This window comes from Amphiprion ocellaris, chromosome 4 (assembly GCF_022539595.1).
Source record: "Amphiprion ocellaris isolate individual 3 ecotype Okinawa chromosome 4, ASM2253959v1, whole genome shotgun sequence".
NCBI classification, from domain to species: Eukaryota; Metazoa; Chordata; class Actinopteri; family Pomacentridae; genus Amphiprion; species Amphiprion ocellaris.
In genome coordinates, this window is record NC_072769.1 from 37,098,123 (window position 1) to 37,242,301 (window position 144,179).

A 144,179-nucleotide genomic window follows, 5' to 3' on the forward strand; every position below is an offset into this window, starting at 1 on the left:
GATACCACTTATGGCAAGAGAGGAAATGTGTTTCTGCAGTTTGGTTGTCGTGACACAATAACTGTACAGTGAGCAGCTACAGCAGAACACGAGAACATAATTTGATAGCAGGAGTGTTTTGGACCAACCAGAGGTACTGCCTGTTTAACCAGCACAAGCCTTTTTGAATAAAAGACAAACAGTTTGCCAAAATAGCTTCAAGCTATTAGTTTGTTTTTAAGTCAAAACAACTAAAAAAACACAAATATAAACACAATTACACATAACCAGGTACACACAACAAAACTGATTCTACCCTCAGGCAGCATCCACTTACGTGCAAGACAGAGGTGGTGAATTGCAGGAACTGCTGCGACATCAAGCTGCTAATCACGCTGTTGTCCTCGCAGCAAAAATGAAGTGGCACAACACTCAAAGCATCACAATGTGTTGAAAGTGTCCTATTTATGTCACTAGATAAGGTTGCTTGTACCTTCAGAAGTTTTAATGCCATTATGCTGTGACAGAGTGTTTTTAAATCTCCCCGCTTTACTTTTATCTACCTCCTTCTGTCTGTCTCAGTTTTGCACTGTGTTATTGGAGGGCATGTGTGCTAAATGATGTGCATTTGGTGTTTCATTAAAAAAAGCAAAAGAGTTTGTGAGTCTGTGGTCACCTGTAACTGAAACGCCCTGGGTTTGTCACAGCAAAACAACTGTTCTCCAGTCTGAAGATTGTACAATGTATCAATGACTAACAGGGATGAACTAAATAGATCAAAAAAAGTTCTCATATCTTTTCCCAGTGTTCTCATGTTACCTCAGGCTTGATTAAATCTTAATGGGATCTGAATTCTGTTATGAGAGGCACTTGTTCCTTTATCAAATGAGTGGGGAAGACATGAAAGGAGGAAACCATTCAAGGGCAGTCTCGGCAAGTTCCTGAAATCATTACAGAATAAGTTTGATTAGCGGACTGCAGAACAAGGTAGACATGCTAATTTTACTTGTTCATTAAGTGAAATGATTAGATTTCAGAAACTGAAGCCACTTTGGTGAAGGTTTGGATTATGTTCAGTTATATATTCAGGCTATTTTGTTGTAGTTTGAGAACTCTACTCTTAAGCTCCAGGTATGATGAAAGGTACTCTATGCTTTTACCTCATGTCACAGTGACTCCATACAGGTACATGAGACGCAAACAAAGCAGGGAGACACCCATTAAAACATTGCTCCTCATCACCACAGTGTGTCTTTAAAAGTCGTAAACCTCGTTGGTTTGTGACTGAGATAGTGGTATAAGTCCACAAAACACTTCCAAAGTGATATGAGGCACATATATTCTGAGACTGAATGATTATATCGATCATTATCTCACTATAAGCATGCAAACTGAGTGTAAATGTCTATAACATGTTGGGTGACAAGCAGAGGAAAATACATTTCCTAGAAGCTTCAGTGGAAACAAACTATTTCTTTTAGGCTCTTGAAAGTGCAGTTGCTCTCTACTGAAACTCCTAGGATTACCATGATCAGGATGACTGAGAATCTATACAGACGTAAGCAGACCCAGTGAAACTTTTTTTTTGGATCTAGACTGCAGAAGGGGCAAGATCTAAGTCACTTAGAAAAGGGTTTTATAATGAGGGCGCAGATGGCAGGAGTCAGTCAGTCGAGTCTTCCATCGTGTTTGTGACATACGCTCGGGTGTATACTGTATGTAGCAAACAAGATCTCTAAATCAAATGGCTAAATATGCAGTTTCTAACTGTCCTACAGAATGATTCCACACATTGAAGTGTTTTCTGAGCAGATGCTTTGCTCAGAAAGACGGAGATTTGTCTCTGCCTTATGGAACTGTTACAATTAAAAGTGGCAAAAATGATGTTTAGATGGTTAGAGTTTGGTTGGGTATAGTCACAGAAACAGCTTGTGGAAGGTTATAGTTTGAGTTAAGGTTAGGGAAACAGGAACACTAGCATTACAGCTTTATTGTGGTAACTTTGTTGTGTTATTAAAATATATTGCCATCTGGAAAGATCTCCTCTGGTGAAAACGTATTTTATTTTTACCTTGTTAAAATGTCCACAAGAGTTTGTTTTTATAGACTGCAGCATAATGAGCAGTCAATACCATGGCTGAGTATTTCCACCCTGAGACTGCAGTGTACCGGTGACAGACAGACTTTTGAAGTTTAATAGGCAACAAACCTCAGAAACCAATCCTGTCAGCTTGCAGGGTGGGATTTTCTGGATCATTACTCTTCTTCAGAATCAGTTTCTTTTTCCAACATGTACGACTGAATGACTCCAATACTACAACTTGTCATTGTGTAGGGTGAAGAAGTTTTCTGTTCTTATAAATATCTAACTTTAATACACAGACTTGAGTTTTTAGGGGTTAAATCAACAACTGGAAAATGACTTAAAGGCAGAGAAATAGTCATGGCTATGGTTCATATCCCATAGCCGGCAGTGGTCCTCCATAACACAGTCTAACTTTTTTTCACCTCTTTCCCTAACTTCCACTTTGACCTCATCCTTCTGTGACCTCTATAATAGCAATACTTCCTCCTTTGCATCCACCGAACCAGAATATTTTTGAGGGAAGAATATTCATTAAGAGAATACTAAAGACTTGAATGTGTGCTACATGGTTTCACTCCATTGGTTCCAGAGGGAAGGGTCCTACAAATACAGAGTTAGTGTGATGATCACAATAGCCTCTATGACACAAAACACACACAAAATCAGTTGTCACAATATAGTTTGATGAGTATGAAATGGATATGAGTCTCTGCTGCCTTTCCATCCATCAGATCAGACTGCAGCCAAAGAGATTTTGGAGCATTTGCATCTAGGAGGTGTAAGTCTTCTGCAAAACCATCAACAAAATACTAAATGAAGAACCATATTTTGGGTTAAAGGTCTTCGTCCTTCCAGTAGAATTTCAGAGACTCAAAGAATCTGTGAGTAGAACCAATGAAGCTGTTGTGTAAGTTCATAGAGTTTAACCCTCGTGTCGTCCTGCGGGTCAAAAGTGATGCGTTTTAAAGTTTGAAAATCTGGGAAAAAATATATGTTTTCACAGTGAAACTTCTGATGTCCACATTTTCAACATTTTTGGGAAATTTTTGGACATTTTTGGTGGAAAAAAAGAAATGTTAAAAATATTTCTTTAAGAACATTCACAAAAAAATCAACAAAAATCCAGTGAATTTTGAAATAGAAGTTTTACTGATATATATGGAATCACTTTAGATATTTTTAGGATTTTTTTTGGAAGATTTTTACTCATTTTTTGAAAATATTTGCAAGAATTTTCTTGCCAAATTTAGGGGAATTTTTAAAAAATAAAACTTTTAAGGGAAATTTTTAAGGAATTATTGGAATTTTCATCCGGAAGGTTTTGCACATTTTCAGAAATTTGGGGAATTTTTTTTTTGCTGAATTTTTGGATTTTTTTCAGACAAGGAAACAATATTTTTTGGTGCCTGTAAATGAAGACAACATGAGGGTTAAACACACCTATGCATATATTAAGAAATGTTTCTGTTTGTTATCGACACCACAGTGCAGGGTTAGATGGCAATGACACACACAGTTTAACAAACCCAGTCGAATAAAAAATTATTTTCCAATACAACTAAGCTGCATTTTCATTTTTGAAAGCTCTTCACAAAAGTTAAGGCTGTGAGGTGATCAGAAAACCCTCCTGTTTGAGAGACTGATAAATTCCACATAAGTTGGCAGGACAGAAGGATGGCAGCTTAAGTAAGCTAAAGGACTTCAACCCAGGAGACCAGGGTACGTGTCATGTGTGGAACTAAAGTTAAGTTTCTTTGATATCTTGGTTGTGTGTAGACAACCAAACAATCACATTTTGACTGAGAAAACAATGATAACAATGATAAAAATAATGATAACCAATGATTTCTACTTGTAAGAGGCTTGGTAAAGTTTGAGCATTCAAATTATTTGGTTGGGTTTTGGAAAACATCATAGTCTGAGGTAAAATCTGACCCTTTGACAACATGTTTGCAGCTTCTTAATTTTCTGAGTTACCACAGTGATGAATCCTACTTCATTTAATCCGTGTTCGGCCTGTTAAAAAGAAGCAACAAAACAGCAACAAAAAAAAAAAAAATGGCAAGGACATGCTGATTTGAAAACGTATGTGTGATAAATCACAAATAAACATAACGTGGGAAAACATTCATTCTGCTCAAAATATAACTTAGTGTGCTGTGTAGCTGAATAATTTTGGGGAGGCGGCGACGTCCTTAACTTTTGGCTCCAGTGGATTGCTTCAGTAAATATCTATTATAAACATATATTTCACTCAGGGAAAATGCTTGTTCGTTTAAATTATATGAAAGATGCCAGTTTGCAACTGCTTGTAGTGTAAAACTTGTAGGGACCTGACTCAATTTAGACATTGCTTTGTGTGAACACACACATGCAATTTCATCCCACCATTTCAAATATCTTGAGGACCTGCAATGAAGCACGTCAACTCATGTTTGCTTTCATTTCTTCAGACATTGAGCCTTTTTGAGCCTCTCAGGCCTCTTCTTCATGTCCTCTCATTGCGCTTGTCACAGTCACAGCCTCTGGCTGTGGCTAGTGGCAGCTCCTCCCTCCATTGGCCTGGTCTTTCTTTCTCTCCTAGGTGTTCAGTGGTGGAGCTGAGTGGCGGCAGGTGTGACGACTTGTAATCAGGAGGATGAAGTGCAGGTGGAAGTCATGCAATCATCTGCTTCAGGCTCCCTATAAGATGAGACGCCAGTCTTCATTCGGAGCCGGATTGTTGAATTCCATCCTCAGTTAGTGCTTTGCACTTTTCAGTCTGTGCCACTTATTCTTGAGCTATTTGTAATCCTGTTTTTCTCCATTTAGTATAGACTCCTGCCTGCTCGTGTCCCTGGCCCTTCAGCATCTACACTGTCTGCAGTGAGCCGCCTCACCTTGATTCTCTGGATCCTGGGTTCTGGAACGCACACCTGCCACAGGAACACCAGTCACTCCATCTGGAACGCCATACTCCCTTTGCCTGAAGCCAGTCACCGGTTGTCCTCTGGCAGTCCAGCCATACCACTGCAGGCTGAGTTACATCAAGGAGGAGATCCGTTTCCCTCTGGACTGCTCCATTCTGGCTTCCAGCTTGGACTCTGTTCACCTAGGACATTCAGTTAAGTTCAGCCTTGCATTATCAGATTGGTAGACCAGGTCTGGTAGTTTTGATCTGTGAATATTGTATTAACTTGATTCTGGAGTTACTACTATTTCTAGTGGTTTGTCTTTTGCTAGAAATTAGTTTCTTCTTGTCCTTAGGAATTTTTGGTAGTCAGATTACATTAGCCGAGAAATTGTGAATAACTAGTTTTTTTTTTTTTTTTTTTTTCTCCCCCCGTTGAACTCCTGCCGTGGTTTTACCAACTGTGGGTTTTCTGTTTCTTGAGTTTTCTAGTTCTTGTAGTTGGTCCGCCTTACCTCTAGTTCTAATTCCGTCTGCTTTGCGGATACACTTTAGTTAACTTCTGGTTTCAGGGTTCCAGTTTTGATTTGTTTTTGTATTTCTTTTGGTGCTGTAAATAAATACTTTTAAACTGCTTTTGTTTTCTGACTCTTATTTCCTGCACTTGAGCCTTTGCACCCACTGTAACAGTGCTGTGTTCTTCTTTAAATTTTCTAATTTTTTCCATCTCTCTGACTCAGCCTCTTCTCTCTGTTTTTGTCATTGCCTTTTATCTGTGAGTCATTGCTGCACCGATGTTAAAAATTGTGTTAACAATGGCCTGTTTCTCCTTTTCTTCCTCTCCCGTCATTGCCATCCTCAGATTTCCTTTTTTGGCAACAAGGCAAGAGCCATTTAACACGAGAGAGCATACCCAGAGGGGTAAAGACACAGGAACAGTACACTAAAAATGCAGTCAAATAATATACATAATGGTGAGGCCTCTTGAAAATAATTTATTCAAAAGCCAAAAGTGTTCAATTTTAAATTGATGAGGTTGTTTAAAGAAAAGTGATGCATTTTTGTTAGATGATGCAGTTACCAAATTAAAAAAAAAAAAAAAAAAACTAATAAAAAAAAAACATGGCTACAAATTAAACATTCATAGCAGGCTGTGAAATGTTGCTTCAGTGCAGTGTTCAGTTTTTAAATGCCTTTGTTAGAGAAACTCATTTTTAAAGAAAGTTGTGCTTTTTTTTTTTTTTTTTTTTTTTTTTTTTATATAAGGATGCTCCCATCTGTTCCTGCTCAGTCTGGCACCCAGCTGAAGGATTATCTGCACACAGACTCTAATTTCACCAAATCTGCACCCATCATTTTACAATTTCTAACCAGCCCTGCTAACTTGTCCTTCCTGCTTTTGAACCTGACTGATACACAGTACGTGACGTTGACATAAACGCTGTTTCAGTGTCAAACAGACGTTAACTTTGGGGAAACCCCAGTATCCTGATTGTTTAGGTGCAGGTCTATATTTCAGTCAAGTGTCTCTGTGTGACGGCATGAGCAACACCAGGACTTTGAACCGGACGCAGCTAAATGGAATTCAGCCATTTGTAAGTTATTATACTTGCGCTTTTACTTTTGTAATGCGCTGAAATGTTCCATTCTTTAGCTCTGACGTCGCATATGAGGCTGTGACTCATTATCAGTCGCTATTGTGATTCAACTGAGAGACTACCAGAGGGGTAATTCCTTTGTTTAGTTTTTTTTGGGACTGTGTAGCAGTTTAAAGCTTTGCCATTCACCCATTTACACATTACATAAGACCTACCTGTGACAATAGGAATGGCCAAAAGTAGAACTAGACAGTGTATCTCACGACTGATTCAGAGTCCAGTCTCACAGATACTCGTGAGTCAAAGCTTGTTCCCTCAGGCTGCAGTAAACTCACAAGCAACGAACAGGAGCATCCTCAGGTCAAAACTGTAACATGCAAGACCAGGCTTGCTCTAAAATAACCCTAAAATTTTGTCATGTATCAAACTCAAGTGAAATTTGTTATGCTTCAAGGTGTGAACAGGGTCAGTGGTCAGACTCACTCTGGGGATGCTACAGCTCAACCTTAACTTCTCTTCCAGCAGGATGCTTATCTCAACTCACTGTCAAAGATTTAAAAGAGATTATAGTTACTATTTTTTTCCATTATTTGTGTCTTTACAAAAATTGCCAAAATCACACCGTCTTTCAATGCCAGAAACTGTGAAAAGAAAAAGAATCACAGGGTTTTCAACTTTCTGAAGGTCATTAACATAATCATCTTGTACGGTTCCATTTGCCAAAATTATCTAAATCTGAGCTTCAAATCACTTTATTCTATGTTTCATTAAAAAAAAAAAAACTCTTTAAAAAATAAACTGTTTGCAGTGAAAACATTTTCCCCTCTTCAGCATAACTGAGAAGCTGCGACCAACAGCAGAAGCAGTTTGGAGAAGTTGTTAAAATAGAAGTTGTAAAGTATCTTTAGTATGTAGAGCCACCAATGTATTTATAGTATTAGTAAAACCTGGTGGAATTTACAGAAATGTTGCACATGTTGATTCCAGGGCAGATTTTGCATAATAAATAAGAGGAAAAGGATTTTTTAATGATTAATGGCATTTTAACATTTTGGAGTTCTCTCCACTTCTCCCCATACCTGGGTTGTTTCTATTTAGGTGCAGGACTTTATATTGCACTGAGAAAAGAGAGCAGAGAGTGTGTGTAGATACTCTAATTGTGGGGTACTAGGTTTAATTTGAATAATCCTTGATTAATTGTTTACTTTGCAAAATATTCAGAATTATCATGAATCACTCAAATAGCTTTTATAGTATAAAACAATGATCCAAACCCAAAACTGAGTCACTAATTACATCCATAATAAGTGTTGAAAGATTGTTATTTGTGTAGCTTTAAGAAAACCAGAGAACATACAGTGCATTTGAAAGTAAGACATCAAATATGTGTTTTTACCTCAATGGTGACTGTTGCTCTCAAATCCAATTCAAGGCTGAGCTTTTCCTATTCAGAGCAGCAGCAGTGGGTGCTTAGTTGCCCTGGGCATGTAGATATGGACTACTGTCAACCATAATCACTTTTTAAATCACTATATTCACTTTAATTTTAGACTTCTGTGCCTTGAAATGTGTACATACTGTATATTGAATTTTAATTTCAGTTTTATATACTAACATCTATTGTTTATAGTACTAACCTGCTCTTTTTGTTATTTTATGTTGTATGTAAGCTGCTGAACACTTAAATTTCCCTCGGGATTAATAAAGTATCTATCGATCTATCGATCTATCGATCTATCTATCTATCTATCTATCTATCTATCTATCTATCTATCTATCTATCTATCTATCTATCTATCTATCTATCTATCTATCTATCTATCTATCTATCTATCTGTTTTGTTGCCTTTGTGGATTTTGGCTATTTTTGTGTTAGAAAAAACTCCTCACCTTGAGTCTTACACTGTGGCAAATGCTGCTGTGATATTGATTGTTCATATGGCAAAAGCAAAACTGCAACAGAGGTACTAATGTTGAGGGAAACAGCTGAGGCACCAGATTTCAGGAGAACATCGTCAAACTTTGAGAGACTCGGGACGCTGATAAACTCAACAGGATGGTGAAAAGGTCTCAGTGCATAAGAACAGGCGGGGATTCGGAAATCTTATAACATATGTTCAACACTCTCTCAAAAGGAATCCTGCTCTGGCTTTCCTCATTCAAAACCTCTCCAAACACCAGATTTAATCAGGTACTGCTGGGACAGCAGAGATCTGACCAGGCCAGCAGGAGGTCATTGCTCTGCCAAATGCAATTCAATGAAACAAACAGACAAATCATTCTGCTAAATTTAGGATGCTAGTGCATGTCTGGCACAGTCTGAAGGTTTTTTGCTCAATAATAATTTAGTTTTGCCTCACTATTGAATGTGAACGAATTACAGAATTTTGTGTTTAGCACGTATGTGTCTAACCATCTTGTTGTTTCTTTTGTAATGACACGGGCCTGTAATCAGTGTAATTATGAACAATAAAATATGGAAAGCCTTCTCTCAGCTTGGGCTGGAAGTCAGCTGTGCAGCCACCTCTTAAAATGCTGATCTCTGTTCAGCTGCTGATTCAGTCAGTTGGCAGCTTTGCCTGTATCCTCAAAAATTTCAATCTTATATTTGAGGCAACAGCAAACTCACGGTCTAGTGAGCTTGTATTTGTGGAAATATGCATGTTAGCTGGACATCATCACTATTTTCCAGTCACTCCTTCACAGTTTTATCATTTTTTCTGATTTAACAGAGGCAATCCTCAGCTGTCGCAAACTCCATCTTCATTGCATGATTGACTCATCAGTAAGCTGGTCTGTTTTAAAGGCTGAGCCAAAACACTGTTGCTGGCTTCCCTCTGTGCTTGAAAACTAAAAGAATTTCTTCAAAACATGACAAGGTCTTAGAGCTGTGACTGAACTAAAGTGAATAATTGAGACGAAAATTCACTCTAAGCTTTTGATCTGCTATGAAGTTATCTAAGTTTAGCATGTTAGCATGCAAAAAGTGAAAACTACCCCCAAATAGCGGAATGATGTAATGGATATCTATCTGAATATTTGTTGAGATAGTTTTGCAATCCAAACTGCTTCAAGATTGTGTTTTACTTTGCATTCCTAAGAAAACCAGAGTTCCTGAATTGATGTCTCTTCAGCTAAATGAAATGTACTGTCTCAGCTAAATAGTGTGATTTGTCTTTGTGTGTGTGTGTGTGTGTGTGTGACAATCCTCATCTTCATTAATCCTCATTAAGGTCAAGGAGGCATTGGAGTTTATCCCAGCTGTCTTGGGGAGAAGGCAGTGGACACCTTGGACAGAGCTACACAGAGAGACAAGGAAGCACACTCACATTCAGACCTACGGACAATTTGGAATCACCAATTAACCTCATCATGTTTTTGGACGTTGGGATTAAGCCAGAGGACCCAGAGAAAATCCATACATGCACAAGCAGAACATGCAAACTGCATGCAGAAAGATCCCTATCTATCTATCTATCTATCTATCTATCTATCTATCTATCTATCTATCTATCTATCTATCTATCTATCTATCTATCTATCTATCTATCTATCTATCTATCTATCTATCTATCTATCTATCTATCTATCTATCTATCTATCTATCTATCTATCTATCTATCTATCTATCTGTCTGTTGCATATCCATAGGACAGTGGTGCAGTGGTTTGCACAGCAAGACAGTGCTTGATTTAAACCTGCTGGGAGGATCTTCTTTCTGTGTGCCTGTATGAGTTTTCTCTGCGTATTCTGTTTTACTCTAAGAGTCGAAAGACATGCATGGAAGAATAGTCTGTGACTCGAATTTAGTGGTATGAAAGGTGTGGGTGTGAGCGTGCATGGTAATGTGTGAGCTGAGACAGACCGGCATCCTGTCTCTCGCTCAGTATCAGCAGTAGAAGCTATAAGTAATGGAATGGATCGTACGTTGATCCTAGTAGGTGGTAGTAGCGGTTCCAGCTCATGCCACCAAACACTCACAAGGATGTGTCCTGTGATACCTGGCACAAGGCAGATACCTGTAGGTTGCACCGTAGAGATTCACAGTCCAGACTGGACCTGGACTAGTTTGGATCAGTTAGATGGAGATCGTAATATCAAGGAGTGGCCACTGTGCTACAATCGCCACACAGGAATAGTGCAGCAGAGGAAAGTTCAAGTGGAGCCTCAGGTTGGAGCAGTTATTTCTGGCTTTAACAGAATTAGATTGAGCTAGGCAGGGGAGCTTCAGCCCAGGCTGCAGGTTACATGAACTTATTAACCTGCCTCTCAGATGGCTTTTCACAGTTACTTTCTTGTGTTACTGAAGAATTGTTTTTCTCATCCACACCAATCCATCAGCCTCCCACCACCTCCCCCTTGCACTAGCAACTGTGAAAATACTTACTGCTTTGTTATTACATAAAAATGCATAATTATATGATGTCGACAGTAACAGACACACACTGAACAAACACTCGTTGGTGGAAGAACTAGCTAAGTATCAATAAATCTGCTTGACAACAGGTATTTTCTTTTGGTGATTACTGGAATTAATAAGAGTTCTCATTGCAATTTTAAAATGATCTTGTTGAAAACTAATGATTTACAACTATCAGCACACACATTGCAATATTTATTGATGAATGCGTATTTAATGTTTCTGAGAAACTGTGTGGAGAATATTAAGCAGATGAATTCAAACTTTCGGTGTTCACTGGTAGAATCATGAACTTTACTTACCTGCTGCAGCTAGAATGAGCTCTGGTAAACAGTCTCTGAATCTCTGAGATTAATTTTTCATGTTCCTTACAGTCTGTGTTTCGCTGTCATCGCTTACTGGAAAGGCCAATTGGAGAGCAAAGTAAGGGTGCTGTACCAGTTAAAATCCTAAAATGTATGTTTTACTGTTACCAGTTTAATGTCTGATTATGATGCTTGGCCTGGGCTCAACTCATTGCCTTGTAAAATAGAGTCACGCTGCTAATTGATTCTGCTTGCGGCAATAAAATAATCACCCTCTTTTGCATCAGATTGGAGGAATAAATGTATGTCCTTGTATGCATACTATCAACCACCAATTACCTATGGCACTGCAGTGACTGGATGATGTGGTCATTACCACCCAAAGAGTTGTTTATGAACAGATAGGAGTGTTTTTTCTCCCCCAGCGATGATTTATATTCCATACACCTTACTCACCATGTTGCACGTTTTAAACTTAAAATAATGTGTTCGCTTAAAAGAAGTTATTTACAAATGACACTTCTGACCAGGCAGCCTGCTTCTCCTGATTTTTTGATTATCTCCAGAAAATTACATTCTGTTGGGAAAAGAAGTGCAGGCAAATTTAATTAAACTGGCAAATCTGACTGCAGGCTATAATGTAAAATCCTCCTGTGCAGCATTTTGTGCTACTCCTTAAATCAAGCAGGTAAATAGCTGCATGAGCTTCCCTAGTGACCGACAGACAGACTGACACTGCTGTTTTTTTTTAAGTCCTTTACTCTGAAACATTGCACTTGGAATACGAAGTTTGGTTTGTTTTAGTGCTACTTTTCAATGGATTTAAAGAAGACAGAAGCTCTGCAGTGAAATCTGTGAGCGTAAAGTGTTACCTTGAGCTTCAAAGCCACACAAACTGTGACTACTTCAATCAAAAAAAATGAAACAATGGCCCTTGGAGGCTACTCTTGAAATGCTGTGCAACTTCTGACCATGACATGTTTTTGTGTTCATACCTCTTGTGGGAGATACTTTAAGGCTGCAGTGTAATTATCTCTGTCTCTCACACTTCACTTTCAGTGAACTTGCACTCACTGGTGTATGAATTGCTTAATACCACAGAAGCACACACACATTCACACATATTTTTGTCAAATATGTGTGAGCTTCCTGCATACATCTCACTTAATTTTCACATTTTCCTTCTCCTCCACACCCTATCAGGCTGCTATTCCCTCCAACCAAAGCTGAGCTGTGCATCAGAGCACCACAGAGTCAACAGTGAGCCTTTAAGCCTTCTGTCTGTTGCTCTTTCTCATTTATAGCCGGGAATAACACACATCAGCCCTGAGTGGACTTTTCTAGTGCCAAACGATTACAAAAAGCGCATTAAACAAGTTTGTATAAAGTGGATATAAGTGGTCAGCAAAGCAAACCCTGACAGTGCAGGCATCAGCACAAACACACACTCTCACACACTTTCAGACAGAAATGAACCTTTAAAGAATACTTCAGTACAGAGTGTTATTCTGAGTGTAGCAGATATTATATTCCCAGATGGTGCAGCTGAGATGGAAGCTGTGCATCTGTGTGAGTGTGTACCTGCATATGTCTGTGCTTGTATATGAGAACATTGACAAAAAAAAAACAGATACGCTGTTTTCTGATTTCAGACATTTTCAAATTTTTGTCCGTAGATGGACTCACTGTACCCTGAAGTGAGGTGGAAGTTCTCTCCAAAAGGAGGCTCTGTCAGTACACTGGTGTGTGTCGCCTCCATCAACGATTCCCGATACTCAAGATCCAAATTAAATGATGTGGAAACCACTACATTTTATGGCTTGCTACCGAAAGAAAGAGGCACCCTAGTAATATTGGCTTTGTGATAGAGCTGCAGTATGTTCACATAATCAGTTAATGGAGATTAATGAGTTCCAGGAAAAGCTGTTTCCTGTTTTTCAGCTAAAAAAGCAAGTGCTGAATATCTTGTTGCAGAGTTACATTGGTGATATTGGTTTTATCGTAAAAATCCTCCAAAACTCACCCATGGATGATAGGAGTGACTAAAATTGTCTTATTAACTGCATACTCAGCTGTATGAGGTATTGTGCTTTAGAAACATTGGATTTTAAGAAGTGATTTCATATGTATTATCTCTTCAGTCAGAGTTTATTTGCTGTATATTATTACAAACAATAAAGACCACATGATGCCCAACAATGAACCCTGACCAGACTTTTGTACTGCTCTATACTACTTTATAATGCAAGTGTTTTGAACATGCACACGATGGGTGAAGAGTAGAGTTTCATTCAGATCTTTGTGTGTTCATCTGTATGTGATCATTAAGTGTTTATTGGCAAAAATTGATAATTATATATTTGTATTTTATGCCAAGAGTGCAGATTAAACAGATAACAAGTTAAATTATTAACTTTTCAGTGGGTACAGTGTTGTATGGCTCAGCTACCACAGTATCCTATATTTCCTTGAGCGACTGAGCTAATCTGAGTTGTCACGATTCTGTATTTAGAAACCAAATACAAGAAGAAGAGTTGGAAAGGTTACCTTTTAAATCCAGATAAGGCACAGTTCAACCTTGGTGAGGCACAACTTCACTCTACCTCTGAGTGGTCAGTTTAAAGAGTCACGGAAAAGCAATATTTCACAGCCCTGTGTGGTTGAGTTTCAAGTCTATCCATGGACTGTATTTACAACAAATAGAGTCGCCATCCGGTGCTCTGAAGGCTCAAGTTTGAAATTTGGCCATCATCATCTCTGTCTTTTGAAACCGGATGTGACAACCGAGGGGTAGAGCTGACTGAGAGAACACCATGCAAACACACACAGTACTAAACTATCAATCACAAGGTGGTCCCACCTTCCAGCACAACCTGGTTCATCATTGTACTTTAAACTGGACTTTAATGTATAAAATAACCATTGTGCAGTTTTGAAATTTAATTGAGGTAACAAGTAGAGTAGTAGTACTAGTGGTAGTAGTAGTCGTAGTAGTAGGATTAACTCCTCATAAGCCATGTTTCCATATAAATGTCAACCAAATTTTAAGTGAACTTTTGAAACATGACACGAAATTTCATCATGTTGTTTTTTTCTATAAAACTGCTTTCATGCAAACAAACAAGGGTAAGTTTTGTTTGTTTGTTTTGAAGTAAATAAACACACCCCAGGCAAGCATAAAAAATGATTTCAGAAACTCGGCAAGTTGTTTTAATTTTCATTGACTTTTTTTAAATGCAGCACTTGAAAATGTGAATAAAATACATAATGCAAATACAGCTATTTACTATTATACACCAGACTTTATTTTGCAACCAGAGGAGTCGCCCCCTGCTGGTTTGAGAAAGAATGCAGGTTTAAGCCACTTCAGCATTGGCTTCACTTTTCAGACCCTGAGGCTACATCCATCTTTTATATACTGTCAGTCAGTCTGCTTCACTTCCGTCCACAACTAACAGATGTCCCCTGTTTAGTTCATCACTGCAGCAAAGTGAGAGGTTGAACCACTCAAGGCAAAAACAACATATTCAGGAGGTGTGAAGTCGCTGTTTAAATCGTTTACCAGAACATTTTCGATACAAAAAGATCACACAGTGGTCACAGTGAAGTGCTAATCAAAATATTGTAATGAAATTTCCATTCATTTCATAATACATGAAATGTACTGAAACTACTGTAGGAAATCTGTTCAAAAATGTAATGTATTGCTAAATAATGTATGGTTGCATCTAATAAAAACATAATTTATAGTTAATAATATAGGAGATATGCAGAACCCTCCATATGGCCCCGTAAAGAAGCAGCTGTGTATCCACTGAAGCGAGAGAGGCTCTAAAAAGGAGAAAACAACTGAAGTATCACTGGTTCCTCATAGTGCTCTTCACTTACAGGTACATTTAGTGTTTAAGCAGGTATGTCATGATTCTCGCCCTCCCGTTCTGACTCAGTGATGTGATGCTGCAGAGATTTTATGATGATGATATGACCAAAACAAGAAGCCAAGTGAGTTTCCTCTGATGGGTGACTGGGCTCAGCTTGAGGAATTTGGACATCTGGAGGCAGAGAGGAGCAAAGTTGCTGCTTCTAATGTTGAAAGGAGACATCTGAAGTGGTTCAGGCGTCTGATTAGGATGTCTCTGGGGTGTCCTCCTTTGGAAGTTTTCTCTGCACGCCTAGCTAGGAGAAAACTTTGGGTTAGAGCGAGAATTTGCTACCGGAAGTACATATCTCATCTGGCCTGGGAACACAACGAAATCTCCTAGGAGGAGCTGCAAAACTATGCTGGACTGACTGCCCTGTTTGTCCTGCTGCCGCTGTGGCCTTGACTCTGGACAAGCAGAGAGAATACACAAATAACTTGTGGCATCAGTTTCCACACGTTTGAAAAGATACGCATAGGTCAAAGCATTTCTGTTTCCCTCTTTGTTTTTCAGTGACCATACAGTGTTGCTGTATAAACTCACACAAAGTGACATGATGGATGTGGATGTGTGTTTGGATACAGTGTTTTCACTCAGTCATTTAATAAGGAACTTCCTGCACATCTGTTTTCCAATGGTCCCCATTTACTTCAGGGTTAATACTTGGATTTTGTATGGATTTGCATCATGCTTAGGCTATAATAGAAATTAAAGCTTTCAGGAAATGACTGTAAATCAATACACGGTGCATATCAGGTTGCAGTCACAGGGAAAATTACATTTTGTTGATTTTTGTGGCTGTAAACACTATCTCTGCTGCTCTAGGCCAGTAAAAGAGAAAACAGAAACTGTGCCATGTGCAAAATTGTGGCCTCCCTCCTATCAGGCGGGACTTAATAACCCTGTCACAGTTTTGGTCTGAGCCCTGTTTTGTCTTGTCTCATTTTGCACCACATCCACCTGCTAGATCTGCTCAGTCTCTCTTCCTGGTTCCAGCTGTGTGACCTCCACACCTACCTCACCTCTTCCCCATCCACCTGTCCCCTAAACTGGATATACCTGCCAGCAGCCACCATCCATTGCCAGACTTTCTCTCATGCACACCAGGGTCATCTTTGCTCCCAATTACTGCTCCACTCTGGCTGTCCGATTAATGGGTGTTCCTGTTTTCTGTTTCCCCCCAGTCCATTGCCAACCTGCCTGTTTTGCATTCTTTAAATTATCCACCCGAATTGTTCCTCCATGCCCGGCTCTGCTCAGGCCCTCTGTGCTGTAAATCATTCTTCTCCTTGCTCACATACTGGAGACTCAAATTATCGAGAAAATACAATACAATGAAAATGTAAAAATGGGTTCTATGCCTCACATCATTCTCCCCAAGGCTGCATTCAGACCAAAAATAGTGCTATTAAAATCACCGCAATCGAAGCAGGTGTGAATGTGTTGTTGTGGGTGAGAGACGGAAACACAAACCTGGAGGTTCAGTTTGAAAGCTTGTCTGGTTGAAGCATAAGTACTTTTATATCAAGATTTTACAGTCCTGGGAATCTCTTAAATCCTGAACATTGCAAGGAAAACAATAGAAGCAGTTCAGTTCTACCCTACATGGTAATATAACTGAAATATGCATGTATTGTTAGTTGACATGTGACTGCATTGTGACAAAGTTCAAGTGTTTTGCCAGAGAAACCTGCATTGTTCTGTCCACACAAAATGTGGCAAAAGCTTGGCTGGTTGTGCTTTGAAGCAGTGTTGCTGTTTGTCTGAGAATTATTTCCCGTCTTTCTTTCTGTTGTGTCATATACACAATGGCAATGCACAAGCTTGGAAACGAAAGCTGGCGATGGGTGCACCAACAGCTGTCGGTAGATGTATGCTGTCTGAGTGTCTAGCACATCAGCATTCACACGAATCAGCCATTCTGTATTCAGGCAGTTCGCTCTTACCTGTGATACATTCACACTGTCATGTTAGGTTTGTGCTTAGTGTTCCTGACTAGACACCAAATCCAAAATAAATTGCATTCTTTTTTTATACAAGCTGCACTGTCCTTGTCTCACAATGTTTTCCTCATCTGTTCCTGTAATTTACCCTGTGTTTATTGTAGACATTTTTAATTTAAAAAATGTTATTAGGTGTGCTTATAGAAGTGCTCTAAATTATCCTCCTGCTTAATTTGCTCTTTGTTGCTGCCATTAATCATGTAGAATTTTTGTGTGTGTATGTCTGAAGGTGCCTTGGTGTGAAAGAACATATCATAGCTCATTAAACAGCTCTGATCACAATTTTAAAAAGCCTTCTGATCTATACATCCATCCATCCATTATTTATACACCGCTTAATCCTCATTAGGGTCGCAGGGGAACTGCAGTCTATCCCAGCTGATTTAGGGTGAAGGCAGGCGACAGGTCACCAGTTTATCACAGGGCTACAGATACAGACAAACAATCACACTTGCATTCACACCTACACCAATTAAAATGCAAACTACATGCAGAAACATGACACGGGGTATTCTAGCTGCAAGGCAAAAGTTCTAACCATCAAGCCACTGTGTTGATCTATACATTTCACTATAAATACAATGCTGCTGGAGTTGCTCTGTGTCTTTGCCTAAGCTTCTTTGAATGACTTCTATTTCTTCACTCTTGATCCTTCTTATAAAAGAATAATTTAAAAAGGTGTCTGTGTTTATATAAAGCTGTGAACTCTTGCTTGGCATTTCCTGTGCATAGCAGTGTGTACACTGGCACTGAATCAAAAGCAGTTTTATCGAAAACTGTACTTCTCCTACAAATGCATTCGTTTTGACTTTAAAGTGAGACTGTGCAGTTGGAGATTTTTTTCTCTTTTTCTGCAATTTTTTGTCACGTAATCACCCATCAACACCTACCAACATATACCCATCTCCCAAAGGACATTGTTGCAGGATGCCTTAACCATTACTAACATTTCTAACTCCACAGCTTCATTTATCAAGTTACCGTCTATCTCTCCCTCCCACTAGTGAAGGACTTTCTTTGTACGAGTTTTATAAAAACTCAAGAATTATTTTCAGACAGGAGCCCAAGCAGAAAAGTGAACAAAAAGATGGACAGTCCAAAGGCAGAGAAATCTGGTGAGGCCACTCAGGAGGGTGGTCCAGATGTCGATCTTACTCAGTCGACTGGGCATTAGGCTAGCGGTGAAGATGGAACCCCTCTGGAGGTCGGGCAGGAGGGCAGCCGGACCTCAGAAGGGGGTAAGTCAGATACTGATGAGTCCCAGCAAACAGAGCCGACTGATGTTTTTCAGACTGAGCATCAACTTAGACTCAGGAGCAGGGAAATATCAGCTGACTGACTCAGAAACAAGGCACAGGCTCAGGAACAGGGGAGGCGTCAGACTCAGCAAGAGTGTTTGCATCTGCCGACTCAGATATAGACTGAGGAACAGGGTAGATGTCAACTAACTCAGGAACAGTAATTGTGCCAGCTGATGATGGCAGGGGCCTCGACTTGACGTAAGCTGGCCCAGAAACAGACTGAGGAACAGAAGAGGTGCTAGCCTTCTCAGACACAGGAAAAAATGAGGGATCAGGAGTGACATCTGCTGATCCTGGAACAGGCAGGACATTGCCTGACTCAGTTACAGGGAAAACGTTGACCAACACAGGAGCAGATTTGGTGGTGGCTAGCAGGCTGGAGACTGTCTGGCTGGCTATTGGCAGGTGGGAGATTAGCCAACCCAGGAACTGAAGCTAGCAGGAGGGTGGTGAGGTGTTCAGCCTGTGCTTGGAGTTGCTTTATTGCATCTTCTAAAGATGCAGAACTGTACAGATACACAGAGAACTAATCAGGAAACAAGATACAGGTGAACCTAATGAGGGCAAACAGGCAGACAAAAATGGTGGTAAAACCCACAAAGGGAGGCAAAAAATCCACAAGAGACATGAGAGGAAAGGAATCTTTTAAAATAAAATAAGAACTGAGTAGGGACAGGGAGAGACCAGCACTAAGGGAAACACATTAACCCTCGCGTCGTCCTGCGGGTCAAAATTAACCCGTTTTAAAGTTTGAAAATGTGGAGAAAAAAAAATTCACAGTGAAACTTCTGATATCCACATTTTCAACTTTTCTTCCTGAAGGTTTTGCAAATTTTCTGAAATTTGGGGATTTTTTTTGCTGAATTTTTGGATTTTTTTCAGACAAGGAAACAATATTTTTTGGTGCCTGTAAATGAAGACAACACGAGGGTTAACGGGAAAATAAAACATTTGAGGTGATCTGCAAAACAAAAAACAGAAAACAAAACCCAAACCATGTATTAAAGGAATAAGGAAGTGCATTTTTAAAGCAGGATCTTTTTAAGTTACATGACCTGCAAATAAACTGGGAATTTTTTTACCATCTAAATTCCTGTTAAGAACATTATAAACTGATACAAGCAGGTGAAGTTAAATATAGATATATAGATATAACAAAAAACTGAGCATGAATATAAACATTAAATATTTGCACCCCTGAAATAAGCAACAAAGGAAGCAGAATCTATGAATACAGAAAAAGCTGGTGTTTTCTGTGAAATCTGGCTTTTTTGTGTTAAGGCTGCCTTACAATATAATGTATTATATAGTATATTTTCCTGGAATTGTGATTCTACATTGTAGTAATGCTTATTTTTTCAAAACAGTAGTTGCGACACTATGAACTTCACCTCAGCTTACAGTGTGGAAGAGTAGCTGCTGAGTGCAGTGCTGTCAGTGCAGGTCGATTTAATCGATCACATTACATGATCCACACTCACAATGCACCAGACATCTATAATTAACAACCGTATGTAGTCAAGTCTGCTTTCAAATACTTTGTCACATTGTGCCACTTGGTCAGAGATGTATTTTCAGCTGCACAGACGCTGCTGAATGATTACATAAATATTAAAGGAATACTATAGGAACACCGCAGGCAGTACTGTGTCTCTATCATCCTCTTGCTGATGCTACCTGTTGCCACTTGTGACTTGGATTATATACTCCAGAGAGTATAGAAGAACATTGGGTATTTATAGTACATGGTTTAGAGAATATTACTGATCCAAGATGAAACTGACAGAAGGATGGGACTTGGAGGAAAATGTGTAACAGCAATTTGTTCTACCGCTTCAGGACCACTGCCTTATCAATATACAGCACAGTTAGATTCCAAGTATTTCAGAGCCACGGTGGAGGCCATAGATTTTAATTTGTACAAACCTCAGTGGGACAAACGAGTTGGGTAGACCAATACATTCATTTAACAAACAGTCTGAGTTGCACTAACTCTGGTACACAGGGGACTGCAGGTGCAGCAGGTTAACAACAAACATGCATTTTGAACATTTTGCTTAAAAAATGGGGGATGTGTCCTGCCTCCCCTCCCCTCAAGACACATACTGAGGCTGTGTAACTTAAGAGATTCATAGGCAATAAACTACACCATTGCTCTGTTTATTGCACTCAGGGATTTTACTGCCTTATTCAGTCTGGTACGAGAAGCGTATGTTTACATAAGTACTGCTTATAATGGACTGTGCTTGCTGACCTCGTGATGGTTTTATATTTGAACGCATAATCCAGTTACTGAAAAGTAGTTGTTAACCTTGAAATTATTATGAAAGGTTAAATTATATTCCAAAGTCTTTTACTGGAGCATAGAGTATACAGAATAATATGGAGAAATCATCAGTTCACTTACATTTACGAAAAAGGTATTTTATTACTCACAAGAGTTTAGTTTAGAGAAAAGATTCAAGTTTTTTTTTTTAAATACACTTTTTTGGTCCCTGTTTTCATCCCTGTGCATTTTCAGTGCAAAGCGAAAGGCACAAGGCCATCAGCTTACATTAACATAAAGAATCGAATCAGAGAATACAGCTCTGCCTGGCTCTCTTGGAAGCTGAATAATGTTCTTACCATCACCTCTAAATCTTAGAGTCTTGCCATCACAGAGAGGTGCCATGAATGTAAAATAGCTGGCGAACAAGTGAAAAAAGAGAAGCAGAGTGTCTTGTTCTTCTCGCCCAGCTGGCGAGATGTAGGAGGAAAAGCTAGACTGGTTCTGCAAAGTTAGAGAGAATAGTTTTCAAACACACCTCCTATCCAACGTTAGAAAGATGTGATGCTGTCTGAGCATAAATCCTGATTAATGAGTGAACTTCAGAGGTCTTGTTTGGCATGTTTTTCCTTTTGGAGGTCAGACTAACTGTGACCTTGCCATCTAAAATAATGTGACTGTCACCTGGCTTCATGTCCATACTTTACACAAACAGCTACACAGTCATCTTAAGCACTTCGTGTCATTCAGATATACGTGACTTTTGTGTTAAAATGCTTTACTTAGACATGATATTCACACAAAGAGTTGCTGTCACACTAATATTATCTGGATGAGGCACAGAGCAAGAACGTTAGACAAGAAAAAGATTGTTTTCTCCCAGGCCATCACTGTGGATTTTAAAAAGCCTATTTTTGCCTTTATTGTGAGGCTGATTGATTGATCTGACTGTGTTTTTGGTAGTGTTTTAGCAGGAATAACACTGCAAATACACAGAGAAACTTCTGGTTTGATCATTTTTCTTCTGTTCCAAATGCATTGCAAGCTTTTATAAACTGATCAGCTCTGAAAAAGAATCTTCTTAGCCCTTTAAAACAGGCTCTTCCAGTGTTTTATGCTTTATTAGATGAATTTTGTGCACAAGAATTGAAGACTGAGGTATTAAATTCATTACATTAATCTGAGAAAGCCTGAAGAACTGTGCCTTTCTTACTGCTTGTTTCACCTAGCGCTGCCGCAGTCTTTATTTGACAGCTTTCACATTAGACAATGTTGACGTGATAAAGAAATGTTATTAGGTTCCACCTAGTAAGACTGCCAAAATTGCTTTTACCAAAACATGAGAAGAGTGCACATTCATACATGAGATAGACATGTTCAAATGCTGTCAGAGGTGCATGTCTGAAAAGGGTCCAGTTATTTGAAATAAAGTTAATTCATGTTTTCCAAAATGTTCCCCTGTCAGATAAAACGTCATTACAAAACCACTTCTAATCTGCTGCTTAGGTGGAAGCTCCTGTGGAAACAAACTCATTTGCAAGCTTATAGGTTGTCATTTGTTTATAAGTCAATCATCTGTTTCTGAAATGTTTACCCGTTTCTAATATTTATGTGTTTACCGGTCAGTGCTGACTGCTGCATTCAGGTCACCACAGATGTGTGTGTGTTACATAAGAATCAAAGAATGAGGGTCAGAAGATAAAGTTTCAGGTCCATCTTGGAGGATGAAACTAACCATAGGTGCAATTCACAGAACTGTGTTTATCCGGCTGGCTGAAAAAAGAGTTTTGTGTTGGCTGTTAATAAGCTGTCACTGCTATGCTTCTCTTTATGAGAAATGCTGGACAGATCCTGCCATTAAAAGTGACCCAACATGCTTTTTATTATTCTTGAAAGTGATAAGAGGCAGTTTTTCCACAACAGTAGCCTGTAGGTTACACAAGCGCTTTAGTAAGCCAAACGTCGCTGTTTAGAGGTGAGATACTGGCAGCTCTTCCATTGAAACTGATGTTTTTTTATTATCACGGACATAAATCAGTGTGACATATGAGAAATTAACATAAATTAATATTTGGACAGAAAAGCTCTGCAGGGGGTGATAAGGTCAGCATAGAAAATAATTGGATGATCCCTGTCCTCTCAGGCAGACAATGTGAACTCCTGTGGTCTCAGCAAGGCTAAGAAGATCCTGTCTGACCTCTCACACCCTGCCAGGTCTCTTCAACCTTCTGCCATCTGACAGCTACAGAAACACTGCGTGCCGGACAAAGCGGCTGAGGAACAGTTTTTATCTGTAGGAAATTAGACTTTTAACCTCAAATGAGAAACCTCCACAGATACTTCTGGACAATTTTCTCTTTACACGGGACAGTGTAAAGAGAAAATTCAAGAGCCTTGTTCCAGCTTGTCTTATTACACAGAGTGGGATAACAGTCTGAGGCCAGATAAGAAGGAATGATGTGAGAGGAGGATGAGAAATAAACTTCTAACTGTAGAAACCAGGAGCACATGGTGCATTTCCTCATCAACTTATCCAACAACAGTCAGCTCAAATGGGGATTTCAAATGTGACATCTATGTCATGATCCCTGCTCCAGTCCCTGTTTCTCCCCTTCATTCTCCCTCCTGGTCTCTCCTTCTTCCTCCTGTTCACTCTGTATCTGTCTGTCTGTTTTGACCTGTCTGTCCCTTTGGCTCCCTCTGTCTGTCATCTGTCCTCGTTCCTGTCTCTTGCTCTCCCTGCTTCACCTGTCTGCACTCAGCTGATTACTGCAGGTGACTCACATTGCAGTAATCAGCTCACCTGCCCTCAATATCACCTGCTCACTATTTAAACTCTGCTGAGTCACTCATTCCCTGCTGGACCATAGATTCTGTTGCCTCCTGGATTCAGTTTCTCCCCACCAAGCCTGCTACCTCCTGACTGCTTTAGCCCCTTGGACTCTGCTGCTACCCCCCATCCCGGATTTCCCCCACTTGGGCTCTGTTTTGCTCCTGTCTGTTCGTGGATTTTCCCCAGCCTGTTTTCCCCTTGGCTTTCAGTTTCCCCCCTCTTGTGAGTACCCCTCCTTAGATTAGTTTTGTTAATTCAGTTCAGTTTTGTAAACTTGTGTTTTTGTATTCATAGAGTTTGCTTGTAGAGTTTTAGTAGTTTTGGTTTAGTTCTGTCCCCCCAGTTCAGTTCTCCATTTATGTATTGGTTTAGTTATTTGGTTAAATAAATCTCTTTCTGTTATTCACCTGTCTGCCAGTTTCTGTGTGTCTGTGCTTGGGTTCTCCTGCCTCACCCCATAACAATCTAGTGCAACATTAAAAAAATATTTAGCATTTTAAAGATGAAGCAAGACAAGTATTTTTTTTATGTTTTAAGCTAGTCTAAGAACAATCGGGATTTCTTGCAGTTGAGAATATTTAGCAGCATTTGAAATGAGACCACACAATAATTAATGTGACAAAGGAAGATTGAAGAAACAGCTTAAGTTTCAAGGGACAATTAATTTAGGCAGTGACCTTCATTGGTTGATCTGAGTTGGCTTTTATTCAAACCAATCTTTTAATGCTCTCATGGCTGGCAACATGCCTGCTTTGTCAGCTTGACTTTTTAGTTGGAAATGGAAGCCTTCATGTCTGTAAAAGTGGGGTTAATTGTTGATCAACTAAGTACAGCAGTTGAAAATTAATTGAAAGACACCAAAATGTTCCCACTGAGGGGACCTATTCAGTTAGGGTCTGATTCCTTGTGTCAGTGGGAGCTACTCCTGTAGAGTTCCTTTGTTCATTGATTGAACCCCTTAAAACTCACCTCTGTACATGATAATTACACTTTTTGATTTTTTTTCAATGAAAATAATCCTTTTCTGCTTTAAAGGTCCCCACTTTTCTTTCTCCAGCAGCTCTGTTCAAACACTGTAAAACTATTCTATGCTACACAATGGCAAGTTCAACCACACGTGTTAGAAACTGAATCTGACTCTGAAGAAGAAAAATGATACAGAAGACCCCATCCAGCAAGCTGACAGGATTGGTTCAGTTTATGTCAATTTCCCAAAGCAGCAGAGGTGACCAATGAAGAAACCGGGGAATCCGAGAAGATTCAAATCCGTAGTTTCTTTTAATTGTCATTTTTACACCATAATGCCAGGCAATACACCAGCATGTTCCTCCAACCAAATAAAAAGCATTTCTCTCCACTGACTTAAATACCATGCGCCTATCAGGCACATACCACATGAGAGGTAAACCTCCAAACACACCCACATAAATAGATAATAAATATTTACATAAAACCCATTGCTGACTGCAAATATGCACTCAATAAGTAACCAACCAAACCCCATTTAATAAATACCCCTGTTACGTCTGTGGCCCTGTGTAGTTTTCCTATGCTCTGTATGTGTCCTTTTTATTTGCCTATCACATATGCAAATAGGGCTGCCAGGGTTGGACGCCAGGATGACGGGTCGGGCTGGATTGGTTGAAGATACCAGGAAGGCCGCTATAAAAAGGCGGAATAGTGACGTCAGAGGGCGTGGCAAACATCCTACCCTGCTTCCAACCAAGGCACATGTCGGCACACTTGGGTTCTAGAAATCGTCTGTGATTTACAGGATATAGAGTAACAGCAGTGAGCAACCACCTTTTGTTTAACTGTTTTTTCTCATGTTTCAGTTAGGATAGGGAGGTAAGACTTTGTTCTTTTTAAAACTTTTTGTTTTGGTTAATAGATTAGCGGTGTTTTGTTTGTTGTTTTGGTTTTGCTCTCTGTCGATTTTTAGTTACCCATCACCATTGTTTCAGTTCACACATTTATTGTTAATAAACACGTAAGTTATATGAGAAAACGCGTGTTGTAGCTGCTTGGGACCAGGGGAAGGATGCCCTTCTTCATGTTTCACTCAATGACCCCTAGGCTGGGCGTAACAACCCCCCTAAATACTTTATATAATTACTAACATAACTGGAAACTGAAACTCCTCTCTACCTACTTCGCACATGGTACCTCCCTCCTGAAACTAGTAAAAGTCATCCGAACCCCTGGGGAATGCTTTTGCCCGGACACCGTGGGAGGAAGAGGACAGGCAAAGGTAAGTTTCTGCTACCAGTACACCAGTAAACTAACAATACATTCACACAGTTTGCTTCAACTAGTTCACCCAGCTTCTTTCCACTGCACTATCCACTGCCATCAATCACCTGCTACGTTTGTTCAACAAACAAAAAAAACACATCACAACACATACCTCAGTACATGCTTTTAGAAACTAAGGTATGCGATGGTTTCATTTCAATTTACTATTTAACTGATCTCTAGTAACAGCATAGTGTCGTTACAGTTAGATATGAAACCCTAGAAACGTTTCGTGCAGTTTGAGGGTAGAAATGTTCAGTCACGGTGTTGACTGCTTATTTCACTATTAATGTGCCTTTGAACATCTAAAAACACCACGTGGACATGTTAAGAAAAAGCTTTAAAAAAAAATAGATTTTCGCTAGAGGTGGTCTTTCATATCGTGCATTGTAATCAGAAGCATTAGTGATGTTACAATGTTGGTTGGTGCATCTTAACCCTCACTGTTAATTCGGTAGATCATTGAAAACTTCCTGCTTAGCATAAACTACATAAAATAGAGACCAGTTTATACATCACACCTTATCTTGCCTAGATGGGATGTGATATCTTATTGTATTTTAAGTTAAAAGCATAAATCTAAAAACTTGCAGTCAGTGTTGATCACTGTGTTGCAGTTGGCTGCTGATATGGCTTTACTGTTCACTTTCGTTTAAATTGAGCAAACCCTCTCTGCTACATCTCACCAGCTGAGACACATGGACCTCACAGATTCGCAGCTTATTGCCTGGTAAATAAAACTCCATTCCTCGCCACAGGCTTGATCTTGTGGACAACTTCATAAAGCACCAAATTCACAACTGCAAACACGCATCATACAGCTTCTCTCCACAGCTGTGCCTGGGAAATGAGATTTGTCTAAGGGACTTGTGAAGAATTACATTATGTTGCATATTAAGGGTATAATACTGTTAGAAGATGTGAGCGAGTTTGCCTTAAAATGAGTTGTACTTTTGGCCCCTGGTGAATAATTAGTAATTAATGAATTCTACATACTAATTCAAATTCTATTTTTGTACGTCCAGAATGAAAAGAGACTAATTATACTCTAAGATGTCTTTATACATTCAGATATTATTATTGCTGAGTGTGGTATTGATTGACACTACCATCTCTTACTGTTTTGCTCAAATTAAACAGAACTGCTGCTGGCAAAAAAAATCCCTACCAGCAACTGAAGTGGTCTCAAAACATTTCTGAATAGCATAATTAATGGTGGGGGAGAAAAATTGAATTGTGTTTAACAGGTGGTAGCAAAACATTCAAATTGCTTTTCTGTACTATTTAGCATAGAGGAGCCCATATGAACAGATGAAAGCTAGCTGAGAGAGCAATCAGCTGCACACCATGTCTGGGGAAGATGATTCAGTGGCCTGAGATGAGCCACTGTTCTTTTTGGGGCCTTGGGGTCGATGGGAAAGTGATGGAGTCAGTTCAGGAAATGAGGAGCCAGAGAGGTTGATGGAAAAGGTAGAAAGGTCCCCACACTGTATTAGCCACTCATAACCCTTCCATAATAGGGACTGTCATTGGAGGTAACTTTGAATATAGTTCCCCCTGAACTCACAGGGCAGCCCTCGATTCTTAAAGCTGCCCAGATCAACCTCCTGTCTGCCTGTGCCCTCTGAGATCCCTCTGGCACAAGCTTCAGACAACACTAAAAACCCAGACTCATACTGGCTGTTGACTTCTGGAAAAATGTTCTTATTTTCTTTTTTTAAGACTGACAAGGATGAAGCATCAAAAAGGACAGCCACTTAATTTACACTGCAACACACATCCAACAAGCAATCAGTTCAATTCAGTTTTATTTATATAGTGCCAATTACAACTGAAATTGTTTCATTGGTCGTGGACAAGGAAACATGTGACACAAACTGGGATACATACATGATAAGAGTAACATAGACGATACATCCACAGTACAAGCCAACATTGAAAATGACTCATAGGTTTACTGTTATGGTGTAAGCTTCTGGCATTAAATACACAACATATGTATCTAGTAGTAAGCTGCAAACAGTGTGTAGATGAGCATATCAAGTATAGTGATGGTGATGCAGAGTAGATTGGTGGAAATGGGCAGCTGGAAGCAGTGGGCTGGAGGAAAATCAGCAGCAGCATCCCACAGTGGACATGATGGAGACATCGATCATTGCATCGTATATTAGCCATCAGCGCTCTCTGTTCATGTAAGACACATTGTCAGGCTTGCACTTAAATGTTATGCTGCTGCCGTCAGAGGTTCTGAAGCACAACTTCACCCCCAGCATGCATCTGCTGAGCTGAGCTGAGCTGAGCTGAGCTGAGCTGAGCTGAGCTGAGCTGAGCTGAGCTGAGCTGAGCTGAGCTGAGCTGAGCTGAGCTTCACGTTTCCTTGTGCGTCAGAGCCCAGACACCAAACAATAAAGCTATATGTGTTTTCCATAATACTATTCTATTCCACTTGAGTTGGCTGACTGAACAGATGTTTTGTAATTTTTTTGCAATGGAAACAAGCTGTAGTCAGTCATCCAAAGTTTATTTGCTATTTGTGGAGCAGCTTTCATAAATAATTGGGTTATTCAAAGTGTTCACAGTAAACAAAAAAAAAGACAAAACAACACAATAAAATAAATGCAGTAAAAAAAAATTCAAACTAAATAAGATTCGCTTAAAAGGTTGAAACAAAAACCAGAATAACATTGAAGAATATGTATTGTCGCCATAGAAACCATGTCAGCAAACATATTTACACACCTAGCAAACACAGAGCAGCTTTCATTTGTAGATGTTCCTCATGAGTCTAATATTTTCTCCTTTTAGCACTCCGTTTTGGTCTCCACCAACGTCTGAGGCTAAATGCTCCACCATACACACTAACTTGCTGTTGTGGTTCTGGGCAGGGAGCATTTTGCACTAAAACTAGCTGAGTGAGTCTAAAAATGGTCCCTTCAAGAGTAGTGGATGACCGGAATCTTTCAGGATATAGAAGGTTGACTTGTATTTGTCTTTCTCTGTTCATTATCCTTCACATACATGTTTTGTTATCTGACCAGTTGAAAATACTGAATATAAAATCTTTACTTGTAAGCCAATAAATCTGTACATCTATATTTTGATCACATGGTGTATAGTCCTAAATTAAAAGCTACAACAGCTGTCCAGCTCAGCACTGGAGGACCTCAGGCATATTTTGCATCCCAATTTAGATCCCTGTTTCTTAATTGTATTGCTCTTAAACTTTTTTTTTTACTGCAAGAAATAATAAATGAAACAGCACTTCTTGCCCTTTCCAGCAATGCCAGTACGAAAAGGATAATCTTAAATTGACATTGTTTGATCATAGTTACAACCTGCATAAAACTCTGTGCCCATCTCCACTCCCATTACTCTTGTTTAAGTTACTCAAACTTGTCATTTCATACATATGCCAATATCTAGATATGTTAATATCTTTGCAATGCAATCATTGTTTAGATATTAACGTGTCAGTGCAATGATATGTTAAACTCACATCGCCAGAAAGAGCAGAACTGGAGCCTCATAATTATGCTTGGTGCATATTTGTACTTCTATAATAGCGCTATGAAGACAGATCATACATTCTCTGATAGTAGACTACTGTATGTGAACCTTTAATGAACATAACTCCGACCCAGTTTCCCAGTTTCTAAGTCATACAGTCTGCTTGCGTCATGGTTCTGATATTGGCAGATTCCAGACAATCTCCTCTCCACAATGATTGAAAGATCTTCACTGTCTCCATGGTTTATTTTTTCCTTTTAGATATCATATTAAAGCTAAAATAACCATCTGGAAGTATTATCACATCAAATGATGGAAGATCTGAATAGCCTAGACTGCTCTGAAAAAACAAGATGCATCAGGTATGGTTAGCCTTTATTATGACCAAGATAAGAGCTTAAAAGTAAAGGTAATGAAATTACTCTGAAAATAGCCTACAGCTCATAGGCCAAAGTTGCTATGCTGCCTCCTATACTATTCTTTCTTAATTAGGCCTTGGAGGTGACACGGCTCAAATGCAATACTCATTGTTTAGGAGGTGATGGGTCATCAGGGTGCAGCAAATTTGTGGGCCAGAAGCCCCATAGCAGGGTAATCTAGCCATTCTGACTGTTGTAGACCAATAAGCTCGTCCGACTTACATCCATCAGCCCGTTTTCTCTGTGATCTGTCTTCTAATAAACCCTTCGAGGCTTGTGTGCTAGTGCATGTCCATATCTCAACCAGAAAGGTATCAGAGAGAGGAGCATAGAGTAAAAAATAAGTTAGAGGTCTGACTCTTCTGTTTACTTTGATTTGAAATGTTGCAACATCTGAATATTTTATTCTCCCACACTGATTTTGCTCCCTGATTCAGACAAATTGTATGCAAACACCTGCAAATCTAAATCGTTGTTATCCGCTTTCATTGTGAGTCTTACATTGAAGTCTCTCAAGTGTAACCAGAATGCTTGATTGCTTTGCTGTGTTTGCACTGAGTGAAATGCGCCACTTTACAGCACGGCTAGAATAAAGATGGCACAGAAGCACAGAGCGTATGCACCGGCAGCAGATTGACTGACACCATTTAGTGGCTACCAGAGTGTTTATAGCGCTGACTATTTATCCCTTCTGTGACAAGAACCTGTTATTTCTGCGAGTAATGTCATCACACTGACAAAAATGAAGACAAATCAGCAATTAAAGTACGTACAGATGGAGGCTCATAGGAAAATAACACAGGAAATAAGGACATCGAACGCATTCATATGTCGTGATCATTGTACCAGAATCACAGTTGGAAAGGGCTTTTGACTGCAGGTGAACATGACAAAAGCAAACTGGAAACAATGAGGAGATCAGCATCCTTTACCTGCCTCTGCCTCTCAAAATGGATTTCCTTGGTCAACCTGATATACATGCTTCAATGTCCGTGACCTTTCAGTCTGACAGTCGGATGCACCCTATAATACCACATAATGGAAGTAATTAATTTGCTTTCACGTTTGTGCTATTCTCTGTGAGCCAAGAACCACACACTGTAAAAATACTAACATACATACACACAAGTAAATGTAAGGCTCAGGTAATAATAATAACAAGAACAACACTAGGAATAATTATTGACAATGATAATTAGAAAAGGAAGATGAGGAAAATAGTAAGACATCGGAACAGACATTATAAAATATTATACAAACATCTGTCTATAGGTGGGTACAGTAAAGCTGCTATAATGACTTTGCCAATATTTTTTTCTTTAATAAATGTTCAGCATGTTGCTGTTGCATTTATTCAGGATGGAGGTCACTGTCTGTGTCATATTGTGTTTTATAGCATCTCATTTGTAAAATAACACAATCTGAAAGGTAGTGTAGTAGCAACTATTGGTATGAAACTAAATACATTCATCCTTTTTCTCATGTGAATCCTTGTTAAACAAGGTTTTACTGAAGTACTCTTTAGGTACTAACCCAGCTAACAGTGTAATAATTTCACCCTCACACAGTTTAGATAAACAGCCTGGAACGACTTCAAATAGACTCACATAATAAATATAGCTTATTAAATTATTCCCTTTGTAGGAAGAACATTTTTCATACTATATCTTATCTTTCTCACCTTCATCAGCAATCTTGTTTGTTTGTTCGGCTCCCTTTGACTGATTATTGTTTGAGGTACAGGTGGCCACTGCTGACAGCACTGTAGGAGGACAGATTTCAAAAGGCGACTGATAGAAATAATCAGCGAGGAAACGATAAATTGAGCCTTTCAGCAGTAGAGGACAGAAGCTGGGCGTGGGTTCAGGTGTGAATCAGTGCGTGTGTGATAAGAAGGGAGAATAATAAAAAAAGGAATGAACTCAAAACAAAGGTCATAACATTTTACAGGAGACATTTGCACGAGATAAAAATCCCCATTTAGACAGGGAATTCATGAAACTCTGTTTCACACAGACGCACAGCAAAACGCTCACAACTGTCTGCTAAACTTAGATTCCTTTTATGTGAGATAGGTCAGTTTATAAGACAAGGCATTTTATATTTCTCTGATTTATTTTTCTCTTTTTCTTTGACACTCAGAGACAGGGTGTTGTATTTAAAGCTGCACAAAAAAAAAATGATGCTGGAGTCCTACAATGGCTTTGCATGTACAGACTTTCAAATATGGGCAGTAAATATAGCAAAGCATAAAAATATGTGCTGCGAATAGATGAAGATAAATCTATTGCCAAACATGATTGCTTTTTGGATTAGTTTGTGAAATTGTGCTCTAAATATTTTACTTTTTACAACACTTACCAACTAATTTACTGTGCATATTTAATGTCATGTTCTCCTGTTGTGGCATTTTGGTGCTATTTAGGTTAATAAGTTTGACTATCTCCTGCACGTTCTCTGAACTCTAACAAATATGTGATATTATGGAATCCTTTCTTTTCCATTTTCATTTTGACTTGAATCGATTTCACAGTTCTCTAGTATATCACCTAATTAGAAAACACTGAAGCAAGAAGCATTGCATATTGCTCTTTAATGTGCATCCACAGCCAATGGCTTCCACAGTGTTTGGTCACATTGTGATGCTGTGATAAGTAATAATTAATGCTCATCAGGCATGACTGCTGTGAGTGAGTCTGTGGTGCTGGAGGTGGAATGAAAAGAAGGAAATATGTCACCCCGGATGAAAGAAAAAAAATCATGTCAAGCTTAAAACATGAACAATTATTCTTCAATCTTTTTACTCTTACTTGCTTTTCCTATCATGCTGCAGAAAATACGAGACTTACCTTTAATCTAAATAACAAATCCATTTGAAAAAGGTACAAAATTGCGTTATCATAACAAATGGGATTGTCTTATGCTGGTGTTTCAAAGGAAAAATGATGGATTGGTTCCGTTTTCAAATGCATAAATAATCTTTGCCGGATTTCACAGAGTGCTATCAGTGTGCTTCAGAACAACCAACCTTTGTAGTCGAGACACACAGACAGACACACACTCGCACAAAACCACCAAACTATTCTTAACCTGACCCATTTGATTTCTCAGAAAGGTTCATATGAGAGCAGATGCTGATGTCGTGCTTGAATGTCTGACCCATTTCTTAAATAAATGATTTCCAGCCTTTCTTAAGGTTCAGAACTGTGACCACTTATCACTGCTTCTGGTCTCTCCATTTTCATTGACCAGGTAATGAGAGAAGCTGGAAATTATTGTCAGTGTGTCGAGAGAAAAATGACATGAGGACAAAAAGGGCATTTGTAGCAATCACTCCTGCTGTTTCTTCCACTTCAGCGTGTGCGAATAAGCCTGAAGAGAAACTGACTTCCCCTGAAGCTCGCAGCTCCGCACTGTGCAGGAGTGGTCTGATGAGGAATTCATCCACTGCTGGCCAGTTAAAGAGATACATTAGCCAGAGCCAATACAACGTACAAAAATCAAAAAAATGTTGTGTCAAATGCACAGGACGCAAAGGAAAGCAAAACAATAAATAACAAAGTGTTCTGCAAAGCAAGTCTCTTACTTTAATTGCAATTTCACTGTCACTGGTCTTTAATATTGTTTCTGCAAGCGGGCAGCTGTTTTCAATGACAAACCTCTAATAACCCTCTGTTCCCTACCTGCCCAGCATAGTGAGCCTTTGTAATGCTGAATACTTCAAAATACAATGGTGCCTATAGTCATAAGTTTCAAAATATATGCAAGTTTATTCTGATTTGTTAACAATTTAGTCTTGTTCAGTGTCAATTAGGACAGAATTCAGGAAATATGTGGAAGATTTGTTTACATATTTGTTATTTGGGACCTAAAACTAACTTACTTCTGTAAAAAGAATATTTGGCTTGATTTTGAGAATTTCAGATATTTTTTTTACATTCTCGCCTTCAAAAAACCATTTTAACTGGGAAAACATTTTAAGGGTTTAATCTATTCAGAAACATAAGCAACTGCATTTCCCCCATAAGTTTCTCTGTTTATTTCGGATTTATGTGTGGTAAGGCAAGGCAAGGTAAAATAGCCCTCATATGTTGTTAAATTTCATCATGAAGACAACATGGAAGCAGCTTGGAATTTTGCATGTAATGACAAGACAACAGTTTTTGGACTCAATCAGTTTTCAGATTTTATGGGGTCATGATACCACCTTTTTATAAAAATGCTGCGCTTTCATTTTCAAGGGTCAGCAATACAAATTTGCCTCTACTGGAGCCTTCAACATTTGGATCTACAGGAGACTAATTTTCTTTGCATCCTCACCAAATTTCATGGCTGTGGGAGTTTTTCTAGAGGTACCAAACCTTTAAAATGGTTTCCAAGGCAAGATGTTTTTTTGAGGAAGAAAACACAAAATTCCCAGGTCTGAAAACGTGAAATTCCCCACATTCAGACAATATCAAAAGGTATCTGCAATTACATTTTGACCAGTCAAAGTTTCAGTTAAGGATATTTGTTAGTACATTATGTCCAGTGAGATTTGTCCATAGGGTTGCATGGGAACCTATTGAACTTCAAATTCAGTATTGCCTGTCTAAAATAGTTCAATTTAAATTGTGAGTTATTAAAATTCAAACTCATAAGATGCATTCTGGATCTATTAATGTCAGTCCAATGAATAACAGACCAGACCTAAATGACAATGAATATGGGATTTACACTGGTAGGGACTGTGACCTCAGCAGCTGTTTATGCTGCATACAAGCATCACCCACATATCATGTTTCAGCTGTTGTGCTGAAACTCTTTTGTGGATAAGGAAAGCATTGGAAGCAGAGAATCAACAGGGCATATGTGCTGATGGATGAACGGGCTTCCTGAGGTAAAAATGTCCTCACCTTGAGTAGAAATCAGTCCCTCCCACGTGAACCCACTCTACTATCCTGTTGTGAGACTCGGAGACATGTTAGCCTCTATCTTGCTTGTGCTTAAGCCTCCCAGATCTATCAGATCTGCAAAGGTCATGGATGAAATAGTCCCTCTCTTTCTATACAGATCTGTCAGGGCAGAGGTTTCAAACACATTTACACAGATCACAGGAAAGAGTGGATTTTTTTCTAATGCTTCACTGATTAACAGTGATAGTCCTTGGGTATCTCTGTCTATTAACATCCATGTAAAACATACTGCTGTAAGTAAATAACTTAAATTTTGGACTTACTGGTCAAGTTAAAAGTATTTATTCACATGTATTTATGTTGTTTTATTCTGTTTTTGTTGCAGTTTTCTCTCTGTGTTAATGTGTATCAAGATCCACAGTAAAGAAGTCAAGTTTGCTTCCACTCACAATTCATTTTGCAAGCACGAGTTTAACCAGTTGGACAGCTGCAGTGAAGATAGCACAAGATACACTACTGGTCAAAATTTTAAGAACACCCCAATTTTTCCAGTTTTTTATTGAAAGTCAAGTAGTTCAAGTCAATAAATAGCTTCAAATGGTACAACTGTAAGTGATGAACGCCCAGAGGTTAAAAGAAAGTGAGGTTACCCACAACTGAAAAATAATGTGTATTTCAGAATTATACAGAAAGGCCTTTATCAGGGAACAAGAAATGGGTTAACAACTAAGCTGTTCTGCAACAGTGGAGGTAGATCAAGCCTTGAAAGTTGCTGTTACCAAATCCTACAGGTGTCACAACTTTTCTTGATCGCTTCCAACCCCTTCTGTCTGCATAAATCAGTGTTGGAACACACCGTGGCACCATACCTTTTTGCTCTCATCAGAGCAAAGAACCTTATTTGAGCTGTCTTCAGTCTCCCACATGCCTTCTGGTGAACCCTAGTTGAGATTTAATTGAAGATTTAATTGAAGTGGTCACTTCCATAAAGTTTTGATTGGTGAAGAGCAGGAAACAGTTGTTTGCACAGTCTCTCCCATCTCAGCCGCTGGAGCTTGTAACTCCTTGAGAGGAGTCACAGGTGTCTTGGTGGCCTCTCTGTCTAGTCACTTTCCTCTATAGTCACTCAGTTTTAAGGACGACCTGCTCCAGGCAGATTTACACATGTGCCATATTCTTTCCTTTTCTTAATGATTGATTTAACTGTTCTCTAATGGATATTAATTGATTTGGGAATTTGAATTTGAAAAGAAATAAAACTGGAAAACTTCCAAGGAGGGTGAATATTTTATTTTTTACAGCACTGTAGATTTAGTCATCACAATGAAATGCAATCCAAGCATAAAAAAGGACTGCAACTCCGTAAAGACGCTGGACTAGATCTTATTCATTGGGTGAGCACTTACAAAACATCATCCAATAGATTACTTGGTGGACGGATGACACAGAGGAGCTTTTAAGTGGACGCAGTCTTTCCTTGATGTACCAATAAAAAACTCAAGGTGTGTGTGTGTGTGTGTGTGTGTGTGTGTGTGTGTGTGTGTGTGTGTGTGTGTGTGTGTGTGTGTGTGTGTGTGTGTGTGTGTGTGTGTGTGTGTTGTCTGGAATTCCAGAATCTCCCAGTCCTGTCTTCCTGACCTGTAGGTCCCATTACTTTGGCACTTAGCCAAATGATTCCTCCTTTCTGCAGCCTCTGAAGCAGCTTTTATTGCCTGTCACGAGTTCTGGCCTCTGATCACCAATTTTCTAAGCACTCTGCTTGCAGAAGTAGCAACAGATCCTCTGCATCCAATTTTAACAACACAGACTTACAAGGCATCAGCTGCAAAACTGTGCCTCAGCAGCCATAGAAGCATAGTATATGCAATATATAATAATATCTATAGAGGGCTCAATTGGTGTAGCCTGCTTAAAATGCTTTAGACCAGAGCACAGGGTTTTTAACATGGTGAAAAAAATCTCAGGGAGAAAAAAAGTTGTTCTTCTTTGGTTATCTCAGTCATACAATATTATCTTTTAAAGATCAGGTATAATGGAAAATAACGATAATCTTGTTTGTGGGTGAAATAGATACCAGCCTGGTGGTTTTTGATTAAAAGCTGTAGAGGTGGGCATCTAACCAACTTGAGCTGCATTTATGCCATGAAGCTGTAAGTCACTAAAATATGCTCACTCTGTAAATGAAATGTAAATGGCAAGGCAGAGGAAAGTATCAGGAAAGTAAAAAGCATGCCATTTGTTCTTAAGCTTTGGAAAGCAAACAAAATTAATTGGGTTTTGTTGTGCTTTTATTGTCATCTTTAAACACTTTGCATCTTAGAAACATACAATTATCTCTTCAGTCTGTAGGAACTGTGGGGTTCAGATATCCATCCATTCACTACACGCCTTGATACTTGTCATCTACTACCTCAAGGTTGCTGCTTCAAATATGACTTAACTCAGCATAAACAATGAAAAGATATCAGTTTTTATACAATTTATGTGGACATGACGGTTTAAACCAGACAGTGAAAGGTATGTTCTGTGACCTAATACGAGACGGTATGGAATAAATTTGCTGCAGAACATCAGCAGTGTTCAGGACTAAGGTGGATGGAAGTAGAGATGCAGGACTTCACAGACACACAGCAGTGTTACTAATATGACACAGTAATAGAAAATATCTCCTTTAATTACTTTTCTGCTGAACAGGTAAAGAAAGGTGTTGTAACTGAACATAAGAACAAGATACTGGATCACTAAGCCATAAACAGAAACTGACCTTAAAGGATTTTGTTACCCTGAGGTTACTGACTTTTTTTTATCATCCATTAGTGCTTCTATAGTGGCATTTGTACCAGTCTTTTAAAATCTAATGTGTGTGGAACTGCAATATCAGCACCACCAGTCGCACTTCACTCCATATGGTGTTCATCTGGCTCTTGGTTGCAGCTCTTTTTTTGCATTTTGCTCATTGACACTTCCCTACCTTTTCATCTTCCATTCTCTTCAACTGCTCTTCTTCTTCCTCCATCCCGCCTGCTTGGTACCACCATCACATTTCCTCCCTCCACCCCTCACTGATTGTATTTATTTTAATATTCTTTCTCTCTTTCTATTCACTGCAATCACTTCCAGAAATGTGTTAGTAAAGCCTCCTTGCGCATAAACTGCTTTGACGCAAATGATCGCATTCCAGCTGATGGCTCACACAAGCAGACAGACAACTATGCATGCACACACACATGGACACACACACACCCCTACTGTACAAACACACAAACCCATATCTTTCAAAACACAAGGGTGTCCTAGTGGGATGTTGTAGTGTAGATTATTGATTGAAAGCCAGTTGAGTGAGAGTGGTTTCTGGAAATATAATGCATCCTTCATACACAAACAGTCACAGAATATAATGCATATTTTTATGGAATGACAATGTATTACCTATAACTACAACACTGTAACAGTTGATTTATGATGTGTTCTGTGTAGATGACATGCTGCTCCTTACAGCGCCTAGATATGTTGTGGATTTTAGAATTCAGAAAATGGCGACATACACACCTTCCCCACACGTTCTTTGTCACTTGCTTGTTTCAAATTTCAAGTGCTTTATACACTGTATGCGTGTATGTGTGCGTGCATGTACGTGCGTGAGCGTGCACGACCATAAACTAATGTTAAAGTACTCCCTGGGGCTTGAGAGCACAGAAAGCCTGAATCAGCTTTGACTCTGTCCTCCTTCATTAGAAGAGTAAAAAATCACTTGTGTATTGATTCTCCTCATTAACCTTTCTCATTTGATGTCTAACACTATTTGCTGGCCCCCTTTCTGGGTTTTCCTGCAATTTTCTTCTTTTTACCACTCATGTGTCTCTTCCTTTTCCCCCCACCATGTCCTCAATTGCACTTGATGCATTTGACCCCAACTCACATTTCTTTCCTTCTGCTCCTTTGTGCCTATTTCATCTTCCATCCTTAGTTTTTCAGTTACAGAATTTACCGAGACAACACATTTTGTCTGGCGGACCTTGAAGTGTCCACTCTGCGTCTGCTGTGAAAGAAGCATTATGTGATTTTATTTTCACAAAGAGGTAATTTCTGTATCCTGAAAATGTTTTGGCTAAAAAAAAAAATATTTATATTCTTTATAATTTATGTGGTATATGGCTTTATTGACTTCACTATGCTGCCTGCAATCTTCTTTTCTCTCCTTGTCAGTTGCCATAACCCTGTGAACCTACATGTGACATAAAGCTGAAGTTTTGCCGTTTTTGCTTACATGCTGAGTGGAAATCCACAGAATGTGAGACTGCTGTTTCTGAGCAGTTTTCACATTTTTTACAACAGATGGCACTGAAGGGCACATCTGCAGGCACTTTTGCTGATTTACTTCTGTGTGCGCCTGCATGTGTATGAACATCTGAATGTGTGTCTTTTGTGCATTTACGTCATCTCATTGGCATTGCTGTATTCAGTCTGACCCCAGGAGGACGACGGAAGTGACACTGTGCAACAGAATGTCCAAGAGAGAAGTAGAGCGACTGGCTTACACTGTGACACCTAGAGAAAGATGGTGAAGAAAAAAGTGTTAATAGCCAGTGTGCGAGGGAGATAGTGGGTCCAAGGAAAAGAAACAAGAGAAGCAGGAGGAGCAGGGGGTGTGAGGACAGCGGACCAGCGCATAGACGAAATCCTCTTGGGGTGAAATGATAAAAAAGAAGGCGACAGTGACAGAGAGAAAGGCAGTTCTCATGACACTCTGAAGAGGACGTGCCTTCTGTTTGACCTTTTCAGAAAAATTCACACCCTGGCACTCTCTCCCTCTTGAATCTCACCCAACCATTGAAAGAAATTCCTCTCTGCGTCTCCCCCTAGCTTTTGTTTAATGTTGTCCAGCTTTTACTTGCATAAATATTGGTGACCAAGGGCAATGGCTCTGACCTCTCATGCTGCTACTCTGCTCTTGGGTGTTGAGTGTTGAGTTCAAAAGAGTTTCTCTCTTTCTCTGCATCCACCTTAGTCTCAGCTTGTCACAATCACTGAGCTGCACTGACAGATGATGAGATGGCACAGCTGCTTCTGACAATTAAATATTGAACAGAAAAAAAAATCTCTGCATGGCTTGTGTATAACATTTGGTTGGATTATGTGTATGTATTTTGGAGGTATATAAGCTGGTCAGCACTCATCTACAGGCAGGACTTGAAAAGCAGCTAAGTACATTTACTCAAATGATGTATTTAAGTACCATTATGAGGTACTTGTACTACACTTTCCAATTCATGCTTCCACTCCACTACATTTCAAAGGAAAATGTTGTACTATCTACTGCACTACACTAATTTAACAGCTTTAGTTCCTTTGAAGATGAAGATTTTACACAATGGGAACTGTCAAACCTTTAAAATACAACACATGATTAAAGAACAAACTAGTGGTAACCAATTGGTTTGGCTTCTGACCTCTAACTAAAAGAAATTCGTAGTTGAGGTCACATTTGAAATGCCTACAAGTTGTTAACAATGCTGCTAAAGTTTTCTCTTTAAACTTCTTTTTTTTTCAATAAATGTTCAAATTATTCAATATCTTACCAAAAAATCATTATAGAAAAAGCCCAAAAAATTAAAACAGGTTTGCGGATTAGAGTTTTTTTTTTTTTAATTTCCTCTTCTACTGAAACCAAAACAGGACAACCGGCTACAACAGCTAATCTACAAAATCGAACCTTTTACAGAATACCAGCAGCTGGACTAACCAGGACTTGGTACCACCAAGCAAGGAAAGACTGCAACCAACCAGGAGTCAGGAATGCTCTCACAGCGCGATAACAGAATGCAAAGAATTTACAATTAAAGTACTCGACACTGTCACCGCAAAAACACTACACTTGTAACTGTGTGAGGTAAGCACGCAACAGTAAGCACGCATACAAAATATACACACCATACGCTAGAAAGCAAAGCTACTAACAAAGTTGCTAACAAGACTAGAAATCCGGGCAGAGGAGGTGTGTGGCGTGGCTGGAATGGTCTCGTCGACAGGTAGGAGGGAATCTGTGAGGAGGCAGGTTGGAGGTGGAACTGGTTTGGGTTGGCACGGCAGCATTCGAGGGAGACCACGAAGGCAGGGAAGCAGCCAAGGAGTGACAGAAAATTGTACCAGAAGAGAATGCTGGTTGGACATGGAACAAACACAGACAAGAGCATACATGACTGCAGGTGTCCTCGAACAGGTGATTGTCCAATGAGCTTCTAGACCTGCACACATTCCACAGACATCTCGCTCATGCCCCCAAGATGGAAAGGAGGGAGAGGGAAAGGGAGAGGGAAAGGCTGCTACTAACCAGAGGAGGTGTAGGGCATGACACTTGGAATCTTGCTTTTTCAGTCCACAGTGAAAGAAATGAATGTGCGCACTGTATAATGAATATCCTGACCATTATCTCAGACCACAGTATGTTACAGACTTTGAGTTGGGCCTCAGGTATTATACCGTGGCTGTCAAATGCAGAGGACGAATCTCTTCAATTGAATATAATAGTTATGTAGATGTAAACTGGACTCACAAGAAAGTAAGTCCCTGCTGTTTATCAAGGACAGGGGAGGAGCAGAGGATCGTTGGATATGAATGCTTAACATCATGACCCAAATGGTTTCATTTCATGTCATCCATAGCACGACTGCCATCAACAGTCAGCTCTGCTTGTCACATTTAATCAGTCCCACACTGGGACCATATGCCTAATGCCAGTGCCAAATGAACTTCATCAGTGCCAGATCAGTCTGCTATCTAGGAACCAAATCTATATGTGCTCTTCATGCGTACACATTCTAGTAATGATGAGCCAGTCACAGCTTGCTACTTGTGTGAGGATAAATACTAGGCTTAGTGCCAGAGCAGACCTATTGTGTGTGTCCACTCCAGACTTCTTTCTCAGATCATACTATGTAAAATGAACACTGAAAAAGAGAGCAGTGCTGCTCTCTGTGGGACAAACTAGATAACTACATTTTTTAGCTGAGTAAATTTATACACATCTAAGTACATACAGGTCCTGGACTGAAAACAGAATAATTTATCACATTTTGAAATGTTTCTTAATATCTCTTTCTCTTATTCAACCCACCTTTAAAGGTGTCATAATGTTGTTGGGGATCTTTATCGATGTGATGACCAATCAGCCTTCCCATTCTTTCTGACTTTATCCCTCTGGGTGTAGATACATATTAAGCCCAAAAAATAACTTCTGATCCCCTCATGAAAAAGAATAAAAGCATTCAATCAAAGCTCTTTACTTGCATAAATATTGGTGACCAAGGGCAATGGCTCTGACCTCTCATGGTGCTACTCTGCTCTTGGGTGTTGAGTGTTAAGTTCAAAAGAATTTCTCTCTTTCTCTGCATCAAAAGTTGTTCTCAGGTATAGCAAAATAAATGAATGTCTACAGGCTTAGGGACTGAATTTCAGCACTAACCTCTGACATGGTGTATTCTACTTTTGTTTCTTATAAACTAAATTTAATAAGTTGAGTGAACTCTGAGTTGTTCATGCATTTAAGTAATCATTTTAACCACAGTGCCTTAAGAACTAAAGTAAATATCTGAAACTAAAAATTAGACTGTAAGCTCAATTAACTTGAAATGAGCAAAACTAATGTATTCGCATTGAGTCAACTAGGAAAGATGAGTTGATTTGACTACATTCCTTTGTGTTGTTTTACAGTGCAGAAATGATAAATGCTTCTTTAAAATATGTGCATTTACATATGTGCACAGCAGTGGTAGCAGACTAACATTTCCTAACCTGACTGTAAATGATATTCTGTGTTCCTCACATCTGATAGAGCAGCTGTTCCACACACCGTCAAGGTTTATTTATATGGTGACATTTTGAATATTAAAGCTTTTCTGGTTGAATCCTGAGCTATCAGTGCATTTTTTATTGAGATAAGCCTGACATTGTGCACAAAATGACAGTGTTTTTATTGTTGCATGACTAGAGTAATAGGAGGGAGCCTTTAAAGCAGCTTAAATAAACCTGACACCTGTCCAGTGTCTGACTGATGATTACACCTGTACTTTCTTCAGTCAGAAACACCACAACTTTTCATTGCAAGGACTATTCTGGGAAACAGCAGGAAAGATATTCCATGACATTATAAAGAAACTTATTTAGCTAAAAGAGGTGTAGAGGTTCTTTTTGTCCCAATAATATGTGTCTGCAGAGCCGGAGGCTGCACCGAGAGGGCCGCACACTTCCAGTCGCACATTTCGAGCATTTTACCACAGTAGATGATCACTGTAGTGCACAACTTACGGTTTAAATGCAGAACTTACAGTTTGAAATTATGATTTCACTCAAAATATTCTTAGAATTTAAAAGATTTTTTCAAGGAGTATTCCACTTCCATTTCGGCCCTGGTCAGTTTGTCTACAGAGCCGGAGGCTGTACTTTCAGGACCACATCGAGTATTCCACACAAAGTACTACTTCATAAACTACCTAAGATTTTAAAGGTTTAATTCACCCAAATAGCAAATATTACAATATCATGACTGGGTTGCTGAGACTTGTGTTAAGCAACATGAAATTTATGCGTCTTTACTCATTTCGGTTCAAGCCATGCTTTTATTCTGAAGGAGGTGTGCACTGATACACGGAAGTGAAGTATTCTTTGAGTGCCCGGAAATTGTTGGTTGCCGTTTGATGAAGTTCCTAATACAGATGCGGTGATTATACCTGTTCCATGAATACGCCTGGGCTTAATTCCTTAACTTGAATTTGGACAAATTGTGTAATTATCAGGTAAAATCATAATGTAATCGTCTTTAATGGCCTTTGTGGTGTCAAGATCTCAAACAGCACAATCTGAAAGGTTGGAAAGAGGCAGTACACACGGACAACTCTGGATGCAGATATATATTTATATTTTTTTCATACAATACCATTGAGTAAAAATAAAAGGTAAATACAAAAACACACAAAGGTAAATTATCTCTATGACTCCTTGACCTTTATAGATATAAATGTTTGTAACGTTATAAAACAAACAGCCCTCTCCGTGCAGCCCTCTTGGTGCAGCTTCCGGCTCTGCAGACATACTCTTCTCTTTTGTCCTGTCATTAGCCTCCAGTTTCACCCTCCGGTCCAGTTAGTGGCGGTAAAACAACTCCAAGCTGGTTTTAAAGGCAGTCAATTCTCGCGATACTACACGCATCTCATTTGAGCTAAACTGGAGGGATTTCTGCAGTAGTGCCGAGCTGCTAACACGCTAGCAGAGCAGAGATAACTTATCTGCGACTAGCCTGCTCCTCTTTACTGACAAGATAGCTCTGAGGTGAGGATGTGCGCTCCCAGTCGACTCTTTCGCGAACGCTTTTTAAAAGTTTTTATCTCTCTATCACGTTGAGAACAGCTGTAGAAACACTAGCAGTTTAAATTACCAAGTGATCAGCCTGTGGTGACACAACAGTTTAGCTAACTCATTTAAACTCTAAGACAGGAGCAAAAACGTAGCGACTAACGTCAAAGTTAGCTTTTGGTAAGCTGGTAGGTTAATTTGCATAACTTATCTTGGTAGTTGTGCTGGGGGGAACGAAGTTAATGTCACTTAGCTGTCTGTTATGCATGTAGTGAACCGCTAACGTAACTTATTTGCTTTTCATAACGTTAATGTGCTAAATCTGAGCTGGGCCAAGTTATTACACAGTTGTAGAGCTTTGAAACAGTGCACTTTTAGAGGTTTCCCACTGGTACTAACGGGTACCTGTCTGTCTAACTTAAATCTAGACTCATGACTGTATGCTTTCTGTTTGCATTGCCACACTGTAGTATAACTTCACTGACACTTGCTCACACTATGGATGCTTCATTAGTGCACGGCATCGCCAGTGACTCTCAAAATGGACTTGGAAGATGACACTACTGTGTTAACAACCTTGAAGTCCTTCAATTCCTTCATCAGCCGCTCTGAAAATCCACAGCGGCTGTCAGAGAACCCAGCAGGGAGTGGGAACCTGCAGAGTCAGTACAAACGCAGCATGGAGGTATGCAGAAACTGTCAGCATCCGCAGCTAGCTGAGTAGAAGCAGCATCAACATTTGGCCTATGCACTCACTTGCTTGTCCTCCTTTCAGCTTTTGGAAGCAGCAGAGAGAGTTCAGTCTAAGAATCGGTACCTGCAGTTGGACCAGGAAAAGAAACAGATGGAGCTGAGTCACAAGCGAGCTCGTTTTGAACTTGAGAAGGCAGCTTCTGACAGCGCACGAGACTTGGAGGTACAGGTCACATGTCTTTAAGCAATCATACGGTACAATGTAAGGTAATGACGAGGAGCTGTAGTTTTAAGGTACTACTAGGGATTCACGATTTTGTTAGTTTAATAGTTGTTTTTCCATCCACATAACCTGTCCTGTAGCAAATATATTTCCATACATCTGATGGTTTTCTCACTCATTTTGCTCTGAACATGTGGAGCCTGCATGTCAATAAACTATATGTCTTGTGAAAAAAGTTTAAGAAAAAAAAAACCCACATATGTTTCAGACTTCTCTTGTAGAGTACTCATAGTAAATGAGAACCTTGGGAGTTTTCTTTGATCGTCAAGCAGCAAAAAGTTGTGTTCCTCTGATTTTAGTATCTTAATGTGCACACCACAATGTTGATGTTGAAACAATATATTGTGCAACTGTATATTACTGCACACAGTTTATATTCAGGTCTAACTCACCTAGAGAATCCCACATGAACAAAGTTAATCCTGTGTATAGGAATTTTCGGTGGCCCCCAAGGAGATTTTAGCCAGCATCAAAGGAAAATCACCAGCGGCAAAATGATCACAACTGACAATATAACTAGAAATTTTTTACACATTTCTGTTGTATTTGTCAAATGGTCAGAAATGATCAGAAAATGTATAGATTTTGGTCAATTATGATGATGCAAACTCATTGTCTTACAGTATGCAGACCATTCATGCTTACTGTCAAGTGTAGTCAACATCAATCAGAGGCTGAAAAAAAAAAACCCCAAATGAACTAAACTTCAAGAGGAAACAAATAGTAATATCTGCTTTTCAACCGTACATGTTACAGCATGAGATAGACCGGAATCAGGAACTTCTAGGGCGAATAAAAAAGTTGGAGGAGAGAGAGACCGAAGCAACTAAGAATCTGTCAGAGCAGATGGAGGGAAATCGTGCTCTTCATAAGAACCTGGAGGGTCTGAACAAGAAACTGGAGGAGCGAGATACTAAACTGAATACAGCTAATCAGGTACACACACAGACTTTAGCATAGACTTCGTTTGCTACTCTGGTCATGTCTTTTAGCTTATGTTGGCTTACTTCTGTAATCTCTTCCCAGACCATCAGTTCTTTGAAGGATGAGATCAGAGAGCTGAAGCAGACGATTCAAAATCGAGACTCGTCAATTTCTACTCAAACCCTGGAAAACCAGGAGCTACAGGAACAGCTAGATTTACAACGCAGGTGAAGACACACAGCAACTACCACACACTTGCTATGTTTAATGCTAATGAATATTCAGCCGTACTACTTCAAATAAATGCTGACTGCACACTTCTGTCCGATTGGCATTATAATCAGGAAGTATCAGGAAGTCTCCCAACTTTGCCAAAGTCTCCAAGCTGCCCAGTCCTCTTGCTCGGAGCACATAATCAAGATTAAGGTATGTTGTGCTTACACACAGTTGACGCTACTTTTGGACACTGTTTGATCTCACGTCACAGTGTTTGTGCACGGTGGACCAATCTGTCTGCCATGAACACGATGATTATGTTGCAGCTTTGATGTGGCCACTAAAAGGTAGTTTTCAGTGCCCTAGACTCAAGGTAAGCACAGAGGACCAGCTGTCTGTCACAGCAAGAAGCTTCTGGGTTTGAATCTACTTTCTGTGTGGACTTTACATCTTTTCTCTGTAGGTATTGTGTAAACGTGGATGGTTATCTATATTTTTTGTGGCAACTTGTCTTGGGTAGGTTCCGCCTCTTGGCTAAAAATGGCCTCTTGTAACCCTCTGCAGGATAAAGTGTGTGATGGATGGATGAATGGACAGTTTAATAGACAGAATCAATGCTTGTAGGACTCCTTATTTCATTGTGGTTCTTTTAGATCCGTTATTACTGCTATCGACCCAATATCCTCTGCCTTCTATGTATTTACCACTCGAGGACTGTTCCTGATAAACTGATGTGTAAGATAGCAAGCAAAAGTAGGAACGTTTTTTTGCATGTTGCTCTCATTTCACATTGCTGATTATGAATTGGAAAAGCCAAATCAAGTAGAGGGGGAATTGTAGCAGCATCTGAGCAGCTAGCTATGACTACTTGGTTGAAAAATGACAGTGAGTGGTTGTGTGTTCCCATTTTTGCACTGAGTTGCATATAAAGCCCCTGTTCCAAAGATAATTCAGACAAGGTTTGGACTTGTGTAGTTTTTCATTTCAATATTTGGATATGATTTCTTTTTTGTTTAAACTGCTTTTCACCTCATTTTCAAATCGTACATTATTGGTTGGAATTTCTATGTGTAAAATGTGTTAAAAATCAAGAGCACTGAATGCTCTTGTAGTTTGCTGAATATAATCTTGGCAGTAATTTTGGCTGATTTCTCACTTTCTGTTTTGGCAGGAGTTGGAGAGGCGTCTTGCCCTCCAGGAGCAAGATATTGCCATTGTGAAGACCGTTAAGTCAGAGGTGGCCAAAGTTCCAGATCTGGAAAAGGAACTGAAGCGCCTCAGAGATGATAATGTATTTCTCAGGTCAAATACATTTTTTAATTTTTGGTGCATTTAAAGATAAGAAATTTCTCCTTACTCTCTGTGGTTGGGACCTTTCAATAGATATGCTGTATTTTTTAATGGCTATAACCTAGAGCAACGTCGTAGCTTAAAAAAAAGTAGAAAACTTTACAACTGACTTTGTTGGTATTGCCACTAGATTGTCAAAACAATGCAAAATATGTTCAGTTCAATTTTATGCATTCCACATAGTCGGGATCCTGTCAAGCCATAGTGTGCATACAAACACTGAAAGATAAGGTGGGAAGGAGTTGGCCCACATATTAACTTACAGACTAACTACTTGTCAGGTTAAGTGCAGAAATGCAACAGTTGGTGTGTTTGCACTTAAATGTTATCCATTGTTGGCAGTACTCTGTTTATGAAAACATCGATTTAATGCATCAAACTCTGCTTTCTGAAGATAATGGTTTAAGTATCCTGCTGAAGATACTGTAAGTTGCTGCTTGGTCATGACAATCCTTGAAGAATTGCCCATTATCAGGCAAATGTGCATGAAAAGAAACATAATGAGACGAGTTCTGTCATGTCAGAAAGTAAAATCTTCCATCAATGGTAACATCTATTGGCTGTTATCTGCTATATTTCAGTGCTGAATTTGCAGCTTTAGTAGTGGCGTGAATCATGTTTTCCTTCTTTTTCTTCTTTGCTTTCTCTGTCTGATTCAGTTTTAGAGAGAAACTGTGTTATCTGGAATTTAAGTGTAATCAGCTTACTGCAGTCAATGTTAATGTGTTATCCATATTAACACATCATTAACCCAATTATTCACAATATCTGTTCATTGCTTGTGCAAGAAGTCACTGTAACTGCATTTGAAAACAGTTTTGAAATTAACATTAGTTTATATGTGGCAAGGTATCAAAAGTATGCCATTACTACACCAGAAACTGAGTTTCATGTTAATTTTGTGCTTTTTGTCTTTGCTCTGTCCAGGGAGAGTAGAGAGAATTGCAGCCTGCTGAAAGAGGAGGTGGAGGGATTACGGAGGAAGCTGGAGAGGATGGAAAAAACCAAAGAAGAGTTGGTTAATATGGAACTGGAGAAGGAGGTAAACTGTGCGCAGTTGTGACTTGTGCCTTTTTCTGTACTTGCAAATTAATTTTCACATGCAAATAGCTTAAAGCTAGAGAACAGGACTTTTGCATATCAATGAAAATTTGTTAAATTTAAATTTCTACAGTTAAAGAAGAGTAACTGTAGTAATGGAGATAGAATTGGCTATTGCAGCTCAGAGAATAGCATATGGAACCTGTGGAAAACCCTAGGAAGCATGCAGGTAAAATTCCAGATGGAAAAGAAACTCGGTGTGCAGAGAAAGACTTATGATCTGAAAACGAAAGCAGTGGATGGCCAGGCATAAGTCATAAGCATGCGTCAACAGTGTTTGTGTAATTATACTGACTTGCAGAAGAGGGAGACAAAAGTTGTCGACAACTTGTTTGACAACTACAAACAAGGAATGGAGATATTAGAAGTGAATTTATAATTCATTAAAGCCTAACTAAAATATTGACAGGCAAAGTGATTGGACTATATATGCTGATATGTAGGCATACTGGCACAATGCATCTTAGCCTGCATCTTTATGTAGTTTGGCTTTGTTGTGACTTGGATCTTTTGTATTTTTATCGTTGCTTTTTTAAAATTTGCTTTTCTGTGAAGTTTAGCTTTCAGGATTTACTGTTTTCTTTTTCATTTTTTGTTCAACTGTAAAATATGATGCCTCGGTGTTTGACTTTTTCACGACATTTCAATACACAATTGTGAGCAATAATTGCTAAAATAGTAATATTAATAATAAATTACACTAAGACATAATAAAACTTTTTACACTGTTGAATATAGAACACTGTCTGGTATAGTATAATTGTTTTTTTGTTGTTTTCATCATCCTTATTGGGGACATATTAGTGTTTATTGGCCTCTGCACTTGGGATTTTGGCATAACTTCTCCATTAACTTGACATTCTGCCTATTATTTTATCAATACTTAGAGGCTGGCTGAGAAGCTCCAAGCCTGGGAAAACCTTGGGCAATCCACTGGACTCAACATAAGGTCAGAATATAGGGTGCTTCCTACATTTTTTTGCTCACATATTTAATGAAATATGAAGAGCTGCCACTAGGTGGAGCTGTGGTCACTCCAAATAAATGTGCCTCATCATTGTGGATTGATTCCACCAGTGTGTATAGTTGTCTGTTTGTTTTGTACACTCAGCACACACACGAAGGCGTGTGTGTGCTGAGTGTGTCTCAATGCATTCACTCAAAACTGGTAATGAGAGAATGATTGCATGTTTCCTTGTGAGCAATGGAGCACATCTGACAGATTATAAACATTGCAGACCTGTTCATTGCATGCATGCATGCTCACATGCACGCACGTACACTCACCATTTTCTTTGTGATTAACTGTGGCTGTGAAGTAAACAGAATGGTTAATGAACCACATGCACGCTGCATATCCACTTTGTTTTATACCGTGTGTGCGTATATGAGGGTATGTATAAAATTTGTTACCCATTGCCAGTGGGTGAAGAGAAAAAGGTAGATGCCAACACTTAATAAATTGCAAAAAAATTAGAAATCTTTCCTTGTGTGAGGCTTTGTTTTAGTGTTATGTAATGTGTTACGGGACCTGATACTTGTTAAGTTTGCAGGCATTAAAACACTTGGGAGCATCAGGAAGTGTAATACGAACCTCTCTTAGTATACACGGTAATTTAGTTGGGCTGTCCATCATTTTTCTGAAAATCTCCAACTCAGCTGTCATCCTCGATAAATTGACTTGAAATTTGAAAATCCGTTCCCAAAATTCAGGTGTTCAGACTTCCAAGTCATTGGCTGCCTGAGTGCAGTTGATTTAAAAAAATAAATAAATATGATGCACATACAGCTGCAAAAGGGCAGCCATACCAAGTGACGTTCATACTGATCAAAAGTGAAGCTTAATGCAGCTTTCAAATCTACATTTAGAAACTGCTTTAAGCTGTTTTTCCAGTTGACTAAATGTCCAAATTAATTGTCAGGTAGGTTAGGATGTTATTTTCCCAAAACAGTCCTGTGATGTAGAGGCAAATGGAAAGAAGTGTGTTTCATTGAGCAATTTGTTCACCTTTATTGCACTCAGTCCAACAGTGCTGTGTGAAAATGAGTATTGATGTGGATTTGTGCATTAGTGGGATATTGTGATTGCCTTGTAGGCTATTAAACAGTCATTATTTCATAATTTCACTGTGCTGAATCTCGTCAGGCATATAATTGTCAAAGTTTTTACGAGGAACTTTAAAAATCAGAGTAAATGAAACTGAATTTTGATTTATATTATACTTTCCTTGTAGTTAAAAGTGATATGCAAGTTTTAGAAGAAAGGGAAATTGATGACACTGCAATGACATAATGTAGAATTAATGCTGGCATCAAAACAAAGCTGCCTGTTTAGAGCGCTTCTTGTTCTGTCATTAAATATGAAATATCACATGAGGGCTGCAGAGTTGTGACACACACTTAGATGCATTTGTGTTAGTTTGTTTATTTTGTTGGCAACAATGTCATTTTTTATAACTGCAAGCTACTGATACTTTATATATTGTTTTACTTTAGTTTCCGTAATGTTACTTTTTCTGTTCCTAGGCATTTCAGGATGACTATTAGTGGTCTGAAAAGAATGTGTAGCGGAGCAGTTGTTAATGAGGAGTAAACACATCATCTTGTAGTTTAAGAGATTGGCTCCTGCAATGCAGGATTTGATTTTTTTTACCAGCCATTTTGCTGTTTTACCCAGAAAAAAAAAGTTTTGGACAGAAGAGAACCGTCCCAAACAGCAATCAGTGTTGCTGCCTGGTGAAGTAGACAAGCCTCAAAGCCACAGCTTGAATTTGCCAGCAGTTGGCTGGTTGCTACTAGTCATTTCCTTTCTCTCTGTTACATGGTTTGATAACATTGTGTCTGCTTATGTGTGTCCCCATTTGGTTGACAATTAAAAATTGACAGAAATGGAAAATGAAAATATTTTTTAAAATTAGGCTGTTTAAGGATGGGAAGATTTTTCAGAAATGGTTTTCCTTTTCAGTAACATTTTCACCAGATAAAGAGAGAATTGAGACAGTTTGCTGCATGTGTGTCTGTACTGTAGAAAAGTTCTGACTCATAGATGGTGTTTTTGAGCTGGTAGTTCACACGGAAATGCAAGTGTTTATGTGCTGGCTTGTGTATGTTATATGCATATCATGATGCTATTCCCCTCAAGTGTTAGTACTGATCTGTTACTTCTTAAAGTTCCTGGAGCACGTACTGAACTTGGTAAAACAGCTTTTTCTTTTGATGCTCCAAGCTCATGGAACATCCTCCAACACTCTCTAAAAAATCATGTTCTTCCTTCTCTTTCAGAGTTCAGAACTTTGATTTCCAACAATTGTGTTTCCCATTGCAACAGTTTTACCTGATTTTATTTTATCTACCTTATCGCTGATGAGATTATTGTTCACAGTGATTATTCTGTACTTGTTTTATTGTGCTGTAGTTTTAATGTGTCTATAATCTCGACAGCATTGGAAATAAGGCAAACCTCAATGTCCTTTCGAGAATATATAAAGGTTTGAATGAATGAATGAATGAAAAGTATGCCGATATACTTGATGCACTTCCCCATGGATTTAGACTTTTCTTTTTGTATCCTCTGTTCCTATGATTTCCAAGTTAAAACCATTTGTCTTGCATTATACAGAAGACAGTCAGAGATTTTCCTCAATTTGCTCTGATGCTAAATGATCATAAACTGCAGTCTGTTTACGTCTGTCTAGTTGTTGCTTTCTGAAACAATAAAGCAATAATAATTGTCAACATGTTTAGTAGTCCGTTACACATCAAAGTCATTTATCAAACAAGAATGCTAATGAGTGATAGGTGGTTAATCCTTCTGTGCTAAAAGCAATGTGGAATTACCTACTCGCATAATTAGTCCATCATATGATTCACAAACTCATATTTTAGTCATGAGATTATTTCCATACTTAAAAGTCTACCTAGCAAAATGGAAGTGGTTTCAAATCCACGCCACCCAACTTTCACATGGCATACTTCTGCTTTCCAACCTTGAAGTTAACCTCAACTGCTGACAGCCTTTTCCTTCCATATGCCTTAATTGGCAGCAGACTCAGTAGATTGCCTAATGTTTGAGTGCAACACCAGATCAGGTCTTATGCTGTCTCTGACATGTTTGATATTTATATTGGAAGAAAAGTGATGTTTGACTAAACTGTATATGTTGCAAGTTTATTGCCCTGAACATTTCATCTCATAATGTTATAGATCATTTTGTACATAATGTGATATAGGTGTGTATTTCAACCTGAAAGTGGTAGCTAAGGTTTTAGAGGGAAAATTCTCCTACCTTATACCCATTTCATGAGCGATAAAGAAATAATGGTAATCGTTTTTGCACAGATCCATACTTACAGGCATTTAGTGCCTCTGAAATATATGTGACCAACTGCTTTGTTATCTTACTGTTGTGTTTGTGTGTCGTAACCTGTCAGTCTCTCCCACGGAGTGAGTTTGTTTTGTAGAACGGTCACCTCTATTTAGCCTACTATCCTCCTCTCATCTCTCCCTCTGCTGCTCATGTCATTTTATTTCCTCAGCTCCCTACTGGCCAACAAACAAAAGAATATGGAAACACTGTCGTTTCCATCTATTCTGTCCTTTCTGCTTTCTCAGTCGTATTGATTTTTCGTTATGTGTGTCTGTGAGTGTCTGTGTGTGTGCACATGTGTATGCTAACTGTTGTGCGCTGTTTCTGTCTGTAGGAAACCAGAAGATCTGTCCAGGGAGGTGATTCAGATCCAGCAGAGAGAAATTGCTCTGAAAGAGCAGAACTACACACTCCACAGCCGGTAACACAAGCTTTCTCACAAAATCCTTTTCTCTCCCTTCAGACCTATTTCTCTCATTTTGTCTGCCTGCATGCCTCTCTCCCCCCATGTATCTATTAGAGCATATCTCTGAGAAGTCCTTAATTGTCACAAAGTTAATTAAACTGGTCCTGATTGTGATAGCACTCTTGACAGTAACCACTGGTGTGTGTGTGTGTGTGTGTGTGTGTGTGTGTGTGTGTGTGTGTGTGTGTGTGTGTGTGTGTGTGTGTGTGTGTGTGTGTGTGTGTGTGTGTGTGTGTGTGTGTGTGTGTGTGCGCGTGTGCGCGTGTGCGCGTGTGCGCGTGTGCGCGTGTGTGCGTGCCAGAGAGGGAATTCACTAATTAAACTTGTCCTGTTTAGACAGAGGTGATGTCTGTAGGGAGGGCTCCACGCATGCTCTGGTATATTCGTGCTGCAGCTCAGTCCAGCTAAGAAAGCTTTCATTAGCTAACGAGCGTTTCTCTTCTGCTCAGCGTATTGGGCTCATTATGAAATATTAGAAACAGCAGAATGGGAGAGTGGTGGGTGTGGGAGGGGATGGGCGAGGGGAGCTTGTGGTGTAATAATTGCCCCGTGGTATAATTATTGTCCTATTGATCAAACCTGGCAGAAATTCTCTGCTGCAAATAGTTTGTGGACACTTGTCTTGGAATTATTTGGGGTCAGTCAGGTAAGTTGTAGGGAGTATTATTCTAAATTGACTATGAATTGCTTTTCTCAGATTGTATGGAACTTCAGCACTAGTCAACTCATTCCCTCTCTCCCTGCCCTCTTGCACCACTGCTATTAACATGCATGCACACAATTGCTTCCCACCTATTCATTTATCCTGGTCTGTCAGAGTGAGGAGTGTGGAGTGCTCGCAGTCTGAGCTTCGGTCAGAGCTGACCCAGCAGCGCAGCAAGACTCTGGAGGAGCAGAAGAAGAGAGAGACACAGGATGCTCTCGTCCGTCGACTACAGAAGCGAGTGCTGTTGTTAACGAAGGTACCTGGTGATCAAAGCAACACATACACTCAAACACAGATACATCAGCAAGTATTCCTACCAGCACATCACTCTTCCACAGTCACCCAATGCCAGGCTTTTTCTTTGAACACTTTGTCAAATCACTAGAGACCCAAGGCCAGAACAGAATCTCTAATCTCGCCTTTGCCCTTCTCACATGCTAATTGGCCAATGGATGTCATGTGACTCTATCTGTTATGCTTTCCCCTGCTCTGCAGTTCTTGACTAGACCTCCCTGTGATATTGATTTCTCAGTATGTAATTCCCTTGGTCATCATGCTCAGTCTCTTAGTACACAAATCACACACACCCGTAAGTAGGCAGGGTTAAAGACATGCTTTAATTATGGTTTGGTTGAGAAATGCTTTTGGCAGTGTCTGCATTTATACTGTTATATATGTGTTAGGAAAATTTGCTTGTCATCCAGTCACAGTGTCTTTTAAAAAAATATCTCTTTCTGGTAGAGTTGAACACTGGGATTTTCAATATTTTAGCCGTTTATTCATGCAGGCATAGTTGCTTAACGCTTTGTTACCAAACAGCCAAATATTCATAAAGGTGAACTACCTTCACGACCCTAGTCGAAGTACTTTATTGCCTCTCACCCAACCATATCGCCAAGAGCCCAGCTTTATTTAGTAGGTTATTATTCTTTTTTATTTTATTTACTTTGTATTTTCCCAGGAAAACTAGAGCATACTATTAGATAAAATATGGCATGGCTTAAACCAGTGGTTCTCAAATTTTTTCTGTCGGGCCCCCCTTCAGAGGACAAAAAACTTTCGTGCCCCCCCAATAACTTCGTGCGTATATATATATGTATGTATGTATATATATATATATATATATGTATATATATATATATATATATATATATATATATATATATATATATATATATATATATATATATATATATACATATATATATATATATATATATATATATATGTATATATATATATATATATATATATATATATATATATATATATATATATATATATATATATATATATATGTATATATAAATAAACTGTGAAAACATGAATATGCAGGGCTGTGCTATTTTATCTGATTCCATTTTGTTGTTTTTCACAGTAAAGATCAGGGGTGTCAAACTCATTTTAGTCCAGGGACCACATAAACCCAATCTGATCTCCAGTGGGCCCCACCAGTAAAATCACAGCATAATAACCTATAAATAACCAAAACTCCAACTTTTCCCCTTTGTTTTAGTTAAAAAAAAAAGTACATTCTGAAAATGTTCACATTTAATGAACTATCTTTTTACAAAATATTATGAATCTGAAATTTCTTAAGGAAAACAAGTTCAATTTCAACAGTAGCCTATTATGCCTCAGTTCATCATTTACACATGCATTGTAACTGCCAGATAACAGTTTATCTACAAAAATACAAAACATTCAGTCACAGGTATCTGGAACTGAACAATCTAGTATTTTACTTCATGATCAGAACAACTTGTCAAGTTCTAGAAATTATTTTAAATTTAGTTTTACAAATTTACAATTTACAGTTAATGTTGTTGTGATTTTTATCATTTGTAAAGTCGTCCCACGGGCCGAAATGGACCGTCTGGTGAGCCGGTTTTGGCCCACAGGCCGTATGTTTGACATTGCTGGTAAAAAATAATCGGCGGAGATGAGCTGAGTATGTGACGTGATCGAGTACGCTGGTTTTCCGACTGCACATTAACGATGCGTTCTCCCGTTCTCAGGAGTCTGTACTTCGGAGTCTGAACGGCCAGTGCATATACCATAGATATATACAGAAGATCATTGTTATTAATATTTATTTTTATATCTATGGCATATACAGTCTATGGGCCGGCACAATTTCAGTATTGTTGTACGCGGCGAAAAACAGGCCGACGTTAAAACAATAATTCAGCTAATTAGTTCCGCGTTGAAGGACCTTTTCCTCCCAGTCGCCCGCGCCCCCCCTGACATGCCTCTGCGCCCCCCCAGGGGGGCGCGCCCCACTATTTGAGAAACACTGGCTTAAACCAACCAGTGTTTTTATTTTTTCTTAATAATATTTTAATAATATGCCTTCTAATTATGCCAGCTTTCATTGATGTTACTTTATGGCTAAAAGTAACCTTTCAGTACCATTTTTAAGAACTCAATTTGATGCAGGTACTTAATGTATAATGCAATTGCCAGAAAATGAGGAAAGTGTCCCTCTGTTAAAAAACATTGTGGTTAATGGTGCTTCTCTTGGGTGTTTGTCCTTCACTCTACAGAATGATGTACTCTATCTTCAGAGTTTGACTTTGCTCAGATTACTCTGCTTAAAGTTGAAAGTTTCCCGGAGCTCACAAACACACACACACACACACACACACACACACACACACACACACACACACACACACACACACACACACACACACACACACACACACACACACACACACATATAGTCTGAATTTGAGATGTTTACTTGCAAACATCATTTGTGGCATCACAACTAGTCAGGAACCCAGTCTGAGTTGAATAGGTGTTGAAGACAAATGATGTGTAAACTGCCACTGCACAAACACTGAGAATGGGCTTTGACAGATCTAGAAGACATCTGATATCCTGTACTTGTAATGGAAAGATGTTTGCGCGTTTATAGACTCCATATTTTTCAGTGACGAAGGACACACGTGTCATGTGCAGAATGTCTAAACAGGTAACCAATGATTTTTTAAAAAAAAAGCATCTGACACAAATTGTTATTCAGCGCAGAGTATTTTTATCATCAAACATGCCTGGAGGGATCTTAAATAATTCGATATCAGCCAGCTTTACTATGAAAATATACAACAAATCCTAACAGCTGGGAAACCGGAACCAGCAAACTATATTGTATTTGTGACTGACAAATTGCAGATTTTATTGTTGTGAATTAATTTTCTATCAGTCAACTACCCAGCTAATCAGTTAAGTGTTGGACCTCTAAAATATGCAGATCTTTGTCTACACCTGTGGGAATGACTGTATTCTGGTGCAGAAGGAACTTGCTCTGCTTCTGTTAGGCAATGGAAGATGGGAAGAAGAAAACAGATTTCATTTCTTGCACACATTGACTTCTTTCTCTCTTTCCAGTGGAATTAATCTCTCCGTCTTTGCCACAAGGCTGCGTCTCCTTTAAGCTACCGGTGGCCTGCTCACATATTTTTTTTCTCATATACTTTTGTGGGACAGACTCACTGACCCATTAGAGGCGCAGCCACCGCTTCATGCACTAGATAAAACAGCTGACACAAAAGCAATTTTTAAAAAAATATAGATGATGAAAAGAGTAATGATAGTTTTATCACTCTGCCCTACTGCTCACTGTTTGTTTGTGTGTTTTTAAATTGAGAGTTTTTATCAGAGAGGAGCTGACAGATTTTTGATTAAGATTGAGTGAATTTCTTTGCACGTTAATAGACTGTAAACAGCCAAAGGGCCTGCTGCTTAGTATTGAGAGCAAACACATACACACTGACCTCTAAATGTATTTGTACCTTTTTGTATTTACTTCTGTTTATTCTGTCTTCTTGTTTGTTTCCTTCTTCTCTCCTTCCCAAAGAGGATCTTACAAAATGTATTAGGCAGCTGTGTAATGTCGCATGACAAATGACACCGCTCTGGTGCCAAAACAAATAATGTTGAGTTAAGTATTTATTTGTTTCTTTTTTTTTAATGGACCCAGTGCCTTGATCTGACTAACCATAGGCTGAATCTGATTAGTGTTATAGTGGTTTGTTTTCAGATTCAAATGTATGAGCTGATGTGACGGGACAGTTGCAGCCCATTAAAAGGATTTTACATTCAGGCATTTAAAGATGCTTTTAAGCCTTTCTAAAAAGGCAACACTACTTGGCAATCAACAGATGTAACATGTCTAACACATCTGGACTGATAATTATTTGTATTTGATGCCTGACATGAGTCTGAATTTCGTACGCTTTCCCAAATTAGCCCCAGTAATGACCGATGAGTTTTCAATGACCGTCAAAAGTCAAGCATGGTCCTAAGCAGCCTGGCTGTTTGTGAGATGCTGATTAAACGCTTGATTGCCACAAAATGCCACCTGCTTTGCTTTATAATACAGAGTGGACTGGCGCAGTGAAGGGAGGGGAGAGGATGCATCATTTTAACAGTCTTGAATGACAGTGAATTTGCATTAATAAATGGGCTGTTTGCCAGGTTTTAAACAGATTAGATTGTTCTCACTCACCATGGTACCTGGCAATCTCTACAGATTTACAGTGTAATGTGAACTGAATGTCGTAATCATTCATTACTGCTGTAAGCCAAAATGTTCTGTCAGCTAAAATTATCTTTGCTCATTGCTAAATATCATTCCCAGTGTCACAAATACATAAACCAGAACTGGTATTACTACAAATGCAGTTGAAGTTGCTGCATAAGATTATACTTGACAAGATGATTAAACAAAAGTGTCCCCTTCTTTCAGTTTAGTTGACAACTCTGTGCATTGCTTTCACTTTCTCCCCAAGTATCTTAATCAAACATTACATTTGTTGCGATTTTGATAGTTCACAGTGGTCGATGAGTGCAGACTGGTTGAGGAGGCTGAAATGGACCATTGGTTAAGACAGTATGATGATTTAGAGGTAGTTACAGGGCCCACTTCTGCTGCTTTGCTGTGGCATGTGAATGGAAAATAACAGACCATTTCCACTTAGTCTCTTCTTGCTCCAGTCCTGCACACTCCTTTCTTTTGACATTTGTATTTTTCTAATATGTTCAGGCAAATGCGTGACTTCTCTCATAGAGTTTTGATTTTGCTATTTTGAAAATGCAGTGCACCAGGACATGCATATGAAAAATTAACTTATACTCACAAATAAGTGCACAGACACACAAACTCAGGAGCTATTTTGAGACAGCGTGTCAGTCTGAGTGACTCTTGTGAAGATGGTGACTTGAAGAGGGTTTTATCCCCCGTCAGCTGCTCGATGTGTTGATTTACTGGACAGTATAGTGTTATTACCTCATCCCATTTAGGAGAAGGGAGATGATACATAAAATTATATACTTCATTTGTGAAAAAAAATTTAAATTTCTCTGTCATGACTTTTTCTGTATCCTCTGTCTTGATTTTTTTCAAGAGGAGAAATGCAAATGAGCACAACCACACCCCAAGCTTCTCTTGTCACAACTTGGATAAGAAAGGCATAGCAGCCTCATACCATGTTTCTCACATACACAGTCATTTGCTGGTCATATTACCACACCAAACAGTCATACAAAAGTAACAGACAAATCATTAGAAACATCAGAAAGCTTTGATGTCCTCAGTTTGTTCACGCTCAAACATTACATCTTTGATATCACAAAACTCGGTAATGTCACAACTTTCTTCTTTCTTGGCTGAATGGAAATTTATTTCAGTATACAACAGAATTTTTATTTTGTCATGTTAATGTGAATGTATTTGTGTTCCAGGAGCGCGATGGAATGCGTGCCATTTTAGAGTCCTATGACAGCGAGTTGGTGCCTACTGAGTACTCTCCCCAGCTCAGCAAACGACTCAGAGAGGCAGAGGACATACTGCAGAAAACACAAAGCTACAATGTAGAGATGGAGGTGTGTTTTCTTTATTGTACCATACTTAATCTGCTGGGCCAAGTGTCCTGTTTTCAAAACAAACTTTTACTTTGTTGATCTGCTGACCAGTTGACTATGGATGTCATTAAGAAACACTTACCTAAAGCACTGTAAACACGTAATACTTACCTTCAGCTGCTCTTTGTCCACATGCTCTGGCTTAGTAGATAAAATGATAGATATCTACATTTAAAACTGATAAAAGGGGCAGTGGTGGTGCAACGGTTAAGTTCTGGACTACTGATCTGAAGGTGGGTGTGTCCAGCCTCTGTTCTGCTCATGTACTCCTTATGTAAACACGGTATGTATGTAGGGAATTTTTTTTTACATTTTGTGTTAATTTTCTCTCCTCTGTCCTTTCAATTCAGGCTCAGCTGACCAAAGCACAGGAGGAAACGGGAGCACTTAAGCTGCAGCTACAGACAGTAAGTAAACATGCACACACACACACACACACACACACACACACACACACACACACACACCCTGTGGTGAATGACATGACAGCCTCACAGAGCTGGAGCCTTATGTGTTGGAGATGTCATTTGCAATCACCATCTACACAGAAGTGACTGGGGTTAGAAACAAATATATTGAGGAAAAAATTGTTGATATACAGCTACCTAACTGGACAGCTAGCATTTAATCATTTTTTATCTATAAATGAATCTTTAAATCTATAAATGATCAATGAGCATCTAAGATGATGTAGATTGTATTTATGTTTGAATGGCAATACTGTAATTCCGCCATGTGGATACTACTGCTTACGCTCTGGCTGCAAATGATGTTCATCAGCGTAAGATGGGAACACGCAATACTTTGACTTAACTTTTGTACAATGGAAAGAAGTAGTGATGTGTTGTCAATCTTTTTATGCAATCTGTTTGAAGTACATACATATGCTGTTTTTCTCACATGTTCTAACATCACCAGTTACTAAAAACTGAAACACAAGAAACACACATGCAAGAAGTTTAATCGTAAAACATTTATGAATGCGCTGTAATTTAATATTATAATGATCACGGATATTTTTGTCTGACCCATTAGCAGTTGTGCTGTTTCAGGGATGTTTCTTAGTCATGGCTCTTATCCTGGCAGGTGGACAATGAGTCTAAAAAGATCAAAACTCCAACAACACTTGGAGTATACAGAACAGCATTATTGTTAGACATTTCCACTTGCAGCCTTCTTCAGGGTCATCACAAAACAAAAACATTACAAAACTACAAACCTTATTTGAAGTAGCTTTGCAATGAAGCAGAAAAAAACAAACAAAAAAACAACCACGCACATCCACAAATTATGTGAGCCAATGGAGTACCTTGACTGATGGGTTGGGCATATGATCATATGGCTTTAGGCCACTCATCGTCCCACACCACATATTTAACAGATTATTTGGTACATAAACTGGAGATAGACAACTAAGCGATGTACTGAATTGAATATGTTCTCATGCCTCTGACTAACATACAAACTAAAATACTTATTTCCACTGTGCCCAAAAATGAATTTTGGACTTGAGACCTTTTCACTTGTATTTAGCAGCTAAATAATGATTTTTGTATTGAACATAGCCCTCTTCTCTTAAATCCTTACACTATTTGACAGAGGACAGAAAATACATAACTAGCGTTGGATTTTTCTGTGTTATTCCCTAATGTGAGAATGGCTGCACAGATATAACTGTGCAGTCTGTGAATTTTCTGAATTGTATTTTGTGGGCATTTTAGAAAACATATATAGAAAAAAGTATTCTGCTTTGAGATATAGAATAAAACTAGGATACCGTAAAGAGTTGACAGGTGTGACCTAAACTCTCTTACACACTCTGTGACTCTTTGTGTCTTCACTCATTCTTCAATCTCCCTTCTTTTCGTGGCTCCTTGTTGCCGAGGTGACATCAACATACCCATGGCAATGAGTATTGACGCGTGAAATCCACCTGTCTGGTATAGCAGTAATTACTTATCCGTCTTGGGAAGACTGTGAGTGAGGATGCACTGAGAGACAGATAGATGCTGTCAGAAAAAGAGGAAAATTGGTGTGCAAATGGAAATGAGGGATAATTGCAGAGTCGAGAGCAAGATCAGAGAAAAACTAACTAAAAGACAGACAGGCGAAAAACAAGTACCAGGGAAGAAGACCAGGACATTGTGAGATGTGGACAGATGGTGTATAAAGTATATATCTGTTTGTCTTGATGTCTCTCTTGCAAAGATAGCAGCCCGTTGCAATACAGTCCTTCGGACTTATCTGCAGGCAAAAGGCACATGGCCAAAGGTGATCTGACATTAGTGCACCAGCCTTATTTTCTTGCTTTCTGTCCCAGGTGGAGCTGGAGCTGGAGTCTCTAAAGAAACAACATGCTGCTGCTGCTGCTGACAGCAACCCTTTAGTCATCAAAGAAGAGGTCAACATACTCAGGTAGCTGGCACACATGACCTGTTGCAACAACTACCAGTTCAAAATGTAGGCCATGAAAAATTCATGATACCTACGGTGGATGAACTCACTCCGACCTTGCATGCTTTCCTGAGCAAAGCTATACCTCTAAGATTAAGCTGTTCTCTCATGCATAATCATCATTCTACATAGCAGATATTGTTTATGTGCATGCATTTTTCAGACAAAAAATTGAAGACTTAGAGCGAGAGCGGCAACGTTTGGAAGAGCAGAATAACATTCTGGAGATGAGACTGGAGAGACACAACCTACAGGTAGGCACCAAAACTTCCCTCCAACTGTTTTCTGTGATGGATTTACTCGTCTGGCACAAAGGAACCAATTTAATAACCCCAAGGGCAGCAACCTAACCCACATGACACCGCAGATTGATTCACACAAGCAGTTCCCATATCTGACAGTTTCTCAAGCACAATTGGACCCAGGTGTGATTCCAGCAGCGTCCAATGGAAAAGTTGTTAGAAGCTGTGGTTGTTTTGAAGTCCCTCCTTTATTGGCTGAAGGCATTACAATGGACAGAGCTATGGGCAGGGGGAGGGGAAGAATAAATTTCGACCTTCCCCAGTGTCAGCTGAGAATGAAATGAGGTAAAATGAAATGAATCCTTCATGGTAGCCATCTTTCATTACCGACACACACACACGTTTAACTTTGTACATCTGATCCAGTGACTTTTGTCTTGCGAAGTTACTTGATAAAGTCTCTCAGTTATACCTGATCCTCTCCCCTTTTTAAATTGGCTCTCTATATAGATGTGTGTGTGTGTGTGTGTGTGCTTCATCTCAGTCAGGTTCTCTAACTCCCCTGACTCATACTGTTCCAAACTAAGCCTACCAGGGCACTTTAATGAAATGTGTGTGGGCAAGCGTGTTGGTTCCATTTAGCTGTGGGGTGAATGAAATCCATGTTTTCTCAAGCATGACTGGCACCTTTAAGGCAATTGACAACTGAGTGTGTGTAGGAGTATGAGTGTGTGTGCACGGGTTTCAAGGTTATGTAGTCAATGGATCAGGTCAGTTCTTAGGAGCTAATTTTTATGACTCCTCCATGGTCCAATGCACACCAAGAGACCTCTACATCAGACTGGGTGAAGAGATGAGTGACTGAATAGAGAAGCATTTGAAGGGAGAAGTGAATGGCCAAATGAACACGCGTGAGTGACTTAAACTGACCACAGGATTTTCCATTATATCAACTTGCACGTCAGATTCCTGGGACCTAACTCATCATTTATGCCCTCTCTTTATATTTTGTTCACACTGACTAGCATGACTGTCAACTCACTCTTTTCTCTATTACCGGTGTAATTATATTGCTTTCATGGATCCAGCAGGAACTAAGCGAAGTGTTGTAAAATTGGCTCCAAATCAACTGGTAACCGGTGAAGAGAGGCTCCAGCATGAGTAATATGAAACTGTCTTTTTGAATTAGTTAAAAGCTGATCAGCAGTGTTTTAGATTAGTTGAAGACATGACATTGATTTGTGGCTTATCCTGAAATACAGCAATGATCAAGATATTACAATTTAAAAGCAGGTATGATCTTCTCGATCGGATTTTAGATAAACAATGCCCAGCTGGGATGTGATGGTATAAAATTTCCATGCTGTGGTTACTGTGTCCAAAAACATTAAATGATCTTGTGACAGTATTGGTTCAAGCGTCCCTAAAATATCATTAATAGATAAGCTACTATTATTTGTGCTATGTTGCATCACGTTTGTGCCTCTTTGCCGGTCTGGTGGTATGAAATGACACCTGCAACATGGGCAGCGTTAATTTTCTTTTTGTTTTCCACCATTTTCAATCTGTAAGTTTTGCTCACAAATCACATTGTGAAGCATACATTCCTGGTTAATTGCCTTTTCCTCACCATTTTTATAGCAACACTCTACTTTCTGCAGTACAATACTGTTCAAATAATGCTCTCGAGGCTATGGTGCCACAGTGTGTTCCGTCACTACTTTTATGCAGACAGAGGGGATTGTAAGTAATAAAGAAAAGTGGGGACACCTGTAGGATCTGGTAGCGCCAACTTTAAAGTCTTGAACTACCTCCATTGCTGCAGAACAGCTTTAAGTTGTTAGCCAATTTCTTGTTCCCTGATGAAGGCCTTTTTGTATAATTCTGAAATGTACATTATTTTTCAATTTTAGGTAACCTTACCTTTTTTTTATCCTCTGGCAGTTTACTACGTACCTTTGTACCATTTGAAGTTATTCATTGGACTTGACTACTTGAATTTCAGTAAAAATCTGGGGTGTTCTAAAACTTCTGACCGGTAGTGTATTGCTTTACAGTACATAGCTGATTTGAACAGAATGTGTTGGTGATTGTTTTGTTGAATTTTTATGGTTGGCTTCATTAAGAATATTTACTCAAAGCTTGTCCGACAAGGCCATCCCCAAAAACATGCAGTGTTCTATTCAGTCTCGTTAACAAGTACATTAATTGCTGACAGACTTTCAGATCTTGTCAAGGGCTGCTCTTCTCTGTTTGTTGTGTTGTCTTAAGGAGCTTCTCCGTGGTTTAGACCCTTTATTCTTAATGACGAGAGATCATATTCATTTGCACACAAATTAAACTTGGTTGATAACTGAAACAAAAAAGACCCGAAGTTTATTGCCAATCCATTCTTTGCAAATTATCTTGTTTTCATTCACTGATTTTGTTTTCTTGCACTACAGCCTGTAGCGGCAGTTATGGGAGTCTTGACATAGCTGTGCTGCATCTTTGTGCTCTTGCTGTCATCCTAATGTCTAGACAGAGATAATTGTTGCTGTTGCAAAAGGTTGCATCAATGTATTCACTCTGTTGTGCATGTGCTTACATGAGTGAGCCAAATTGTATAATACACAGCAACATTGTGTTGAGACATTATAATCAGACTGAAGGAATAATATTATTAAATAAAAGAGCCATTGATATTTTGTCCAAACCAAGGGCTGCCTCTAGGATTTCTCCCACTCTTCAGCTGTGCCCCTGCAGTGATGTCATATGTAGGTTGTTATGCTTTCTCTAAAATGTTTAGGGCCTGCATGAAATCCCCTGCAGTGATGAGATTTTTACTTCTTGGTTTTTCGTAGTGAGACTGAAAACTGTTAAAATATTGTGTTCTTCATAATGTGCAGAAGGACAAACTACTGCGACAGTTGGAGACCCTTGCTACCTGAAAATAATCAAATCAGAGCCTATATAAATAAGTCACTACCACATTTGTAACACTTTCGGAACTCATTTTTCTGGTTTCCTGTGGATGCATGTATTCATTGAAACAATTTCATACAGTATTATTAAATAGAGTTTTTCTTCACAGAGACGTTCCCTGCCAAAAGTTCCGAAATTCTAATAATTGAGATTGAAAAAAAAATGTTTTGTTAGTTAGAGTTTCATTTACACAAACATGATGGACATTTTCGTTTATCAACAGGTTAGAAGTAGCAGGAAGAAACATAGATTTTGGGAAAAAAGGTGACCTAGTCATTGCCTTCACTATATATTACTGTGCTATGAAGTCACCACCTAAAGGCTTTTCACAGACACTGGGCTTATAAATGTATGTGAGTTTGTAGGTAACAGAGGGTTTGCTATGCTTGCCTATGTGGCAAGCATAGTATGCTGTTGCTGGTGATGCTTAGGAGGACAAGACTACTTGACTAGGACATTGAAAAGGCAGAAGAAAATAACGCTTATTGCTGTCCTCTCCTAGTGAAACCAATCCACATTTTATTCTCAGAGTTTAGCCAATCCTTGACAATATTTGCACAGCAATTTTTTCAGACCCCTTCAGAAGTACATTTCTGTAGAGTGGGCACATTTTCACCTCGGGAACATCCCTGGAAGAGGTTCTACAAGTTTCAGGCCTCCCTAAAACTATCAGAAGTTCTTGCAGTGGAAAACGGCATTTTGATGACTGAAGGACAGCAGTAGCAATGATGAACAAAAAGACATGACCTTGGTTGTTTTGTGTGTGCTTATTGTGTCCCACATCACATCAGGCTTCAACATGTCTTTCCTGTGATTTAATTTTTGTTTAAGCTTGAGAACTTTTTAAAAAAAATCTCTATAAAGATAGTTTCCAGTGCTGCAACTGAACTTCCTTCCCACCTGAAAGTGTGTCTTCTCATTATACTTAAGGCCTGGCATGTAGGAAATGATGAGCATTGGCAGGAAGAAAAAAAAATCATGACATTTCTGAATAAAACCGATAAAGCCTTCTGACTTTTCATCAGAAGACTAGATGACAGTGCCACTCAGTTCATATGTAGTAAATCGGTGAAATGATTCAAGACGTCAGAAAAGAGTGCCTCCTCCCCTATCACCTTGCTTTCAGAGCAGGGTGATAGGGGAGCAATTTCAGAGAGAAATGTCAGTAATGACTGCTGTAGTGAAATACATAGTATTGTGGAATCTCCCTTGTAGGAATTGGCTGAGCAGTGGAAGAAGACTTGGACACAAAAAACCTTTAACTGGTGCTTTGTTTTGTTGTTGATGTCAGCATAGTACAAAGTGCAGGTGTCAAGATGTGAACTGAGGAAAAAATGACAACAGTAGAAGAATACCCACAAAAAAACCCTAAGCACATAACTCTTCAAACAAAAACAAGCTTGGCAAACACAAGACAAATGACCAACAGTAGGCCCCTGACTATAGGGTCCAGTACTGTCTGCGTGGAGCTGTAACCTTGGCTTTATACTGGAAGACTGTTCTAAAAAGCAAACCGCAGTAATGGCTACATATAAAAACATTTCTGTGCACATCAACTCATCACTGAATTTATCCTGACACAGAAATATGACTGCATAATTGCAGAAAATATAATTTCTGCAGTCTCAGAAGAAGCCCCTCTCTCTACTGACTTGCATGTAGTACATTGTGTGTCCCTCTTTCCACCAGTGACTCTGGACTTGTCCACTTTTAGTTTAACAGTCAGACCAGGATTTGAATTCACTGTTTCCTGCAACCTGATTGTATTTACTGTTAATATGTACAGAGCAGCATGCTTGCTTGTACTTATGCTAGACTGGCAATGAAACTTGAATGCTGGGGAAGTAGTGAAACAATGATGTTAGCATAGAAAAACATGTCACAACATTCCTGTAAGTCGCCAAAATGGAATTTAAAATAGAATTTCATATCTTTTGGGTCCGTGCAGGAGTTTTTGTGCAGCCTACTCATTAGAATGTCCCTCTTTTACAACTTTTATACCTTAACCAATTCTTAAGTGGTACAAATAACTGTGAGTCTACTTATCAGCTAAAAGACAAAAAAGGTCACATCAGCACTTATATCATAGAGGTTACCAGGAAAAGGATGACATATTGTGCTTCCCAGTTATTCCACAGGGAATCTTTTGCAACGCTCTTGTCTACATGTGGAAAAGGTTTGATACCAAGGAAGAAGTATTAGACCTTCATGCTCAGTCTTCCGTGCAAAATGCTACTGCTCGAAGACCTTTGACTTTGTGCTTTCCAGGCACAACCTCAGTCTTCTCTTGCTTTTTCATAAACTCCCAAAGGCTCGCGTCCATCAGCCAGTGCCTGCCAAAGGTTCTAAAGGTATACTACCTGGGCAAGTTTTCTGAAAGACACAGAGACTAAAGACTGTTCCCAGACCACAATAAACTTTTGGAGATTTAGCGGTCACTTTGTGGGCCGTCACATAAACAACTGCATTCAACTGCATGCAACAACTGGGCATTCAGCAAGGATGTGTGAGCTCCAGTTGTCACAGGTGTAATTTGGTCCTGGGAAACTTCCAAGTTTGTGCATTGTATGCTAACAAAGGATTTCATCAACAGATATGTGATATTTGTATCCTGGATTGAGCTACAAAAGGACAAGCCCATGACAAATCAAAACTTTTCTAATGCATAACTGCAGCTGTGGCACTACTCCTGCTAACTCCATCTTGAGACTCCAGCTGACTTATGTCTACATTCCTCTGGGGACCTAGCAACCTCTCTGGACCCTGTCAAGGGGCTCTATCAGAACATTTGTGCTACTGCAGGCTGGTCATCTCCTTTTTACTAGTGCAGGAAAAACCATTGGAGTGTAACCTCCACCCAGATTTATCCACGGTTCCCTCATTGCCTTGGAGACGGTAGCATAGTAACTGCTCAGCAACTGCTCCATGTTCATCATAGCCAGTCCATATCACAAGAAGCCACTGTAGGGTTTCTGCTGGTCTTTGTTTTCCAGTTGACATCATTCTGTTACACATGAGCAACATGTCGATTTTTGTTTGTCTTTGAGGTTTACTGTCAATTATTTCTATTTTTCTACTACTCATGGATACAGTTGTTCAGATGTTAGGCAGAAACATTGGACATTTCTAAAACCATATTAATTGATAAAGATCATCAACAAAGGGTGGGTGGATAAGTAAGTAGGGTTTCTATCACCACCTCAGTGTAGTGCTGAAAACCTTTTGCTAGAACATACTCTTTTCAAGCCTCCACACCAGAAACGGCTGTGGATGGAGGCTTTTCATAATATTGTCTGTTTCTCCTGGACAAAAAATTTCTAGAACACCTAGAGGGAATTTCTTTAAATTTGGCACTGATGTCCATGTAGGTGTGAGAAATAACTGACTAGATTTTACTGGTCACACATTTTTAGCCCTAACTCATGACTTTATATGCTTATTACGACAAAATTTCACACAAATGGGATAAATTAAGGAGTGATAACATTTTATATCTGAAAGGTCAGCTTCACATCATAATGTGTTGTGAAATCAGTTTTCTGACCATTATTCAACACCATAATTCAGGAAAAGGAGAGATTGTGACCTAATTTAACATTTGGTCAGATACTGATTTGATGATGCTAATCTTGCCTGCTCCCCTATTACGGTAAATTACTTCAAAGTCCTCAATATATATTATTGTTGTTCAAACAAGCAGCATTACCCAAAAAAAATCTTAATTATCATCATACAGTATTGGCAGGACTGTATCTGGTGAAGTTTTCAATTTGTTTTCCATTTAAAATGATAAACTGCTGCAATATGAGAGCTTCTGGTAACATGACAGCCATAAATGTTGTGTAAAGGCTGCAAATGCTTAGTTGGAATATTTTGAGAGCTCTTGCCAGATATCAGCAAGCTTTGCCTTAACTATTGATACATATCTTTTGTTTATATTTCCGGTAATGATTCTAGTAGTTTGTGGAACATGCTATTGTGCAAAAAAATCCCCCAAAAAACTAGAAGAGTTTGAAAATTTAAACGATGGCCTTTTTGATGTAAACTGCAACAACCTTTCTGGTTGATGGAGGAATACACCCATAAATCAGTTATTCTTGTCTTTCAATTTTTTTAGATCCCTGTAGGTCAACCAGATAGTATATTTGGATTTTATAAGAAAAGTATTGGTGATAAAAAGCAAACTGCATTTTATCACTTTCACTTCAGAAAATAAGGCTGTTGCCATATCTGGATCTGTATAAATCTAACTACAATCTTGACATTAAGACAGTACTCTTAAGAAATATATGCTGATCGGCTGTTATGCTTTTAAAAAAATGTTTTTACTTTAATAACACATCTTCAAATCGTGGCAAATTAAATGTAGCAAATCTGAATACTGACTAGTTCTGCTGAATAAACTGCAGACATTGCCGCCAACAGTTGTTTTTTTTTTTTTTTTAAAGAAACAAAGAAAGTTTACTAAACAGTGTGGCTTGTGCATAATCCAAAATAATGCAGACTAGTTTTTTTTTTTCAGAAAGATGCATTCCTGTTGATTTTTTTTTTTAAAGAAAATGAATGAACGAATGAAATCCCATTCAGCGCCAATACACTGGAATTTCACAATAAATCCATCCATCCATCCATTATCTATACACCGCTTAATCCTCACTAGGGTCATGGGGGGGGCTGGAGCCTATCCCAGCTGACTCGGGTGAAGGCAGGGGACACCCTGGACAGGTCACCAGTCTGTCGTAGGGCTACATACAAAGACAAACAAGCACTCACACATTCACACCTACGGGCAATTTAGAATGATCAATTAACCTCAGCATATTTTTGGACTGTGGGAGGAAGCTGGAGAACCCGGAGAAAACCCACGCATGCACAGGGAGAACATGCAAACTCCATGCAGAAAGATCCCGGGAAAGCCGGGACGCGAACCAGGGACCTTCTTGCTGCAAGGCGAAAGTGCTAACCACTACGCCACTGTGCAGCCCCCACAATAAATCTCAGAGATTAATATCCAAATGTGTATGTCTGTAAGCAGTAGATGGTGTGGAGAAATTTGGGCAGACTGATCTTTTGAATTGCATCTGATTTCCTCAGGACAGCTGTAGACAGTTTTTAAAGGAAGGAGGCTAAATCTGTCAAAATCAAGAGAGGAGCTTCAGCCTGTTTTTGATGATGCGACTCAGTGGCAGAGGTTTGTCTTTTCTGTCTTCTCTTTCAGCTTCACTCTATCACTTTATGTGGTAAGGCTGATAGTACCCTCCACTCTCACACTCATGCACACTCACTCACCATTAGTGTGTCACCTGTTCCATCAGTGACTTGTGCGTCCCCTGTGGTTGAGTATATAAGTGGATGTTTCAGAGCGATTTGTTCTGCAGTGGTAAAAACAGACATTGTTCCCTGGACTTCGATCCCCCCTCCCTCGTATTTTGTTTCTCTGTCCTTCTCATTCACTTGATCTCTTGCTCCATTGCTCTCTCTCTTTGCCTCTTGCTCTTTTTTTAAAACAGACTCCTCACCCTAGTATTAGATGTGTTGTTATTGTTGTTCTATGAATAAGAGATATGTAGCCTCAGGCACTTAGAATGGCACTCTACCTTGCCGCACTGTAAATACTGTGTGGCAGAGTAGGCTGTATATATGCATGTAAACACATACGCACACACACACCAACAAAATAGGCCATCTGAAATAATGTAATATTAAGCAGTTTACGTACACACTTTGAAACTCAGGCAATTTGGCATTTTTCTGTTTTGCAGCAATGAATGAAATTATAATTTATAACCACGTAGTGCCCCATTTTCTCTTTCGTCTCTCAAATGTGGAAATGCATATGCAGTGGTAATAAGGAAATAATAATTTTCTGCACTTTGTCAATGGTTGTCCTTGTTTGTGAGAATTTGCAGATTTCGTGGTTTTTATTTTAATGGATAATACTTATTCGCTTGACTACTTTCTAGTCTGCTGTACCCTCCTTTCTACAAAGATAGTAAAATGGATGAAAGCAAGACGATGGCCCTTTTCCATTTTCTCACTTTAGTTCGATATCTGACAAGAGTTCAACCAATTAAAAAATGATTATGCCATCTCTTGGCTTACACTGAAAGCAGTGTACTTTAATGCCAAAAAGAAATAAGTTTCCTTTGTTTTTTTCTGTTGAGCAGTCAATTAAGACTTTGCCCTTCAGCTCAGTCCAGGCATCCAGAGAGTGAAATATAAATTCCACAGCCAAATCCTCCTAATTTTCTTTAGTTTGACCTAATTTTAAGGAAGTATGTTTGAAGGAGTTTTCGCTTTTTGACAGCACGTAGCTCTTGGCTGCGTTTTGAGGACTTTATTCTTTTTTCCCTTCCTTTTTTATGGTCTAATCTACATATCTGTCTCATACTATCTGGCTCTCCATTTCGTTTCCTTTCACTGTTTATCTGAACACACATACAGACGCATCCTTGAATAAACCCTCCGTATACAGATGTAGAACTTCAAAAGATTTACACAGGAGGAAAATAAACCAGGACTTTATTTGGCTGTGACGTGTGTGCACGTAGTTCAGTTGAAAATGGTTTGATATAAATACACATATTCTCATTTTAGAAAGCTCAATCTCTCTGTTCCTTTTAAATTATACAAGGCGTTATTTATAAGTGAGAGGCATTTCTTCCTCCCTCCATGTTGCTTAATCTTTACGCTGAAGGCAACTTCACCGTCCTTTGTTTTAGTCGTGTTCTTCTGTATGTCCTTCACCGTTTCCCTTCATCATATCCCCGTTCTCTTCGTCTGCCTTTTGCCCCCCTCCCATGCTTGTTGTTTATTTGGCAACCGTCGCTTGGGGCATATGGAATCTAATTTAGCCAGTAATCAAGAGCTTGAACTGGTGTGTGTGTGCATGTGTGTGTTTTTGCTTGTGTGTATGTATATTTCCTTCTGCTGGCATTGAGCTAAGATAGACTCTTCTCATTTACCCAGACCTTACAGAGCCAGAAGAAAGCAAAGTCAAATGAGAAGGAAGTCATGTTTTCAAGCAACAACTTTCTAATTTTATCACAGTAATGCCTTTGATGAGTATTTTTGTGTTGGTGTGTTTAGCAGAACCCTGCCACAGTTTTGAATTCAACTAAACTATAATAAATAAATTATCACATTTTTGCATACATTGGGGAAAAAAAGCTTTTACTAATGGTGCTGTATTAGTCTTTTTAATAAATTAGTTTAAATGTAATCCAAGCTATTTTAATACTTGCGTAGTGGCAGTAAATACAGTACACTCAGCTGCTAGGTCACAAGGTCCTGTTCACCTGCCACCAGTTTAGCAGCTTACTGAATATTACCAACCTGGGTGTCAGGACACCGTCAATCACCAGCGTAACCAAACAATTGTTCACTTTTACACGCTCTAATTTTTACTGTCAAATGCAATGACATGCTGGCAGTGTAGAGCCACCTGTCATTAAGGAGAGCAGCACAGTAACACTAGCGGGCTGAGGTAAACAAAATACCGTAGAGACAGTAAACAAAAAGAAACACATCAACAAAGGTTACAATCCATTAAAATATGCCTGTATTGTTCAGTAAATTTGACATCCTTGGTTTCTTATGGTGTGTCCAATTGTAGTTCAACAGCACAAAATTTCCAAAGGTTAATCAAAGACTGCCAAAAATAATCAGCTTTGTAACTTTGTCCATTTGACCTATAGCATTTCTTCTTTGGAAATACAGTGTACCAATGACGGTCTTTAAAAACACAATTCAGACATCCAGGGTTTCATTTGTTGGTGCAGTGAAGAACTGATGTTGTGGACTAAAATCGAAGTCCAGATTGGTTGCAAATGAATTTAGTTGTAGACAAGTTGGTGCTGTCATTGTGTTTTTTGTTTTGTTGTATTTTTGTTTAGTTTTCTTCTGCTGGCTAAGAACACTCTGATATGTAGGCATTACTGCTTACTGTTCTATATATAATGTTCCTCTATTTCAATGTTTGCTGATAAGTAAGTGTAAGTGTCAATATCCAGGGTGATTTGGGAAGATGTTTTTTATAACTACAGTTTCAGTGCAGTGGAAACATCAGTTATGTCCAGCAGTTGTGGCTCCACCAAGTCGACAACATCAGCCCAGCTTGAGGTCGACGATGTGCTGCCAGCAAGCAGCTTGTCCTTGGGACTTATCACAGAAACTACAGGAGCCGCCTTTAATGCTGTCATCAGTCTGTCGCTAACCCATGCCAGTCCCTCATCCAAAACATCTCTTGGCCACAGTCTTGTGTTACCATTACTCGGTCAAAACATCCATAAAGTTCTTACTGGCTCTGTCTGTCTCTTAAATGGCCCACTGTGTGATATGATAAAGCTGAGTATCACAAATTGCAGTGTTCAAGCTGCAACTCATGAAATAAATAAATGAATAAATAATTTAAAGCCTCTTATAAAAGTACACGCCAAACATCTTTGTAGTCTTAATTTTTAAAGGTTTATCTAAATTTGATAGCTAAATAAGAGCCATTGAATAATTGCTATTTATATTGCAAATCGTTGATAATTTCTTTCAATAATCAATTGATTATTCAAACCCAAAGAATCAATCTCAAATAGTTTGCTGTTTCAATGAGCAAAGCTGAATTAGATGGACTAAAAGACACCTCTCAGAAAAACTAGATATTTTAAACTTGGTGATGGAAGAATGCATAAGTAGGTGCAACTATTAAACTTGCTACTAAATGTGTACAATTTAATAAAGTCATCATGGCTTCTAGGTCCAAAGACAACACTACACATGAGCAAATACATTGATGCTTAATATGTCAGTTCTTTCATATGTAGTGAAATCGCTTCAGTTTGCTACTAGGAGAGTTTTTAATTAAACTGAACTGGACAATTCTATTTGTGAATCTTTCTTCTCAAACATATCAAATGTACTTCATATGCAGGGTATTTTGCTGCCATGGTCAGCCCTACTCTGCGCTGAGGGCAGAATGCAGCACAGGAAAGTGTAGCGGTGGGCAGTCTGATTCTCATAGCTTCACTGTATTCTACTTTAGCCTTTGTAGAGAAGATTTTGGCAGGCTAGATAAAGCACAGCAGTCAGAAGTTACACAGAAAATAAATATGACTAGAAGGGAAAGAAAATTGGAAATAAAACAACTTGAATTCCAAATTCCCCATCTCCTTCATAAGCAGACCTGCTTGATCCATGCAATGTTGGCATTGCTATTTATTGCATCGAATAAATGTGAACATAATCACAAAGTGATATATTAAATTACTCCAGTTTCCTCTGAGAGTGAAGATGTTTTCATGTATCTCAAAATGTGTTTCCATCTGGCTGTGTTTATGTACTTTTTCAGTTTGCGCATAAATAAAAGTCAAAAAAAGTTTAATTACCCAAAGGTTTCTATTCTCGGCTGAGCTACATAATGACTGAAAGAGCAATAGAAAGAGACTTGGCGAATAAACCCTGACGTGCATGAAGTGTATGACTTGCCACACATGCTTATGCTCAACTGAGGAAACCACCAACAGTAAAATGAGGAGAATGTAACATTCCTCAAATCAAAGCATGACTCAAACATAAATGCCACATTTGCATTGCCTCTTCTGATTTCTGTGCCATCTTCCTCTGCAAAGGCATGGTGGAACCTGACTGCTGAAGTTGCACCAACAGCTACTTATCCAAATGCGACCAATTAAATGTTTGCATAATGGTAGAGGATGAAAACTCACATTAATGCACGTTCTTTTGTTTGATTTCTGGAAATTTGTGTGTGATGCATTTGGAATGAAACCTGACTTATACCAAATGTCTACAAATGGTTTGCAGGCACGTAAGTATGCATATTTCTTAAAAAAAAAAAAAAAAAAAACCAAATTCTGTAAGGCTAATTCAGTATTACTAATCACTGATCTGTTTTACTGCTAAAATAAATAGGCTAATCTTTGTTGTACAGGCTGCATTTAATCTTGTACTTTCCCTTTTTTGTTTTCGTCAGCCAGCATAGTCTACATACTAATAAACTACATACAGTGACTAAAAATTTTCAGTTAATTTTTAAACTTTTACATCCCAAAACCAATAACATAAAAAAACTATTTATTTGCATCTTTATCATACCTGAATTCTTCAACAAGTAGACAGGATGGATGGATGGATGGATGGATCTATATACATATATAGATATAGATAAATATGTAAATAATCAATTGCAACAAAGTGCAGTTGTTCTTGAGCCTGTGAACAAAAGCCTGGATTTTTTTTGGAAAGCATTTCTGTGTATGCATTTTACCTCTCATTTCCTCTCCATTCTCTCCCACCAATCACAATCAACACACTCATTCTGATGGTTTTAATGAAACTGCTTCCTGTCTTTGTGATTTAAAATAAGTCTGATCCAGGTTTTATGCCAGACTCACATTTTTGCCAAGCACATTTCAGTATGTCTGTAAAGTGAATGGTTTTAATTCTTGTATTTTTTTTTCATGTGCTATATATTGAGCACTACATATACTTTAAAGATCTATGGATTATTACATGTGAGAAAAAGTACATAGACAAGGACAGGGACACCTTTACGTTTTAACCCTGTGTGCTGTTTTCATCCAAACCAAGACCAAACACTTTATTTGGAGCAGCATCTCTCTTTGCAGTTTCAGTGGGAGTCCACTATCTTCTGGCAGAGTACCATTGCCTCAAAAGGGCCTGAATATAATTATATAGTGATAGTGATAGTTTATATCACTAGTTATTAATATCGCTTCATATGAAAAATTTTCATCTGTATCACCCAGTCCTCGTGATGATCTTCATCCTATGCGCTTCATACTCTGCTTCAAACCACACATTACAGCCTGTGGAAACCAAAATCCCTGAAGCCAGTAATGATTAAAACAAACTCAAATTTAGAGTCTAACGTGGGTATGAGAACATTCAGCTGAGGGGATGGGCAAAGTTTTTGACTTGAGGTTGATCAGTTTCACCAAAAACGAGGTCCTACTGTTTAGTGAAGAGGCGTGGTGTCATAAATCTCACTAGTTCACCGCTTATATTGCCTTTGGTTTGTGTGCAAATGGAAATTAGTGGGTTTATTGGGGAGACTTTTGACAGACTAGCTGTTGGCCAGGCACAGTAACTTCTTGATTCTTGTCAAGACAACGCTGAGGTTTCCAGTCGAGATTTCAGAGTCTTCATAATCCTGCTCTTAAAGTCTCATTGACATTATGGCACTCAAGTTGAGAGTAGAGCTGAAAGTGAGAGGATGCTCTGACTCAGCAGAGCGACATGTATTTGGTGTTCCAATCCAAATAAAATATGGACATCAATTGAAAATATTTAATTTTAACGACTATGGTAATGATGTGAAATATATTTAAAAAAAAAAAACTTGTTTGACTACAGAAAACAGCTTTTGTCATTACTGACACTTCTGTTGGTCTACTTCAGGACTCCATCTAATGCTGTTTTACAATACTGTGCAAGCTTTTTGGCTAAGTCTAAGATGTAGCTGAATCAAAAGTAATGCCATGGATAGTTTTTATCAGTTCACGTCATACAATGTGCAATAAACTGACATACATATAAATGAAATTGACATTTGATGTGACTACTTTTTGGCTTTAAAGTAACACCAATTTTCCTCTCTAGTTTTTGAAGATGCTTTGCTTTTAGGTTTTAAAAGCATCTTAGAGAACTTGCCACAGTTCTTCTGTGGGTTTGGCTCTGTTAGTTTTGACAATTTTTTTTAAATTTTAATCCCAGACTGGCACCATTATGTTGAGAGAAAGACTCTGTGGGAGCCTTACTCTTTGTTGCAGGATTCCTTGTTCCCGCCTCTAAAGATATCTTTATGACTCTGACTATATGTTTGGGTTTGTTGCAAAATACAACAAAACATTTCCATTGGTTGAACCAGTACGCCTCACATTTAGCATGTCAGTCTGTCTGTGTGTTTTTTTTTCCCCATGTGCATTACATTTTAGTTTGGAGATTGTCTGCTCTTTGAGTTGCTGTGGCTTCCTCTGCTGCTCTGGGAATGCTGAACTCCCACTAGTTGCTCTATTAAACTGCGTGCTATGCCCTTTGCTTTGACTCACAGGTGACTCTACAGCTTGGGGCTGGCCTGTAATACTGAGTCACTGCAGTTTGGTGTTCTTTTTCAGCTTTACTTCATGATATTTTGTGTACAAGCTGAGCACTGCATATATACTTGTGACATTTGTTTTCTTGTTCACCATTTGCCCTATTACAGATAATAGTGCATTACAAAATGTGTCTTTTTGGGTGTTTTAATGCCCTAAATGTACTTTATTGGTGTTATTAACATTCTGCTTATGTTTGCTTTTATTAACTAACTTGCAGCGTTCTTTCTCCTGCTGATGCTAAATTATCTAATTTCATTTGATATGCCAGTTGTAAACACTGATGCCACGTATAAGCAAAGTTATTTGGGGTGTCTGGTAGGGCTGAACAATAAATTACTTTTAAATCAAATCGCAATTTGCAACACTGCAATAAGCACACAGAAAGGCTGCAATTTAGGATATATGAGATGTGACCATTAAATAAAGACAATAATGCTGTCTTTCAGCTTTACTGAAGCTTTCCGGGGTTGTGTTCGCTCACCTACTTATTAATTAGTAGCCACATCTTGTGCAGTTTGCAGTGTTGCTGATCCATAATTTAAACTGTTGTGTCAGTGATTTTAGAAAGTCCTCGTCTGGTGTCACTTTTGAAGGTGTTTCATGTGGTTGTGCTGTATCACATGGTTTAAATCTATGACACTTTGAATATTGACTTAAAGCTTGCCTTTAAAAAAAAAATATATATATATATTACACATCAAAGGGGTAACTGCATTACTTACCAGAAAAATTGCAAATACATTTTCCCCATCTTGTCTGCAAAATGTTCAGCCCTAGCATCAGGTCACTTTTGATTTGGAGTAGGGATAACAGATTGCTTCATTTGAGCAGGGTAGGCCAGTAGCCCTCAGTAATTATGAATGCACTGCTGAACTGTCAGTAATAAGCCCACCATTAGCCTCCGCTGCTGGCTCCACACCCATCATTCATGCACATTATCAGCTCTTTTGTGCTGTTCCTCTGTGGGAGTGGGCAGCTTATTACATGGTGTTTTTTCTTTATCCTTTATCATTGTCAGAATAATTTTTAGTCACCTCTAAGTGATCAATGTATGTCACGGCATCCTCTTCATAACGTCATGACACAGAAGGTCACTGCTTACACTTACTATTGCAATGCACTAATAACGTGTGGATGCACCAGTCTGGAGCCCTGAGCTCATCTTAAATGCCTCTGTGTGTCTCTATGTGTTTCAGGGCGACTATGATCCAGTCAAAACCCGAGTTCTCCACCTAAAGATGAACCCCACCACTGCTGCCAAGCAAGAGCGCCAGCAGGAAGTGGAGGCTCTTCGGGAGGAGGTGACATGTCTCAGGGACCTCGTGCGCTCTTTGCAGGGTGGAGGAGCTGTGTTGCATTCACAAGACGACTCCAGTATACACACCACCAGCCTCAGCTTCAGTTTGCCACCATCAAAGGAGGTGCTGGGTAAGATCCACAACACAGACACACTTTTTACAGGCCGGCTTGTACTAAATTGGCTCATTAGCTTGAACTGCCGACTTAATAAAGGAAACAGGTTTGGGTAGCTGCAATGGCTTTTCCATTGTTCATCACATTTCCACTACCATTTGTTTTTTATGGAGCTGAACACAGTTTTCACAGCTGAGGTGAGGGCCAGAGCACACATTATATGAAAAATAAATCTCAGAGAACACAGAATATATTACTTAAGTACACAATAAGAACATGTGCGTAAAAGGGCTTGATAGCTATTGTTTTAAACAAACATCCCTATGCTTGAAATGTTTTGCATGTGCCATAATCATTTCACTCAGTGTGATCGGCTAAATAAGGGTGAGATGAAGCAGAGTTTTATTTGAACACTGTATTATGATTAAACAGTTACTTGTTTTATGGCTTATCGCTTATTCTTACGTGGTTCATTGATGTTTTAGGTCATTTAGGCGTCTGTCTCTTAGGTGAGTGTATGTCAGACAGTCAGAGGCAGGTAGGTGTAGTCATGACAGGGTTAAACGTGTAATCGGAGTTCATGGCAGTTCAGTGACAGAATGACTGTTAGCTAATTTTCTTCGTTGGGCCACAGTGCTCTGCGCTTTCACTGTCTCTCTTGCTTGCTGACACATTCTCATTTTTCTCGCTGTCTTCTCCTTTTCCGACTTGCAGCCTTCTTTTTTCTTTCTGCACTTCCTTTCATTCTTGTCTTCTGTCATTTTCCCTGTCCCTGACACATTCCTTTTCTGTGCCACTTAATTTAATATGAAACAATAATTGAGTTTCTAACCAGTATGCTCAATTTAAACTGTAGTAGATAATGTAGACCTAGGGTGTGATAACTGTTCTTATCTTTACACCACAGTCAATGCAATGGGATGTTGAGAAACGTATCTCGGATCAAATGAATCATTTTAATGGCTCAGAGATAATATAGAAAAGCTTTACTCCATGTACTGGGTTTGATTTCACCTCGCTGTCAGTAATGCTAGAATCTCACCATAGGATTTGAGAGTGCAGTTCAAAAGTTACATATTTAACTTAACTTTTTATTAATAATGTCTTGCAAAAGAAGTGCTTCATACAGCGATAAACTTGTTATTATAGTGTGGCAAAAGTCCCAGATTGCTCCACAAGTAAAGATGTTTTAACAGTACTAAAACTCTTAGTGATAGTACTTGATCTGGTGCTTTAACAGTACTCTTGTTTCTTTTTGTTCTTTTTTTAAGAGAAAAAATGAAACAAATTAAGAATAGCATTAAAATTATTTTGTTTTTTTCATTCTTCAGTTTTAAGTACAAAACTGACACTGATCAGTATTAATAGTTTAGCTTATTTAAACAGCTGGATTTCGTCTTCTCAAATACCAGTTAGAGAAATGGTGAAAATGAAACCAAAATTTATCTGAGACCCTCAATTCTTTGCTTTTCTGAGTGATCTGAAAGTGAAACTGTGATATTTTGAACCATAGTTCAGGTGCTGCTCTGATCATTTCAGACTAAGTTTATCAATGCATGAATGGCTGAACAGTCAGCTGACTAATAGTTGCTTTTAACCATTAGCCTGTGTTTGCATGGTGTAGTGAACTCTGCATGTGGACTCTTGCCTGCTCACATATGGAACATACCTCAGGCATGGAGAGAGAAACTACAAGCCAGGTAGTTGTAACTGTGCATTTCTTTGCCTGTATGTGATGCTCTTTTGCTGAATGTGTTTCTGCTCTTACATACAAAACACTAGTTGCACTTGTGTAACCAAGGTGAGAGCTGCTTCTCATACACTTGCTCAGAGAAGGAGAACTCTGTCCTGGATTGGGAATAGTGAAAATGCATCATATAATGAATTAGAAGCTGAATGGGTGTTGCCCAAAATATTTAAGAAAACATTTGAGTGACCCAGTCATTTAATAATCCAGAAGGAGAAGTGCTGTGGTGTATTTTAGAGAGAAAGTTCACTTCTGGTGAATCCCCTAATTCCAGAGCATCAAAATACTCCAGATAATTCAGTAAGAATCATCGGACCAAATCTGCTCTCAGCTAGTCATTTTAATAGTTTATTTATGATTTCAGAAACACTAAAAAAATCTCTCCAAAGTGTAATATTTTATTTAACTACAGCATTTTATGGTACCAAGGAATGTTTTCATTGTTAGTTGGCTGCCTGCTGACATATGTTGGTAGTTACCTTAATAACTGGAGAGATCACATTTTGCATCGTTTTGGAAAACATTCATGTTGCAGGGATGATATAATAGTCGCTACCGCTAATGCTACATATTAATGAATTGGAGACTACTGCCGGACTAATTCAGCCATACATGTTCAATGTCAAAATCGACTCGGAAGAATAATGGTACAGAAAGCATCACCGATGGTTGACAAGATTTGTTCCTTAGGTTTGTTACATAGAAATCACTGCATGTCTGAATCCATCATTTTTACATGATTATCACTACAATGCTGTTTTTTAAAGGTGGAAATGCTCTAGTGTTGACTACATAATTCACTCATTATGTGTTCTCCAACAAATAAAAAATCATCATGAGGATATATTAACAAACTAAAAAAATACTGATTTTCACTGGAGGGAGTCTTTAAACCGACTGATTCATTGACTCCTACCCAGGTTGAGGACACATCTGTGCACATCCAGTATCATCTGTTTTAGAATTTATCGTGGCCTGTATCATGTTACTATATAATGTTTGCTGGGAGCATCAGTAATCTCGTTACTCAAACGTGATTTTTTTTCAGCAATATGAGCAAATGAATTGCGGGGTTGGAAAAGCTTTAAAAAGATCTAATTGTGTAAGAGTCAACCCCCTGCAGAGAGTCTTCCTACAGCCTCTCTGTAGTCTTCTCTCAATATCGGCTGTATACTGCAGCACGAGCAGTGGCTTTTAACATGTATGGAGTGCATTTGACGTCAGCGGTTGACTTTTAAGAGTAGATCGGGAGTTATGGAAGAAATATTTGCTCCTTCTCTTTGGTGCCCAAGGTTGCAACCTAGTAGGTCTATCCCAATCCAAAAGTTGTCCATGTTTGTGATCATGACAGTCGCATCAAGATTTTTGTCAGTTATAATATTTCGTGCAAATATAAAATTCTTTCAATTTCTCAAAACCATGTGAAGATTTTTGAACAGTATCAGTAGTGACACTGATACTAAAGTGGCAGCTTTTTGTTTGTCCCGGTTTTTCTGAATACAATATCTGAGGAATGCTTTGAAAGAGTTTCTTCAAATTTGTTTCAGTTCACTTGGATTCAAGGATGAACTGATTAGATGTTGGTTGTCAAAAGTCAAGGTCACTGTGACCTCACATGTATCCTGTCATTATAAATACAGTATATCAGGAACGCCTGGAGGGAATTTCACTACATCTGGCACAAATGATGACTTAGACTCAAGAATGAGCAAATGAGAATTTGGTAGTCAAAGGTCACTGCATGCTCATAACTCAAGAATTCATCGGCTAATTAAGACTAAAATTTTCCACACGTCTAATATGATAAAACGATGAAGTGATGACATTTTATATCCTAAAAGTCAAAGGTCAGAGTCCCTGTGACACATAATGTTCTGCAGAGACTCTTTTCTGTTCATTATTCAACACCATCAAAAGAAGAGCATAAGGGGATATTTCACATTTGGTGAGATATTGAATCAGTGACACCAATCTTAGGTGCCCAGCTTGAAACTGTTTGATTATGTAGATCTTCTGTGCTGCTGGGTTGAGGATGCTGGAGAATTTTCTGAATATAACTGCAAGGCTCATTTCTTTAAACATATACAAGTGCATACTGTGGGAATAGTTCAGTTTAGGGTGGCACGGTTGTAGTCAAAATAATATTTATGATTATTTTAATCGAGATTGTGAATAGTTATTACAATTATTCATTGATTTTAGTGTAAATCCTAAATGTGAAGCATAAATGAAATTGTACCAGAAATGCTGCGCTTGCTGAACATCTATTGATTAATAGATACAGTATCTATTAGTATCACACTACAAGGTACCTGTTCGTTAAACGTCTCACATGCAAGCTACAGTAGATACTTGCTACACAGCTGCACACAGAAAAGGCCCCAGTCTTAGCAATCAGTTACTGCAACTACTCAGACAGGTGTGAGGCTAAAAATGACTTTGAAAGGAGTGAAATAAGACAAATAATTCTAGTGTCAGATTTACTAAAGTTGAAAGCAAATAATGTATTCCACTACTTTATCTTTTGAGTTTTCTATGAGTGCAGCATGTAAAATGTAAATGTTGCAGTTGAACAAGTTCATTTAATTGTGGGAAGCCATGTTTGCAAATAGTATTTGATTTATTGTACAGCCCTAGTTCAGGTTGAAGAATAAGTAGGCAAAAGCATGTAATGAAGAAGCTTTTTCAGCAGAGGAATTTTCTTGACAACCTTTTTTCCCCAGTCTTAGTGTACCCAGATCTATTGAGAACAATTAAGGGCAAAAGTCAGAAGTCAGTAACTTTGTAAAATAAAAAAAAAAATAAATAAATAAATCAAAAGTTGGTGTTTTAAAAAAAGAAAAGCTTACTGCTTACTCTATATATTGGCACAACTTTGTGTGCACTTGTGCATATTTGTCTTTCTTATCGCACAGGTAATGGCATGTCCATGTCATTGTGTCAACATCAGTGTTTCTACATGTTAGAGTAAATGCAGGTGTTTCTGAAACTTGAGAATTGCAAGTCATTTCCAGGGCAATTTGATGACTGTCATAAAGTGACAGTTTTGTCACAGTCCTGAAGTCTTGAGACAGTATTTATCAGCACTGACTGACACTTGACAGGAGCCCAGGAGACAGACAGACACAGAGACCGACACACTCTGACTCTTAAGTTTATACTTTCCAGCCATTCACTTGTTTAATAATGACAGATAGAACATAATAGGCTAAGATGTTTGAAGAGAAGATGATGTGTAAAAATAATTATCAATCACAGGAGGGTTAGAAGCCTGGGCAGTGAAAATGCGCTAACTGCTCTTGAAGCTATGTGTGACAGTGCAGGGTAATAAGTGAATAGCAGTTGTGGTAAGTAAGGTATAATTCTCTGTAGGTGGACATAAGAGCAACTTAAAGGCTTTTGACTGTTAAAAATTCACCAAATGCTTAGCTTTTCAGAGGTGCTAAGTAATCCTTTTAACTGCCTTGATCACTTTGTTTTTCTCTTCTAATTCTCTGTCTGGTGCTTCTGTCTGTTTTTTTTTTTCTAGTATTTCTAATATTTTTAACTCGGACAGAAATGAGAAATGTAATTTGGTAACTCTAATTTACATGTTGATACTCACTGCTATTTAATCAGATCAATCTGTCCACCTTTTAGTGTTGTGTTGAGAGAGAATGCACTCTTTCTGGGTCAGATCAAAGGTTTCAAATTAGATAAATTTTTGGAAGTCATACAAATAGCGATTAAATGTTGTTGACTCCTGATGACTCCAATATCAATGGTGATGCCAGCAGTACTAGAGACTATGCTCGGTGTGGATAAAAGCTTGTCCTAGCTCTCTGACTTTGTGGTCTAATGGTTCCATAGTGCATATATCAATCTGTTAAGTGAACAGTAATGACAGCAACTGAGTAAAGGTCTGCCTCTTTGTAGTTTTACTGTATGCTTACACTACAGTACACAACAGCACACCAATGTACAATATCATTTTACAGTAATTTTCATGTGATCGTGCTATGGAAATCACAGGTGTGTTCTGTGTAATTTCGAATTGTTCTAACTTATGTCACTTTTGTAAACTATTTTTGATTGTTCATAAAAGGAAATTCTCACCCTGTCTACTTAGACATAATGCAATTATTGAGAGTGATACAACTAGAATCATTTTGCATTTAACAGACCCAAGGGTGTACTCACTTCTGTTACAAGTGAATATATCCATGCGCATTCCCACACTCTCATGCATAACCCCTTTATCTTTTTCCATTATTGATACTTTTGTAAGTACCCCCCTCCATAACAAGTAATTTCTCCTCAGATGAACTCATTTCTCTGACTTTCTAAATCAAGTCTTCAGATTAAAGTAATTATCACAAATTGATGTTCAACAAATTAAAGTCAAACCCATTGGTTTTCTGCTCTCTAGGATTGTCTCTGCTCCCAGGTAGGAGATACAGCTGACTGCTTTAGTCATCACTACACACTGTGCATTATGGTATTTTGTAGACCCTAAGTGAGCAGATGGACTGCTGCAGGGAGTGTATAGTTGAGATGGAGCCGTCCATCTATGCTGCATGAGCTTAGTGAGTTGAGTATGTGCTTGTGGAAAAAGTCTTGCGCATGTGGCTGAGTATTAAGCATGGGCTGTCTGAGTCACATATGTATTTAAAGAATGATGATATAAAAATATAACCAACCATGTGTACTGTACATTCCAGACTAGCATCAAAATTGTATGTGTATTTTTCCAACTTTTGTGTATGTTGCAGATCTACGTAAACAGATGGAGAGCTCAGAGCTTAGGAACCAGAGGCTCAAGGAGGTGTTCCAGAGAAAGATTCAGGAGTTCCGCACAGTCTGCTACGTCCTGACCGGCTACCAGATCGATATTACCACCGAGAACCAATACAGGCTCACCTCGGTCTATGCAGAACAAATGGATGACTCATTGCTCTTCAAAAAGGTATGTAGACTTTCCAGTAAAAGCTGGGCAATGTGGCCACAATCAAATATCACAGTGGTTTTGACTCATACTCCAATGTTAAAATAAAATCATGTGCATTCAAAGACTCAAACAATATGTTACATAACCTAGAAAAACACAGACTGAAACTAAATCACAATATTGCCATAACCAAAATCATATATATCCAGTCTCAAACATTGATATCGGTATTATCAGTGTTTTTTTTGGCTTTGTGTACCTGCACACTTGATTAGATCAGATTGGATTGCAAGTCGGTATGAGCCGCTGGCAGTGTGCATCTCTATAAGCGCATGCACAGTGATCATTAAACAGAAGTGTGAAGCTAAAATGAGCACACTGTCAACATTCAAAATTCCTACAGGCTGTAGCATCTGTGGGAGTGCTGATATCTGTCTCAGTGAGCTCTTCCACAAACGCTTGAGGAAGTGTGAATTTGACCTTGCAAGGTGTTTTTTTTTCCTTTTTACTGTATACCCCACATCCAAGTTTATGCACCATTATGCCACGTTATAGCTTTGTGCCTGAATTAGCCATGCAGTGAGAGGAACACTGTGCCAACAGAGACCCTTCTTTGCTGTGTGTTTTGAATGTGTGTGAATGCAGGAATATGTGCGCATTTGTGTGTGTTTGTGTGTGTGAGAGGAAGAGAGTGATGACTGGGCAGTGTTACAGGACTAGGCTGCATTAATCGATCACCACTCCCCATACACTCATTGAATGGGCTAAATGAAAACTGTGTGTGACTGTCCCTCAGCTGTTCAGCAAATCCTTTTCTTAACGGAAAAAGCATCCTGTTGTGCTCCCTTTGCACTTACCTCTTTGTCTCTTTTCTTCCCTTCATCTCTTCATCCAGCCCTGCTGTAGTCTTTCCCTCTTTATCTCTCCTTGTATATCTGTCTCTCTGTTAATCTGATCTGAGTGTGTAGCAGCGTCTAATTGCCATATTGTTGATGTGTTGTGTTATGGTATGGGGCCTCTCGCTAGAACAGAAACTGTGGAGAATCCATACTGGTAAGGTAGAAGGCTGCTTTATTATCTTGGCAGGTAATTACTGTGTTCAAGTGTTAGATGATTGCGACTGGTCGTTAGTGCCTTGCTCATGGATTCACACGAATGCTGGTAAAATAGAGAATAACATAAAAATATGAAACGGGATTAAATGGTGTTTTTGTACATGCACGTGTTTTTTTCTTGCTTGTGTGTCCAATCTGCTCCATCGAACCCACCTGCGACCCTGCCAGAAGAGATAATTCACTGTCAATATTTATTAACCTCAGACTCTGTCCATAAAACACACACACACACACACACACACACACACACACACACACACACACACACACACACACACACACACACACACACACACACACACACACACACACACACACACACACACACACACACACACACAATCGTAACACTCTCATGGTGCGCACTGTCACACTCAAATGCACACATACTTGCTCCAATCTCAACGCTGTCACACCACACAGCACCTCCTACCACCTCACCCTCCCTGCATCGGTTGCACATGCATACAGATGTACAAAGCTGCACACACACATACCCAAAGCAGATGCTTACACCTTCAGTATTAGTATTCAGGGTGTTCACCGCTGCCAGTGTGTATGACATGCACGCCTAGTGGCCTATGGGAACAGAAACGCCTGTACTACTAATGGAATACGATGCTCACTCACACTTGCACACACACACATAAAAGAACACCCGCGCTTAAAGAAACACACACAAATACACATGAATATAATATGTACATCACGCATTACATTCCTTTCAAGTGTGTGCACGAGTTTAATCTGGGTACGAGAATATCAGTGAACTAATTGTAGGATGAGGCAGGGGTAAGTGGAGAGAATATGGGGGATTTTGAACAGGAAGCATAGAAGTCTTTACAAATAGGATTCTAATGTTATTCACCTCAGCAACAGGGTTGCCAGATAATCCTGCTAATATTCCACTCTTGCAGCGGCACTTAAATCCCCCTCCTATGGTGTAAGCTGTTTAACCTGCAACAGTCCCGTCCCCACTCTCTTTCTCATGCATTCATTACTGTATGACTCACTCTCATTCAAATGTTTCTTCACTCTGTAATTGTATTCATTGTTCAGCCTTTTAAAGATTCCATATGGTGAAAATCCATTCTTATTGTGTTTTTATTTTTTTCATTTGTGTTTTTCTTTTGTGTTGTATGAAGTGGGAGGTGTACAATAAGAATGGTAAGAATATTAACATGCCTTTCCTCAAGCCCACCAGCAACTAAATAGCCTCTCAGCTTTACAAGCCAGCGAAATTCTTCGTGTCTATGTAAAACTACTTCAAAAAGGTTTCGGCCTCACCCAGAAACAAGTGGTGTCAGTCACATTTTAGGGCATGACTATGTACTATAAAACCATTTCTGTCCATTAAAACTCAAATGTTTGAAGCAATCAAAGAATAAAGTAGAGGAAAGATTTGAGCTGGCTGCTGTTGCTCCAGGACTAAAAGTCCGTCCACACAGAACAGGAGGCAGAAGCAGCCAAATGTGGCTTTGAACTCTTGAACCCTGAACCTTACTCACCCAAACTGCACCGTCTGACTTCTGTTTCCCAAAATGAAATCCTCTTGAATATTTGCCATTTTCAGCGTGATTATGAAATCATCCATGCTTTTGAGGAGAATCTGGAGGCTCAAGATGTGACTTTCTTTTGTGAAGGGATGGTGAAGCCTGAACATGGGTGGACCAGGTGCATGAAAGTCAAAGGAGAAACCGGCAGTCGTGACGCTAAAATTTTCCATACACCTTCCCCATCACCGTCCAATTCCTCAGAATGAGCCATTCTAAAGGAATGGAGAGCTGCTTCTGTTAACTGTAAAAATCTCAGCCACAAGCAAAGCATACCAAATACTGTGCTGTTGGCTACAAGAATATTTATGCACTTCCAGCATCTGTAGAACTGAATTCCTAGTGGATCACCTTTTTTAAATTGATGAAAACATCCCCTCAACAATAGGAAAATCCTTATTGTTAGCACCTTGCACGGGTACTGTGGCTAACTTTACCATTAGATTTTTACACATTATCAAATGTTAGAGCTCTTTGGAAGTTCTAATGCTGAAGGACATTAAGAAATGCTGGAAAGAGTGATTTAGCAACTAATAAAACAATGACTGGATATGCCCCACTCTGTCAGTCACTGAATAGAGCAGAAGCAGAGAGTCTTCTTCCTGAAGGGGGTTGTAAAGTTAAACAAATACTAAAGGACAAAGTATTGTAAAACAGTAAAATGTTCTGCCTGTAATTCATGTCTTTGTTGTTGTGAATGTTAAGGGACCAAAAAGGAAGTTATTTTCATTATATATATTTTAAATTAATTGGCCAATTAATCAGTTGTAGGAATTTTTTTCTGCCAAATATTAGAATCAAATCAAAAAATCCATATCTGTCTGGCCCTACTAAACAGCACGTTGGCGCTCTTGGTGGGAAATTTGAATACAAAAAACAAAAAACAAAAACAAGACGACACAGTCGACCAACATACAGTAATATGCAGACTCTGCAGGAAGGAGATTTCTTTTCACCGAAGCACTTCCAGCTTAAAGTACCACCTTTACGCAATTCTAACATGAACCTTTAAAGGTGTTTAATAAACACCTTAAGTGCATATATATTCTTTTCTTTCTTGAGTCTGTTTGCGCATGCAAAATGAAACGCAATTAATATAGATTAAAAATGAATGATATTTAATCGTGATGAATTGAAATTAATCCACAGCAACCCAGTGATTAATCTGATAAACTATTTTAATCGTTTGACAGCGCTAATTTTTTTTCTTTGTATTTTACCGTTCAACTGCTGGAGCATCCTGATTACCATAGCATAGTGAAACTCCTTTTCAGAATTGCTAAATTAACCACATCATTACAACTTTGAAAATGTAGATAGTATTTCTTCATTCTGGTCAACAGAATTGCTTCTACACATCCAAGTGGCATGGCTAGAGGGCTGGTGATGTTAGTCAGCTGTCAGTCAATCTGTCCAACACTGGCCAAAAGTGAACTACTGTCACAAGTATCAGGTGAAGTAACTTCAAATTTGACAGACATTTATGATCCTCAGAGACTGAATCCATGACTACTCATCCAGAACCACTTACAGAGCAAAATTACTGCTAACTGCACAATACTTAAAGTGCATTATGATATAATTTCACTATATTGTTCATCTTAGTGGAAATCTAACTTTCTCTAGACATAAGCTACACCATAAAGACTCTAACAGTAACATACAATACAGTACATCAAAAACAAACATAACATGTATAGCTTGAATAACTCTTTACTAAAGACATAAGTAGTAAAAATATAAATGTACGACTAAAAAAAATGTGTTATCAGAGCTTTGGTTAGCAACAATAATAAATATTATTATATTGTCAGCTTCCAGTCTACCTTGTGATTGGCACTAACACAGCCAGCTGGCAGGCTTTACGTATGCTAATCTCAGCATGTTACCATGGTGATATGTTAAGTGTATAGTCTGATAGTCCTGTTGAAACTTCCCGAGTTTTTTTTTATTGCAGTGAGTTTATCTTCTGTTTAAGCAAAATACACACACCCACAGCATTTGCCGTTAAATATTTTTTTAATTTTGTAAAAGAGAAGTCAAAAGGAATCTCATTGTGTTGGCACCTCAGAACTTTTGTTTTTGATCAGTTTTACAGAATCAAGTCAGAAACCTGATTGTGTGATTCTTTTAACAACTGGTTGTAAAATGGTGGGAGATCAAAAGTTGTGGTTGTCAAAGTCGACTGTATCTGTGGGGCTCTTTTAGTATTCTGTAAATAATAACCAATGCACCACAAAAGCTACTTAGCTGCAGATAGTTTATGTGGAGAAATGCTGTTTGTCAATTAATAATGGATTAATGCTATGTTAAAATAACTATGAAGCCAGAAGATTTTAAAAGGGAAAGTGTGCAGAAAGTGTTTTTGTGTATTACCCTGACTTGTGTGTGTGTTTGTGTATGTAATTGATATTTTTAGCTCACCCCTAGGTGAGAGGGCTGATTAGCATCAGTGATTAGGTATTCATGAGCTCTGCTAATCAGCGAGACAAACACCTTAACTGTGTGAGTGAGTGAGCTATTTGAACATTTTTCTTCCTGAAGTTTCAAGGAGAAGGAGGTACTGCTTGCATGTTTCATTAACATTTGTGAATTTAAAAACTTGAGATAAACACAAACTGGGCTGCACAGTGGCTCGGTGGTTAGCACTGTTGCCTCATAGCTAGAAGATCCCCAGTTTGCGTCCCGGCCTGAGCCTGTGAGCTTTCTGTGTGGAGTTTGCATGTTCTCCCTGCGCATGCATGGGTTTTCTCCGGGTACTCTGGCGTCCTCCCACAGTCCAAAAACATGCATCCATCCATCCATCCATCCATCCATCCATCCGTCCATCCATTATCTACACACTGCTCAATCCTCACTAGGGTCGTGAGGGGGCTGGAGTCTATCCTAGCTGACTCAAGGTGAAGGCAGGCGACACCCCGGATAGATCGCCAGTCTGTCGCAGGGCCACATATACAGACAATCACACTCGCATTCACACCTACAGGTAATTTAGAATAATCAATTAACCTCAGCATATTTTTGGACTGTGGGAGGAAGCCGGAGAACCTGGAGAAAACCCACGCATGCACAGGGAGAACATGCAAACTCCATGCAGAAAGATCCCGAGAAGAGTCCAAAAACATGGTGAGGTTAATTAGTGATTCTAGATTGTCTGTCGGTGTGAATGGGAGTGTGCTTGTTTCTCTGTGTAGCCTTGCGATGGACTGGTGACATGTCCATGGTGTCCCCTGCTTTCGGTCTAAGTCAGTGTGATGTCACATGATAGTTTGTTGGCAGCAATTAGCTTGCACCATAGCCAAAATGTGACATGTTTGTGTTTTGTTTTTTTGGTACGAATTACCTCCGCGGTGTTAAAGAAATAGTATTTCAATTTATTATATTAGCGTAGCGGCTAGAGACATGCAGTAGCTCAAATGAGGCAGTGCATGTCAAAGTTTCCTATCAAATTAGATTCCACTTGTGATGGACCTATGGGGCGTCCTGTGGGTCAGATGAGGCCTTGTTGTAGGAAGTAAGTGACTTTCTTGTGTATGTGCAAAAGTAATGCGACCACCTCGTAGCCGCAGGCACTGTGACGTGCATGTCGAGTTACTACAATCAGCCATAAAGAATTTAGAGAAGCCTGAACTTCAATATAGCCCTTATCCAAAGTTGTGCACCATGTTTGTTGCCTCAATGAGGAAAATAGAGGCCTGGCTCATGCAATGTTAGAGCACTGTCTCTGCTCATCACTGCAGAGTTTGTCCAGGCAGTAAGTGTAGCTAGAGTTGTCAGCAGGCTTGAGTGAAGACCCTTAGCCTAAAACCAGAGGTCTTCTTACCATGGTTCGGAGCTGCAGATCTGGAAGGGTAACCCTAGGCTCCTTTTATACTTGCTAGCAACTTTTTTTAAGAGTTGGGGCTTGGGGCTTATTGTGTTAAGAACAATGAGACTTAACTAACTTGTTACAGTTAACCTGAATGCATCTGTTTCGGGCAAATTTACTCAGAGGTGATTCTGTTCAGGAATTAAGCCAATCGACCTCTTTGCAGGGAAAAGCCAAGAACAATCCTTCATCCTGGCTATGTTTTGATTTAGAGTGCAACAGAAAAGCCCCCTGTTCATAGGGGGTTTGTTGTGCTTTTCTAAGAGAGAAAAGTGAGGGATAGTGGTGCACTGCCCTACAATGAAATAAGTGTTTACCCATTTTAAATACTAAAAAAATAGAAAATCAATATGTGGTGGCCGTTGTTGATAGTTTGGTCGGCCGCCACAAATACACTGATTTATGGCAAACACTGAAGCCTAAAAATGTTTTCAGTTCATTATGAGACTGGCAGGGCAAATCAGGCCATGGCGGGCTGCCACATTCTTGGTAATTAATGGGAAACATTACTTTTGTCAGATAAATTCTGAGATTGAGGTTCATGTTGTTCTTATTTATAGCTGAGTTGATCAACTAAGTTGAGTCAGATCAGTTTAAACAGTAAGAGTAGACAATCAAGTCTTACAAGTTGTGTCTCCCTGTAAGTAATCTCCCAAAGCAGACCCACTGCTGGGCTTAAACACCTCTGCTATTGATTAGCTCATTAACAAATAAACAAACACGCACAGAACTCTGCTCTCCATAGCAGTCGTAAAAAACTTCTCAATGTTCTCTGTCGACTGACTTTTTTTTTGTTGCTTTTTTCATTTCTTTCCTTCTCTCCTTTGCTCTCTCTTCCTTGTCTTTGCTTACTAATGAAAGGAAAAGAAAATGTCTCAGGCCAGCTCACTGAAACATACTCCCAATTAACTGTCAACCCTCTCACCAGAGAGATGGAGTGAAAGAAAAATGTATGGAGAGAATGTGGATGGTAGGTGATACATGGGCCGAGTTGGAGCAATGAAAAAATACCTTTTGAAAAAGCAAAATAATTTGTGTGAGAGTGGGCGAATAAAGAGCACAGTTAATAAAGTACAGTTTATGAACACTGTCGAGTCTTAATGACCTGTCTCTGTTTTATCAGCCACTTGGGAATGATTAACACCATACGAATGTGTATTTGCCTGTGTGTCTGTGTGTGTGAGACAAATTGTAAGCCATCTCTCCTTGAATAGCTTAGTCATTTGTCTGTTATAGCTTAATTTTAAAACAACTTTAAAGCCCAGCTTGACTGGCAGGGAAGCTGGTGGATAAATCAGTGGGACCCAGCAGAGCTAGTAGCCACTCCTTGTCACCCAGTGATAAGCCTGTTATCCTTTCCTCTTTTCTGACCAGTCAGATTTAATGGCCGTGTCAAATCGTTTTTTTTGTAGCTGACAGTGTAACAGCTACTTAAAATGATAAGGACCAATAAAGGTGGTGTATTTTCTTTTTCAACCATTTTTATTGATTAGAAAATAAAGTGGAGAGAGGCAGCTCTTTTTAAAGTGAATGCCAGTTACCACACATTTGTTGTCCACAACAACACTATTGACAACACTCAGCAGGATGTAAAAAATATCAATACAGCTGTTTTTTAACAAGGAGAACAGTTAGAAAATAGTCCTATTTATCATCAAGGTTATGCCTGCGTTTTGCCTTTTCTAACTCTTGAAACGGAGATACACCAATACCAATTTTTTCATGTCAAGTCCAAGTATTTAGATTTAGGTACTTATTTATACCAAGTGCTTACATAAATACTAACAATAGTGCTGAATTTTTGCCATTAACACTGCAATTATCAAAAAAGTGCAGATACTGCACCTGCTTTACCTTGGCTGGTATGTGAGCCCCAAAACTGCTCTGCTTGTAGTACAAGTAGCATGAAATCCTCATCAGTCAACTGTGCTGTTAAGCTGCTGAGAAATGTCAGCAGTGATGCTGAAACGTGTTGTAATGGGCTACAAATGGGATTTTTCACAAAGTCGTGCACTTTTGGTAAGACAGCTTATCTGATACGGTGATGGCTGGCATCTCATACTTGGGCTTCATCACACTGAAAAGGCAAAGCAGCGATCTCCACTTGGTTATCAAGAGCAGTGTATTGGTTAAGAGCTTCTAGCCTGTTTTTAGTTACCATTACACTGAAGGAAATGAGTGCATGTCTGAAAAGGGCTTCTGTTATTTTTTTAATGCCTTCGGCTTGTCTCTAGATGTGAGGTTAGACTGCAAAGTTTGTTGTTGTCTATCAAAACGAGCATTGATAAACACCTTGGAGCATGTGTTGTGTTGGGTCTTAGATGAATTGGGTTGAAGGTTTTATGAAATTGCTTGTGTTAAACAAATCTTTTGTACTGTTCCTCTTGACAGCTTATCAGAGCAAATTGTTAATTACCTTTGTGAATTTTGCTTATCCTAAGAACTGAGTCACCTTTGCATACCTGCTTTACCAACGTGTTAACCTAATGTTACTGGAAAGTGTTATCATGCGGTCTAATTAGAGGCTAATTATACAGTTTTGTTGACACCACGCATGGGCACACATTTTTATCCAAACAACAAAAGTAGTTACTGTAACATCAGCAAAGATCCATTCAGGTAGGCAGAACATTCCTCTCTAATTACACGATGAACATGCGTGAGTACATAGGCTTGACGAGTTTTCATGATATAAATTTGGTGGCGTTGCCATGTGCCATTGCCCTGTTCATTTGCACATTCATAGTACAGTCATGAGTCAAATCTTAGAAGAGTTGGGGTTTTTTTTCCAACTATTTTTAATCTTTTAATGCAGTATAAATCAGAAATCAAACTAAATGCTACCTTCTAAATTAAATTTCTGACACCTTGTTTGATACTTACTCTGTTGGTTGATAAACGTTCCCTTAAAGCCCCTTCAGTAGGGCTTAGAAAAATATTATTGGATGAATGAGGAGACTTTCAGTACCACTTCAATAAATGTCGCCTCCATCTTCAGTTAACATGTCCAGCTTATTGCTGACTCAGTTTGCCATTGTACATTATCAGGCTTCTTCCATGAATACTGTACCATCTGTAGTCCTTTGGGAAGATAATTCTACTCTCGCTGTAGCACTGTAGTATGCCTATTTTTAGCTGAATCTGATGAAACAAGGTCAAGATGCAGATTTAAGACCAGTGAGTTACAAGAAATCTTTCAAGATAATGCTGAGCCATTTTGAGTATGAGGAGAAATGTTTGTGTTCTTTACGCTCAAAAAATTCTGTGCAAAATGGAACACTTGGACATTATGCCTTTTATTCCTGTTGTACATCGTTTCTGTCATCTAAAATTTCACTCAAGGTGAAGGCAGGCGACACCCCGGATAGATCGCCAGTCTGTCGCAGGGCCACATATACAGACAATCACACTCGCATTCACACCTACAGGTAATTTAGAATAATCAATTAACCTCAGCATATTTTTGGACTGTGGGAGGAAGCCGGAGAACCTGGAGAAAACCCACGCATGCACAGGGGAGAACATGCAAACTCCATGCAGAAAGATCCCGAGAAGAGTCCAAAAACATGGTGAGGTTAATTAGTGATTCTAGATTGTCTGTCGGTGTGAATGGGAGTGTGCTTGTTTCTCTGTGTAGCCTTGCGATGGACTGGTGACATGTCCATGGTGTCCCCTGCTTTCGGTCTAAGTCAGTGTGATGTCACATGATAGTTTGTTGGCAGCAATTAGCTTGCACCATAGCCAAAATGTGACATGTTTGTGTTTTGTTTTTTTGGTACGAATTACCTCCGCGGTGTTAAAGAAATAGTATTTCAATTTATTATATTAGCGTAGCGGCTAGAGACATGCAGTAGCTCAAATGAGGCAGTGCATGTCAAAGTTTCCTATCAAATTAGATTCCACTTGTGATGGACCTATGGGGCGTCCTGTGGGTCAGATGAGGCCTTGTTGTAGGAAGTAAGTGACTTTCTTGTGTATGTGCAAAAGTAATGCGACCACCTCGTAGCCGCAGGCACTGTGACGTGCATGTCGAGTTACTACAATCAGCCATAAAGAATTTAGAGAAGCCTGAACTTCAATATAGCCCTTATCCAAAGTTGTGCACCATGTTTGTTGCCTCAATGAGGAAAATAGAGGCCTGGCTCATGCAATGTTAGAGCACTGTCTCTGCTCATCACTGCAGAGTTTGTCCAGGCAGTAAGTGTAGCTAGAGTTGTCAGCAGGCTTGAGTGAAGACCCTTAGCCTAAAACCAGAGGTCTTCTTACCATGGTTCGGAGCTGCAGATCTGGAAGGGTAACCCTAGGCTCCTTTTATACTTGCTAGCAACTTTTTTTAAGAGTTGGGGCTTGGGGCTTATTGTGTTAAGAACAATGAGACTTAACTAACTTGTTACAGTTAACCTGAATGCATCTGTTTCGGGCAAATTTACTCAGAGGTGATTCTGTTCAGGAATTAAGCCAATCGACCTCTTTGCAGGGAAAAGCCAAGAACAATCCTTCATCCTGGCTATGTTTTGATTTAGAGTGCAACAGAAAAGCCCCCTGTTCATAGGGGGTTTGGTTGTGCTTTTCTAAGAGAGAAAAGTGAGGGATAGTGGTGCACTGCCCTACAATGAAATAAGTGTTTACCCATTTTAAATACTAAAAAAATAGAAAATCAATATGTGGTGGCCGTTGTTGATAGTTTGGTCGGCCGCCACAAATACACTGATTTATGGCAAACACTGAAGCCTAAAAATGTTTTCAGTTCATTATGAGACTGGCAGGGCAAATCAGGCCATGGCGGGCTGCCACATTCTTGGTAATTAATGGGAAACATTACTTTTGTCAGATAAATTCTGAGATTGAGGTTCATGTTGTTCTTATTTATAGCTGAGTTGATCAACTAAGTTGAGTCAGATCAGTTTAAACAGTAAGAGTAGACAATCAAGTCTTACAAGTTGTGTCTCCCTGTAAGTAATCTCCCAAAGCAGACCCACTGCTGGGCTTAAACACCTCTGCTATTGATTAGCTCATTAACAAATAAACAAACACGCACAGAACTCTGCTCTCCATAGCAGTCGTAAAAAACTTCTCAATGTTCTCTGTCGACTGACTTTTTTTTTGTTGCTTTTTTCATTTCTTTCCTTCTCTCCTTTGCTCTCTCTTCCTTGTCTTTGCTTACTAATGAAAGGAAAAGAAAATGTCTCAGGCCAGCTCACTGAAACATACTCCCAATTAACTGTCAACCCTCTCACCAGAGAGATGGAGTGAAAGAAAAATGTATGGAGAGAATGTGGATGGTAGGTGATACATGGGCCGAGTTGGAGCAATGAAAAAATACCTTTTGAAAAAGCAAAATAATTTGTGTGAGAGTGGGCGAATAAAGAGCACAGTTAATAAAGTACAGTTTATGAACACTGTCGAGTCTTAATGACCTGTCTCTGTTTTATCAGCCACTTGGGAATGATTAACACCATACGAATGTGTATTTGCCTGTGTGTCTGTGTGTGTGAGACAAATTGTAAGCCATCTCTCCTTGAATAGCTTAGTCATTTGTCTGTTATAGCTTAATTTTAAAACAACTTTAAAGCCCAGCTTGACTGGCAGGGAAGCTGGTGGATAAATCAGTGGGACCCAGCAGAGCTAGTAGCCACTCCTTGTCACCCAGTGATAAGCCTGTTATCCTTTCCTCTTTTCTGACCAGTCAGATTTAATGGCCGTGTCAAATCGTTTTTTTTGTAGCTGACAGTGTAACAGCTACTTAAAATGATAAGGACCAATAAAGGTGGTGTATTTTCTTTTTCAACCATTTTTATTGATTAGAAAATAAAGTGGAGAGAGGCAGCTCTTTTTAAAGTGAATGCCAGTTACCACACATTTGTTGTCCACAACAACACTATTGACAACACTCAGCAGGATGTAAAAAATATCAATACAGCTGTTTTTTAACAAGGAGAACAGTTAGAAAATAGTCCTATTTATCATCAAGGTTATGCCTGCGTTTTGCCTTTTCTAACTCTTGAAACGGAGATACACCAATACCAATTTTTTCATGTCAAGTCCAAGTATTTAGATTTAGGTACTTATTTATACCAAGTGCTTACATAAATACTAACAATAGTGCTGAATTTTTGCCATTAACACTGCAATTATCAAAAAAGTGCAGATACTGCACCTGCTTTACCTTGGCTGGTATGTGAGCCCCAAAACTGCTCTGCTTGTAGTACAAGTAGCATGAAATCCTCATCAGTCAACTGTGCTGTTAAGCTGCTGAGAAATGTCAGCAGTGATGCTGAAACGTGTTGTAATGGGCTACAAATGGGATTTTTCACAAAGTCGTGCACTTTTGGTAAGACAGCTTATCTGATACGGTGATGGCTGGCATCTCATACTTGGGCTTCATCACACTGAAAAGGCAAAGCAGCGATCTCCACTTGGTTATCAAGAGCAGTGTATTGGTTAAGAGCTTCTAGCCTGTTTTTAGTTACCATTACACTGAAGGAAATGAGTGCATGTCTGAAAAGGGCTTCTGTTATTTTTTTAATGCCTTCGGCTTGTCTCTAGATGTGAGGTTAGACTGCAAAGTTTGTTGTTGTCTATCAAAACGAGCATTGATAAACACCTTGGAGCATGTGTTGTGTTGGGTCTTAGATGAATTGGGTTGAAGGTTTTATGAAATTGCTTGTGTTAAACAAATCTTTTGTACTGTTCCTCTTGACAGCTTATCAGAGCAAATTGTTAATTACCTTTGTGAATTTTGCTTATCCTAAGAACTGAGTCACCTTTGCATACCTGCTTTACCAACGTGTTAACCTAATGTTACTGGAAAGTGTTATCATGCGGTCTAATTAGAGGCTAATTATACAGTTTTGTTGACACCACGCATGGGCACACATTTTTATCCAAACAACAAAAGTAGTTACTGTAACATCAGCAAAGATCCATTCAGGTAGGCAGAACATTCCTCTCTAATTACACGATGAACATGCGTGAGTACATAGGCTTGACGAGTTTTCATGATATAAATTTGGTGGCGTTGCCATGTGCCATTGCCCTGTTCATTTGCACATTCATAGTACAGTCATGAGTCAAATCTTAGAAGAGTTGGGGTTTTTTTTTCCAACTATTTTTAATCTTTTAATGCAGTATAAATCAGAAATCAAACTAAATGCTACCTTCTAAATTAAATTTCTGACACCTTGTTTGATACTTACTCTGTTGGTTGATAAACGTTCCCTTAAAGCCCCTTCAGTAGGGCTTAGAAAAATATTATTGGATGAATGAGGAGACTTTCAGTACCACTTCAATAAATGTCGCCTCCATCTTCAGTTAACATGTCCAGCTTATTGCTGACTCAGTTTGCCATTGTACATTATCAGGCTTCTTCCATGAATACTGTACCATCTGTAGTCCTTTGGGAAGATAATTCTACTCTCGCTGTAGCACTGTAGTATGCCTATTTTTAGCTGAATCTGATGAAACAAGGTCAAGATGCAGATTTAAGACCAGTGAGTTACAAGAAATCTTTCAAGATAATGCTGAGCCATTTTGAGTATGAGGAGAAATGTTTGTGTTCTTTACGCTCAAAAAATTCTGTGCAAAATGGAACACTTGGACATTATGCCTTTTATTCCTGTTGTACATCGTTTCTGTCATCTAAAATTTCTGTGTGTGTGTGTGTGTGTGTGTGTGTGTGTGTGTGTGTGTGTGTGTGTGTGTGTGTGTGTGTGTGTGTGTGTGTGTGTGTGTGTGTGTGTGTGTGTGCTCTTGTTCACGAGTGTGATAACAATGAATATGAAAGTAAAAAGGACAGATGAGTGGGTGTTTTGAAATATTTTGAGAAAAGAACGAAGGCTTGCTGGGACTGAATTTCACTTTGCTCACTGACTGAAACAAAACAGTCACTGATGTATCGCTGATAGCTATGAAGATAAACATGAGCGAAGCACTAATAAACAGTAAACACAAAGGCTGATGGGAATACAAGGGAGAATAAATTAGCTGCATTTTTAGTGGATATGACTTCATGTACTTAAAGCTTCAGAGGCAAATCTTGGAGTTAAAGTCCCAGAGAAAGAAGAGAATGTTGACTGTGATTTCTCCTGACAGTTTCCTGTCCTGCTTGCCCTCAGGGCGTGTGTGTGTTTATGTGTGTGTGTGTGTGTGCAGGTTTGCATGCCTGCTCTTGTCGGCATCACTAGCTCCTCTGGTCAATGTTCAGAACATATGTCTGCTGTCTCCATGGTAACATGATACATCACAACCACACATAAGTCCACCTGAGGTCATGAATACTTCTGAGTTGCAGAAGGTTGGTCCAGTACTGTGATGTGCTCTCAGTGGTTCTGCATTAGTGCTGTCTTCATAACTTAGTATTTCTCCACTCATCTAGCCACTCACTGACTTTATTGGCACTTCCAGTTTTGATGAGTTTGACTGTCATGTATCAGCATCAGCTTGCATGAGCACATGACCTCGTGGATGGGTTAGTTGGGCTGTCCACTACACAAGAATAAATCACATAAATGGATGTCAGTGATGCTGTTTTTGTCTGAGCTGAAATTGAAAAAAGAAACTATATGAATAAATTTCAGGGTGTGGAGGTTTACCGTACTGAACTCAGCAGACGTCTGTTGTCCACCACTCACCTCTGCTTGTTAATAGCTGCTTGAGGCTACATTCGCCACTGGTGTAAAACATAAACTCCGCCTGAACTGTCAGCGATCACGCTGCATTGTGGGCAATGTAGGCACACAATAGTGACAAGGAAGAATGTGTGGAATAAAAATAGTCCATCTCTGATTTCTGCTGCATCAGTTTTTTTTTCTGTCCTCTGTTGCTCTGGTAGTGTTACAGAAGTGCAATGTAAAATTAATCGCTTACTCTTATAGTCTCTGTTTACTTTTATTACTCCGAATAATACTTAATATTCGGATCTCAAAATAAATATCCGGATGCCACCGTCACGACCAAATATTCGGATATTTGGAAATTTGGGTCCAGCCCTAAATAATAAACAATTTTATTTCTATAGCACTTTTCAAAAATTGCTTTGCAAAAAAGAGCAACAGTAAAACAATTAAAAGCAATAATTGCGCAGCAGTTACGCAAACAGTCTTTAGGTTCCACATAACAAATCCCTGAGGCTGAGGACTGGTGTGGAAACTCCTGATTTGGGGCTAAATGATTTGAGGAAAATGTCTAATTAAATTGTTATTAGGAGATAACAAAGCTTAATGTGTGGTTTAGGTCCTTGCGCAATTCAGTTTTAATCAGACCCAAACTTGCTTAATTTTCAACAGGAAATATCTTCCTCGTGTCATATTTTATGAGTTGTGAACAACATTTATGGTTGTGATTTTCAACTTCTCTAGCTGCAGTGAAAACTGTCCTCATGATTGTGGTTAATTAACATTGATTTTGTCAACGTGCTATACAAAATAGTATTTGCTGATTATTATTCTCCCAGTCATGCAGTCATTTCTAAGAGTGTCATGTAATTATATTGTGGCTCTTGCAGTTTCTGAATTTCTCTCTTTTGAATCGCACTTTCATAATAAACACAAATACTTTTAGACCTAATATGCATCATTTTAGCAGCAGTGGAAAGGCCAACAGTGGAAAGTTTTCCTGAGATAAATGCTAATACAATATGAGTGCACCTGAGATATTAAAGATTTATTTATTATATACAGAAAATCCCTGGATAAATAGCCAAACTTGGTCTGGACAATACTTAAAGAGAAGTGATTTAGTTTAGTGATTCCATCAAGTTGCATTATTTAAAACTACATCTGTAACAGTAAGTATATCCAGGTTACATACAGTATCACTGCCAGTTCCCAAAATGTGATGGGGAAAATGTCTCACCTACTAAAAAATCTAACAACAAAATCTTGTTCACCAGCCCAGTTTGTTTGTTTTGAATCCTATCGGAGTCTTGCATACTGTTTATAATGTTGTGCATTGTTAAAGCTTATTGTCACTGCATATAAATATTTCTCTTCCTCTGTTGGATTGTGTTGCTTGGAATTTTAATGATGAAGTCTAGCCCAATGAATAGTTTTTTGTGTGACAGTTCAAGCAGAGGATGTAAATTTGAAATAATTTGTTTAACTGATTGTTGACCACGTTAACAGTCAGTAATCTAAGAATCATTGATGAAATAGGGCTGAAGTTTTGTCATGAGCAAATAAAACAGTTTTAACCACATTTAATAACCACCACATTTAGTGTCTGTGGCTCTGTGACTTTAGGAGTTTGAGGATAACAGATCATTTAAACAGTGGGTTACTGAATTATAAATTAAATAGCAAAATTAATGACTTAATTTAAAACTGCTATTCAACAACTGGCCTATGAAAAAGAATAAAGCACAGCAAAGGCACAGCAGCATTCCACCGTAAACTAAAATCTATCGTTATTAATCTCTTCACAGCAGTTTGATATCAAAATAATCCTTATGATCTAGATGATGGAAAGACTTGTTCACTGGAGTTAACATTAATCCAGCTGCTGGAAACAGCTGTTCAGCCTGAACAAATGTCCACAAATACTATGTGAGCAACTTTATCAGTCCAATAATTCTGTCAGTATTTAATATCACATCTAAAATACGTTTATACTCGAAACATGAAATTGTGTGGGTGACCCCAAACTTTTAAATGATAGTGTATATCATTGTTAAGTCCTCCTGACCAAAAATGCCAAAATCTGCGTTGAAATCAGTAATTGTTAACAACTGATAATTGCCAATAGTATACTTAACACCTATGAAGTTACAAATGTATGAGATTTTGCTCCAGCTTTATTAAAAGTTTTTAATAAAAGAAGTAAAGAGCATAATGTTAAGGCTAAGATCAGAGAAATTCCAAACAACAAAAGAAATGCGAAACAATAAAGAGTTAGGGAATGTGTTAACTTCCAGTTGCATTTGAAGTTTTAAGGTGTCTTATATTAACAACTGTAACTAAATCCATGTTTTATGTATTTAAGCTGCTGAGAATCAGGTTAATTACAGTTACGGTGTTGATCTTACCACTCACAAAATTCTTTTGTTGAAAGATTGATGTAGTCATTAGTTATTTTTGCTCCAACGCATGATCACTGCGGTAAAATCAGTAAACAAAAAGCTGATTAGACTATAAATATGGATAGAATTGTTGCTATTTAATTATTTTTGGTGGGAGCTCAACATCATCTTTCTCCATTTCTCTCTCTGACATCCTCCACCCAACTCAAGAAAAATGCCAAAATCTGCATTTAAATTGAAAGCTGTTCATCTGCATATTTCTGATTATTCAATTAATTTGCCGTCTGTTTTTTCACCCCCACCAATCAGCAGCCATGCCATGCACTGGATTTGCTCAGTGTTGATGAGGCTGCTGTTGATGGGACAGTCGTGTGCATGTGCGAGTACTGTACATGTGTGGGTAGTATGGGTGGCCAAGGTGAAATCTGAGGCAAAGGTATGAATGAGAATGGGATTTTTGAAATTCTCTAAATTTTTCTGACTGCAGTGAGATGAATTGGATCAAGATTCATGCAGCAGAGGAGGGAAAGAACTAGGCAGTGTAGAAAAGTGTGCTCATTAGCAGCGGAGGTCAACTGATCTGTGAACTGCATGTCTCCACCTCAATATAGAGCCATCAGTCACGTCAGGCCTTGATTTTAACAATACAGTTGCAAAGACGAGTGCAGAGAAGCATGCCCAACTGTCTCTAGGCTTTTCAGCCGTTAAGGACTTGCGGAAGTGGAATATGAATTGTCGAGGAGTGGTGATTAATCATTATCTTCCCACCACATACTTGTCTTTTAACTTTCAAACAGCTGTGCCAGTCACAGTCATACATAATAGAAGCAACTCATCAAATGGAAATGAGAGTGCAGAGAGCTTGTTTAAGTAGGAAAAAGTAGCATTTGTTGTCTAGTGGACTGGCAGGAGTACAACAAAACTATGATTGCAGAAGCAAAACATTTACCTTTTTTTTGAAGTAGAATTTAGGCCTGTGGTGGTGCCATCTTCCTTTTTCTTTTTTCTACTGTATTTTTACGCTATAAAAGTGAAACAGGAGAGCTTATTGATGTGGGATTTTTTCCCGTAAACAAAACACGTTCATTGACTAACAATTATAAAATTTAATTGAGCACGCCATATTGTCAAATATTTCAACAATTTAAAAATTAAACACCACTTTATCCAGGTAAATTAGCAAAAGGCCCATAACACACTTGGCTTTTGCCCCTGGTAACCCTGAGGTTTCTGATGAGCAGAGAGCAGCAGATGGAGGTTATAGAAAGAGAGAGATTAAATAAGGCTAGGATCACTTTATTACTCCGCCAAGGAACGGTGGAGTTATGTGACAATCAGCGTACGTTTGTCTGTGAATCTGTCTGTCTGTCAGTGTGAAACATTACTCAGAAATGGACTAATAGATTTGGATGAAATTTTTAGCAGAAGTCAGAAATGACACAAGAACCAAGTGATTAGATTTTGGCAGTGATGCGGTTTATAGTCTGGATCCACGGCTTTGTTAAGGATTTCCCATTGGGAGATATAGCTGCAGGCACAGCGTTGCTGTAACCGTGACAAGTGAACACTGTGTCAGTTACCTGTTGACGATCACATGATTGCGATCCTACTACAAATTGACTGATTTATCAGTTGGAAATCATACAAGGAACAAATGATTAAACTGTGGGCTGTTTCTGAGTCCCGCTACATATTTAGGTCATGTATGTAGCAAACCCCAGCCAGACAATGGTGAAGCTCCTGATGTTTCACAAAGCCTTTACTTACATTCAGCCGTCAGCCTTATTTTAATCACAAATTCACCTTTCTGTCCTTCACTCCTTTCTTCAGGAAACACTGTCAGAGCTTGTCTCCATTGCAGCTGCTTCTAAGTTTAGACACATCCTTTGCTAGACAGCAACAGCTGGAACCGTTTTCATTCATCTTTATGTGAATTTTCGGACTTTACGGCAGCGTCGTCGTCCTGTCAAGAAACCGTTTCTTAGATAAACATTTCCTGTGCCGCTGGAATGGTGACAAAATAAAAGTTAAAAATACACCTTCAAAATAAACAAAATAGGGAACAGTTATTTTAACAGTAGCAAAACAAAGGCTTGCCAGAAATGATGAACTGATCAACAGACCTTTATAAGAGTAATTTACATGCAAATCGGTATCTATACATAACATGCACATGCATAACACACGCCTGTGCTCAGCACAAGGTCATTCTTTATTAAAGATTTCATTCGTCAGAAATGATACGTCAACTGAGCTGCCTTGGTGGAGTACTGCGCTCTCTGAGTGCTTTTGTAGTCATTGATTTTGGTATCTGATATGTCATATCACCAAATGTATTTTTATACATTTTGATACACCATAATTCTGTATTTCCTCCAAATTTTCATCATGTAGTTAATTTGCTCTTGGCAACAGATTTGTCAAATAGTCACCCCAGTGACACCTGATCTCAGTGGCACTGAAAAACCTCAAATCTCACCAAAGTGAAAAACATAAGAACAATCCCTCTCATGTACTTATAGCCCTACTGGTTGCAAATCCCACCGAATGTCGGGGCAAAGCTTGTTTCAAGGTCAGGAGAGTAGCAGCATGGAGTAGCGTTGCCTCTTATCTCTTTACTGGCATGACAACAGAGGCGTCAGTATTTTGTCTTTGCTTTCCTGTCTTTCATGTGTTTGTGTCAAACGGTCTCAGGGCGAGGATGCACACCTTTAATTCTGACCCTGTCTGCATTGGAAGAGGAGCATGATTGTCATTCAGGCAGTATGCAGCTCCTTGGTTGGATGAGGTCACTATAAAGCCCCGCCCTGCATCTCAAGCCAGGAAGTATTGATTTCCTTTAATTGGATAGACAAATGAAAAGATGAATGGGATAGCACTTCTCCTCTTCATTGTTGAGCTCTGTCCTTCTAAGATTTTGGGCACAAGTTCCTCTTGTTAGATTATTTCACCCTGTCTTGAGGAACCAGAAGATTTCCTTCTTTTCTGTCTGTTTTTGTGCTGGATTAGGTTGATGTCACCTTGAGGGAGAAATCTGTGATATTGGCATTTACCTTAGCCTCACCTTGCATTTTATCAGCATCTCTCTCCCTCTGCTGAGTGGGGAAATCCAGTTATTTTCAAATGTAAACAGAACCTTGTTGTTTTCATAAAGGTCATATATTGTTCAAAACACTTTTTAGGGAAGTGTGAATATGCAAATAAGCATTGATAAGGTCAGTATTTGAATAAAGCTGATTTGAAAAAGAAAATCTCCCCTGACCTTTCATTAACTTCTTTTGAATTTTTACCTGTACAAAGACAGAGAAATGTGAAAATAAATCCAACAAGTGCTGCTGAACTTATGGCCTACTGGGTCATGTTTGTTTAAAGTTGGTGTCTCTTGTAACCATTAAAAGTTTAGTTTTGTCTTGAGATTGCATTATTTAGAGCAATTTTATTACAAAAACATGGTGTCTGATCACAAAATGTTAATGGTAAGTGGTTTGAAATGACTCATCTACTCCATCTGTACTCTAATGCAAGATGTTTTACCATACGTGTACAGAATCAGTCATATATTAGTGCCAGTGCTTGAGTAGACAGATTACAGTGTAAGTACAGCACAGTAAATTTACAGTCATCTAAGAAGCCACGTATGAGACCTTGTGAAACATTAACAGAACAAGTATGCTAATTACGTTAATATATTCATTAAATCTATTATGCACTGACATTTATGTAGCAACAGTTGATCAGTTGAAGAATGCTTTAATTTTTTTTCAACCTTGGCCAGTGTTTGATCATGAGTTATGTTCTTAATTTTGTCTCACTCTTCATAATTTTTTTTCCACTTCAACTTTTCGTGCCTCTAGTTCCAAGAGTATTAGCACAAATAACTTTGATTTAAAGTACCTCTCCATGCATTGATTACCCCCAAAAACTCATCCCCATATATCAAAGTTACATATTTAGAATTTCTTTCTATGAAAATAATCCTTTCCTGCTTCAGAATGACTTAGCTGTAACTGTATGTCATTTCTTTGTTAAGCACGGCAGCTTAACGATGACTCAAAAACGGTGAAAGTAGCTACACAGTGGCAACTTGTAAGATTGGAGTATCTTAGCCATACATCTTTTAGCCGAATACTGAGTCTGAAAAATCAATAGTGATACAGAACGTCCCACCCAGCAAATTGATAGGATTGATTCCTTAAGTTTGTTTCGTATAAAGCCTTGAAAGTCTGAATCTGAGACTGACAATGGTGCTTTCTAGGTTAAAATATCCAGCCATTGTGTTGACTGCTTATGTCACTCTTAATGTGCCTTACAGACTTTAACACACACAAAAAAAACTTAGTTCTGTCAGGTTGGCAGTCTTTGTTGAAGCCCCCCTTCAGCAAAAATTGCCACCCTGACTGAACTAAGATATTAAAAAAAACCCTGTAGAAAGAAACACAACACATTAACCTGAGATTTTAAAAGTGCTGCTGAGGAATGGGACATATGGAATGCCCTGCTTAGCTGGCTGCTATCGTAGCACCGACCCTGGAAAGATGTATGTATGTTCAACGTAGTAAAGATATTCCAGGTCACCTAAGTATGAATTTTGCTTTGCTTAGTAGATTTGTAATCTGCGCAAACCTGTGTAGCCTTTGTTCAGCTACCTTTGTGTGTTTGTTTATGTGCACCCACATATACACTTGTCTGCCTGAAATCCAGATGTTGTGCAGAAGCACCAATGTTTTGCCAGACAATAAGGCTGTTATTTTCCTTTTCTTTCCAACTGTGGCAGGCCACAGGCCTCCATCAACTTGTCCACTGTGTCTCACACACTCCCACGCGTACATACATTCTGTTCTGATCACAAACTTCAGCATAAGGAGTTGCAGACACTGAGATCTCCATGGTAACTGGTCGCAGTGTTTTTCTTTGATGTATGCGTTCCATGTTCCCGAAGCTGCCGCAGTTTCTAGAGATTTGTGCATCCATGTTTGTGTGTGCAGCTGTGATGAGACGAGCAGCCTCAGGATATGGTATAGCTTTCAGACAGCTGCACAGGGAGAAAACAACACCAGGGACCGTCGGAGAAATAAAGCCGCAGAGTGAGACAGCTACATGATGTGGAAGGAAAATGGAATGAGGGGGGTGATGTGAAAAGAAAAGCCTTTAAATTGCTTTCATGCTATGTCCAGATCAGTGTAATAGAGATGAATTTAGAATGAAAGCAAGACCACATGCGCAGAGTAATGTTTGTATGTAAGGTGTCATGATGTAATGGTCACCTGTGTGCTAATTACAATCTAATGTTTTTTCCAGCCATCGTGTATATAAGGGTAAAATATGTCTATGTGATATAGTTCTTTTACGAAGTGTGTCTTGTTCGCCGTTAAATTTGCTCCATTTACATTGAGTCACACTGGTAGCGTACATCTTTGGGACCCAGAGGATGACTACTTATGACTCAGTCAGTCAGTCCATTAAGTGTTGTCCCTGTAGGTTATTCTCTAATTTAGGAAACGAGTTATTGGAGATGTTTTGAATTATGGGACATCATATCAGCCTCTACAACTCTTCATACATTTAACCCTGAGGAAGCAACTTCTTTTAATTACGACAAATGTTCTGTGTTGGATAACTTTTTGATAATGACCCATTTAAAGACAGGGAAACACATTTAATCTTGAAAACACCACCGCGAACGTGCGGTGGTCTCGCAGTCTAAGGCGCTTACCACATAACCGCAACGAATCCAGCAAGAGGCTTTTGTTGCATGTCATCCTCCCTCTCCTTAATTTGCTGCCTCCATCCACTTGACTTTATATTATCAAAAATTACCCCCAAAAAAATGTAATGACAAGAGAAAGGACATTTGAATTACTTTTATCTGACCTATTAGCAAGTATGATGAAAATTAATGCTGTTAAAGTGCCACATAAAACTGCATATAGCATCAGCTTCAAATGTTAAAAAAAAATGCATTCAAACCTAGTGCTCGCCAGACGAACTGTCCACACTTCTGACAGCTTGTCTTTGTTTTATATGTTTTGATAGTGGCAGCATTGCCCTCATCTTACTTTGCAGCTGGCGGCAACAGCGAGCACCACAGATCTGCATATTGGTCTAGAGTCCAAAAAAGCTGGATTTTATCAGGAAAAGGGAAGAAGAAACACATTTTAAGAAGTGCTGAGTGCAAAGAGCACTAGAGGCTGAAACCACTGATATTTATTGACAGTTAATAGTATAATAAGATTACTATACATAGAATATTCTAATTCAATAAAGGATTTTTATTGCTGCATTTTTATTCAGTAAGACAATAAGGCTCATTCATGATGAATCAAATTAGCTGTTATGTAATGTAAATTATGTCACACAAACACTTTTCCAAGCAATGTTTTGCCTTCGACTATTTTCCAATGTTGGTGCATTTTTGTATGTTCTTCAAAAGAACAACATTAAAACAGCAAGTCATCCTAGTCATCTCTCTTAGGACACTTTCCATACTGCATTTAGCCTCGGTTAAGCATTGTGCAGTCAGCTAGCAAATGCCATTAGTTCAGGTATCCTCTCCTCTCACCCATTAGAGATTTGTGACTGTTCACACAAAAGTGAACAGCTGAGTTCACCTCAGCTTGTTGTGGGAGACGATGCACACTAATTAGTTTATCAAATAAGATTTGCGTGTTTTAATTAAGTCTGTTCTGTTTTTAAATGCTCAGCTCAAGGATCACTTTTTACAATCATGTTGTAGAGAATTTTGACTCCAAATCGCACTTGTTGGATGAATGTTTACAGTTTCCCGTCAGTCAAAGTGTCCATGTGGGAAAATATGTAGTGCAGTATTAAATCTTACTCTGTTAATCTTCTCTCATTCATTCTTTGTGACTTCTGGTCTTGGGTTTCTTATTAAATTACTTTTCTCAGTACTTTCCCTTTACCCTCTGCTTTATAAGCCTTCTCAAGATACTTGTCAAATAAAAGATCTGTGTCTCTGACACACATTGGCACAGGACATTTCTTAGACGTCTCAATATCTTCCCAGTATGTCACGGGACTCTGCTCCTCACTACCTTCCACCCTCCCTGCAATGCTTTAATTACTTTATTCCTCGTTTCCCTCAACCCTTTCTCCTTCGCTCCATCGCCCCGAGCTGCTCCTCATTCCCTTTAATTAATCCACACAGATTTAGACACCTTCACCCTGCTGTGAATGTGTACGCACACTCACACACACAAACACACACATTTGACAATTCCCAGTAGACAATAACAACTTTAAGTGATCTTGCTTCACTTTGAAAGTTTTTTCTCTGTAAATGAACTGAGTCGGAACCCGAAGTCTAAGCGTTTGATGCTGTGTGTTGTCTTTTGATTCAGGGCTCCAATGGAAGTATGCAGCTCATGGAAACGGAGTTTTCCAAAACTCTGGGAGAGATGGTGGCTCTTCATCTGCATCACCAAAAGAGCATCCCAGCGTTCCTCTCTGCAGTGACCCTCGAGCTCTTCAGCCGACAAACCACAATCTGACCAAATTTGACAGCATCTCAGACACAGGTGTAAAAATTTAAGATGAGACTAGTTTTGTTTGTAAATTTCCCTCCCTGTCTGCTTCTTCTTTTGGTTTTTTTCCCTCCTGTCTCATGAAATATTCAAAAAGTGTTGAAAATGTCCCGGTATTTCTCAACAGCTCTTACATATGAATAGTGCAGTGAGTGCTGTGTTGTGGAGGGTGATGGAATACTTCCATCTTTCATTCAAAAGGCTAAGAAAGGAACTTGGTACACCTATTTGTACGCTGAATATTTCATCAATGAAACCTTGAGAAAAACATCTCTTCTTAACAGCACAAAGCCGTCATGAAAATGACACACAGAAACCACTTATATTTGCATTGGGAGAATGTTTCTTATTGAGCTGTGCGGAGCAAAAGAAACGTTTGTGTTTTTATTCTGCCTTTTGCGTCTTCTCTCTTGAGGCTTCATGTAAAAGGTTTGATAAAGATACATTGTGGTTGCAACTAGTGCGAGCAATTTCAAACACTTTGTTAAAGAGATCATTTAGAATACATTATCAGTAGATTTGCTTTTTTTTTTTTTTTTTGCCATCCGGGTCCTGGTTCACATCAAAATTTGATTGTTACTTTTCATCAGTTTTTAAGTTAATTCTGCCATAGATAAGAAGTTTTGATTTCACTTTTTCATTTAATATTAAGGTAAATGATCTTAATAAATGATTGTACTTGAGTTGAAGATGAAATCTGAACTCCAGTGTTCTGCATTTATCTTTTTTTGACATTAGAGGGACAAGCAAAGTTAACAGTAAGGTAACAATAAAGTTGTCAGTTGATTATTTGCCCTAATAATTGACGAAAATTACATTAACCAACCACATGCAATGGTTCAGATAATGAGTGTAACAGAAAAACAGTGGAAGAATGCAGCTTGTGCATTTAATATTTTAGATTTTGTCAAGCCAATCACTGAATCACAATTTTAGTTGGAGTCATTATTTTTTGTCTTTATAACTTTAGAAGTGTTTTGTTATCATATGGCAACAGTCCATTGTGTTTTGTGTATTTAAACAATGAACTGAGTATTGATTGTTAAAGTTGTCGACTATCGGTTGAGGAAATTGTTTGAAATTTTGATCCCTACACTAAACAAGTTAAGAAGTAGATATGCAGAATCATTGTTGATATTAATTGAAAAATTCATGGACAAGGGCAAGGCTGCCTTTCAAAAGTGAACTGTTTTACATTGACTTTATCACAAAATAAATGTCCCCTGTCAGCTTGTCACTCAAGTGGTCTGTGAATGAAAGGAGCCGTGCCAATTTTACAGCCTAATATTAGTTTTTCCTCTTTTTCTCTCTCTCTGTAGACGTCGGTGTGTCATGAAGTTGGGACAGGACTAAGAAAACACACACATGCAAAACACCAGAGAAGCTTTAATGCTTGACATTTAAACATTTGTTGAAACTGAAAAGGCCTTTACTGCGGGAATGTTATATAACACAGAAAGAAGTTTTTTGCTGTGGGTTTGATTTTGATTACCTATGAATTCTTCCTCTTTTGAATTTAGTTAATGTGCCTACATGTCTTTGCGTTAGTGTGAACACAAGATGAGTGAAATTTCTTCTTGTCAATAAAGCGAAATGGCAGATATAAACATGAGGTGGGAAACAGGGGAGCTATCCATTAAAACTGAGAAACAAAAGGAAGTGAGCCGAGAATAAAGCCACTTATCACAGCAACAGTATAGGAACTCCAGCTGGTGCTGCCATATGTCTCATGAGAAAACATATTCTCCTGTACGGTACATGCCACATACTGTCCTTGTTTTTTTCACACACTCTTACATACACAGCATATCTTCCATCACGCCCCACAGTTCTCAGCTAAAGGTCAGATTTTAGAGGTTTTCACAGAAGCCGTGCAGCACATATCACATTCTCCTTCAGTGTGTTGTCCTGCAGCTTTATCTTTGTTTCCTGCATCCCATTAAGCTACTGTACTTATTTCTGTTTTGAATTTGAAATGCAAATGGTGATTAATAAAACGTGTGTGCTGGTAATTTTCTTGACGTAGATAATTATACATTTTGTAGCAACATCCAACTGTAGTAACTAGTCTCCTGTTCCTCCAATCACTGCAGCTTGTCCAGACATTAGTGAGACACTGGAGAACTTAGCGATTCAATAAGTCGACAGTTTTCACCACCTCACTGCATGTGGCCGTGGGCGTTGTCGCGTAATCCTGACGGAAATTCTAAGAACTCTGTGGGTCAGTGTTCATGAGCGAGCAACGACCCTTGCACTAGTGACACTGGGGGACACCTGGAAGGCAGCCCAGCGCTTAAATGACGAGTGGCCAAGTCTCTACCCGAGGGCCTAATTTACCTTAGACCATGTCCAGGCTGGAACCTTGTCTACACAGAAGGTGTGAGTGTGAGCAGCATGTTAGTGGAGCAGCAACAGCAGCTCCGGTGCATTAAAATCCTCCCTCGTGTTATTATAAACCACTCTTGAGTGTTTCGAGTCTAATTAGCCTTCACACTAATGGATGTATTACCCAAACTGGACTTCTTGAATCGCATTAATTTTGTCACAGGCTCCTTTTTGTCTGACATATGTAACATTGCAGGCTTCAACAATCTGTTAAGGTGAAGTCATTCTGTCATTCAGTCATACCTAAAACAGTGATGGAGAATCACAGTACTTGGGATATGTGTCATACACGTCAGATTTGATAGTGTACAAAGTGATGTAAATTGCATGATAATGCACTAATCCAGGATAAAATCTATACTAATAGCAAGCCTTTTAAACTGTCCAAATAGCTTCTATCCTAGTTTATTCAAGATTTTCTAAATAGTGAGGATTCTGTCCATGTATTTATAATAATCTACAGTCATGGAAAAAAAAATATTTGACCACCCTTGTTTTCTTCAATTTCTTGTTCTGTGACATAAAAACAGTGTCAGAAGCTGATGGAGAGCAGCCAAGACGCATGACTGCAGTCGTCAAAAACAATGGTTGTGCAATCTAGTACTAACTCCTGTGTGGATCATGGGACTAAAACAGACAGAAAAGAAAACATGGAATCCTAAAAGCTGTTTTTGGCAGATCGATGCCATAGATACTGATGGAAGAACTGAAGTGATTTTGGTTATTATCAAGAAAACCATGGAAAATGTCTGATATCAGCTCTTAAATTAAACTCTTATCAGTTATTTTTGTTGTTATCATTATATTTGTCCAAACAAATGTACCTTTAGTTGTAACAGGCATTACAGTGAACAAGAAATTGAAGAAAACAAGGGTGGTCTAATGATTTTTTCCATAACTAACTACTGAGGTATTAAAAAAATACCCAGGCAACCGTTATAAAGCTCTAGACTTAACGGACAAATGATTTAACTGTAGCTGAGAACTTGTGGACTTTGTGTGTGATAACTCACACGTGTGAAGTGGGAAAAGAAGTACACGTCCTTTACCTTTAGATCCTGATTAATTCTGTCTCAACGGCAGGGATAATTTATGACTATAAGTAAATGATAGAGTTACTGCTTTTGTTACATCTGTGTGAATTCATGCCATCCACTTTACACTCATGGATTGTGCTGCTGTCTGCTGCTGCAGTTACTTGATAAACTCAGAGAAAAACTCCTACAAACAACAGAAAGCATCAATCTCAACTTAAGCTCTTGTAAATATTATGTCAAAATCCGGGTTACATTAATTTTGGGGAGTCTCATTGGTCTGCTCTGTGTGTCTTCACAGCAGTAACATTTTGTTTCTCCACCAAGGAAGGAGTTAAGAGATGATCGGTGTACGTTTGTCTGTCTGTTAGTCTGTTTTTGAGTAATGTTGCTAACGGATTTGGATGAAATCTTCAGGTAAGGTCAGAAATGACACAAGGAGTAAGTGGTTAGATTTTGGCAGTGATGCAGCTTATAGTCTGGATCCACGGACCAACATTGGTGCTAAAATATAGCAAAAGCTTTTTCAAAGTCACTTCACACAGCGGTTGTCACTCTTTCGCTTCTTTTTCTGGAGTTGCCCACGATGAAAGTTGCTGATGGATTAGGTTCTGGCCAGAAAATTGCTGGCATCCAAGTAGTCTTGTACTGCCACTCGAGAAGTGTCATTTACAGAAAGAGCAGCAAAGTGGCTGATGGATTCCTGTCTAATGTGAAGTTCATGTGGTTACAACTGACCTTGATTTAAAAAAAGGAAATTACTTCATTTATTCTCCATAGAATTTAAAAAGTCTGCCATCTTGGTCCTATGGTGTGGGAACATAATACAAAAAAGTGCATAAAGTAAACATTACAACATCTATCTCCACAGCACTGTGTCAACACTAGAGAATGGTCTGCCTCTACCTCATTACCATATTTGCACACAGGGAGGCAAGCACTGTCATTAAAATGGATAATTCCCCTAAAGAACCAAGCAGGCCTGCCTTATTGCACAAACCAAAGCTTATTCATAACTTAACGTTTTTGGTGTGCAGGTTGCTGCTCAGAGGAGGTTGTTGTTTCCTGCAGCAATGGAGATTTTGATAACGAATGTGCACAGATAGTGGAAATAGAGGTGGAAATGGCGGCTTATACATGAAGTTTACATCCAGTGAGTCAGACTAGTGTCTGACTAGGTTGCAACCCAGTAGCACAGTGCCAGATACTAATAGTAAATGAATCTGTCAAGCCAAAGAACAACACTTTTGAGTTTAGTTGGCCTCAGCAAAATATAAAAGACATATAAGACGAGTTAGTATGAAATGGGACTGACAAATTGTGCGTTTTCAATTTCCAGCAGAGGAGAATTGCTGACCACCTTGAGAGATATTGTTGAATGAAAGAAAAAAGAAGAAAGGAAAAAAAAATCTTATTTCTCCAACAAAGCATGAGCCGAGGCAGTGGTATGTTTTAAGTACCATTTGTCTGTCTGTCAGCAAGATTCCACAAAAACTACCAAGCCGGGTTTCATGAAACTTGGTCGGGAAGTGGAACGTGGCTAAAATGAAAACTTAAATTTTAGTGAAGATCCACATCACTTTCTTTAAAATAGTGAAATAGGGCTTTGGCACCCGGAGCGCCCTTCTCGTTTTAATTCTCATATCCCATCGAGACTGTCGGGGACCCGTCGAGTGTTATATTGTGCTTACACAATGGCCACTTCCTACAGGCTAAAATAGCAGCTGTGTTTAAATTGTCATTAATTTTTTAAAGTTTTTGCTGCTTGTCAATTTAGCCCATGTCTGGCTCCAATTCACCAGTGAGAATTAAATGACGCACGAGTAATAAAATAAAAGGAAAGAAGCATATTTTTTCTGTATATGATGAAGATGAAGGGTTATTTCCACATCATTAGTGTAATGTTACACTCTTGAAATATGTGAATAGATGAGAGAAAACGAGGCAAAGCAGCAATCCCCTTGAAATGCCTCCATGGCTGGCTAATTTTATGCTACTTGAGTTCTGCCTTCCAAGGAAAAACAGTAAGACCTTCTCCATTCACTTTTTATCCAGGGCATTTCCATTTGTCTTTGACTACCTTTTAAACAGTTTTTTTTTCCTGTGCCCCCCATATTCTTTGCTCTTCCTGCTTCTTTGCACTCTTATTCATTCCTTTATCTTTATTTCATCAGCCTATCACCTCTGAGCCGAAAACAATTAGCACACCCCCTGATATGTCATTAAGTATAAATGAGGTGGTACAGTGAGGAGGAAAATGTCAAAGCTGAGCTTTTTAACTCCGCAGCATACATCAGATTTCACACAAACAGCCCCAGTCATCATCAAGCAGTAAACAATCCATTTTGAGAGGCATATTTTAAAAATATGCAGCAGATCTCATTTCAAGGCAGCACTAAATCTTTAAAAGCAATTCTTGTGCATGATTTATTAAAAAGTATAGGAGAGGCATTTCGACTTCATCTTGGAGCTTTTTTTTTTTATTCCTAGGAAATATTGATAAGTGAGACCCGCTGAGAAGAGACATCCCCACTACAGAGGAGCATCTCAGCTGGAAACCAGAGAGGCTTATGGGACAGTAAGAGAGGAGAGAGAGGAGACCTGTCACTTCTTTCATCTCATCCTCCTCTTCTTGTCTATACCTTCCTCACTAAACTCTCCATCTGCCAGTCTCCACTCACACAGGAAGCTCTGTATCGTTTTCTCTGAAGTGAGTCTTTCTCCCATCTCTTCCTCCAGTCTTCCACTCTCTCCCTCTCTCAAGTCCCAGCAGAGAGAGACGGAGCAGCTGTCACGCTTTAGTTCAGATCTGAGTTGCTTTTCCTTGGGTTCCCTCCTCAGAGTAGCAGCAGCACGATGCTGGGTTCACCGAGGAAGGTGTGTGTGTGAGAACATTCATGTGCACGTACAGTGTCGTGTGGTGGAATAGCAGTGAAAACTCTTCTTGTACCTGAATTCTGTCCAACATCGATCTGAATTATCCCTCTGATGGTAGCTGATGCTCACCATTTAAAGGGTTGTCCCTGCTTATTCATTCACTTTGTCCACCTTTTTTCTAATTGAAATAATTGTACATATCAAGTTGGAAATAGAAAGGCATCCAATTTGCTGGGGAAAAATGGTTTAACAGGTCAGGAAACAGGAGCTATCCAATGAGCAGTTCAAACAAACTCTCAAGTCAGCAAAACGAACTAAAAAATCACTAATCAACTGTCCAGTCTAACTCTTCCTGCTGTTCTCGCCAAGGATATGTGCACAGCTTTCTTGTAAAATGATTAACTATCATATTTTTTATTTATATATATATATATATATATATATATATATATATATATATATATATATATATATATATATATATATATATATATATATATATATATATATTAATCTGAAATCCTGTTGACAGTAATAATATTTTATTTATTTCTTTTACAAGTACATTTTTGAGATATTTTGAGATAAGACAATCATAGGTTTAAATTATGGATGCGCAATACTGGATTTTCACTGATATTTTCCAACTCATTTTGGCCGATTGCTGATACTAATGCATGCACATATTTTTCCTACCTAATTGCAGAGAACATTAAGTCTCTCCGGTAGTGGAGTTAACATATTATTATGCCTACTGTTGTCATGATGGTTCACTGGCAGCTGCAGACATACAACACAATGCTTTTCAAAAGTACCCAGTCACTAGACAAAGGAAGAAAAAATTACTTCAACTTACATGTGAAACATGCCATATTTATTTTTATGTGACATTTTCAAAGAACCTTTTGCCTGACAGCCATTATCTGCCTGTCAGTGTTCATTTTGGGCCGATGTCCATATTTTATTTTAAGGCCAACATGCATCCCTGGTTCAAACAAACCTCCAGGTTAGACACATGTTTTTAGGGGAGAATCCACAGAAGTGCTGAAGTACCCTGGTATTATTATGTGTGGCTTAAGTACTCGCTTGCAGGCATGCACACAGCAGCCATGGACACCACAGACACATAGTTTCTTTCAGGTCCAATTGGCGTCCACTGGGAGGACTCAGTATTGTGCATGCACTGTAAGTTGGTATCTATGTATTCTGCAGACATTAGTGATATTGTAGCCTAGGGGGAGATGGTGAAATTTATCTCATGCCCAATGTTTCCCAGTTATTTTGGCTTCTGACTGATGAAGCACTATTTTCTTTGCGATGCATCGTCACAACTAATGACCTTCATGGGAAAATGAATTGTGAGCTCATTTAAAGTACTTTTTAAAAATTAAGTATTAAAAAAATGCAAGTTTGCCAAGTTAAAAGCAGTTTCTGTCTGATCTCTTTAATCTTGTTGTGACTCCTCAGATTTGTCGAGATGCCACTGGAGTAGTTAGTTAGTGACTATACCAAAAGTTTACTTTAACTGTTGCTTCCAATTTTCCACAGAGAAATCATTTTTTGAATGGCTTTCAAGGTTGATTTTCCTCCAGATATCTTTTGTTTTCCATCCTTCCTCAGTTTGCAACACAGTGAGCTTGCATGGACATAGAACCGAAGATTAGCGGAATAGTTGTAGCAGGTTGTTTATGCCATTGTCATCTGATAATGCAGCAATAATGGAACACTGTGGCTGTGACTTCTGACATTTAAGATGCATTAATCTTGTAAAACGCTGTATCTTGACCATCTGCAATAAATACGAGAAAACACAACATATAAGCTGCTGCTGTGGCTCTGAAATGTTGAAATGTCAGTCTGTGGTCCAAAACACCAACAGAGAGCAAAAGATTGTGTGTTTCCTTCCCAGTGACAGTAACATAACTTTGACAAAACACAACAGTCTGAAAGTGCTCACTGTGATGGATTACTAAACTCAATCACATTTCAATTTTTTTCCAAACTGATTTCTATGCTTTTGTTGGCATGAGAGGCTTCCTGGAAGGGGGAAATCAATCGAAAAATAGCTTTCAGTGCACTCAGCCAAACGTCATCTGATGAGTGTGAGCGGTAAAATGGTAAAGCTGCTGTTTGTACGCTTGAATGAGCAATAGCGACCAAAACATCTGCATACATCTGTTTCACACTTTGAGCTTCAACCCAAAATACAGAATTTCTGTCTCCCTCCTCTGGCAATTAAAAGACTATCAGTGCGTGCTTATGAGGTATGCCTTGCCATCCATCACTTCCTTTTATAGACTGTATTCCTCTGAATGCCAACTTTCTTTTTTTTAATCTCAAATATCAGAAACTTTTTGGAGAATTTATAGATTTTTCTATCATAGACTCAACTATACTCCTAGCAGCTGTAGCCCACTCCGTCTCCATCACAAACCAGTCACTCCTTGGTGTCATGTCCGAAGGATTTTCCTGGTGGTGATAGGTTTAAGCAGCATTGTGTGAACTCATCAAGTCCCACACTCCCGCTTCAGTATTATGCATTGCATTTTAGAAGCATATGTTTAAAGTTTTTAGTAAAATCTGGGTCTTATTTGAAATTTTGGATATTTTTGCACCTACCTCCTCTGGCATAAATGTTAGCCAAGACTAATAGTACAATAATGCATTCACAGCTGATGCCAGACCACAAGAACAAATCTGGACTGAGTTGTAATCGGGCAAACTTTCTACCTCCGCTGGTGAAGCTCCACGGAGCAGCTTCACGAACAGAGTTCTCTCCATTCATTAATACGTTTTGGAGCCATTGCAGCACTTAACTTCTGGCAAGTGTAATTCTCAACAGCCGCTGCCTCTAATCCTCAGTCCCATGTAGCATATAGTGTATGGCTGTTCACAGGGCCAGTGGAAATGTGCAGGTCTCCAGGCAGATTCCAGTGTGCCTGCCAGAGCAGGAGAGTGACAGTTTGGCTAATTAGAGCACTTTTAATTTCCACTGCCTTGATCTCTCGTCTTAGCCTCCTTCAATCTGGGAGTGTGTGTGCATGCTGGTGTGTGTTTATGTATTTTGAGCTAATTCAGTGTCACCTTGTGGGGTAATTTAGAAAGGTGAGATAGTTTGAAGAAGGCTAAACGGCACATTTGTCATTTGGCCCACCTTAAACTTTGTCCTTTACTTCTCTTTCTCTGATAAGTCATTTGGCTTGTTTAGCCGGAGTTATTTTGTTTATGGCTTACGCTCTGTCACTTGTTTTTCTGGTCCCAAACTTCTCCACAGCAGCAGAATTGTGTGGTCAACATTTTAAACTGGACGCATGTTTTTAAAGCGATTTAGCATAGAAATGTGACTGATGAGATTTAATCTGCTGGATGATTGGCCTCATAAGAAATTTAAACAGCAGCTGGTTGGATGCGTTCGTCCAGTCAGAAGACAACCAGTGCAATCGCTGACCTAATATCTCATAAGTCGTGTTGTTCGCCTCTCAGTCAGCATCGACCTTTCCACAATGTTCTCTCACTTAGACTGTCCATTATTAATGCTGCTTGGCCTGTGTGTGTGGCTGTGTGTGTGCATTGCAGTAAGAACTAGGGCCCTCCCTTTAGCGGGTTGATTTTAATATGTATTAATACAGTGGTGAGAATGTTTCTCATTATTACTCTTATCATCATCCTCTATCAAGCCTCCTCCTCCTTCTACAGGCTGGGCCACATTAGGCCGCCATCTCTGGGAGAGACAGCGAGTCTAATTCCCATTTTTAAAAGAAGGTTCTTTCACAAAGACGACCCCCAGGGCTCCCAGAGAAATCAAAACTCTGAAAATGAGCAAAGAACTTGGTTTTTCTGTCCTCTTTTATCTTCCTTAGCCCCTTATTCGTAATTCCGTTTCCTTCTCCTTCTGTTTTTTTCTTTCCTTTCTGTCCTTATATCTCTGCCACCCTCCATCCCTGCCGGAGGCGTCACTGTAAATGCCATGTGGAGAATGAAGAAGGAGGGTTATTGTTTGTGCCTGGGGAGGCCTCGTTTTGTTACTCAGGCAGGCGTCAGCATGGACAGCTATAGTGTTGGGACAGCCAGCACACATGAAAAGACAGATATTGTGGTCACTGCAGCACCGGCTGTGACAGGCCTGACAACTACTTGTGTTGCAAACTCTGACGCCGGGGCAGGCTGGAGGCTCCTTCTCTGCTCTGCGTCAGACTGCTTTGATAAGACCACATCTAGAAAGGGCAGTTCTCAACCACAGCGCTTCAAAACGAGCCTTAACGTAGGTTCCTTTCCACTGTGAGCAGCTGTAATACCAGGAGTTGTTTGACTGCCCTTTTCAATGCCCCAGTGGGTACGGGACCAAAATCATTTATTGTGCTGGCTGGGAGTGCTCTTTAATAAGCCGCCCTGCATCCATGACTGCATTATGTGCATTTCTCTAAATATCACACATAACTTTGAAAGTTCAACAAAAGATTCAAATCTCAAAAAGTTTTAAATTAAAATATTTTAATGTCTCTTTATAAAAAGTGTATCTCAACCTACCAGCATCTGTTATTGTTCAAGTTTGCACAAAAATCACATGTGCTTGCATCTGCAGAGTACTTCTGTCTGTGTGGGTTTGAGAGCGAGCGAGCGATCTGAGATGTCACAGAGGGAGGAAAATGAGGTTGGGGAGACAGCTGATGTAACCATGGAGACATACTACACTCACCTGCCCTGGGTGAAAATCACATAGGACAGATAGGAGATGGAAGGATAATGAAAAGACACAGTTAGGACGAGTTCCCTTCATGCCATCTTTATAAAAGCCGTCCACTGTCAGGCCCCTACGTCAGTCATACCACAGCAGTTAAAAGATAAGTAGTAATGAACCTCCCTAGTGAAGCTGCATTTTTTCAGCCAGTTGAAGCTAGAATAGTACTGTGCTCCTGAACATGAATCACGCTGGTATGAATCTAAGGAGTGTTTTCACCGGGGCCAGGGTGAATGTACTGTAGCACTTGACTGCGCTGCCAGATGAAGGTGAGTACGCAAAATCTCTGCACTGAAAACAAAACTGAAGATGCTCAAGTCAAATTCCTGTTTTAGATGAGTTACTTGCTCCTTTAGTGTTTGAGAAAATGCTCTTATGTGAACAGATATTCTGGGAAATATGCTTATTCACTTTCTTAAGAGCAGCTACGTTAGATAAGTGCTACTCTCATGTGCATGTTTAAGGCATCCTGTGGAGTCTCAGACCATCAGTGAAACGAAGCTGAGTCTTTATGAGGGACCCTCATTCTGTTTGTATTGTGCAGGAGGAAGTACAGGGCAGGCCATAAGTTTCCCTACATAGGAAAAATAAACATTTTATGTTGGACAACCGTTTTAATTTCTATAATGTGCTCTATATGATTACCATTGTTTCAAAAACACATGTTAATACGTGTTTTCCACTGTTGATGAACTTGCATTGGCACAGTTGAAGTTATGCTTGTCGTGACGTTGGTGATACGTTCCTGGAGATGATTTATGTCTCGTATCTTCACCTGATACACCATGGCCTTCAAGTGCCCCCAAAGATAGCATCAAATGCATCTTCTAGGGTATCTGAAACTTATGGCCCACCATGTATATGCATGTAAGAAGTGAGATACACGTTCCTGCATTGAGTAACCTTCTACTTTGCTGATTTAAAGTTGGTTGTGTGACATGCTGATCAATGCGGGAAAAGACAGCAAGGACGTAAAACATGCACTTATTTAAAATGGTGCAAATATTTTTCAGGAAGGACATTATTTTATTATGTTAAACCTTAAGAATACACGAAATAGATTTACAATGCTCTTTTTTCATATAGTACAGAGTAGTCTCGATTAATAGATGATTATCCACAGCGCTGTGTAGAATGATCTGGCTGCACCTCAGTATCATGCCGCTGTAGGGAAATCATTTTCTGGCTTGTTTTTCTTTATTTAAACCAATCACAGTTGTCTCTGATTGTGTGAAGCCGAGGATACAGCAACTGTGCTCCTTCAAAGTGGTATCAGACGGAAATGCTTTGGTCGAACATCAGCACGCACAAAGAAAGTATTGTCATTAGATGTTTAATTCACCAAAAACCAAACAGGCCTGCCTTATTATACTTTCCGTTTCCAGTGCATGTGTTATTGTTTGAAGCTTTTTTTCCTTAGTTAAGAGGATTTTGAAAACACATATATAAGAGAAGGAGTTGAGTGACGTGTGTAGTAGATCTGGCAGACTTATACCTGAAATCTACATCTGATGAGTCAGACTAGAGAACTAGCTTTGGGAGGTGACTAGCTTAGCTTAGTATAGCTCCAGACGAATTGGTTCCTTCTCCTTGAAACAGGACTGTTGACAGTCAAAATCTACCAGCACCTGTAAAATGGTGCTGCTGGAAAAATTATTTTTCCATTAATTAATCTTGAACTATTTTACCAATCGCTAGGGTAAACAATACATTTTTATCCCAAAAAATCTAACAGGTCATTTCATTTAAGTTCACTTTTCATTTTTGAGTTTAGAGCTTTACAAGTGTATTAATCAGCTACAAGGACAAAAGATGTTAAAATCCTCTCCCTACTAATGAAGAGACTATGCTTACGGTATTTTTACGTGTTCTGACAGAGCATGCTCCAGAAAAGCACCTGTGTTTTCTCTTCAGTTGTTAATGATGCTGTGGTGCACCATCCAGTCTTTTCACAGTGTACAAACCACCTTTTTGTTCAGTAACAGCTATAATTCTCCTCCACTTCTTTCAAAGTCCTGGGCTTTTGGAAACTTTTACAGTGAACTGAGACTCTGCTACAGTCAAGCTGTAGTAATTAAGCAGCGATATGGAGCATTTTAGGAGAAAAAAAACATGAATCAGTTTAAAGTATTGATGTTGACATATTTTCAGCATCTAAATTATCCATTATGCAGAGTAATGGCAGCAGTCCTACTTTAAAGCTCACTAATCGACACATATCTGGATTCTGGAAAATTTAAATTCAAAAATTGCATTTTGTGGCTTGAAGTCTCTGCTGGGTGCGTGACAATCTCACTGTGACAATAAGATCAGCTGTTTCCACGTCTATCAGTATTTATGTGAAACTAATGGGATCCTTGCTACTTATAGACATGAGAGTGAAAGTTTCTACTCGAAGTGTTTTTCACGGCCTCCTTTACATTATTTCATCATATGGCACGTTGTTACAACATGTTGAAAAATCGCTTTTTTTTTTCGACATAGTATACTATGGCATTTTTTTGGGCCAAAGTTCATGTTGTTTTTTTTTTTTTTCAAAGAAAACCTAAATGACAGACTAAATGACAGAAATCCACAACTGTAATTTTATTTCAGGTCTCGGTTATTAAATGTCAAAACAATCCATGTGACTCTAAAAACTCAACAGCTTTACAAACTCTAAGATTAAACTCTCCACAAGGATCCAAAATAAGTTGGACTTCTACATGAGAGCTTTAATTATTCTTTATCTACTTCCTGAAAAGTTTGGTCAATAAAAAAGACAAAAACTAATATTTTCAGCTGAACTAAAGACAGACTGTGATTTTTCTGCTCACATGTTGTGTTGTTGTAAACTTCCTCTTTCAAATAAATAGCTGCCTAACCCCCTGGAAACCAGCGTTTGTCCTGTTTTTGTGTTGCTCCTTGGCGACCCTAGACAGCCGGGTCCTAATGTTTTTTGAGCCACACACCATACTATGACGTTTTTACAATGATGGTTCTACTATAGAACCAGTTTGACATGTTCAGGCGTTCTTTGTGTGAAAACTCAGAGATTTCAGGTATCAGAAGGTGGTTTTCAACTTTCTCTGTTAACTTTCTGCTTCAACTTTAAACTAAATTTACTTGACTAAGCCAGCCCTCTGGACTTCCAGGAAGCTGTGTTCCTATTGGCTATCCAGGTGGCTGCTTGGTGTTATCAGGAACACCTGAGCAGCTCAGTGTCTTCCTGCTTTATTTAGCTGCAGACAAACATTTCCTCTGTTTCTCTTCACCACTGATCCGGGTTTGGCTCCATTGCTTTAGTTTGTTCTTTAGGCATTGGCTTGCAGCTTCCAGCAGTAAAATCGTCTTTAATGTGTTTCTTGGTGTGTTTTAGGGCTTTGTACTGGATAGTTGTCTTGGTAAATGTGGTTCTTTAGCCACAGTTAACACACGGTGATAATGTGTGCAGTGATTAGTGGATTTGGTACAGCTGAGTTGTGTCTTTATCTTGGCTGTAGTGAGTCTTCAGAGGTTTTTGCTCAGACACATTCTGTATTCTTGGTTGTCCAGAAGGTAAGAGTTCCTGTTCTGATTCTCTGTTCTCAGAGGTTCTCTGGTAGGCTGCAGGAGACTTTAGCGTTTGGGTTGTGCTAGTTTGGTTTTTGTATTGTTTCATTTGGACGACTATCTTGAGGCTCCTCCATGTGGTTTAGTGAGGTTTTCTGTAACAGTTCTACAAAGCAACCTGCAGCAGAAGAGACTGAGAGTTTTTAGGAAGTTCTGGAGACCAGACTTTAGAGCAGCAGAAACATTTGTCAGCAGTTTGAGCAGGAGAAGGTGAGCTTCAGAGTAGAAATGAGACAGAAACCTTCTTGACCCGTGTGGTGAGGTCCTGTACCAAGAGTTTGAGCAGGTTGTGAAGAGTCTGTAGTTCTTTGGTCTGAAAGCACAAGAAGAGTCGACTCATTAAAGGAGAAAACAGGAGATATTGTTGGTTCTTCTGTCACTCTGCAGTTTCCTTAGACTGAATATCAAGTTTATATTTTAAATGATTTCCCATGTGAGCCCAAGAAGACTTCAATAAATTCCTTCCATCCCCTGGACACAACAGATTTTATTACCATGTTAAATCTTTTATTTAAAATATGTTTTTGAGTTTTAATCATAGTTTTAGCATCTTTTTTTTTTTTTGCTTGTTCAGTTTTGTCATCTGTGTGAAAGGTGCTAAACAAATAAAGTTGAATTGATAAACTGAATAATTGACTAACTCATGATTGTGACAACAGAAGTATTTTCATTGTGATTTCAGGGTTTGTTTCGTTTTTAAGGTTGGGGTTAAAATCTTGACAGAAAAAGATTAAAGAAATAAACTACATTTAAAAAAGCAATTAAATGAAAAAAACATTTAATGCAATAAAATTTTTAAAAAGAAAATTAAAGGTTAAATACAATTAAATTATATTAAACAGACAAAATATTTCATTAGATAATTAAACAGAAGATACAAAATGTAATTATGAAATTAAACAAAATTTTTTAAAACAAAAATATTAAACATTAAAGAGGAAATATTTTAGATAATTAAACATTTAAAAAATACAATTAAACAAGAATAATATTAAACATTAAAAAAATACAAAACATTTAATTAAATTATTAAACCTTTAAATTAGAAAATTAAATCTTAAAGACAATAAACCTTTAAATAGGAATTAAACAAAAAATACAATGAAACATTTAAAAGAAAATTAAACATTCAAAGGTGGTAAAACATTTAAAAAGAAAAACCTTAAAGATCTAATCGAAAAATTAAACATTGGGAAAGAAAAGGAAATTTTTGAAACAAGCCGATAAAACATTTGAAAAACAACAATGAAACATTAAAAAGACAAAACATTTGGAAATCAAATCAGACATTAGAAAAGAATAAAAGGTGAGAAACAAGCAAAACAAAACATTTAAGAAGAATCAAACTAAAGACAAAACATTTGAAAAGACACCAGTTAGACTTTAGAAGATCAAATTAAACAGAAGAGACAATAAAACGATCAAAAAGAGCAAAAACTGATAAAAGTCTTAAAGTGTTTGCTAGTCTGAAATGAAAACATCAAGTTGTTTCTTCAAACATTTCCTCTTTCTATGTTCTTGGTTTAATTGTGGACAGATTTACTAAGAATTCATTTCAGAAAACTGCTTTCCAGATAAAGTCTACTAGTAGTTGAAGGCATTGATCAAACTAATGTTACCTTCTGATCTCCACAAACTTTACTGTTCAGTGAAGAGAATCAAAGTTTGTTGAGGATTTCTAAAAAACCCACAGGTGAAGGTCTGAGAAGAACTCAGATGGATGGTCTAAATGTGAAATCAAGACTCATGGTCACAAGTTTTAAGGCTTCTGTTAAGCAGAAAGTTCAAACTAACAGAGAAGTACTGAGAAACTTTTAAAATTTCAGTCCTCAGACTGTCGAAAGGATCAAACTAACAGAGAAGTACTCAAGAACGTTTGGGATTTCAGTCCTCAGACTGTCGAAAGGTTCAAACAAACAGAGAACTACTGTGGGACTTGGAAAATTTCAGCCCTCAGACTGTGTGAAAGCTCAGGTCCTGAGGACTCGGGAGGTGTGGAGGCTTTGGAAAGTCTTGGAACTGAGGGTTCCACCCTCCAGCACAAAGGCTGAAGTCCAACCTCCTGAGAAAAACGGTCGAGTCGAGACTCGAGTTAAAAAAAAACTCGAAAACGAGAAAAAATAGATGATAAATGCGCAAAAAAAAGAAGATTTGGTATCTGAGCAAATAGCTCAGGGGATAAGAAGAGTGACTACAGATTGGAAGGTCGCAGGTTCAAGACCCGCCACTGGCCCTTTTCTTTCTTTGTCTTTGTCAGGATTTTGATGAAAATTTAAGAAGTATCTGGTCTTGAACCGGCGACCTGCAGCTCCACAGGCAAATCCTTAACTCACTGAGCTACAGATCAGATAAAAAGAAATAATTTCGTCGTCCCTTTGGCATCGTAGTTTCTGAAGTCACCACATGGGTGGAGCCAAGGCGGAGTCTGGGTGGAGTCAGGGCGGACAGTAGGCGGGGAGGTGGGTGGTGGCCTCCCCCCTCTACTCCCCCACCTCCCCCCACCACCCACCACACCTTCCCCCACCCCACGAGTTCTTCGAGTCGCCACGAGTTCTTCGAGTCTCCACAGGTTTTCCCGAGTTTCTGGAGTTTCCACCAGGTCCGAGGCAGAACAAGTTGTCATGAAGAGGTGTTGAAGTCGGCCAGGATGGACTGACATTTTACAGCGACTAGAAGGAAGACCACTAGAAGAGCAGGTCTTTAACCACCATCCATAAAATCCATGGAGTCGGTTCCAGAGAAATGAAGGGAGGTCAACTTTTATCAACCTCCATCCAGATGTTCAACTTGATATCTTTACTTGGAGATTTTTAGCACCAAAAATCTTTAGTATCACACTTTATTATCATTTATTAGGACTTTAATGGAATCCACCAGCAGATTTACTTTTTGTTGACAAACTTTACTTTGTCATATTTTAAATATGACAAAAAAATATAAAAATAAAGCGACTTGAGACAGTTTGACCTGTAATTGGCGTTATATAAATAAAACTGAATTTAAATTGTATGTATCTTGTAATGTTGGAGTAATTCAGCCATATATGTTGGAAAACACATTTTCTTTGTCCATTAATCTGTTGATTGTTTTCTCCAGTAATTCATTTCTTGTTTTGGTTTATAAAATGTCAAACCCAAATATATTCAGTTTACTGTCATAAAAACCAAAAAGATTTACATTCATGATGCAGCAATCAGGCGGTTTTTCACTTTTTATCTTAGTTTAGTCAGAAAGATAGTTGATAATGTGTGAATTGTTGCAGCTTGTGAGCCGGAAAAGGTTTTAATCTTTGGGGCCGAGTGTCAGAAAAAATTTAGAAACCAACATCAACAAAACACTCAACAAAGATTTGAACATCATTAAAGGGAAATCCAACTTTTGCATGACAATGTCTAATTAAAGGACATTTATTTCCAACGTAAATGTGTGTTATTCATTCTCTGGAGCTTCCTCTTCACATCGTCTTCCACCTGGACTGCTTTGGTCGGAAGCATGTGCAACAAACATTTGAAAAACTGCACTTTAACATCAATGAATGACACTGAAGTTTAATCTCTACATAAATGAGACTGAGTCTGGATGTGTTGCTCTGTCATTAACTCCTAAGTTTAGGGAAAGTTCAAACAAAAGAGGACAGTTCAGATAAGACTTGAGAATGAGCTTATTTTGAACAAACATCTCAGACTTTCTGAGCTTCAGCACCTCTAGCAAGATATTTTAACAACAAGCAACTCAAGAGATCCAGAAGTTGGAGAGAGTTAGCTTTAGCTGAGCCAAAGAACATGTGGGACGCTAACCTAGCAAACATTTCAGACTTTTCTCTGAATTCTGAGAAATAATTTACTATTTAATGACAGAGCTACACATCTTAACTCAGTCTCATTAAAACAGACTCTAATTCAGTATCATCCATGCATATTAAAGTGCAGTTACCCAAAATGTTTGTTGCATGAGCTCCAACAGAACCTGTCCAGGTAGAAGGCCACTTTGACAAACAGGAAGTGGAAGATTCCAAGCAGATTTATAGAAGGGGGAACCGGACTGTACTAAGTGTGGTTGAGTATAGAGGGGTGTTCTGTGGGTTTTTAAGGCTGATAATGATTATTAGTGAGACATTTGGAGTAGATATTCATTTGCAGTAAATGAAAGTATTTAAAATCTTGGAGTTAAACTTACAAGAACACAAACTCTAACAGAAAACTTTGTTGATACGTTTTTGTTTTGTTTACAGATGTTAAGTTAACCCTTTAACATCATCATCAAGAAAAAGGCAATGTAAAAATTATTTCTTTATATTTCTTATGTCTTTGGGGAACTAATAACAACAATCAATGGTGTTTTTATGAAGAGACCCAGCGATTTTTAAAATATTGACCTCAACCAAACAGTTGAGAAAAATTATTCTACCCTTTTAAATCTTTTTTTTTTTTAAGTTCTTTTGTTGGCTTTTATTTAGGCACAGTGAGAGAGAGACAGGAAACAGGGGAGAAGAGTGGGGGGAAAACATACAACAAAGTGCCGGGAGCGGGAATCGAACCGGGGTCGCTGCGTTAAAGAGCAGCCCCCGTACATGGGTCGCCCGCCTAACCTGTTGAGCTATACAGGTACCCAATGCGCGCGTTTCAAATGACACATTTGTGCTCAGCAACTCCTTAGGCATCATAATATGTCAAAAGTGTTACTTTACCTTTGAAAATCACAGCAAACAGAGGCCTCATGTGAGGAGTGATTTTCCTACCTTCCTGTGAGCAGATTCTGCATGCTATTTCAAAACACAGTGACATCTACTGGACTTTTTTTGTATAATGTACCTTAGAGTAGTACCTAATGAGGGGCAGAGATGGCTGAAACAGGTGGACTTCAGTAAAACATATTTTTCAATAAGATTTAGAGTTGAAAAATGACATTTTTCGACATAGTATAGTAAGGCGTTTTTTTTTTGGGCCAAAATTCATGATGATTTTTTTTTCAAAGAAAACCTTTCTGGAGTGTTTTTCACGCCCTCCTTTACATTATTTCATCATATGGCAGGTTTTTACAACATGTTTGAAAAATCGCATTTTTTTTCGACATAGTATAGTAAGGCGTTTTTTTTGCGCCAAAATTCATGATGATTTTTTTTTCAAAGAAAACCTTTCTGGAGTGTTTTTCACGCCCTCCTTTACATTATTTCATCTTATGGCACGTTTTTACAACATGTTTGAAAAATCGCATTTTTTTTCGACATAGTATAGTAAGGCGTTTTTTTTGCGCCAAAATTCATGATGTTTTTTTTTCAAAGGAAACCTTTCTGGAGTGTTTTTCACACCCTCCTTTACATTATTTCATCTTATGGCACGTTTTTACAACATGTTTGAAAACTCGCATTTTTTTTCGACATAGTATAGTAAGGCGTTTTTTTTGCGCCAAAATTCATGATGATTTTTTTTTCAAAGGAAACCTTTCTGGAGTGTTTTTCACGCCCTGCTTTACATTATTTCATCTTATGGCACGTTTTTACAACATGTTTGAAAAATCGCATTTTTTTTCGACATAGTATAGTAAGGCGTTTTTTTTGCACCAAAATTCATGATGATTTTTTTTTCAAAGGAAACCTTTCTGGAGTGTTTTTCACGCCCTCCTTTACATTATTTCATCTTATGGCACGTTTTTACAACATGTTTGAAAAATCGCATTTGTTTTCGACATAGTATAGTAAGGCGTTTTTTTTGTGCCAAAATTCATGATGATTTTTTTTTCAAAGAAAACCTTTCTGGAGTGTTTTCCACGCCCTACTTTACATTATTTCATCATATGGTAGGTTTTTACAACATGTTTGAAAAATCGCATTTTTTTTCGACATAGTATAGTAAGGCGTTTTTTTTGCGCCAAAATTCATGATGTTTTTTTTTCAAAGGAAACCTTTCTGGAGTGTTTTTCACGCCCTCCTTTACATTATTTCATCTTATGGCACGTTTTTACAACATGTTTGAAAACTCGCATTTTTTTTCGACATAGTATAGTAAGGCGTTTTTTTTGCGCCAAAATTCATGATGATTTTTTTTCAAAGGAAACCTTTCTGGAGTGTTTTTCACGCCCTCCTTTACATTATTTCATCTTATGGCACGTTTTTACAACATGTTTGAAAAATCGCATTTTTTTTCGACATAGTATAGTAAGGCGTTTTTTTTGCACCAAAATTCATGATGATTTTTTTTTCAAAGGAAACCTTTCTGGAGTGTTTTTCACGCCCTCCTTTACATTATTTCATCTTATGGCACGTTTTTACAACATGTTTGAAAAATCGCATTTGTTTTCGACATAGTATAGTAAGGCGTTTTTTTTGTGCCAAAATTCATGATGATTTTTTTTTCAAAGAAAACCTTTCTGGAGTGTTTTTCACGCCCTCCTTGACATTATTTCTTCATATGGTACGTTTTTACAACATGTTTGAAAAATCGCATTTTTTTTCGACATAGTATAGTAAGGCATTTTTTGCACCAAAATTCATGATGATTTTTTTTTCAAAGAAAACCTAAATGACAGACTAAATGACAGAAATCCACAACTGTAATTTTATTTCAGGACTCGGTTTTTAAATGTCAAAACAATCCATGTGACTCTAAAAACTCAACAGCTTTACAAACTCTAAGATTAAACTTTCCACAAGGATCCAAAATAAGTTGGACTTCTACATGAGAGCTTTAATTATTCTTCATCTACTTCCTGAAAAGTTTGGTCAATAAAAAAGACAAATCTAATATTTTCAGCTGAACTAAAGACAGACTTTGTGATTTTTCTGCTCACGTGTTGTGTTGTTGTAAACTTCCTCTTTCAAATAAACAGCCTCCTATCCCCCTGGAAACCAGCGTTTGTCCTGTTTTTGTGTTGCTCCTTGGCGACCCTAGACAGCCGGGTCCTAATGTTTTTTGAGCCACACACCATACTATGAAGTTTTTACAATGAGGGTTCTACTATAGAACCAGTTTGACATGTTCATGTGTTCTTTGTGTGAAAACTCAGAGATTTCAGGTATCAGAAGGTGGTTTTCAACTTTCTTTGTTAACTTTCTGCTTCAACTTTAAACTAAATTTACTTGACTAAGCCAGCCCTCTGGACTTCCAGGAAGCTGTGTTCCTATTGGCTGTCCAGGTGGCTGCTTGGTGTTATCAGGAACACCTGAGCAGCTCAGTGTCTTCCTGCTTTATTTAGCTGCAGACAAACATTTCCTCTGTTTCTCTTCACCACTGATCCGGGTTTGGCTCCATTGCTTCAGTTTGTTCTTTAGGCGTTGGCTTGCAGCTTCCAGCAGTAAAATCGTCTTTAATGTGTTTCTTGGTGTGTTTTAGGGCTTTGTACTGGATAGTCGTCTTGGTAAATGTGGTTCTTTAGCCACAGTTAGCACATGGTGATAATGTGTGCAGTGATTAGTGGATTTGCTGCAGCTGAGTTGTGTCTTTATCTTGGCTGTAGTGAGTCTTCAGAGGTTTTTGGTCAGACACATTCTGTATTCTTGTTTGAGAACCAGCGTTGGTTGTCCAGAAGGTAAGAGTTCCTGTCCTGATTCTCTGTTCTCAGAGGTTCTCTGGTAGGCTGCAGGAGACTTTAGTGTTTGGGTTGTGTTAGTTTGGTTTTTGTATGGTTTCATTTGGACGACTATCTTGAGGCCCCTCCATGTGGTTTAGTGAGGCTTTCTAGAACAGTTCTACATAGCAACCTGCAGCAGAAGAGACTGAGAGTTTTTAGGAAGTTCTGGAGAGCAGACTTTAGAGCAGCAGAAACATTTGTCAGCAGTTTGAGCAGGAGAAGGTGAGCTTCAGAGTAGAAATGAGACAGAAACCTTCTTGACCCGTGTGGTGAGGTCCTGTACCAAGAGTTTGAGCAGGTTGTGAAGAGTCTGTAGTTCTTTGGTCTGAAAGCACAAGAAGAGTCGACTCATTAAAGGAGAAAACAGGAGATATTGTTGGTTCTTCTGTCACTCTGCAGTTTCCTTAGACTGAATATCAAGTTTATATTTTAAATGATTTCACATGTGAGCCCAAGAAGACTTCAATAAACTCCTTCCATCCCCTGGACACAACAGATTTTATTACCATGTTAAATCTTTTATTTAAAATATGTTTTTGAGTTTTAATCATAGTTTTAGCATCTTTTTTTTCTTTGCTTGTTCAGTTTTGTCATCTGTGTGAAAGGTGCTAAACAAATAAAGTTGAATTGATAAACTGAATAATTGACTAACTCATGATTGTGACAACAGAAGTATTTTCATTGTGATTTCAGGGTTTGTTTCATTTTTAAGGTTGGGGTTAAAATCTTGACAGAAAAAGATTAAAGAAATAAACTACATTTAAAAAAGCAATTAAATGAAAAAAACATTTAATACAATAAATTTTTTAAAAAGAAAATTAAAGGTTAAATACAATTAAATTATATTAAACAGACAAAATATTTCATTAGATAATTAAACAGAAGATACAAAATTTAATTATGAAATTAAACAAAATTTTTTAAAACAAAAATATTAAACATTAAAGAGGAAATATTTTAGATAATTAAACATTTAAAAAATACAATTAAACAAGAATAATATTAAACATTAAAAAAATACAAAACATTTAATTAAATTATTAAACCTTTAAATTAGAAAATTAAATCTTAAAGACAATAAACCTTTAAATAGGAATTAAACAAAAAATACAATGAAACATTTAAAAGAAAATTAAACATTCAAAGGTGGTAAAACATTTAAAAAGAAAAACCTTAAAGATCTAATCGAAAAATTAAACATTGGGAAAGAAAAGGAAATTTTTGAAACAAGCCGATAAAACATTTGAAAAACAACAATGAAACATTAAAAAGACAAAACATTTGGAAATCAAATCAGACATTAGAAAAGAATAAAAGGTGAGAAACAAGCAAAACAAAACATTTAAGAAGAATCAAACTAAAGACAAAACATTTGAAAAGACACCAGTTAGACTTTAGAAGATCAAATTAAACAGAAGAGACAATAAAACGATCAAAAAGAGCAAAAACTGATAAAAGTCTTAAAGTGTTTGCTAGTCTGAAATGAAAACATCAAGTTGTTTCTTCAAACATTTCCTCTTTCTATGTTCTTGGTTTAATTGTGGACAGATTTACTAAGAATTCATTTCAGAAAACTGCTTTCCAGATAAAGTCTACTAGTAGTTGAAGGCATTGATCAAACTAATGTTACCTTCTGATCTCCACAAACTTTACTGTTCAGTGAAGAGAATCAAAGTTTGTTGAGGATTTCTAAAAAACCCACAGGTGAAGGTCTGAGAAGAACTCAGATGGATGGTCTAAATGTGAAATCAAGACTCATGGTCACAAGTTTTAAGGCTTCTGTTAAGCAGAAAGTTCAAACTAACAGAGAAGTACTGAGAAACTTTTAAAATTTCAGTCCTCAGACTGTCGAAAGGATCAAACTAACAGAGAAGTACTCAAGAACGTTTGGGATTTCAGTCCTCAGACTGTCGAAAGGTTCAAACAAACAGAGAACTACTGTGGGACTTGGAAAATTTCAGCCCTCAGACTGTGTGAAAGCTCAGGTCCTGAGGACTCGGGAGGTGTGGAGGCTTTGGAAAGTCTTGGAACTGAGGGTTCCACCCTCCAGCACAAAGGCTGAAGTCCAACCTCCTGAGAAAAACGGTCGAGTCGAGACTCGAGTTAAAAAAAAACTCGAAAACGAGAAAAAATAGATGATAAATGCGCAAAAAAAAGAAGATTTGGTATCTGAGCAAATAGCTCAGGGGATAAGAAGAGTGACTACAGATTGGAAGGTCGCAGGTTCAAGACCCGCCACTGGCCCTTTTCTTTCTTTGTCTTTGTCAGGATTTTGATGAAAATTTAAGAAGTGTCTGGTCTTGAACCGGCGACCTGCAGCTCCACAGGCAAATCCTTAACTCACTGAGCTACAGATCAGATAAAAAGAAATAATTTCGTCGTCCCTTTGGCATCGTAGTTTCTGAAGTCACCACATGGGTGGAGCCAAGGCGGAGTCTGGGTGGAGTCAGGGCGGACAGTAGGCGGGGAGGTGGGTGGTGGCCTCCCCCCTCTACTCCCCCACCTCCCCCCACCACCCACCACACCTTCCCCCACCCCACGAGTTCTTCGAGTCGCCACGAGTTCTTCGAGTCTCCACAGGTTTTCCCGAGTTTCTGGAGTTTCCACCAGGTCCGAGGCAGAACAAGTTGTCATGAAGAGGTGTTGAAGTCGGCCAGGATGGACTGACATTTTACAGCGACTAGAAGGAAGACCACTAGAAGAGCAGGTCTTTAACCACCATCCATAAAACCATAAAATCCATGGAGTCGGTTCCAGAGAAATGAAGGGAGGTCAACTTTTATCAACCTCCATCCAGATGTTCAACTTGATATCTTTACTTGGAGATTTTTAGCACCAAAAATCTTTAGTATCACACTTTATTATCATTTATTAGGACTTTAATGGAATCCACCAGCAGATTTACTTTTTGTTGACAAACTTTATTCTTGTCGTCGTGACACTGCAGTATTTAAAACTCTTCCTTCTATTTGACCTCATGTTTATTGGTTTTAGTGGAGAAACTTATTTTAGTTGTCAATTAGTCTCTTAAAAACCAAATAATAAATTGGATTAGTCAAGAGGTTTAAATTTCTTATTTTGTCATATTTTAAATATGACAAAAAAATATAAAAATAAAGCGTCTTGAGACCGTTTGACCTTTAATTGGTGTTATATAAATAAAACTGAATTTAAATTGTATGTATCTTGTAATGTTGGAGTAATTCAGCCATATATGTTGGAAAACACATTTTCTTTGTCCATTAATCTGTTGATTATTTTCTCCAGTAATTCATTTCTTGTTTTGGTTTATAAAATGTCAAACCCAAATATATTCAGTTTACTGTCATAAAAACCAAAAAGATTTACATTCATGATGCAGGAATCAGGCGGTTTTTCACTTTTTATCTTAGTTTAGTCAGAAAGATAGTTGATAATGTGTGAATTGTTGCAGCTTGTGAGCCGGAAAAGGTTTTAATCTTTGGGGCCGAGTGTCAAAAAACATTTAGAAACCAACATCAACAAAACACTTAACAAAGATTTGAACATCATTAAAGGGAAATCCAACTTTTGCATGACAATGCATTAAAGGACATTTATTTCCAATGTAAATGTGTGATATTCATCCTCTGGAGCTTTCTCTTCACATCGTCTTCCACCTGGACTGCTTTGGTCGGGAGCATGTGCAACAAACATTTGAAAAACTGCACTTTAACATCAATGAATGACACTGAAGTTTAATCTCTACATAAATGAGACTGAGTCTGGATGTGCTGCTCTGTCATTAACTCCTAAGTTTAGGGAAAGTTCAAACAAAAGAGGACAGTTCAGATAAGACTTGAGAATGAGCTTATTTTGAACAAACATCTTAGACTTTCTGAGCTTCAGCACCTCTAGCAAGATATTATAACAACAAGCAACTCAAGAGATCCAGAAGTTGGAGAGAGTTAGCTTTAGCTGAGCCAAAGAACATGTGGGACGCTAACCTAGCAAACATTTCAGACTTTTCTCTGTGAATTCTGAGAAATAATTTCCTATTTAATGACAGAGCTACACATCTTAACTCAGTCTCATTAAAACAGACTCTAATTCAGTAGCATCCATCCATATTAAAGTGCAGTTACCCAAAATGTTTGTTGCATGAGCTCCAACAAAACCTGTCCAGGTCGAAGGCCACTTTGACAAACAGGAAGTGGACGATTCCAAGCAGATTTATAGAAGGGGGAACCGGACTGTGCTAAGTGTGGTTGAGTATAGAGGGGTGTTCTGTCGGTTTTTAAGGCTGATAATGATTATTAGTGAGACATTTGGAGTAGATATTCATTTGCAGTAAATGAAAGTATTTAAAATCTTGGAGTTAAACTTACAAGAACACAAACTCTAACAGAAAACTTTGTTGATACGTTTTTGTTTTGTTTACAGATGTTAAGTTAACCCTTCAACATCCTCATCAAGAAAAAGGCAATGAAAAAATTATTTCTTTATATTTCTTATGTCTTTGGGGCACTAATAACAACAATCAATGTTTTTTTTTATGAAGAGACCCAGCGATTTTTAAAATATTGACCTCTACCAAACGGTTGAGAAAAATTATTTTACCCTTTTAAATCTTTTTTTTTTTTTTTTTTTTTACATTTCAAATGACACATTTGTGTTCAGCAACTCATTAGGCACCATAATATGTCAAAAGCATTACTTTACCTTTGAAAATCACAGCAAACAGAGGCCTCATGTGAGGAGTGATTTTGCTCGTGCTGACTTCCTGTGAGCAGACTAACTTGCTCTGCATGTTATTTCAAAACACAGTGACATCTACTGGATTTTTTTTTGTATAATGTACCTTAGAGTAGTACCTAATGAGGGGCAGAGATGGCTGAAACAGGTGGACTTAAGTAAAACATATTTTTCAATAAGATTTAGTGTTGAAAAATGACATTTTTCGACATAGTATACTATGCCGTTTTTTTGCACCAAAATTCATGATGATTTTTTTTTTCAAAGAAAGCCTTTCTGGAGTGTTTTTCACGGCCTCCTTTACATTATTTCTTCATATGGCATGTTTTTACAACGTTTGAAAAATTGCATTTTTTTTCGACATACTATGGTGTTTTTTTTTCACAAAAACTCATGATTTTTTTTCAAAGAAAACCTTTCTGGAGTGTTTTTCATGGCCTCCTTTACATTATTTCATCATATGGCACGTTTTTACAACGTTTGAAAAATCGCATTTTTTTCGACATAGTATAGTAAGGCGTTTTTTTGCACAATATTCATGATGATTTTTTTTTTCAAAGAAAACCTTTCTGGAGTGTTTTTCACGGCCTACTTTACATTATTTCATCATATGGCACGTTTTAACAACATGTTGAAAAATCACATTTTTTTTTCCGACTCAGCTGCATGCCTTCGTCCACCCGGCCTCCGTTGACTCGTCCCGCCTGCCGTCTCTGGAGCTGAAGCTGGATTGGAACAGACCACAGTACAGTCCAATCACGATGCCAGCTGCCTCTTGAAAGGCTCCTTCATCTGGCAGGTGGCGGCACTTCTTCTGAGGGGAAGCTGAGCTGGTCCAGCAGAACTTTGGAGATGTGTTCCAGCGGTTGGTGGATGTGTGGGGAGATAGAGAGGGACCTTTGAATTGTTCAGAAAGGAAAACAGGGAACCCATTGGTAGTTTTAGTTTAAGATGCTACTGCGGTGTGTTTTTGGGCTTGAAGAGGTGAACAGGAAGAGTTTTTTTTCGTATTGATTATCTTTTACTTTGTTCCTGGTTGGAATGTCCATCAATGTCAACGTGAAGTTCACTTTTAGTTCTGTTTATTTATTTTTATTTTACTAACACCCATTTGCTTTTAACCCCCTCACATGTTGTGTTGCTGTAAACTTACTCTTTCAAATAAATACTCGTCTAACACTCTGGAAACCAGCGTCTGTTTTTGTGTTGCTCCTCACCTACTTCAGACAGCCAGGACATAACATTTTTTGGACGACATGCTATACTATGACCTTTTTAGACGGACATGCTATTCTATGAAATTTTTAGAGCGACATGCTATACTATGACCTTTTAGACCAACATGCTATACTATGACCTTTTTAGACCGACATGCTATACTATGATGTTTTTTGAGCGACATGACGTTTTTAGACCAAAGGCTATACTCTGAAATTTTTTGAGCAACATGCTATACTATGACATTTTGTTGAACGACATGCTATACTATGATGTTTGTTGGACCAAAGGCTATACTATGACGTTTTTAAAACGACATGCTATACTATGACGTTGTAAGAGCGACATGTTATACCATGACGTTTTAAGAGCGACATGCTATACTATGACGCTTTTTGAGCGACATGCTAAACTATGATGTTTTTTGGGCGACATGCTATACCATGACGTTTTTTGGACGACATGCATTTTTAGAGCATGTCGCTCTAAAAATGTCATAGTATAGCATGTCGCCCAACAAACGTCATAGTATAGCATGTCGCTCTAAAAACGTAGTATAGCCTTTGGTCCAACAAATGTCATACTATAGCATGTGTCGCTCAACAAACGTCCAACAAATTGTCATAGCGACATGCTATACTATGACATTTTTAGAGCGACATGCTATACTATGACATTTGTTGGACCAAAGGCTATACTATGACGTTTTTAAAACGACATGCTATACCATGACATTTTTTGGACGACATGCTATGGTATGACGTTTTTAGAATGACATGCTATACTATGACGTTTTAAGAGCAATATGTTATACCATGACATTTTTAGAGCGACATGTTATACTATGACGTTTTTTGAGCGACATGCTAAACTGTGACGTTTTTTGGGTGACATGCTATACCATGTTATTTGGACGACATGCTATACTATGACATTTTGTTGAACGACATGCTATTCTGTGACGTTTGTTGAGCAACATGCTATACTATGACATTTGTTGAGCGACATGCTATACTATGACGTTTGTTGGGTGACATGCTATACTATGACGTTTGTTGGGCGACATGCTATACTATGACTTTTGTTGGGCAACATGCTATACTACGACGTTTTTAGAGCGATATGCTATACTATGATGTTTGTTGTGCGAGATGGTATACTATGACATTTTTATTTTTTAATTTTTTTTTCTATGACATTTTTAGAGCGACATGCTATACTATGACATTTTGTTGAACGACATGCTGTACTATGAAGTTTTTTGAGCGACATGCTATACTATGACGTTTTTAGACCAAAGGCTACACTATGAAATTTTTTGAGTGACATGCTATACTAAGAGATTTTGTTGAACGACATGCTATACTATGATGTTTGTTGGACAAAAGGCTATACTATGACATTATTGAAACGACCTGCTATACTATTACATTTTTTGGATGACATGCTATACTATGACGCTTTTTGGACGACATGGTATACTATGACGTTTTTTGGACGACATGCTATGACATTTTTAGAATGACATGCTATACTATGACGTTTTTAGAGTGACACGCTATACTCTGATGGTTTTTGAGCAACATGCTATACTATGACGTTTTTAGAGCGACATGCTATACTATGACGTTTGTTGGGCGACATGCTATACTATGACGTTTTTTGCACGACATGCTATGCTATGACGTTTTTAGAACGACATGCTATACTATGATGTTTTCTGGATGACACGCTATACTATGACGTTTTTAGAGTGACATGCTATACTCTGACGTTTGTTGGGCGACATGCTATACTATGACATTTTTAGAGCGACATGCTATACTATGACATTTTGTTGAACGACATGCTATACTATGACGTTTGTTGGACGACATGCTATACTATGACATTTTGTTGAACGACATGTTATACTATGACGTTTTTTGAGCGACATGCTATACTATTACGTTTTTAGACCAAAGGCTATACTATGAAATTTTTTGAGCGACATGCTATACTATGACATTTTGTTGAACGACATGCTATACTATGACATTTGTTGGACCAAAGGCTATACTATGACGTTTTTAGAGCGACATGCTATACTATTATGTTTTTAGACCAAAGGCTATACTATGAAATTTTTTGGACGACATGCTATACTATGACGTTTTAAGAGCGACATGCTATACTATGACGTTTTTGGACCAAAGGCTATACCATGACGTTTCAAGAGCGACATGCTATACTGTGACGTTTTTTGAGCGACATGCTATACCATGACGTTTTTTGGACGACATGCTATACTATGACATTTTGTTGAACGACATGCTATTCTTTGGCGTTTGTTGAGCGACATGCTATACTATGACATTTGTTGGACCAAAGGCTATACTATGACGTTTTTTGAGCGACATGCTATACTATGACGTTTTTAGAGCGACACGCCCTACTATGATGTTTTTTGGACGACATGCAAAACTATGACGTTTTTGGACGACATGCTATGCTATGACATTTCTTGGATGACATGCTATACTACGATGTTTTTAGAGTGACATGCTATACTATGATGTTTTTTGCGTGACATGCTATACTATGACGTTTTTGGACGACATGCTATACTATGACATTTTTTGGACGACATGCTAAACTATGACGTTTTTTGGACGACATGCTGTGACGTTTTTTGAGCGACATGCTATACTATGACGTTTTTTGGACCAAAGGCTATACTATGACGTTTTTAGAGCGACATGCTATACCATGACGTTTTTTGGATGACATGCTATACTATGACATTTTGTTGAATGACATGCTATCCTGTGACGTTTGTTGAGCGACATGCTATACTACGACATTTTTTGAGCGACATGCTAAACTATATCGTTTTTTGAGCGACATGCTAAACTATGACGTTTTTAGAGTGACATGCTATACTATGACGTTTTTTGGACAATATGCTATGCTATGACGTTTTTTGGACCAAATGCTATTCTATGATGTTTTTAGAGCCACATGCTATACTATGACAATTTTAGACCGACATGCTAAACTATGACGTTTTTTGGACAGCATGTTATAGTACAACTTTTTTTGGACGACCTGCGATACTATGACGTTTTCTGGACCAAAGGCCATACTATGTTTTTAGAGCGGCATGCTATACTATGACGTTTTTAGAGAGGCATGCTATACTACGACATTTGTAGGGTGCCACGCTATACTATACTTTTTTTTTTTAAAACTAATTTTACTATTTACTATGACATTTTTTTGTTTTAATTTTTTTTGTTTTTTAGCAACATATTATAAGAATTTGAACAGTTTTAAAAATTACTATATTTTTACTTGTGCAATGAAATACTATTCTATGGCATTTGTTAGACGACATATTATACTCTGATGTTTTCTTGATTAACATACTATTTGGACAATATACTGCACTATGACATTTTTGAACCACATATCATACATGACAATTTTAGGCAACATCCTGTCATTTTGCGCTTTTTGAACCACATAATAATCTATGAGGCTTTTTTTGGCGACATGCTATACTATGAACTACAGGCCATACTACACTGCCCTCCATAATTATTGGCACTCCTGGTTAAGATGTCTTCTTCAGCTTCTAATAAATTCAGTTTTTTTCTAAATAATATAGGACCACAATGAAAAAAAGAAAATCCAAACTTTAATTCAAGTGTATTTATTCAGTGGGAAAAAAATCTCACATTAAGAAATAATTCTTTTACATCAAAGCATGTGTACCACAATTATTAGCACCCCTGATGTTAATACTTTGTACAACCCCCTTTTGCCAACAAAACAGCACCTAATCTTCTCCTTATAATGTTTCACAAGCAGGGAGAATACAGAAAGACGGATCTTCGACCATTCCTCTTTGCACAATCTCTCTAAATCATCCAGCAACCTGGGACCTCTCCTCTGCACTCTCCTCTTCAGCTCACTCCACAGGTTTTCAATGGGGTTGAGGTCTGGGGACTGAGATGGCCATGGGAGGAACTTGATTCTGTGTCTGGTGAACCATTTCTGTGTAGATTTGGCCACATGTTTAGGGTCATTATCTTGCTGAAAGACCCAGTGATGACTCATCTTCAGCTTTCGGGCAGAGGCCACCAGATTTTGATTTAAAATGTCCTGTTATTTCAAAGCGTTCATGATGCCATGCACCCTAACAAGGTTCCCAGGGCCTCTGGAAGAGAAACAGGCCCACAGCATCACCAATCCTCCCCCATACTTCCCAGTGGGCATGAGGTGCTTTTCTGCATACTCATCTTTAGTGTTCCGCCAGACCCACTAAGAGTGTTTGTTGCCACAAAGCTCTATCTTGGTCTCATCTGACCAAAGCACATGGTCCCAGTTGAAGTCCCAGTACCGTTTAGCAAACTCCAGATGTTTACGTTTATGATTGTGAGTGAGAAAAAGGTTTTTTCCGTGCACGCCTCCCAAACAGCTTGTTGGCATGTAGATAGCGCCTGATGGTTATTTTGGAGACTGTGACCCCAAGATGCTATCACTTGTTGCAATTCTTTAACAGTGAGCTTTGGAGAACTTTTTATTTCTCTTACCATCCTCCTCACCGTGCGTGGTGGCAAAATAACCTTGCGTCCTCGTCCAGGCTTGTTTACCACTGTTCCAGTTGTTTTAAACTTCTTAATGATTCCTCTGACGGTAGATATAGGCAGGTGCAGGCGAGTGGCTATTTTCTTGTAGCCAATGCCTGACTTGTGAAGGTCGACATACATCTGCCTTACTTAAATGGTGTGTTCCTTTGTCTTTCCCATGTTGAAGAGTGGATAAGAGAAATGGCCTCTGTGTCACGTCATATTTATACCCCAGCGAAACAGGAAGTGATGAATTACTAATTAAATGTTCCCAGACAATCTGATCAACTTTGTAAACTACTGTAGAAATGACAGAAATACTTCAATTACATTTATTTCCTAGGAATTGTTAGGGATGGCAATAATTGTGGAACAGG

At 38.6% G+C, this 144,179-nt stretch overlaps 2 protein-coding genes across 2 annotated transcripts in view; both read left to right on the plus strand.

The window, feature by feature from the left end:
• LOC111566266 (galanin receptor 2a-like) overlaps nt 1-643 on the plus strand; it is a 7,766-nt gene extending 7,123 nt beyond the window's left edge. Inside the window, exon 4 of the mRNA XM_023266785.3 lies at nt 1-643. This exon is cut by the window's left edge and continues 3,813 nt beyond it. The gene's annotated coding sequence lies outside the window, so the exon portion shown is untranslated.
• Nucleotides 644-43,886: 43,243 nt separating this feature from the next.
• On the plus strand, nt 43,887-113,079 carry mad1l1 (mitotic arrest deficient 1 like 1). Its single transcript, XM_023266781.3, has 19 exons — nt 43,887-44,041; nt 44,580-44,750; nt 44,841-44,981; nt 45,798-45,977; nt 46,068-46,192; nt 46,310-46,391; nt 47,353-47,483; nt 48,459-48,573; nt 49,520-49,581; nt 53,333-53,419; nt 54,282-54,426; nt 59,922-60,062; nt 60,452-60,508; nt 62,422-62,516; nt 62,719-62,809; nt 79,086-79,317; nt 85,801-85,994; nt 110,885-111,061; nt 112,387-113,079. The coding sequence occupies exons 2-18, from the start codon at nt 44,607-44,609 to the stop codon at nt 111,032-111,034; spliced, it is 2,172 nt and encodes a 723-aa protein (XP_023122549.1). The 5' UTR covers nt 43,887-44,041; nt 44,580-44,606; the 3' UTR covers nt 111,035-111,061; nt 112,387-113,079.
• Nucleotides 113,080-144,179: the final 31,100 nt, after the last annotated feature.

What these genes read in the sequence shown, in the direction of transcription:
- mad1l1 (XM_023266781.3), top strand. Translation starts at nt 44,607, where the DNA reads ATGGACTTGGAAGATGACACTACTGTGTTAACAACCTTGAAGTCCTTC. An exon ending in GCTACAATGTAGAGATGGAG is followed by an intron (nt 60,063 to 60,451) that starts GTGTGTTTTCTT and finishes CTTTCAATTCAG; the next exon opens with GCTCAGCTGACCAAAGCACA. An exon ending in GAAGAGGTCAACATACTCAG is followed by an intron (nt 62,517 to 62,718) that starts GTAGCTGGCACA and finishes TGCATTTTTCAG; the next exon opens with ACAAAAAATTGAAGACTTAG.